General features: G+C 34.5%; 1 long non-coding RNA gene, 1 other non-coding gene and 1 pseudogene across 2 annotated transcripts; all 3 read left to right on the top strand.

The window, feature by feature from the left end:
• Positions 1–20805: 20805 nt before the first annotated feature.
• Positions 20806–20912, top strand: LOC143678443 (U6 spliceosomal RNA). Its single transcript, XR_013173252.1, has one exon. It is a non-coding gene; the product is annotated as a U6 spliceosomal RNA (small nuclear RNA).
• Positions 20913–46053: 25141 nt separating this feature from the next.
• LOC143676475 (uncharacterized) lies at positions 46054–117659 on the top strand. Its single transcript, XR_013172112.1, has 7 exons — positions 46054–46122; positions 48450–48583; positions 60688–60777; positions 62160–62240; positions 97686–97828; positions 101316–101387; positions 117569–117659. It is a non-coding gene; the product is annotated as an uncharacterized LOC143676475 (long non-coding RNA).
• Positions 81046–81973, top strand: LOC143676830 (tetraspanin-17 pseudogene; annotated as a pseudogene).
• Positions 117660–144179: the final 26520 nt, after the last annotated feature.

The raw sequence follows: 144179 nt of genomic DNA, 5'->3' as shown, positions 1-144179 counted from the left end.
CAGACTTTCACATCTCAAGAATATTGGAACTGGGTCTTGAGGGATGGTTGAGAGTTTGCTGAAGAGGTCAAGATAGAGAAAATCTGTTCCACTGTAGATCAAAGGCCCGAAAGTATGAAAGAACACATATCTTCAGGGGATGTAGAGATGTTCTCTGAACACATAACCAAAGGAAATTGCAGAAAAGTAATCGCCAATGAATGGCCATTGTCAGACAACATGATCTAGATTTTCATTTAGGAGAACACTGATGTTTATAGAATTTCATATTACATTATGTTATGTTACCATACATTATGTTACATTTAAAACTAGGTTGGACAAAATAAAAATTTCAGACTATTTTGTTCAAAGGATTAATTAATTTTATTACACTCTAAGTAAATTCAGCTGTGAATGTTGAGAATCTAATGACTTTCTGATTCAGAATGAATTCTACAATAAAAGCTAATTAGAAGGGAACTGGATGCTTAAAATATTCCTCATGTGCATAAAAGAAAAGTGTAAAGATCATTAATTGAAATAAAAATTTAACAGTATTCTAATGCAGCATGCCATAAAATTCCATCTGTTATACAGATCACAAAACAAAGATGCATAGGGAATGGTTTACCTTTTTTTAGAGCTTTGGCTGTTTAATGGCTGGTTAATGAGAACATATTTTATTTTTTTTTGGCATGGGCAGGCTCTGGGAATTGAACCCAGATCTCGGGCACAGCAGGTGAGAATTCTGCTACTGAGCCACCATTGCACCATCCCCAAATTTTGTTTGTTTGTTTTTGTTGGTCTCTTTGTTTGGGAAGAGCACGGGCCAGGAATCGAACCTGGGTTTCCTGCATGGCAGGCGAGAATTCTACCATTGAACTACCCTTGCACCCCTGTGAGAACGAATTTGTGTAAAAAAACTGTTGCTAATAAGAATTACAATATATACTATAAGACTGTAATAAAATTTCTTTCCCTTCCCCAAGTCCAATCTCTTTTATTTTTTTTTCTGTATGCTATAAGCCTGGGGTCACATTTCGTTCTTTTTCCATGTGAGTATCCCATTATTGAAGCACCATTTGCTGAATTTTTGTTTGTTTTTTCTGTCTTTCTTTGCTTGTTTGTTTGATTTGGGGGGAAGTGCACGGGCTGGGGATCGAACCTGGATCTCTTGCATGGCAGGCGAGAATTCTACCACTGAGCTACACTTGTACCCCCAAGTCCAATTTATTTTGATAGGAGAAATCCAGTTGGTAAAGCGTGACAAAAGATACTGTTTTTAACAGATGAAAAGGGATATTACTAGCAAAAATTCCATGTGCTCCATAATAATATGCACATATATGTACATTTATATGTAGATATATGAATTTCTATAAATTGTTAGCATTTGTTTTGAAAATAAAATTTAAATAAAAATAAAATCAAAAGGAAAGTATAGACCTCTTCTTCTGAGTGCAAAACATACATAAATTCATTTAATAGACTTACTACATTTTTTTCTCCTCTACAAAGCATTATCTGAAACATACCTCATATTTTTAAATTTAAATGTAACACTGAAATGTAAGGTTTTGTTATGTCAGGCTGAATTTGATATCAAACTGTAGAGCACCAATCAAGTCTGTATATAAACCATTGATGGAAATTGCTGTATGGTCTACTGTTACACGGAAATACACACATATGTTTACTTAAGGGAATAAAAAGAACATTTTTTCATAACTCCATACGTTCTGGATAAAGTAAGGTGCATGTTTTAACATATTTGGTCATATACACTGGCATGCATTAAAAATATAGGACACAGTTTGAGAGCAAAAGTTTTAAAGGAAAGAAGTAGCTAAATGAATAAATATGTTAGTTTCATAGTTACTTCTAGCAGCAAAATAAACATGTAAATTAAAAGAACCAAAACAATGAACATCATCCTAAATTTCCAAGCACAAGAAAATAAGCATTTATATTGTTGTGCAATAATTTAAAATTCTAAATAAGTAAATAAATTAAAATATAAATCAGAACTTTGCTGGATGAGGAAAATGAGCTATGCCATGCTGAATTTTAAAAAGCAGAAAACAAAATGGAATTGTTATAAATAATTTAACTTTTATGTTGAACAAAAATTAATGTATGGAACGTAACCAAATTAAATTTATTTTGGATGTTTTGTGCTCCTCACTACTGGGGTCCCTCCCAGGCTGTATTATTAAGAAGTATTTAAAATGACTGTGAGCTCTCACTCCACACTGCTAACATTCCTTGACTTCCCTGATGGAAAGAATGGCTACCTGGCCTCTAGGCCCTTTAGAGCCAGGATCTCCATTCACGTGACAGGTTTCTGCCACCTAGACCCACAGCAACCGGCAGAAGGAGGCTGCAACAGGAATTTGCAGACCACTAGAGTTCAGGACCCAGAAGTTCCCAGATGCAGTCCAGCACTAGTCTATCTTAGAGAAGCCACTTCTGCCATGCTGTTAGGTCATGGTCGAAACAGAAAGGATTACTGAGAGCTCCAAGGTCCTTTTGAAGCCACAAATTTCAATCATGTCCTGGGTCTTGGATAATCAGAACATTTTCCCAGGTGGTGCCCATCAACAGAACATCATCAAATGGAAATGGTATATTCAGGAATGTGCTCACCTCTGCCTCCAGGTAGTGACAGGCTTGCATAACTGGGTAGCAGAGGCCCCATGAACAATGATTCTACTGGAGCCCAGATGAGGGCTCTTTCTTCCCTCCATGACATCTTGGGGAATCTCACTCAAGGATGCCCCACCAGATGCTCAGCACTGATTCACTGATGGATCAGGCAAACTGAAGCCATTAGAGTCCATTGGGTGGTAGACACTGTTTTCCTTGCTTTGGGAAGACTATACACCATCTCTAGCACTGGAAAAAGTGTCCAGTGGGTCAAACTGTGAGCAGTATTCTTAGTCCTAGAACACTTGACCCCAATCACCCCATGTGTACTTATTTATTGATCAATGGGCTACCACCAACACTTAGCAGTCTGGTCAGGTTCATGGATGGAATTTGATAAGAGAATTAAAGTTTCCCTGGTATGAGGAAGGGACTTCTGGAAACAATCGGCAGGATGGAAAAGCATCATCCATGCCACCAATGTTGAGGTGCATGCCAAAGGATCACAGGAATGCATACTTTATAGTATGCACCAAACTGCTTCGTGGCCCTGACAAGGCTGGAGATCCTCCTGGGAGGGAAGCAGAGGAAAATTCCTGCCTAAAGGATAAGAACAATGAACTTATCCATGATTATATCTGTGAAGCAGTTGAACATCCAGTGGCTTCTACCTCTGAGAAGATCCACTTCTGAACTGGACATGGACATTTCAACACCATAAATTATAGGCCCAGGAACATGGAGTGTCTCTCTTATTAAGTGAAGTCCAATCTATTGCCTACCATTGTGAGAGATGTCAACTACAAGCCAGAGTTTCAAAAGGGCATTTAGGGACCATTCCCAGAGGGGCCATACTAGGCAGCTCATAGCTGGATTAGATCAACCCTCTCCTACCATCCTAAAGCACAGTGGACATCTACTCAGGCTATGGTACTGCCTTTGGATACTTAGAAAAACTATTCTGCCACCCCTTTGGGTATTCAGACAATATCTCCTCTGACCAAGGATCCCACTTTAATGAATAATCCACTCAATGATAAGTGATAGGCTCCGACTCCAGAATTAGATGGACCTTCCATATTGTCCACCACCCACAGGTGGCCAGCATTGTGGAAAACTTTATTGACAGCTTAGAAAAGGAGTTTTTCTGTCTATAGCCTGACAAGTCTCTTACTGGATAGACTGTCTGCCTTACTCAGGTCCTTTGGAAGCTGAACTCAGCAGTTTCCTGGAAAGAAAGCATGGCCTTATCCCTCTTTCTAGCACAGGGAAAAGATGAGAGTGGGGGAGGAAACCAGGTTTTGCTGCATGTCTACCCTTATCCATCAAGATGAAGATTGGCCTCAAAAGGTGGGGGCAGGAATACATCATTTAGGATTTTCTTTTTCAGCCACTCTCAGGGATTATACCTTCATTCAGCTGAACAAGGGAACCTGACTTACTGCTGGGTCTGCCATCTGACCCCTAGCACCAATGAGTACATGACTCTCTAGAGACTTCTTTTGCTAACACCTCCTGCTTGCTTGGTTTAAAACTTCATGGGAGGTGGAACAGGGAGTGACTAAAATCCAATGGCAAGTCTACTAGTTGCAAAGTGTACAAATTCTATGTGAGAACTTTTCTTTTCTTTTTTTTTCTTTTTATGGCCAATTCTTTTATTAAAGAACTATGCAGTTTTACAATTTTCTACTTAAACTGATATTTTCAGACAATAGGGAGTTTCTTTCATTTTATTTTTAAATTTTTTACAGTTTAGTACCTGGTTCTTACATGTAAGACTAAACTCGTGCATACAGCTAAATGCGTTTTTTACCAACTAAATCTTAGATGCAGCATTTTAGGAATTTACATATCTATGTTTTTACAATATTGTTTGCTACCTTTTTAAAAAAATTATTAATAAAACCAATCAACACACAACACAAACATTCTTAACATATAACATTCATACTTAATGGGCAATCAATGTCTCACAATATCATCACAAAGTTGTATATTCATCACCATGATCATTTCTCAGAACATTTACATCACTCCAGAAAAAGAAATAAAAAGAAAAAGAAAAAACTCATACACCCCATACTCCTTACCCCTCCCTCTCATTGACCACTAGTATTTCTCTCTACTCGGTTGTGCTGGTTTGAAAGGATGTATGTCCCATAGAAGAGCCATGTTTTAATCAAAATCCCATTTCATAAAGATAGAATAATCCCTATTCAATACTGTATGTTTGAAACTGTAATCAGATCATCTCCCTGGAGATGTGATTTAATCAAGAGTGGTTGTTAAGCTGGATTAGGGGACGACATGTCTTCACCCATCTGGGTGGGTCTTGAAAAGTTTCTGAAGTCCTATAAAAGAGGAAACATTTTGGAGAATGAAGGAGATTCAGAGAGAGCAGAGAATGCTGCAGCACCATGAAGCAGAGAGTCCATGAGCCAGCAACCTTTGGAGATGAAGAAGGAAAACACCTCCCAGGAAGCTTCAAGAAACCAGAAGCCAGGAGAGAAAGCTATCAGATGACACCATGTTCACTCTCTCTTCTGAGAGAGAAGCCCTGACTGAGTTCACCATGTGCCTTCTCACTTGAGAGACAGACCCTGAACTTCATTGGCCTTCTTGAATCAAAGTATCTTTCCCTGGATGCCTGTGATTGGACATTTCTAGAGACTTATTTAATGGGGACATTTTCCCAGCCTTAGAACTGTAAACTAGCAATTTATTAAATTCCCTTTTTAAAGGCCATTCCATTTCTGGTGTATTGCATTCCAGCAGCTAGCAAACTAGGACACCAATTTATTATAACATTTGTTCCCCCTATTATTTATTTATTTTTAATCCATATTTTTTATTTATTTGTCCATACCGTAGATAAAAGGAGCATCAGAACAAGGTTTTCACAATCACACCGTCACTTTGCGAAAGCTATATCATTGTACAATCATCTTCAAGAAACAAGGCTACTACAGTTCTACAGTTCCAGTCACTTCCCTCTAGCCTACACAGCTCTACAGTTCCAGTCACTTCCCTCTAGCCTCTCTAATATACCTTAACTAAAAAGGGGTTATCTATGTAATGCACAAGAATAACCTCCAGGATAGCCTCTCAACTATATTTGAAATTTCTCAGCCACTGACACTTTATTTGATCTCATTTCTATCTTTACCCTTTCAGTCAAGAAGGTTTTCTCAATCTCTTAATGCTGAGTCCCAGCTTATTCTAGGATTTCTGTCCCATGTTGCCAGGGAGGTTTACATCCCTGGGAGTCATGTCCCATGTAGAGAGAGGGAGGACAGTGAGTTTGTTTGCCATGTTGGCTAAGAGAGAGGCCACATCTGAGCAACAAAAGAGATTCACTGGGGTGATTCTTAGGTCTAATTTAAGTAGACTTAGCCTATCCTTTGCAGGTATAAACTTCATATGAACAAATCCCAGGATTGCGAGTTTAGTCTATTGAGTTTGTTGTCCTCTCTGCTTGCTAGAATATCAGGCCTTCTCTAAATGGGAAGTTGAATTTTCCCACTTTCTCACCATTCACTCAACGGGACTTTGTAAATGCTTTTTTATTCTATGTGAAACCTTTTCAGATAGCCCCCAGGGAAGGACACGGTCATGGATGTGGTCATTACCTCAGACAGGCATGATCACCCTGCTTGGAATAATGGTATGCCTAGGATCATTGATACCTTCTAGTGTGTTGCAGCCATTAGTGATCCCAAACCTTTACTGGGAGAACTATGCCTGATGACTCTGACCCATCTCTGCCTTCATGTCTGAGGTAAGAGATGGGCTTATGTTGTAAAATTGAATGCAGATAAGTAAGCTAGGCCTGGTCAAAAGGCTGAGGGAAGCTGTGGAAACATTCAAAGGTCATTGCCAAGCCATCCTTTTCCCCCTCTTGCTTGTTTGTGTACAAGTGTTTGTTGTTTCAATTTTGCATGAGGCCACAAGCAACTTGGGGGAAATGTTAAACCTCACCCAGCCTCAGTGTCTTGCCAGGGCACAGGGGTTGCTTGATGAATATCTTTTGCCATTGGCAGGAACCCATTCCCCTCGGGTGTGTAAAAAACCAGCACTTGGGAAGTACAAGTGCTCCTCATTCCAATGTGAAATGGACCATGTAGAGATGCCAACCCAGACATAAGCAATTGGCCTCCAGCTACGGGACCAGTAATGATGGGAGCCCTTTCCCTGCTCTTTTGGACCTTTGTGCTGGACGTATAAGTAATAAAGTGGTCATTTCCTGAAAGTCTCTGCTGTGCTTGAGCCTGTGTTCCTGTGAATTACTGTATGGCAACTCACTCCACAGCATTTCACTAAAGAAATGAAGTCCGCTTCTCCTACCTTTGCATCTGTTGCTGCCCTTGTAACTTACACTCATTATTAAAATGTGTCTGAAATGACAATGTGTCAGTTCTGTTAGAAGCTTTGTAGGTATGAGCTTGCTTGCTCATAATTCTCTGCTTCAGTGAGAACATGGAAGGGCTGACATGCTGGGAGAGTCCTAGCTATCTGCTACAACCGAGCCAATAGCCATGTGACAGTAACGAACAGGAATTCAAACACCACATGTGTGAGGGAGTCCATCATGATTAGAACAACTGTCTTCCCTGAGCATAGCCTAAATCATTAATCTACTGTCCTGTGTTAATTAAATACATATTATGTAAGACCATGATTTCAAAGTAGTTTCATAGATAGCACTATTGTGGTAAGAGATAACCGGATACATAAAATCCACTAGTTACTTTATTTCCCTTTAGTAATGTCTTGATGTAATCTGATAGCTAAGCAACCAAAGGATATGCATAAGAATGAACTTTATTTAAATACATGGTAAAAATCATTAAACAGCTCAGTATTCCAGGGGAATTGGGAAAGTACCGTGCAATATAACTAAACTGTTCTGAAAGAGAGATAATGAGTTACAGGTTGACAGACACTGTGAAATGAGATCTCATATGAAAAAAAAATATATATATATATGCTGCTGAGTTCCTGCTCATTTCCTTATTCAAGTTACAGACATTAATTCAAACTTTACTTTTCATTGCCATGTTTGGTTTCATTGGGCACAGTTAAGTTCAAATAAATGTTCTTCATGTAAATGATTTTCAAGCATTCAACTAGTATGCTTGAAAGTGTGTTTTTCAAATTAAGATGGATGAGGCATGCGACTGTTCTTTTTAAGTAGTATTCAAAATATATTTGCACTCTGTAAGTTGAACTAACATCTTTAATTTACAGAGTAATAGTTAATACTGTTAGAACCAGCTGGGAAATGCTTGATAGGGTTGGGGGAGGGGAGGTGGACGCCCTAGGGACCCTTACTCGTTTCAGTGATGTTAATTCTTCCTACGCTCTGCTGCTAGAATGAACAGCCTGATGATTAATTCTGATTGTATTGCTACTAAATTCAAAACCCTGACCCTTTGTATATCACAGTATATCCCTCTCTGTGCCTTTCTGGATTTGTACCTTTCTGATTTACTTTATTGGTCCATGACTGAATTTTCCCTCTCATACAGACGTTTCTTGCGACTATGCTCAGAGAGTTTTCTATCAGCCAAAAAGGAGAGCACTGAAGCTATGCACCAGATGAGACTGACTGAGGGACACTAACATGAGAGAAAAATAGCTACATGTCACCCTAATTCATATTTATTTTCAGATCAAAGGAGCAAGGAAAAAGCTGAGATATAACAAGTAAAGCTGCAAACAGTAATTATTACAGCTAATGGCTTGGAGGTAGCTAGTTTGTGTTCAAGCTGTTCCTCAAGCCTCCTCATAGTAAGCCACTTGACTTCTCTGAACCTCAGTTTCCTCATCGTCATAACGAGCTGTTTTTCCTTAAGGACCACTCAAATCCCTTCAAATATGACAAAGAGGAAAAGGCAGAGGAAGTATTTTCAGAAAATAGAAATTAGAATCTTTGGTGTTATGTTGAACTAACATATATGCATATGACCCACCTGCACTCTGAGCCTCAGTTTTGCCATTAAAAAATAGATCAGAAAGTTGTTGAAACAATCACATTTTTAAAAAGTACACTGAACAATGTAACCAGTAAATGCACTATATAAATATTAATTACTATTATTATTTCTTTGTGTGAAATGAGCCAGAAAGTAGCAAAAAAAGGATTAGCAGTATAATGGTTGCTATGGATATCATCTAGACTCTGTGAGAAGATAAAATAACTAAAAAGCAAGCAGAATAAAATGTGCCAAATTATCACAATGGAAATAGTGGAATAAGCAATTTTTTAACTTTTCATTTAAAAATTAAAACAGACTCACGGGAAATTGTAAAATACGTAAAGCTAGTACTTTCAATACTTTTTCTTTTAAAATTGTATCTCATTTATTTTATATTTTCCCACAGATTGTAATTTTACTAATATGTAATGGAATGATGCTTTCACATTTTAGATGCTGCAATATTTTAGATACTAACAATACTAACTTACACTCTGAATAATTCACATAAGGAAATGTCTTACTATCTAGAAATAAACACCCTAAATCATGGGCACAAGGTGTTGAAGAAAAAATTATAGTTTTAAGAGATAATTCTTTAATATTAGAAGGCTAGGTTGGTCAAAAAAGAGTAAATATGTACGGAATGAAACAAAATTAACAATCCTTTTAGAAATTTCTTGTCCCCAAAAGAAGCAAACTGAAGAAAAAAGAAACACAATTGAAAATATGATAAACAGAAGAATTGTATTTAGCATTTGAAGTATTTGAACCTCCTACTGTGTGGAGAATGAGATAGTGATCTGCAAGTTTATTTTGGGAATCAGTGAATTCCCTTAGGGCTGTTTGCTTTGATTCTTCAGTTGGCTGTCTTGGGGAAAAGTGACACCAAGTCCAGACAAAATTTTCTGATACCAGCATAAATGCTTTAACTTCAAGTTGCCCCTAGACCACAGGAGGCCATGACAAGAGGCCCAAGTCACTTGTAGTTAGTTTCCAGCCTTTAGCATATATCTCCTCTATTTGATTATATCTCTCTCTGCTTTGGTCTGTGAGGTAACGAACATGCATGAATCCAAATACACATGCAGGCATGTACAAAGTCCATTTAGCTGATCTTGTCTTTTAGACTAGACTTCTAGTCAACTTTACTGCCTTTGTGGCTTTCATTGAAACAATGTTTTATTTTTAAGTGGTGGTAGGGATATAATTGTATTTCCAAAAATGTTACAGAAAAGACTTTCATGGTAAATCAGTTAATAAAAAATTGTAGAATGGGTAAAAAGACTTAGTCCAAAGATAACCTGTTATTGTTGGAGTGCTGTCTTAGTTTGTCTGGCTGTTATAATGAATACCATACAATGTGTTGACTTATCAATAGGAATTTATTGACTCACGGTTTGAAGAGCTAAACGTCCAAAATGATGTCAGTGGCAAGACACTGCTTTCTCCCTGAAGTCTGTAGCATCCCATTGTTGCTTGCCACTGTCTTTGGGGCTACCTGGCTTATATCTCTACCTCCTGCCACATCATAATGTCTTTGATCTCCTGTGCAGTTTTTCTGACAGCTGACTTTTTATTAAGCCTCTAGTAATACAGGACATGGCCCACCTGATTCAGTTTGTTCATACCTAAATAGGACATTAGAAGATGCTATTCACAAATGAGTCCACACTATAACTGATTAAAAATCTTCAAAACACATTACAAACAGTTTGACATGCCCAGGAATGTGGATTAAGATTAAGGACAGGTCTTTTGAAGTATGGATGATTCAATGTACCATAGGTATATTTGAAATAGGATGGCAATGAAAATCCCTTTTCCATGGTATAGTGAGAAAGGAGTTTCACTGAAGCCTCAGAAAAAAGTGTGTGTCAGGAGTATTGTGGGAATATGCCAGAGTAGGAAGCTCCAGAAATAAGTCCCTTTTCTATACAACTATCAAATAAGCAGGGACTGTCTAAAACAACTATTTTGAAACTCCAGAGTCCAGAGTCCAGCAGTGTAGGAACCAATTGAGGCATATGACCTAGGGCAAAAGCTGATAGAAGGTACAATCCCTGATGGAGAGCACCAGTCACAGCAAAGTTAATTTCCAAAATGGTGAAAGGTGTTTGTGCTTAGGTTTGCTTGGTTTTGTTAATTCCTGACACTCAAGAATATCTCTACCATATTGGCAGCTGGTTGTAAACTCAAGAAACAGACATCTCAGGGAATAATTCCGGAATTATCATCTCGAAATACTAAAAAACACAATGTGCAAAAAAACATAATTAGACAAAGAAACAAGAAATGATAGCCCATCCAAAGGAAGAGGATAAAAATTCTGAAAGCATCAATAAAGAAGACCAGACTGAGGGCAAACTGGACAAAGATTTTAAAAAAAATATCTCAGTATGCTCAGGGAGATGAAGGAATAGAGAAAGAGTTAAAGGATATCAGGAAAACAATGGCTGAGAAATAGGATAATCTCAATAAAGAGTTAGAATTTTTAAAAAGGAACCAAACAGAAAACATGAAGTTGAAGATCCCAATAAATGAAATGAAAAATTTCTGGAAGGGTTTCAACAGATTTGAGCTGACAAATGCAAGAACTAGTGAGCTCAAAGTCAAGACAATTAAAATGAGTCAGGTGAGGAGCAAAATGAAAAAAAGAATTATAAAAAGTGAAAATAACCTAAGAGAACTTTGGGATGCCATTAAACATACAAATCAATGCATTATAGGAGTCCCAGAAGGAGAAGAAAGAGAGAACAGGGAAGAAGGACTATTTAAACTACTAATGACAGAAACCTTATACATTTGGCAAAAGCTGTGAATATGAACATCCAAGAAGCCCAGAAGACACCAAGGAGGAAAAAATTAAGGAATAAATATGCCCCACAACATACCAATGCAAAGGACAAGGAGAAAGTTCTGAAAGCTTCAAGAGAAAAGCAATGTATTATGTACAAGTGAATTCCAATTAGATTAAGTGTTGATTTCTCATCAGAAATCATGAAGACAAGAATGCAGTAGGTTAAAATACTGAAAGTGATAAGAGAAAACAGCTGTCAACCAAGAATTTTATATCTGGTAGTTTTTTTTTTTTTTTTTTTTTTTTTTAATGAGGGACAAATTAATACATCTCCAGAGTAAAAAGCTGAGGGACTTCACAAGCAGCAGCAGTGCCTTACAAGCAGTGCTATAGGGAGTTCTTCAGACTGAAAGGAAACGACACTAGACAGTGCTTCAAAGCATCATAAAGAAGTAAAGATCTTTAGTAAAGGTAACCATTTAGGGAATTATAAGTGCCAGTAATATTGAATTGAATTTTTGGTATGTAGCTCCACTTCTTACTCCATAAAGGTTTTAAAAGCCAAGTTCATAAAAATATATGATAAATCTATGGTTTTGGACATAAAATATAAAAATATAAAATTTGTAACAAGAACAAAAAAGGTTGGGGGATGAGGTATATAGAGACAGTGTTTATATATGCTTTGACGTCAAGTTGGTATCAAATGAAATATGATTGATATCTACTTAGAATACTAAATTTTAATCTCACAGTAACCACAAGGAAAATACACTGAAAACACATCCAGATAGAAATGAGACAGGAATCAATATGGTACAATACAAAATCAGATAAATATGAAAGTAAGCATTAATAGAATAATCAGGGACAAAAAAAAATATGACTGATAAAGACCAAATAGTAAAATGAAAGAAGAAAATTCTGCATTATCAATAGTGACTTTAAATGTAAATGGATTAAACTGTCCAGTCAAAAATCAGAGATTAGCAGAATGGATGTACGACTGAACTACATGCTGTTTACAAAAGCTTATTTTAAATTAAAAGACATAAGTAGATATCAAATGAAGGTATGGAAAATAGATATATATTGTGCAAGTTGTGACTTAAAAAGAGCTGGGGTAGTTATACTAATATCAGATAAAATAGACTTTAAGTAAAAAAGCCATTATGAGAGAAAAAAAGATGGTCATTATAGAAAGGACTCCTTTAATAAATATGACCTAAAAAATATGCCCCCAACAGTAACGCCCAAAAATATATTAAATGAAACCAAGAGATTTGAAGGGAGAAATTGGTGGTCCTACATTAATAGTAAGAAACTTTAAAATTCCACTCTCAATAACAGGTAGACCATCTATACAGAACATCAGTAAGGAAACATAAAAATGATACTCTAAACCATTAGAGTACTAGACCTAACAGACATATATAGAATACTTCAGCCAACAGTAAATGAATACTCAATTTTCGTGAGTGTACATGGATTATTTTCAAAGATGGACCATATGTTAGGTCACAAAAAAAGTCTCAGTCTCAATCAATTTAAAAATATTGAAATCATACAATGTATCTTCTTTGACCACAATGGACTGAAACTAGAAATCAAAACAAAGGGAGATATGGAAAAATCACAACTATGTGTAACTTAAACAATGCAGTCTTAAACAACTAATAGGTTCAAGATGAAATCACAGGGGAAATTTGGATATATCGTAATGTGAATGAGAATGAAATAACACCCTGAAACTTAAGGGATGAAGCATAAACAGTGCTGAGAGGGAAATTTATGGCTCTAAGTGCTTCTATTAAAAAAGAGGAAATATTTCAAATCAGAGACTGAACTTCAAAACTGTAAGAACTAGAAAAATAAGAGCAAACTAAATACGAAGTAAACAGTGGAAGGAAATAACAAAGATTAGAGGAGTGATGAATGAAATGGAGAAGAAAAAAATGAACAAAACTAAATGTTGGTTCTTTGGAAAGATCATTCGAATTGAAAAACCTTTAGCTAGAATGATGAAGAAAAACAGAGAGGACACAAATAACTAAAATCAAAAGTGAAAAGGGGGACATTACTACCACCCTCACTTAAAAAGGACTGTAAGAGAATATTATGAACAACTGTATGTCAACAAATTAGATGACCTAGATGAAATGGACAAATTGCTATAAACACATAAACTATCTACAGTGGCTCAAGAAGAAATAGAAGATCTCAGCAAAAATGCAATGACTGAAGAGAGTAAATCAGTAATAAAATAGCAGAAACCTCCCAACAAAGAAAACCCCAGGACTAGGTAGCTTCACCGGGGAATTGAATGAAACATTTCAAAAATTAACACCAAATCCTTCTCAAAGTTGTCCAAAAATGGAAGTGGAGGGAAGACTTCTAATTCATTTTACTAGGCCATCATCACCCTGTGACCAAAGCCAGATAAAGTTACCCAGGAAAAGAAAATTACAGATCAATATCACTAATGAATATAGATGCAAAAATCCTCAACCAAATACTAGCGAACCAAATACAAAACAGAACATTGAAAGAACTAGACACCATGACCTGGTGGGATTTCTCCCAGCTCTACAAGGGTGGTTCAATATAACAAAATGTACTGCTGTAATAAACCATATTAACAAAATGAAGAAAAAAATATCATCATCTCTGATGCAGAAAAGGCATTTGAAAAAATCCAGAACCACTTCTTGATAAAAACACTTAGAAAAGTAAGAATAAAAGGAAATTTCCTCAACATGATGAAAGGCACATATGAAAAACACACCTTTAACATCATACTACTACTAAGTAAATAGTACTATTAAGTAAAATAGTCTTTTACTATTAATAGTAAAAGACTGAAGGCTGCCCCGCTAATATTAGGCATAAGATAAGGATGCTCACTGTCACCAGTGCTATCCAACATTGCACTGGTGGTTCTAGCTAGAACTGTTAAGCAAGACAAAGAAATAAAAACCATCCAAACTGGAAAAGAAGAATCAAAACTTTCTCTATTCACAAATAACATGGGAAAATGTGATCTCCATATGCAAAAGTATGAAGGAGGATCTCTCTCTCAGGCCATATACAAAAAATCAACTCAAAATTGATATAAGTAAAAAAATACAGGAGCCAAAATTATAAAACTCATAAAAGAAAACATAGGGAAACAACTTCAGAACTTGTTAAGTAATGGTTTCTTAGACTCTACACCCACAGTACAAGCACGAGACAACCAGTGATTCCTAGTTTAAACCATGGACTATAGTTAATAGTAACAATTGTAAAAATGTTCTTTCATCAATTGTAATAAATACACCTTACCAATGGAAGATTTAAATAACAGGATGGTATATTGGAAATGTATTTTATGTATGGTTTTTTCTGTAAACCAGCAACTTCTTTAATTAAAAAACATGTGCATGCATGTATCAGTTATACAAGATTCCTGGCATGCTCCTAGGTATTCAATATGCTTTTCCCCAAAATACCCACTGACCAATGAAGAGTTGAAGTTCACTGAAAAGATTTGTCATTGGTTTGTATATCCAGCCCTGTCTGCTCCACTTCAATGTGTCTCAACTTAATAAAGTTTCAGCCTAAAAAATAGAAATGAACCCTTTTAAAAAAATGTTTCTTTATCTTTATATGATTTATAAGCCCTCTTCCAGGTGTTGGAAACTTTTTCTCTAAGACCCACCTAAACACACTGTTACTCTGAAACTTCTTGCTGAGGTAATTTAGTTCTGTTATTCAGAAATCCAATATACACATCAGAATGCATTTTATTTTTGATGGAGCTTTGCCCTCTTATTGATGTAGGTTATGATTCATTTCTTATCAGTCATGACAGGGTTGCCAGACACTGACAAGACTTATCTGAATTCTTGTACTCATTACATCATATAAAAGATGATATTAACTCATTTTCTAACCAATGAGTGTGAGAAAAACCAAGGATAAACATGTTAGAAATTTTAAAAGGAAAGGTGTAGTGATAATTTGTAAGTTTGGCAAACTAAATCATATCCCAGAGAAAGAAAAAGAAAAATGAAAGAATACAGGAATAAGCAAGAACATCTATAAAACTAGAAGGAAGTTAAAATTCATAAATTGAAGAAAAACATGTAGATATACCTGTATGTATATGTAGATACACATGCATGTGTGTACATATACATAATATTCATAATGATTATAATTCAATCATCATTCCAGGGCTTAATTAATGAATAGTAAAACTTCTTATATCAATATATGGACTTTTTTAATACTATTAAGCCCTCCAGGTTTTTTTCATGTTGGCAAATTATAATACTTACTTGTTACTGATCTGAGGAGCACAGAAACACGTATTGGACATGTATCTTACAAATTCACCAGTGGAAACATCAGGCTCAGAAAGCTGAATCGACTTTCCCAAGCTCACTCTGTTGAGTGACAATAGTGAGCTTATTATATTCCTCTATGACGAGGAATAACTAAATAAAAATGTTCACTAGAAACTATTACATTAGGCCAATAATTCAAATCTATATCTATCTCTAAGAATGACTCCTTAGAAAACTAAATGAATATTAAGTGGGGAGGAAAGCATGATAAAAAAAGAAGTTTTACATATGACTTTATAACCAAGGGTTTTGGCAAGAGATGGACAGGGCTCAACTATTATCTCCACTCTATGCTAACTTAAGACTTTGAATGTGAATATCTGATAAGGATTCAATTTGCCGAATATATAAGCAATGATACAAAACAACAACAAAATGACAAAAAGTTAAAATGGACAAAGGTCTTAAATAGACATTTCTCCACAGAAGGTACACACATGTCCAAAAAGCACATAAAATTAGTCTCGTTGTTCATCAAGGAAATACAAACAAAAACCAAAATGAGATACCACTTCACACACTCTAGGATGACTATGGTTTAAAAATGTAAAATAGCAAGTGTTCGTGAATTGCAGAGACAATGGATGCATTGTGTATTTTTAGTGGGATTGTAAAATGATGTAGCCACTATGGATGACAGTTTAAAAATTCCTCAAGAAGTTAAACGCAGATTTAAAAATGCCCTAGGAATTCCATTCTAGGTATATACTCCAAAGTAATGAATGTAGGAAGTCAAGCAGACACTGTATACCAATGTCCATAGTGGCATTATTCACAATAGCTTAAAGGTGAAAAAAGTCTGATGTCCCATTATTGACAGATAAATGGAAACTGAAATGTGGCACATACATACAAAGGAATGAGGGTCTGATACAGGGCACAACATTGATGAATCTTGAAAGCCTTAAACTGAGCAAAATCAACTCGACACAAAAGGACAAAATATTGTATAATTTCACTGATGTAAAATATCTAAAATCAGAACATTAATAGATAAAGTGGGTAGACATGAGGTTATCAGGGGCTGGGAGAAGTAGGGAATGAGGAGTTTTTGCTTAATAGGTACAGGGTTTCTGTTTGGGGTAATGAAAAGGTTTTGGCAATGGATGTGGTGATGGTAGCACAGCGTTGGAATGTAATTAACACCACTGAAGTATACACTTAAAAATGATTAAAATGAGTAATTTTGTGATATATAAATATATATAACCATATTAAAAACAAACAGAAAACCCAAATGACTTCACTTTTAAACAATCACAACAACAAATCCGGTGTAGTTTGCCTCCAAGTCATGTCTGAGAAATGTCGGCTCCAGGAATCAGGACAATTCAAACTGAAGATGCCCACTTCAAGCAGAAGGTTAGGAGGATTGCGGGCAATATCCTACAATATAATGTTTGGCATCGTATTCAGTAGTTAATAAAGGGCATATGAAAACCTTAAAACACTCCATAATCATTCTTAAATTCACTCATTGTTTGATAGAGTTTTATCTTCTCTAATCACAGAATTAATAAAATAGTTACGTGAAGCTTTTTATTTAGCCACATAGTATGAAACATAGCCCATGCCCAGTAGATAACATATTTTATTGAGAAATTGATTGATTCATTCACTCTTTTATTCATTTATTTTTCCAATAGAATTTGTTGACTGCCCCTGTAAAATGTCAGTCACTGTACCAGGTGCTGAGTAAAGATATAGAATAATAAGTGTAACTGCTTTGAAGATAAAAACCATAAAATTGTTACATACTAAAGAATCTGATTGGTATAATATTGAGCTAAATGAGGACAAGCATTTGTTAACTCTGGTCAATCTAGTTGTATAATTTGTGTTTATGTTTTTAATTTTGCAAAATAATAGCATATGATATGATTTAATTAGGTTTCTTAGAAATTATATGGCACCAGTAGCTAATTAATAAAATATTAATTGCTTTGTATTTATAGGATTTATCATATTATTACTTTAAATTGCTGATATATTAGAAAAGTCTGTAATGTATTTATAAATATTATTGCTTTTTTACAAATAATTATCTCCGTTAACTGCTCTGTTGCAAGCTGATTTGTCTCCATTATTTAAATTTATTAATGTCTGTATATGTAATAACACTTTGCTAATTCATCAATTTCTTATAAAGTGCTGATTTAGTGTTATGACTCAGTATTGGATATAGTAGAGTATATAAGGGATATATGTATATAAATGGGTCCTTTCATTACTTATTTAATGATGTCACTGAACATATTTATATTATATATCTGAACTTTAAAGCCCTTTACTAATGACTTTCTTTCTGCTTGCTTGCTTTTGTTAATTTTTTTCCCTTTTCTTGCCCTTTATACATTTGTTCATAGACACAAGACTTAATTTGTAATGGTGCTTTTTGGAGAAAATTAGATATTGGCCAATCTTAAATGATGGCTCCTCCATTCTCATCCTTTCACTTCTGGCTTTCAGTCTGAAACAAATACTGCCTCTATTTATCTGCCTCTTTTGCCTCCCCAGTGTGTGGAGGACATCAGTTTCCATTGGAGACTGGCTGACTGCTAGAGAGAGAACAAATTGGCATGAGATTTTTTGGCTATTGTGAATAATGCGTCTGTGAACATTTGTATACAAGTGTGCCAGTTTGAAACTGTTGTGTACCCGAGAAAAGCCATGTTCTTTAATCCTTCTTCAATATTATTAGGTGGGATCTAGTTGACTAAGTTGTTTCCATGGATTCCACTCGATTGTGGATGGGACATTTTGAGTAGATGGTGTCCATGAAGATGAGTTTCCACCTATTCAAGGTAATTTGCTTACAAGAATCCTTTAAGAGAGAACCATTTTGGAAAGAGTCAAGAGAGCTCACAGGGAAAGAGGATTAGGGATGCAGAAAGAAAATGCCTCTAGGGAAGCCATTTGAAAGGAGAAGCTAGGAAAGAAAGCTAGCAGATTTCACCTTGTGCCTTCCCACCTGACAGGGAAACCCTGAACGTCATGGAACCCTTTCTTGAGTTAAGGTATCTTTCTCTGGGTATCTTAGTTTAAGGCCTTAGCAATGTTAACTTGCAACTTAATACATTCCCTTTCTAAAAGCCATTCCATTTCTGGTATGTTGCATTCTGGCAGCTTTAGCAAACCAAAACAAGTATCTGTTCAAGCACTAGTTTAATAAAAAATCCCATTTACTTATTGCACTATCTTTTATTTTCATCATTTTCTTTTTCTTACAATCTGTCCTCAAGGGGAGAAAAAAAGGAAATTTAACCCCTTAAGGTTAACAACTTCTAATTGTTCGTCTATAATTATTTTTCCTTTGCTTTAATCCTTTAACCACTCTGCTGTATACATTTTCAATAGATTCTTTTCAAGCAGCCTGTAAACATGTTTATTTCAGGTTTACTTTTCAAGTAAACTAATAAATACGTCTTCCACATAAATCTCTTACTCTTTCCAGGGATTCCTTCATCCCCATAATGAAGGAAAATAAAATAGTGGCTTTTCATACTTCATGCTGCCTCAGCATTTCTGACCCTACGGTGGGCAGCATAAGGGGCTTTCACACTGTCACAATGCCTAGATGTCTTAGTCCCTCTTGTTAGGTCCCTTTGTAAGCACACCTTACACCTGCTTATACAAGATAAACAGATTCTCCCTCTCATCGTTGCATACTACCTGGGTTTTTAGCACCACAACAGTCAATTACAGATTCCCAAATTCCCACTCTTACTCAATGCCACCCCTATAACACTACAAAGCCACAGTACCCAGGTCCACTGTAGCCTTTTGCTTCCTACCAGCTTAGTAGAATCTAGGCTCCACCTTGTGTGATTCTGCAAGGTATGCCACTCTTCTCTCTTCTAGGCCCCTCTTGGTTGAATTTAAGAATCTGTTGGTGAACCTAAAATAGGGAGAGTAGAACAAGACTAAAGCTGTTTCCTCATCTAGGGCTAGTTAATACATATAGGACATAAACCAGGGGTCAGCTGTAGAAATACACGGTGATGAGCCCCAAAAAGAACCAACGCTGAAGACTAAGGTAATGCACTGAGATGCTCAATGAGGTCTAGCAGCGAAATTACAAGAGGGCCTTTGAGAGGCTTCCTGATAAAGGGAGAGCCCTAAGCACTGCTTTGTGGCTCAGAGTAGATAGCACTCCTTATATTTGTAGTCTAAACCTTTCTAGAGGATTTGGTATATTTTACAAGTTAACTGTCCATAAACCCAGAATGGATACCAAAGAAATATCTAGGCATACCTATTTGAGGTTACAATGTGGAAATAAAAACTAAGTGATTTGGGTGAAGGCACTCTGTTATCAGACCAGTTAACTTCCTTGATGATAAATTATAGATAACCCAAGAACTCACTGTAACTCACTAGAAGCTCTCTTTCCGGAAGGATTTTTTTAACATTCAGCCATATTGCATTAGTTCTTGGAAGAGCCTGAAGACTTCCTGTTTTCATCAGAACTGACTCAAAAATTGGAACAAACTGGAGTCCACAGTGGGAATGCTCAGCTGAGGAGAAACAGAAATAGAAAAAGAGCTAGAAATACACAAAATAAAAATAATGAATGGAAACTGGATAGAGGGTAGTCTCGCTTCTGTAATTTGTCTTCTAGTTTCTTTCAAGCATTTTCTACTAGATATAAACACTAGTTTAGTAAACATTATGCTATAGTCTCGTAACTTTTGGTTTCCTTTTCTCATTTTTTTAGACTGTTTCTGCACTTGTTTGAAGCTGTTATGTACCCCAGAAAAGGCCATTTCTTTTCATTGATTCCTGTGGGTGCAGACCTTTTGTACATGGAAACTTTAGGTTAGGTTATTTCAATTTGAAATGTGCTCCACCCCATTCAAGGTGGGTCTTTATCCTTTTACTGGAGTCTTTATGAGAGGATAAAAGACAGAAATAGCAGGGAGAGCTTAGAGAGAAAACCCCCCGAAAAGCAAGTAAAGGACCCACAGAAGTTGAGAGAGAGAGACAGTGAAGTCAAAAGCTGAAAGCAGTGCTCGCTTCGGCAGCACATATCCTAAAATTGGAATGATACAGAGAAGATTAGCATGACCCCTGCTCAAGGATGGCATGCAAATTTGTGAAGCATTCCACATCAAAAAAAAAAAAAAAAAAAAAAAAGTTGAAAGCAACAAAACCCAGGAGAGAAGGACCAGCAGATGCTGGCCATGTGCCTTCCCATGTGACAAGGTGTCCCAGATGCCAGCAGCCTTCTTCAGAGATGGTGTCCTCCTGCTGATGCCTTAATTTGGACATTTTTATGGCCTTAATAAATCCGCACTGTAAAAGCCAACACATTTCTGGTATATTGCCTTAAAGCAGCTTTAACAACAAAAATTTCCTTTACATTTGTTTTTCAAAATCTTCCTTTCTTCCGGCATCTTTAAAAATTGTTTTGAGTTACTTTAAGTGACAGGGTTTCCTGGTTCTAGAAAACTAGAAACATACGCATTGTTTAATGAGAGCAAGGTATTGCAATAATTTCCCCATAGATGTACATGGGTCTTATTGATTTTTTTTCAAGAATTAGAAGACCCTAATATTTATACACAAATCCTTAAAAGGAGAACTTAATATGAGTTCTTCTAGTATGGTAAAACACTGTTGTGAGTAAGAGATTTCTGTTATGGTGAGATTTTGCTTATCTTCTCTATTTTAGCAGGACTCTATTTGTGAGAAAGAAGTTATCAACTTCTTTGATTCTAGTCAGAAAACCAAGGTGCAAGGTAAAGTAGCATTCAGCTATGCTAGAGCTGCTCTTAACTTTATGGAGACACCTGGTTATCTATCAGGTATTGTAATCTTGACACCCAAATAAAATGGAAATATAAAGCAGATCATCTGGGGAAAAAAAGGAAATGTCACTAATTTTATGATGGTCAAATGGTTTTTTTTAAACTTTGCCATAAAAGAAAGAGATATACACACACACACACACATACACGCACTTTTGATTTTTAGCTTTGTACTCTATGTCTTGAATTAAGTTAAAGTGAGTTGTAATGTGGATCTGGACTGGAAAAACTGTTTTAAGATAAAAATTTCTTAGAAATAGAACACAGTTTCAATATAAATCTTACTGCTACCAGAATTAGAAAGCAGTTTAGAAACTGATTACCAGCCACACTTAAAAAAACAGCATTCTTATTAATTTATGTGACATTTTATTTCTTTGGTAGAAATGATTATCTAATCATATTTAACTATGTACATTTTTATTTTAGGTAGTGCTTCCTAAGTATGAATGTATGAAAAATTGTGAAATGCCTTGCGATTTCATTTCTTTGAATTCAATTATTTTATGCAACACCCGTCTTATTTATAACACTCTTCTTTCTTCCAGAGCAATATTGTTAACTATGTCTAACAGGACAAATCTGGGCTTCTACCTATTTTTGTAAATAAAGTTTTGTTGCATCACAGACACACCTTATTCATTTACCCATTGTCAATGACTGCTTTTGCTCCACTGTAGTAGAGATGAGTTGCTGCACCAGAGACATGTTCCCAAAGCCCCAAAAACAACACGTGAATACATATTTGGGGGGAAGAGCACTAAAATGCACTATGAAGTTAGCTATAAATATTGCTAATATTTTAATGGCTATGAATCTATAACTTCTAAAATATAATCACTCAGTGGATGAAACTTTCTATAACCACTTTTTAAACTGATGTGACATATTTTAGACTACTGTGAGAAATTCCACTTATTAGGCTAATAGTTATTATTCTTTTTGTGCTTTTAATTCAATTTCTTTAAATTGTCTTATAAAATATTATATTACAAGATTCAAAGTTCAATTTCATTTATTTAAAAAATTGCATAATATTTTGAAATCTATAATAGTTATTAACTATTGTCACTTGATTCTTTATTATTTGCAATTAATGTACATTGATTTTGAACAGTTTCATTTAATATTTCCTGGAAAAACATAGACTATATATTAAAATAATTATTTATTCCATTCTCTCTGTTATGTTTTCTTTGAGATCACATCAGCACTTAAATTTTGTTACAAATATCACTGCAATCTAGCCTTGTCCATTACAAAATGTCACTTAATTTTCTAATTTTATCAACTATTATACTGTTGATGCAAAAGCCAAGTTAATTTTACTCTCAATGCAGATCCTAAAGAAAATAATTTGACAATTTAATTAGACATCTAAGTGGCAGACAGACTTCAATATCTAAAGTGTAATAAAATGCATTCTTAAAACTGCAAAGATAATTCTGACCATTCTTTATCAATTTAATCTTTTATAGCATTTCTTTTTTTTTTTTTAAAGGAAGGAAAGAAAGACAGAGAAGGAAGGAAGGATGGAAGGAAGGAAGGGAGGAAGAAAGGGAAACATCTTTATTTTTATTATATTTTGTTTGTTTGTTTGTTTCTTACATGGGCTGGGGCCGGGAATCGAACCGGGGTCCTCCGGCATGGCAGGCAAGCACTCTTGCCCGCTGAGCCACCGCGGCCCGCCCAATATAGCATTTCTTTTTAGACTACTTCCTAATAGGTTAGAGAAGCCTATTTCACAAACTATGCTCATTTTATTCTGATATTACAGTGATGTGAGGGATGAGATCATCATTCAAAATATCAGCTCCGTATTCTTTGACATTGAATAAAACAGAAAAATTGGTAGTGTGTAGTTTATAAAATTGGTAATTACATAAAGTGGTATTAATAAAGCACATGCAAATTAATTTCAATATATTGATTAATTTTTGAAAAATCATTTATGTCAGATATTCATTCAAACGTTAAAAACAGAAAAGAAAAGACAAACTTCAGAGTGATCAACTATAACTTCTATGGTGAAAACTCCTGAATTCCTATCCCTAGATCCAATGGGAACATTTAGAGTGCACATTTTCCAAGGGCAGAATCCAAGTAATTGTCATTTTTATACTCCCAGTGCTCAGCACAGTGCATGCCACTTATGAAGTTTCTCTCTCTCTCTCTCTCTCTTTATATATATATGGTTGGGTGCAGGGGTCGAAACTCCTTACCTTGTTTTCAACTTTTTCGCCTGACATTACTTAGATTTTCTACTGGAATCTCATATTTAATGTTTCTAAACATAGTTTCATATACTCTACCCACACTCTATACTCATAACCACAAAATGGGCTCCTTTACTCCCAGTGTTCCCATTAGAGGGCTTGATTCATTCATTCATTCATTCATAATTGTGAAGTATTTCAAATATTCTTAAAATAAGGAAACTAGAACAGCAACTTCTAAAATCCAAATTTAATACTTACTAAGCTTTTTGTTTCATCTGTTGTTTTTTCCCCCTCCCTTCCTCTCTCCCCTGCAAAATTTTTTATAGTAAATACCAAATCTTATGTCATTTTACTCTTACATACTTCAATATGCATCTGTAAAAATATGAACATTTGTTCTGAAGGCTGATTACATTCAGGTTCCACTAGGCAAATATAATTCATAAGGAATGCTGTGCACTTCATATCGTGTTACATCAGAGATAACAATATCTGATTGCCCCACTTTTGATGAGGTCAAAGCTGATCACTCTGTCTAGGTGGTAACATCCATTTTGGTCCATTATAAAGTTTCCCACTCCCCTAGCACCTGTTGGCTGCATCCATTGATAGATGTTGCCAACATCTATTATTTCATTAGTAGTTAAAACATGTTAATATTCTAATTTTATTATACCTTCCATATGTATTACTTCTAATTTGTTTATGAAGGACTTTTTCTCATCAACCCGAGTTATTTAGTTACCCCAAAATATGATTTATAATATATAGCTATGAGTAATGCTTAATTATTTCCATTTAATTGAAAATTTGGGTAGATGTAGCACTTGTTAAAGTTACTTGTAATGATATTCATTGAGTTTGCTAAATTGATTGCCTTCCTTATATTTGTTCATGTTTGGGCTATCTTTTGCACATGTTTTAGTATGACCTCATGGATTTTTCTTTAAACCCCACTGTATTTTCACAAATTCATTATTCTTTTCGATATTCTATTTTGTTCTAGCCCCTTGAAATTCACTCTGACTTTTTGACACACCCCATTAGTCTCTGTCTTAGTTTGCCAGGCTGCCATGGCAAATACCCACAAAGGGAATTTATTGTCTCTTGTTTTGGAAGCTAGAAGGCATGCTTTCTACTGAGTTGGGTAGTGATCTGATGCTGGTTAGGTGGCAATCCTGGGGGTTCCTTGGTATTCTTATTTTCCCACTGTCTTCTGGCTCCTATTCTTTATATAATGTCTCAAGTAATTCAGGTTAAGATCCATCTTCACTCATTTGGGCAACAGTTTAACTAAAAATAACACCTTTAAAAGTCCTATTTATAACAGTTTCACACCAACAAGCTGTGGATTAAGATTGCAAGCATGTCTAAATTGGCGTACATAAATCAAACTTTTACATATTTGCTAGTTTCCTTGCTTCCTGGTATAGCAAAATGTCTCTGCATCTCTTGTATTTTTCCTGATCCAGCCTAAAATAAGTTGGTTTCTGCCTGGTACACATTAGAGGGAAATGATAGAGATAAGAATTTCTACACTAAGTGTACACATTGACATTATGTTACCATTACACTGGAACATTTCAGTTGACAAAAGTAGAAAATAAAAAAACATGAATTCACATGTGATATTTCCAATAAAAATTTAACAACACAAATTTTTCCTAATTTCTTAATTTAGTATTCATATCTTTATCATCTTTCACAAAAACCATTTGTTTCTGATTATTGACATATTTATTTGTATCATTCCATAATTTATAAAAATAATAAAATAATAATAACAGTAATTTTACCTTTAGTTATAGAAGTAAGTTAAATTTAAACTTCTTTGAAAGTCTGCTTATATGTAAAACATATTTTATAAGGATACATAGTTAAAATAGAATGATCTAAATCACTTGAAAGAATTATTCTCTCAGTGCGGTTATGTCAGTACCTTGATATACCATATGGCTCATCCATTTTCAATATTTAGAAATTACATTTTTGTTTTAATTTTACATTTGAATATTAAAATATTTATATGATTACAAAAACAAAGTATATATCAAAATGTATTTGGAGGTGTTAGACTTCCAACCTGTCCTTCAATTTCCTCAAATAACCTAACCATTTTTGAGATTGTTTTTTCAGTCCTCTCGGTTTTTAAATCTTTAATTGAAGATAACTCACACATATAGTCTTATAAGCTCATGTATTCATAGTGCCACCTTTGTGCTTGCAAATTGTAAAACTTGCACATACTTGTGGTGGTTTGGAGGTATGCAGCCCAGAAAAAAGGTGTTCTTAAACTTAAATCATTCCTGTGGGTATTTACCTATTGTAAGTAGTATCTTTTGATGAGGTTTCTTCCATTAAAGTATCAATCAGGATGGGTCTTAATCTTATTTCCAGAGTTATTTATTTATTTAAATATATGGACAGGCTCCAGGAACAGAACTGGGGTTTCCAGCACGGCAGGTAAGAACTCTGCCACTGAGTCACCATTGCACCACCCTCGAGTTATTTCATAAGCAGAATGCAATTCAGACAAAGTGAGAGGAAGCCACAGAGGGGGCAGCCAGAAGCTGAAAGTCAGTGGAGCCCAGAAAAAGGAAGCCAGGAGAGACAACCACGTGCATTGCCCATGATAGAGGAACCAAGGGCCAAGAACTGTCAGCAGCTGCCCCAGAAAGCCAGTCTTTGGAAGAAAGCATTGCTTTGATGATGCCTTGAGATGTACCTCTTCTAGACTCAAAACGGTGAGCCAATAAATTCCCATTATTTAAGCCAACCCATTGTTTGGCATTTGCTTTAGCACTGAGGAAGACTAAAACAATCCTATTCTGTAATTTTCTTTTTGTTTTTTTCACAACAAATACTTACATGACATCATTCCATATTGTCCTATAAACATCTCCCTCATTCCTTCTTACAGATGGATAATGTTCCATTGTGTTGATATACCAGCTCCCTGATGATGCAGGCTGCTTATAAACAGAAGATTAGAATAGACTCACTTTCTATAACAAGAGGTGATAAAACACTATTAGATGCCTATTCACAACCTAGTTATCATTTACGCATATGTTTAAAATTTCTCCAGGAAGAGGGATTCTGAGATTCTATCTAAAATATTATGAACTAATGACTATTATCATATCAATTAATTAAGAATAAGTGATCAAACCTTTATACCTTCTGTCTCGTTTAACACAAATTTAGTGCATAATTACTATGTGCCAGGTTTTGTATTAACTCTTGGGATTCAAAAATAAAATATTTGACCTTGGCTAAATTAACATTAGTCTTCATAGACGCATGATGACTTCTTTTACTAAGAAACTTAGCTATAAATTTAACGTTTCCTGCTCTGAAAAACTCCCAAATTGGTGTAGGGTTTAGAAACATAGACAGCAGATTAAAATATAAAGTGTCAATTGATGGTCACTGTAATTAGAATATAACAAAAGCACCTATTTGGGAAAGAAAAAGTATTACTGGCTGTCACTGAAGTAGTAATTTGGCAGGCAAGTGTTCCATGCAAAGGCCCTCTAGAATAAGGACTGTTAAAGTTTTTAGAAATATTAGCATGGATAAGTTCTATTTAAATACACAAATAAGGTGGGCTGAGGTGGCTCAGCAGGCAATGTTCTCGCCTGCCATGCTGTAGACCCTGGTTTGATTCCTGGTGCCTGCACATGCCAAAAAATATGGTTATATATATAACCCAAGCAATTAGTCACCCAAACTTCTTCACAACCACCCTAATTAAGAGCATCTGATAGTCTTTGGATTAAGAAGTGATTTGTCCCAGGTTCATTCCCTAGAAACTTACCTGGCAATTAATTCTGATGTGTATGCTTCTTCATTCTTCTCCCAACTCTGACACTGGCTGCTTATTTCCTTGCTTATAACTCCCTGAACTACTCCAGCTTTCCATGTACCACTGCTGTTTCCATATAGATAGTTCTCTGCCTGTGACTAAATTGGAGAGGGAAGAAATTAATTTTTTTTAATAAATACAATTAATCTGTAGCTTAGACAACCATCACATGCAAAAAATTTAACCCAGAAAAATATTTGCAGGTTATTGTAGACATGACATCATAAATGGTGGTAAGTAAAATTTTAAAAATGTCGCTGAAGTCAGTTGATAAAGCCTATTTTAAGTAGTTTGAAAAATAATTGAATTTGAGTAAGTGGATAAAAATAATATATTTAATTACTTTATGGTGATTTTCAGTAAAAGTGAATAGCAAAGAGAGCAGTAAACCCTTATCACACGCTGATAATAAACAATTTATGGGTTCGATTAATTTATGTCTATCCCCAGTAAACATGAGCTTCACAAGTACTAGAACTTAGTGTGTTTTCTTCATCATATAGTCTCAGTGCCCAGTAGAGCAAGTGCTTAATACCTTGAAAGTGCTTAATAAATATTTGTTAAACGAATGAATAAGTTAATTATTTAAGACAGTACTGATGTAACAACAATGTAATTTGATCAATAAAATATTAGGCAGACAGAAAATATCTCAATATTCTCTGCTATAAAATTTATCACTATATCAATACCTATAATTTTCTCTCAAAATATTGAATTTGAATGCTTTCTGTTATTGCTAAAAAAAGATAAGAATTTTTTTATGAAGATGATGATACTGTGCAGCAATTTCCAACAAATAATCATGTTATATAGTCCACAGAGAATTGAAAAATATTTACATTTGGAGGTCTGGGTAAATTATTTAATTTGGTTTTAGTTCCTTTTTTTTTTCTTTTCCTTCCCTCCAATTTAAATTTTAGGGATATAAAGAAAAGGTCAGCATTACCAGAATAATATTTCCTTGTAACAGTTTTCCACAGTTAGAGCTCAATCTTAATCTCATTTTACTGATCTAAAAATCTGTTGCTGAGCTTGCTTTGGCCAAGGCAGAAGGTTCTGCTGACATTAGAAACTATATAGTAATATAATAAATGCTTTTGTTTTTAGAAAAACAAAGCAAAAAATGGAATTATATTGAAAATTAGAAGTTAAGAATTTTAATCAAACAAAATATATCTGGTTTCTACAAAAGACATCTACAAGAAAGTTTTTAAAAGCTTAAAAGTAAATAAAGTAGCCCATTATTTAGTAGACTCAGTACATAAACATTGAAAACAGCTACCCACATCTAATAAAATTGTCACTAATATCTCTTATGACAATCTCTTAAATGAGCCAATTTTAATGTAGCATTGACTTATATATAAATAAAGATGATAAATGCCTTTGAAAAAGAATTTTTTCAGCTCCAAAATTTTTATAGAAAATCTGAAATGTTGATTACATTGTTTAATTCATTTTACAGCAGTGAGAGTATTGTAAAGGAAGAGTTTAAAACCCTGCCTTATTCAATTATGAACTTTGTGACCTGTTTAAGTGGCTTAATCTCTATAAGCCTCAGTTTCCTCACCTATAAAATAGAAATAGCACTCATGATCTAATTTTATTAAAACTCCAAAAATGACAGGATAGTTACATGTAAAATATACTGTACAAAAAAAAGCATAATCAGTTTCACTGAGAAATCAACTTTGGAAAATAGAATAAAATCATAACCATTACATTAGATTTCCACTTACTCAGATGAGTTGAATAAATCTCTTCGGATAGACAAGACTTTTATGGTAAGATACAGATTCCAGACCTCGTCTAAATTTCCTTCTATAGGAAAGATGATTTTCCTTAGCAGTCCGTCAGAAACTTATACAGTGCAAAAAGTGGCATGATCAATACACATATAAGTAATTCATCTTCTTTGTTCCTAGGCATTTGATAAGAATTAGTAAAAATGTACTGATTATCTTTTAAATCACTCTTCTAGAATATGTTAGGTTGAATGTTTTATTCATTTTTGAGAGAGGAATAAATTGCTTTTTATTTTCACATTTACATCTTATATTTTATATTCTACAATTGTGGTTTATTTTTCTGGAAAATAAAATTCATAAATGTTGCAAATATTTCTTATTTTCCCAACTATAAACTTTAATATAATTTTAATGCACAAGTAAAGAAAGGGCCAAAAATTGATCTATCATAGGGTTAAATGACAGTTCTCTTAAAAAATATCAAAGATAGCAGTTAATGTTCAGAAAATAACATAAACTCCAATGTTTCTTTGAAATAACAATAATTTATCACTTCTGTTTGCATTAATAGATTCACACCTGCACATGATCTGACCTGGAAATGATCTATTCAACAGCAATATTATTTTACTACCATCGTGTAAGGAACAATAATAATCATTGCTAGTTTAGAAAGCTTTGTTGCTTTTTTTAATGTTCAGCCAAAAAAAGAAATCCACTTCAAATATTTCCTGTTTAGTGGCTTCTATTTATACATGTGATTACAATTAATTGTCTTTTGTTTGAACACTAGAGATCTTATTTATATATGAGAAAACAATTGCTTCTTATTTTACCATCATTATCTTGTTTCCACACAAACGTATAAGCTTGCAATTTTAATAACTATGAATGGACTAGATACTGAATATTTTTAATGGAGTTAGAATAGACATCTACGGTGTTCTAGGAACCCACAAAATTCAGTAAAATTTCACTTCTCTGGTAGATAGGGTTATTTGGAAACAAAAAGTAAGGAAGAGTGTTAAAATAAAATTTCCCAAGTCAATGCTAAATGTGCAGCAGGCCAGGACAAAGATAAGTCTTGTTAAAATAGCATTATAAAAGTGATTTCGCTTTCCCTTGTTTTGCCTACTCTAAATATCCAATTATTTTTTTATAATAGTTATGTAGACTTTAGCTAGTGCCTGTATATCTTTGAGATATCATTTATTTTCTATATGATAATGGACAAATTACTTAATCCCTCTGACTCCAAATTTCATTCTCAGCAAGTTGGACACGATACTCATAACAAAATGTTTCTGTGCACTTTCTGGATGAATGTAGGAAATTTTGCTTTCCAGGTTTTGCTGAACCTCATCAGTGTCACACAAAGATCTTTTCTTTTAGTTTTTAGATATAAGCTTTCTTATCAAGTCTTTATGTTTTCAGCAAGTTCTTAGTTTATGCTATAAACAAAGTTATTTCAAAATATATGCTTTAAGAATGCAATTGTTATAGGTGATTCATTATTCCTTTGGTATTCCTTTAAAAATACAAAATTCTAATTTATCATTAGTCTAGGAAGAGTGAATCGCTGGGCCCCAGACTTGTACAAATCTGAACCCAGTGTACTTTGCATTCGAAATTCCTGCTGTGCTGGGGCAAAGGAATGATAAATTCTCTTTGACAGGAAGAAATTTTTTCTAATTGAGGATGAACTGAACTCTGATATCTGTTTTGTAAAGAGCAAGAATACAAACTGCTTTCTGTGTTACAGGCAAAAATAATGTACATATAGGCTGTCAGATTTTAGCAGGTAATGTAGTTAAAATTAATGAATGTATTTTCAATAAATAACATATTCTAGGCAGGGAATTATAAACTTTATAGACATTATTACTTATAAAACTTTCAAGTATTCTAAGGGGTGGATAAAACACATACAAACCATGGGTCCATTATACATGATAGTGGACATTCACTCTCAGTAAACTGCATGCTAAATTTCTTGGGATTCTTATGCCCTTTATTAATATGAAGATCACTCATTCATCTATTCAATCCTCTTACAATTAATTTTTGAAAATTAATGCATATCTCCTATACACAACAACTTCAAATTAGAAGAGATTGAGAGAATTGAGGAAAATTATTAGATATTGGTAGCTTAACAACCATGATTTCAAGAAAGGATGTCAGGCAAAATCATGCCTAAATGAATTCACAAGATCAGAGAATGCATTAAAATCTCAAGTCATTTAGGAAGTTACATTCAGATGTTCAGCTCTAAGCAAAATGTACATTATTTATATATTCAATGCATTTGTGGTTTAAGATGATTGCATAAGAACAGGTAACTTAATTAAATTTTCTAGAATTGTAGAATACATCAAGTTTTGCCTCAAATGCTAGCTCATCAGAGATAAATTGCCTGACCACCTCTCCACCACCTCCAGTTATTCTTTTCATTTAATTTCTCTCTTTAGTATTAGAAACCACAGTCTTTCTTTTTCTTCCTTTTATTCATCCTTCCTTCCTTCACTCATTCCTTCCTTCCTTCCTTCCTGCCAGCCTGCTTACCTTCCTCTCTTTTTCTCTTCCAGTTAAAATCTATACTCTGAGGTCAGAGAGACACCACATATGTCTTAGGTAAAGCAATATACCCATTACCCAGAATAGTGCCTTATACACAGCTTGTGTTCATTAAGTATCTCTTGAATAATAATTAAAAGAATAAATAGACAAGGTTGGTAACAGTGGCTCAGCAGCAGAGTTCTCGCCTGCCATGCTGGAGACCTGGGTTTGATTCCCAGTGCCTGCCCATGTGAAAATAATAATAATAATAATAATTAAAAAAAATAAATGGACAAATACTGCATATTGGAATGCCAAGAGTGTTGGGAAAACCAATAGTGTTGTTGTTCTTTTAGAATAAAAACTCAATAAAAACTTAATAAATATTGATTTAGTACCCCTTTCACATTCCAACTCTACTAAATAGTCGAAGCTCTGTTGAGTTTGTGTTAATTGAATCATAGGAACGATGAATAAGTGTGTGAACATTTTCTCTGCTGCTGTCTGCTGATTTGTCTTTTTCCCTTACCTTTTCTCCAAAAATCAATCAAAAAGACCTTTAATTTCCTCCCTATGTCAACCATATCTGGTAATGAAGCTCAAGATGTATATATTTGCCATTTCTCTCGGGATGATTAACAATTCATATTTGTGTGTGCGTGTTTGGGAGAGCTGGACATTCTTATTTTCAGTCGATGATATTCTTATCATTAAGGAAAATGCATTTTATTTCTTATTTGTGGAAACAAATATTCTCAATATATTGTCTAATTACTATTTTAATGCATTTTTTATTTGGAAAAGAATAAGGGCTTCTCTCAATTAGAAAATTACAATATAACAATAACAATAGAAGTATGAAAATACAGAGAGAAATCACTTTTCTCTGTCCCTGAGAGACCACTTTTCTTTCTTTTTTTAGCTTATTATCTTCTAATTTTTACTCATATATATGCCTAGCTTTGTCTTGTTAATTCCATAAACCTGTGTATTTTGCTTTTTAAAAAGTACTATCATGTAAGTATTTTTACATATAGCCACATCAATTATAATTATGGTAATTATCTGATAACTATCCCATTCATTTGATGCATTTCTGTATTTTTGAGTAGCAATTTTTGTATTATTGAGTTTTATTGGTTATAATAAGACATGATGAAATTTATATAGCTTTCCTCATACATTGGATTAATTCTATATGATAAATTCCTATCATAGTCAATATTCTAAGTTTGCTAATTCTTTTTTAACCTTGAGGACTTTCTCTTTGATCCTATAATATATAGTCTATATGCTAATTATTTCAAATAACATAATTATCTTCATCGTTCTAAAGTACAAGGACCTAATCACTTCAGTAAGAGCAAAGACATTTGAATATATTAATGATGACATTCTATTTAAGATATAAAAAATGGGCATATCTTTATTAGACGAGGTCAGATATCACATAGGATACTTTTTTAAAAATTCTGATTGGCTACTCAATGGTACTTTATGAGTCTAAAAATAACAAAGCGAAATGGGAAGAAACCCCAAAGAGAAGTAATTTTGTATATTTACATTATTTTCAAATCTGTTGTTATGAATGGCATAATTTAACAGATAATCTATTTTAATCTAAAAGTTACGAGACTAGAAAGCATACCAACTGAAGATTAAATGAAGAAAACTTATCTGCTGACTCTTAAAACACTCACTGATAAGAATGTCAATCTGACTTCAAGATAGACCAAAAAACAAATGAACAAAAAGCTTGTCTTTCACCTGTCATGTCTTCTCTAGCATACATTATGCTTCCCTTAATATGATCAATTAGAGATATATAAGCCTGAGTGAGAAAATAATTATGTTTTTTTACTATTATGAGTGTCACACATAGAAGCCAAAATTCTCAACATATGAACTACCCTAAAATTGACTGCTAAACATATTTTTACTCATAATATTTGCCCCAATCATCTTTTTCAGCTAGAGCATTCCAATTCTTCCCTTTGCTACTGAACAAGTAGCAGAAGATATTGACAGGAAATGCTGACTCTGGTCATTCAATATCCTCTCCAGAGAATTATTTTAAGATGCTTTTCCAATTTTCAAAAAGTAGTAAATTCACCTTAAACACATTTTATAGATAATAGAATAGAAACTGGAATTAAATAAATTTGACACAAGGTAAAAAGTATGTAATTATTAGAACAAAAATAGACATTTACTGGGGCTGCAAGGGTCATTCAGTGGTAGAATTCTCGCCTGTCAGACGGGAGGCCTGGATCGATTCTCAGCACATGCACTTCCCAAACAAAAAAGGAAACAAACAAACAAAACGACCAAACAAAAATTATACATATGGTGCTGCAAAAATGGGATACTCACATGGAAAAAGAATGAAATGTGACCCTGCCATACAAAAAAAAAAAACAAAAACAAAAGACAAATAGACATTTACTATCTATTGTGAAAATAATTAACAGACAACGATACAAACAACCAAATAAATATTATCATAAATCTGCTTCTCAATGACATTTATAATTTACTACCAGTAGAACATCTTAGTAAACTGCTCATAGTCTCTGATAGGAAATAGACTGCTTAGCTCTATCACAGGGAAGCCTAGGAAAAAGAGATGCATAATTTCTGTAGACCCATAGCAGAGGCAGAGCTGTTAAAATAAGGATGACTAGATATTTCAATCATGGGGACTAGCTTTGATAAATCTTCCTGTATGGGACAAAGACTATCTGGCCTGACCCTAGCTGCTATTATGTCTACTTTCATGCAAAGCAACATGTTTAAAAAATAATCCCTGATTTTGCAGAGAAAATAATATCCTTTGGAATATTCTGAGGAAATTCCTCCCTCCTGGAGATGACTATGTAGAGAAAACAAATGAACACAGTACATAGATGGGGATTTCCCACTTACTGTAGGATTTTAATGAGTGACAGCCCAGTGTATCACAAGGAATTCCCTGATGTTACCTGCATTGTATTATCTGTTCTGTGTTATTAAAAATGATGATTCTTGCACCTCATTTCAGGCCTGAAGCATCAGAATCCCTGAGGATTAATACTCAGAGTGTGAATGTTGGCAAGAATTCCAGGTGATCCTTATGCAATTTTCTTATTCTTATTGGAATGCCCAGCCATCTAGTCTCCATTAATCAAATCATATTTTAGAATGACCACCAGTCAGAAGAGCACAGCAGGGATTGGAAGGCTGGGAGGCAGGCTTGCGACAGGCAGGCATGGTTTTCTGAGGGTACGAGGTTGGTTTTGAGGGGCGATCATAAAGATACCTTCAGCCTTACCCATTGACTTCTCTCCAGTCACAAGTGGAATCTCAATCCACACCGTATTGTTCCTGGGGTCTCTAAAATGCCCCAAACAATCATTTTTGCTTTTGCTTAATTATCTCATTGCATCAGACAAATCTTCCATCTATAAGCCTAGGAAAATCCTCCTCACTTTGAAACATATTTTATAATTGCCTCCTTAGAAAGCCTTTCACAGTATTTCTCCAAATTAGAAGTAACTATGTCTTATTTTTTATAACATCTTTTATGCTCACATGCCTTGTATATCCTACACTCACAGTACTTTTAACAGTTTGTGGCATTGTTTTTCTACATACAATTGTCTCTTGCTATTGGATTCTAAATTAATAGTTCACAATATTAACATTATTAATATTATATTTGGTGCATAGAACACCTACATCAGAACCATCTGGATACTTAGTAATAGTTCAGCTTCATATGCCCACTGCCATTTTACTAAATGAAAATTTTCTGGGTATAGAAATTTCTCCAGTAATTTGAAATTGAAGTTAGACCCTCAGGTAGTTTGTATTCAAATTTAGCTTAAAATCATTGCAATTTCTTTTGTAATAAAGCCTTAATTTACTTTTTCTTCTTAGATATAGCATACAATACAAGAATGTAAGGAGTTTATATATATTTGTTACCGAAAGGATAAATGCTTACTAGCTAGAAACCCAAAACAGAAATCTTCAAATGTATACTACTTACATTTTGGGCACAATTTCATGTTGTTTTAAGAACAGAATTTTAGAAGTAAGAAATATAAAACGGGGATAGAGAGAATAAGTGACTCAAGAAATGAAATATCAAATAGTAAATTAATGGATTTTTTTTCAAATTCAGCATTCCTTTCATTCCACTGTGCTGAGCTCAACAATTCTTTTTTATAAGAACTCTGATCAGTAAGCTTTAATTAAAAAAAAAAAGTGTGCATAAAAGAAGGGAAAATCAGTATATGTGAAATAGTCTTCAGAAAGAGGAATGATACCAGGGGGTTTGCAGTATTCCATGGTCTTTAAATCAGAAGGTCTATTCATTTTGGGAAACAAAGATATCATTCTTTCTTTTTGAGATATAGTAGGACTACAGCAGTAACTCTCACTCTTCAAGGATCTCTCCATCACCATCATATAACCTTCAATAACTGCAGTACAACAAAATTTAAGAAGGATTCATTATGTATTACACTAGGCTTGTGTAAACGTATGTTCCCTTATATCATTGTTAATCAGTAAAAGACAACATATTACTAAGTCTTTTATCATTTTACTGTCCTTTAGGAAATAGTGGCTGTATTATTACTTCAAATTAAGGAATTTCTCAGTCTTACAAATTTCTTTCTCAGTGGAAGTTCCTCTTGCTGCCAGATTTCTCCTACCAGGGAAATCCCCAAACTTGGTTCATCGTCTTGTCTATGAAACCAAAGCCTGTGCTTTAGAGCTCAGTAAAGTTGAATACATCCTTATTTGAAACTTTATCCTGAAAATCATGCCTTTCTGCCTTGTGAAGACTTAAGACCTTGTGTAATATTTGCTTATATTCTGTTCTATGATTATTTCTTGTACATTTTATGGGGTTTTGATAGACCAAGTATGGTCTGGGAACTAGCAACATTCCCATTGCCTGGTAGTTTATTAGAACCACAGAATATCAAGATCTGAATCAGAATTAACATTTGTATAAGATGCCAGGTGACTCATACGTACATTAAATTTTGACAAGCACTACTCAAGAACTGCAACACCTTTATCTTACTCCTTTCAACAGGATGATCCAATGTGTTAAAACTACTTTAGGTTTCAGAACTTGAATACTTCCCTCTCAATCTCCACTTACAATTACTCCTGGATGTCTCTGAATATTTTTATCATCTTTTCTTTTCTTTTTCCTAGAGTTTTGTTTGAATACAAGATAAATGTCTTAACAAATCCAATGGTATATTAAAAAAAATCACACACCAGGACCAAATGGGATTCAGCCTAGGAATGCAAAAGTGGTTCAATGAATGGAAATTAATCTAATATGCTACATAAATAGAATAAAGGGGGAAAAAAAACCAATGATGATCTCAATTAATGCATAAAAAGCATTTGACAAAATCCAGCACCCTTTCATGATAAAAACACACATAAAACTAGGAATAGAAGGGAACTTCGCAATGCAATTAAGTCTACTTATGAAAACCCCACATCTGAAATCATACTCAGTGGTAAACACTTAACATATTCTCCTCAAGTCAGAAACAAGACAATGATATCTACTTTCATAACTGCAATTCAATATTTTTTATCATTGCTCTTCTTTCCAGAATAATTAGCAGGAAAAAGAAATAAAAGGCATCCAAACTGGAGAGGAAGAAGTAAAATTATTTCTATTTACAGACAACATGATCTTAAATATAGAAAACACAAAAGAATAGCCAAGAAAATGAATTAGAGCTAATAAAATAATTCAGCAAGGTAGCAGGGTGCAAGATGATCATGCAAAAACAATTGTGCTCCTGTCCACCAGCAATGAACAATCCAAAGAGGAAATGAAGAAAAAAATCCATTTATAATAATATCTAAAAGAAGAAAATATCTAGGAATGAATTTAAGTAAGGGTACAAAACAATTGTTTACTGAAAACTAAAAACACTGCTGAAAGAAATTAAAAAAGACCTAAATAAATGTCAAGAAATGCATATTCATAGATTAGAAAAGCTAACATTGTTAATATATTAATATTACCCAAAACAATACACAAATTCAATGCAATCCCTACCAAAACTTCAACAACATTTTTTTTGCAGAAATGGAAAAAAAAAACTGATCCTCAAATTAAAATTGAATAGCAAGGAGCCCCAAATAACAAAATCAATCTTGAAAATGAAGAACAGGGTTGGATGACTCAAACTTCCCAATTTCAAATTGTGTTACAAAGTAATAGAAATCAAAAGAGTGTGGTAATGGCACAAAGATAGACAAACAGATTGGTAGAAAAACTGAACTGAAAGAAACAGACTGTTCTAGTTTGCTAGCTACTGGAATGCAATATACCAGAAACAGAATGGCTTTTAAAAAAGGGAATTTAATAAGTTGCTAGTTTACAGTTTTAAGGCCAAGAAAATGTCCCAATTAAAGCAAGTCTATAGAAATGTTCAATTTAAGGCACATAGAGAAAGATACCTTGGTTCAAGAAGGCTGACAACATTCAACATTTCTCTTTCAGCTGGAAGGGCACATGGCAAATACAGTGGTGTCTACTGGCTTTCTCATGGCTCTACCAAAAGGGACTCTCTCCAAAATGTTTCCTCTTTTAAAGGATTCCAGTAAGCAACTCTACCTTCAATGGGTGGAGACACACCTCCATGGAAATCATCTAATCAGCAGTTACCACTCACAATTGGGTGGATCACATCTCCATGGGAACAATCAAAATGCTCCCACCCAGCAATATTGAATGAGGATTAAAGGACATGGCTTTTCGGGGGTCTACCATAGATTCAAACCAGCACACAGACCTGCCCTCTATTGTAAATTGATTTCTCAGTAAAGGTGCAGAGTACATGCAGTGGGGAAAGAATAGTATCTTCAACAGAAGGTGTTGGGATAACTGGATAGCCACATGCAGAAAAAGGTTAGACCCCTACCACATACCAAAATAAAACTCAACTCAAAATGGATCAAGGACCTAAATATAAGAGCTACAACTATAAAACTCTTAGAAGATAACATGGAGGCAAAACATCATGACCTGGAATTAGGTAATGGTTTCTTAGATATCACAGAAAAGCAAAAGCAACAAAAGAAATAAAAAATAAATTTCATTTCATCAAAACTAAAAACTAGTGCATTGAAGGAAATTTTCAATAAAAATGAAAACACCACCTATAGAATGGGAGAAAATTGTTTCAAACAATATATTGGATAAATGATATACAGAATATAAAAGGAATCCTACAACTCAACAACAAAATGACAAGCCACCCAATTAAAAAATGGGTAGAGTGGTGTCATCAACATGGTGATGTAAACAGCTACTGAAAATCTTTCCCCAGAAATGCAGCAAAAATAGGACAATTCTCAATTGTCCAGAACTCCGGAGGAAGGTATATACTGGAGAAGGATCTCACAAATGCTGAATCAAAGAAGAGAAAAATATCAGCTAGGAAACTTCCATCTAAGACTAGCCAGTTCTCTCCCATCTTCCTCACACAGTCTCAGATATCTTTGGAAGTGTACAGAGGCAGCAGGCAGGATCCCTTCCATCTCCAGGGACACAGGCTATAAAATCTCTTGCCCCAGTAATACAGATCTCCACCTATATCCAGACATAGAAATTGAAACCCAAAGGGGCTCATGGAAGGACTTAAGCAATGGAGAAGGATGGAACTCAAAACAGCAGCAAGGAAGAGCTTCCAAAATGGATGATCAAGGAGGTAACCACAAAATCTTTATTAAAAACAGCAAATAGCCTAGCAGAAACTACCCAAATCAAGCATTTGGGGGCCTAGGGGATAGGGGAGAATGTTTTAACACCCAGATCAGCAAGGGATGAAGAGTCTGTAAAAACATGGAGAAACCATGTTTCCAGGGCTGGGACCAAGTGCCCTCCCCCACCCTTGAGGAAAAGGGTAGCTGGAGGCCTGATCCATGTCTGGAGGTGGCTGCAGTCCCAGGCAGCTGGGGAAGTCCTCTACCTCAGGCATACTGGGGGACACAGCCCCACATTGAGCCAGAATGTGGCTGGTGAAGTGAAAGCACAGAAATCCCAGCATTTCAGCCAGTGGCTGCCAGGGTTCCGGGAGGTACAGAGCTTCTAAAGACCATTAAATCACCAAAAGCACCATCTGCTTGGCAGAGTGGAAAGTGCAAAGAAATGGTGTAGCTTTTTGGAGCCTCTCCAAACCCTATCCCAGGCCCATTGGAACTGATCTACACCTTATGTCTGGGTACCCAGTCCTTTTGTCGTTCAGAAATACAGACAACTCAACTGTGCCCAAATATAAACCCAGGCACAGCTAAATGTTAGACAAGACAGAGAAATTGACCTTCAGGGTAAACCCATCAAGATAATCAGATGGCCAAATATCAGCAAAAAAAGCACATGACATACTAAAACTCAAGAGGAAATGACCCAGTTGAAGAATGGTAAAAAATTTAGAGATACAGAATCTGGAACAACTAAACAAAGATATATGGATAAATTTCCTGAATCAACTCAAAGAAATGAAAGAAAATGTGTATAAAGACAAAAAGGATATTAAATAGTCACTCAAAGAGCATAGAGAAGACTTTGAAAGAATATATAGAAAAATTACAGATATTCTGGAAATAAAACACACTGTAGATGAAATTAAAAATGTACTAGAGGAGATGCAAGGGTAGTTCAGTGGTAGAATTCTTGCCTTTCATGTGGGAGACCTAGGTTCAATTCTTGGCTGGTACATGCCCCCCCCAAAAAAAATGCAATAAATGGTGCTGCTAATACTAGCATAATCACATGGAAAAAGAATGAAATGTGACCCCTACCAAATAGCATACAAAAAAAAAAAAAAAGGAAAGAAAAAATGTACCAGAGACACACTACAATAGCAGATATGAAGAGGCAGAAGAATCAGTGGGCTAGAAGAGAGCTCAATGAAATTTGAACAGACAAAATAAAAAATGGGGAAAAAAAGGAAAAATTTGAGCAGGGTCAGGAAAATCATCAACAATGCAAAGCACACAAATATACACATAATGGGTATCCCAGAAAGAGATGAGAAGGAAAAAGGGCCAGAAAGAATAGTCAAGGAAATAATGGCTGAAAATTTCCCAACTCTTATAAAAGACATATATACCATAAGCAAATACAAATAGCCCAATGTACTTCAAAGAGAATAGATCTGAGTGGACTCATTATAAGACACATAATGATAAGACCGTCTAATGCTGAAGAGAAGGGGAAAATTCTAAAAGCAACAAGAGGAAAGCTATTCACCACATACAAGGGAAGTCAAATAAGACTAAATGCTGATTTCTAATCAGACACCAATGAAGAGAGAGCACAGTGGCATGATATACTTAAGATAATTAAAGAGAAAAATTGCCTGCCCAAAATTCTCTATCCAGCAAAGCTGTCCTTCCAAATTAGGGAAGTTTAAAATATTCACAGATAAATAGAAGCTAAGAAAGTCCATTAATAAGAGAACAGCCCTATGAAAACTACTAAATGGAAACCAGGTGGATGATAAGAAAAGACAGGACAGAGCAGTGTGGAGGAGAGTACAGACAGAAAAATATCAGTAAAGGTAGCATAAAAGATAAAAAAAAGAGAGAAAAAGACATATTTGCCAAATAATAACCAAAGGATAAGATTGTTGAAACATAACTGCCTTTAAAATAATAACTTTTAATTTTAATGGATTAAAGTCCCCAATCAAAAGACATAAATTGGCATAGTGGATTTGAAAATATGATCCATCTGTGTGTATTTACAAGACATTTATCTTAGACCCAAAGATGCAAATAGGTTGAAAGTGAAAGGATGGAAAATGATAGTCCATGCAAGTAGTAACCAAAAGAAAACTGGGGTAGCTGTACTAATCTCAGACAAGATAGACTTTAAATGTAAAAATGTTATAAGAGATAAACAAGGATATTATACAGTAATAAAAGAGGCAATTGAACAAGAAGAAATAAGTCATAAATATCTATGCTCTTAATCAAGGTGCCCAAAGTACATCAAAGGCAAACACTAGCAAAACTGAAGGGAGTAACAGACAACTCTACCCTACTATTGGGAGACTTCAACACAACACTCTCTCCAATAGTTTTCTAGTTTGCTGGCTGCCAAAATGCTATATACCAGAAAGAGAACAGCATTTAAAAAGGGGAGTTTAAAAAGTTTCAAGTTAACAGTTTTTAGGCCATGGTAATTTCCCAATTAAACAAGTCTATAGAAATGTCCAATCTAAGGTATCCAGGAAAGGATGCCTTGATTTAAGAAGGCCGATGAAGTTCAGGGTTTCTCTCTTTCAGTGGAAAGGCACATGGTGAACATGGTAAGGGTTTCTCTCTCTCGGCTGGAAGGGCATGTGGTGAACATGGCATCATCTGCTAACTTTCTCTCCTGACTTCCTGTTTCATGAAGCTCTCCAGGAGGCATTTTCCTTGTTCATCTTCACATTTAACTGACTGGTGGACTCTGCTTCTTGTGGCTATGTCATTCTGCTCTCTCAGAATCTCCTGCTTTCTTCAAAATGTTTCCTCTTTTATAGGATTCCAGTAAACTAATCAAGACCCACCTAGAATGGGTGGATACATTTCTCCACCTAATCCAGTTTAATAACCACTCTTGATTGTGTCACATCTCCAGGGAGATGATCTAGTTACAGTTTCCAACATGCACTACTGAACAGGGATTAGAAGAAACAGCTGCCTTTACAAACAGGGATTAGGATTAAAACATGGCTTTTCCAGGGGACATACATCCTTTCAAACTGGCACAAATAGATAGAACAACTAAATAGAGAATCAACAAAGAAACAGAATATAAATAATATGATAAATGAACTACATCTAAAAGACACATATAGAACACTGCATCCCAAGACTGCATGATATGCACTCTTCTCAAGTGCTCATGGGCTATTTTCAAAAATAGACTATATGCTGGGTTACAAAACAGGTCTTAATAAATTTAAAAGACTGAAATTATGCAAAGTAGTTTCTCTTATCAACAGTGGAATGATGCTGGAAATCAATAACAAATGGAGAACAAGAAAATACACAAACAAACAAAGAAGAAATTGCAAGAGAAATCAGTAAATTTCTGGAGACAAATGAAAACAGGAACACACCATATCAGAATTTATGACATGCAGTGAAGGCAGAGCAGAAAGGGAAATTTACAGCCCTAAATACCTATATTCAAAAGGAGGAAAGAACTAAAATCAATGACTTAACTGAACAACTGGAGGAACTAGAGAAAGAATAGCAAACTAATCCCAAAGCAAGCAGAAGGAAAGAAATAACAAAGATTAGAGCAGAAATTAATGAAATGGGGAATAATAAAACAATAAAAAGAATCAATAAAACCAAAAGTTGATTCTTTGAGAAGATCAATAAGATTGACAAACCAAAATTGACTGGTAAAGGCAAAAAGGAAAAACTGCAAATAATAAAATCAGAAAAAAGACTTGGGGCATTACCACAGACCTTGAAAATATAAAAAAGCTCATAAATTGCTATAAACAACTGTATGCCAACATGCTAGCTGTGCTGGTTTGAAAGGATGTATGTCCCCTAAAAGGCCATGTTGTAATCTAAATCCCATTTCATAAAGGCAGAATAATCCCTAATCAATACTGTATGTTTGAATCTGTAATTAGATCATCTCCCTGGAGGTGTGATTTAATCAAGAGTGGTTGTTAAACTGGATTAGATGATGACATGTCTCCACCCACTTGGGTGGGTTTTGATTAGTTTCTGAAGTCCTATAAAAGAGGAAACATTTTGGAGAACGAGAGATTCAGAGACAGCACAGAAGAACGACACAGCCACGAGAAGCAGGGAGCCCAAAAGCCAGCAACCTTTGGAGATGAAGAAAGAAAATGCCTCCCAGGGAGCTTCATGAAACAGGAAGCCAGGAGAGAAAGCTAGCAGATGATATCTTGCTCACCATGTGCCTTTCCAGATTAAAGAGAAACCCTGAATATCATCAGCCTTTTTGAACCATGGTATCTTTCCCAGGATACCTTTGATTGGACATTTCTGTAGACTTGTTTTAATTGGACATTTTCTTGGCCTTACAACTGTAAACAAGCAACTTATTAAATTCCTCTTTTTAAAAGCCATTCTGATTTTGTTATATTGCCTTCTAGCAGCTAGCAAACTAGAAGACTAGCGAACTTAAATGAAATGAACAACTTCATACAAACACACTAACAACCTTCTTTGAGAAGAAGTAGAAGACTTCAACACACCAAATCAGTCATCAAAAATCTACCAAAACAGAAAAGTCCATGGCTAAATGGCTTCACAGATGAGTTTTAACAAGCATTGCAAGAAGAATGAATACTGATCCCGCTCAAACTCTTCCAAAAAATTGAAGAGGGAGCACTAACCTATATAAACAACTAACTAACCTATATAAACAACATTACCCTAATACCAAAGCTGGCTAAAGATACTACAAGAAAAGAAAAGCCCAGACCAGTCATGCTACTGCCTATAGAAGCAAAAATTCTCAACAAAATGCTTTCAAATAGAATCCAATAGTATAATAAAAGAATTATACACCATGACCAAGTGGGTTTTATTCCAAGTATGCAAGGTGGTTCAATACAAGAAAATCAATTAATATAATGTACAATATTAACAAATTAAAAGGGAAAAAACACATGATCATCTTAATTGATGCAGAATAGGCATTTGACAAAATTCAGCATCTTTTCATGATAAAAACACTTCATAAGGTAGAAATCAAAGGAAGCTTCTTGAACACAATAAAAGACATATATGAAAAACCCACAGTTAATATGATATTCAATGGTGAGAGACTAAAAGTTTTCCCTCTAAGATCCAAAACAAGACAAGGATTTCTATTGCCACCACTGTATTCTATATTATATTCTATGTTATATTCTATATAATATTCTATATTATAGCTATAGAAGTTCTAGCTATACCAATTAGGCAAGAAAAATAAATAAAAGGCATCCAAATTGGAAAGGAAGAAGTAAAACTTGCTATTTGCAGGTGACATCATCCTATATTTAGAAAACCCAGATAAAATCACAGCAAAGCTACTTGAGCTAATACATGAGTTCAGCAAAGTGGCAGGATCCAAAATCAACATACAAAAATCAGTGGTGATTCTATACACTAGTAAACTATTAGTGAGCTATCTGAGGAGGTAATCAAGAAAATAATTCCATTTACAGTAGCATCTGAAAGAGTCAAATATCTAAGAATAAACCTAACCAAGAATGTAATGGACTTGTACACAGAAATTACACAACATTGCTAAAAGAACTCAGAGAAGACCCAAACAAACTGAAAGATATTTTGGGTTCCTGGATTAGAAGACTAAACATCATTGAGATTTCAATTCTACCCAAATTGATCTACAAATTCAATGCAATAGCCATAAAAATTCTGACAGACCACTTTGCAGAAAAGGGGAAGCTAATTATCAATTGTATTTTGAAGGGCAAAGGGTCTTAAATATCCAAAAGGAGGTTAAAAAAGAAAAATGAATTGGGAGGTATCACACTTCCTGACTTTAAAGTATATTATAAGGCCAAAGTGGTGAAAATAGTGTGGTACTGGCATAAAGATTGACATATTGATCAATGGAATTGAATTGAGAGCTCAGAAATTGACTGTCAGACTTATGGTCAGTTGATTTTTTTGATAAGGCTCCCAAGCCGACTCAACTGGGACAGAACAGTATCTTCAATAAATTGTGTTGGGAGAACTGGATATCCATAAGAACAGAATAAAGCAGATACTATATCCAAAGTCTCACATATGGTGCTTTTGTATGTTACAAACAGGAACTATTTCCATCCTTGTGAACTTTGTAGATAATTTTTTCTAGTTCGTTTAAATTGAATCCTGTACCCCACAAAAGACATGTTCATATCTTAATCCACCTTCATGTGAGTGTGAACCCATTTGTAAATAGAATCTCTGAAGATGCTATTATTAGGTAATGTGTGACCAAACTGAATGATGTCAGAACTTAATTCAAGATGGCTGAGAACTTAATCCAAGATGGCTGAAATACTCATAACCAAAGGAAACTGGGCACAGAAGAAGCCAGAAGTCAGTGGTAACCACAGGAGCAGACACAAGGAGAGTGATTGCTGTATGATACAGGGTTAGCCCGCCAATCCTGAGACCCCTCAGACATTTTCAGCAGATATTTGCCAGCATTATCAGAAGGAATTCATAGGAAGCCAGAAAGCAGGCCAACCCACTTACCACTCTGTAGATTCCACCCACTAAAATGTCATCCAAAAAAAAAAGAAGATGGGGGCGTGTTTTCCAATATACAATTGTGGGACAGGCAAAGGATAATAGCTATAGACATTTTCACTCCAAAAGGGAGAAAATGGAAGGAATAAAGTTGTCACTGGCATCAAGCATTCAAGCTTGAGAAAAATATTCTGTGACTCACGACTCTACCCTGTGTGCCCATGTCTCTGCCTACATGGCTCTGCAGTCTGGGGCCAAGTCTCTGTCTTTGAATTCCATTTTCCTTTTCTCTTCAAAGTGATAAGTTGTGTGGTTGTATCAGCAGCCTTTTATTCTGCTTATGGAATGTCTTCTTTCATGTCCTTCTGCCTCTGATTCTTTCAGTTCAAACTGGCAATGCTTCTTCTGGTATACCATTCTCAAAACTCTTGTAGTTCTCCAAAGTATGCCAAAGGCATTCACAGCATTAGAGTAATGGGTCCTCCAGAGATCCTTACAGATCAATTGCATATCTACCCCTGACTGAGATGTTTGAGAGGATCCATGTGTTCCTTGCCTAATCTTTTCAGCAAAAGATTATCCACTCACACCCTTGGGCTTCACCCCACAGCATTCTTCCCCAAAAGTGACTCACCTAATTTTAACATCTTTTGCAATCTGGGTAGGCTGAGAATTTCCTGAATCATTAAGTGCTGGCTCCTCTTTGCTTAACAGTCTTTTTGTCAGTTTGTCTCTTTCCTCTTGCATTTTACTATAAGCAACAAGAGGAAACCAGGCCATACCTTCACTTTGCTTGGACATTGTGGTAGTTAGGTTCAGGTGTCAATTTGGCCAGGTGAAGGTGCTTAGTTCTATTGCTGTGGACAAAAGCCAATGGCATGTGAAGCTCATCTGTTGCTGATTACATCTGCAGTCAGCTAGGAGGTGTGCCTGCTGCAATGAATGATGTTTGATTTAACTGGCTGGAAGCCTAATGAAATAGCACAGTCAAAGCAGCTCAGCATACCTCATCTCAGCAGTTGCAGCTCAGCCCAGGCTTTTGAAGATGTGGAAAGGAATCACCCCAGGGAAAGTTGTTGGAAACCAGAGGCCTGGAAAGAAAACCAGCAGAGATCGCCCTGTGCCTTCCCATGTAAGAAAGTTAGTTGCCTTTCCTCTGAAGAACTATGCATTTTTAACTAAATAAATCCCCTTTTATTAAAAGCCAATCCATCTCTGGTGTGTTGCATTCTGGCAGCTAGCAGCCTAAAAGAGACATCTCCTCAGCTAGCTATCCAGGATCAATACTTGCAACTTCTGCTTTCCACCCAACAGTAGATTTCAATTCAGCAAAGTTTTATGACACTCTATCACAAGGGTTTCCTTTCCTCAAGTTTTTTGGGGAAAATGTTCCTCATGTCCTCTGGTCTGTGAGCACAATAATCTTTAATACCTGCATTTCTACCAACAGTCTCTATAGGCTTTCTCAGCTTTTTCTATGAAATTTCTCAAAATTCTTCTATCTTTTATTCATTACCCAATTCCAAAGCCACTTTCATATTTTTTATGTATTTGTTACAGCGGCACTCCCTTTTCCAGTACCCAAATCAGCATTTATTTCCTGGGGTTGCTGCAATACGTTACCTTAAAATGAAAGGCTTAAAACTATAAAAATGTATTCTCACAGTTTTGGAAGCCAGAAGACTGAAATCTCCTATGGACAATCCATTCTTTGACTCTTTCACCTTTGGCTTGTGGCTGCTTTTCTCTCTGCTCCTTCTTCACATGCCTTCTCCTCTGGGTGTCTGACTCCCTCTAATTCTGTCTTATAAGGATACATGTGAGTGTATTTAGAATTTATGTGCATAACCCAGATTAACTCCTCCTGTCAAGATCTTTGATCATGTCTTTTGTATATAAGGTAATATTTACTCCTTTGCCATATAATGCAATATTCACATTGGCTGGTAACAAAGATATGGACATATCTCTGGGATCACTATTCATACCACCACATTCCATTTAGATTGTTTATGTTTTAATTTTATCTCTTCATCATACATATTTTTCCTATAAATCCTTGAGCAAATTTATATTAAATCTGTATTTAGAGTCTTTGTCTGCTAATTCTAGTATTTCTATTGTAACTGGTAAAATTTTTATGGACTAACTTTTCTCCCGGTTATTGTTCATAGGATAATGATTATTCAAATGTGCAGGATTACTAACTGCATGATGAATGTTGTGGATTTTACATTTTTGTATGATGGATTTCACTGTTTCCCTTTCAAGAGCAATGGGCATTGTTCCAGCAGCCAACATAAGTAAGGTAAGCCATACTTATGGATTAACTTGATTCTTTCAAGTCTAGTTTTTAAGCTTCTTTGTAGAGGAGTGGTTTAAAAAGGCTTCCTTTCTAGGGCCAATTCGACCCTTGTATTAAGGTGTGAGATTTGGGGTTCTCTATTAAATGCCCTGGATTTTCCTCTCTGGTTAACAAGAATTAAATTTTCTAGTGTGAGCTTCTTAGTGTGAACTCTAGGAATTGTTCCACTTACAAGCACCTAATAATTCGTTTCCAAGGTTTGTGGTGTTCTACCCTAAGAATAGTTTAGTAATTCAGTCAAACACTCAAGAGGATCCCTTTGCAGAATTCTCAGGCTCCTTTTCTGGGAATCTGTCTGTTTTGAAGTGCTCTCTAATCCTTAAATTCCAGGTTTACAAGTGTCCTTCAACTCTGGTGTTTGTTTCCTTAACTGGATGAGGCTATCTGGGTTTTCTCTCTGTGCATGACCATGCTGAAATCGCCTCTAGGCAGAAAGTTGAGGTCTCCCTACGGTTCTTCTTGTTTGTTTCCTTTCTCTCATTTATCACATATCTCTGTTCCGTGTTGTCAAATGTCTAAAAACATTCGTTTTATACATTTTGTTTATCTTCCTAGACACTTAAAGAAAAAGAAGGGTAAGTAGATTCTAGTTAATCTATTATGGCCAGAAGCAGAAGCTTGTGATTTTAAAACAAATAATAACAATTAATTATTATTGTTTATATATTCATATATAACTAACCAAGAAATCTTCGAAATGATTTATTAGGTCCCAGCAAGGCAGAAACTAAAATTATAACTATTAACATCATTAAACTCTGCCATAAAAGAATGTGTTAAAAATTAACCATAGGTGAAAAATAAAGAACTTGATGACTCAAGGAAAAGGATTTTGGATAAATTTGTAGATAAGATTCATTGTTTTCCTTTCCTAAGTCATTGCACCAACCATGGAAGAAGGTAATACACCTGCCAGTAGAAAGCAACCCCATGCAACATTCTTTATTAATTATTTAGTGAGTGAAATAGTGCTTCCCAACAATATAATAGTCCTTTTCACTCATTCTGCTGAATTTTAGATGGAAAGCATGTGGTAAATGTAAAATATAGTCTCCAAACTCTTGAGTTTCTAGTAACGCATTCCTTGACATATTCAGGCTGGATAGTATTTCTCTGACCAACCATTAGGGAAGGTGGAAATGAGAACAGAGGTACTTTGTTTATTTTTCATGGAAAAGTCACATAGGTACTATAAACTAGTTGGTTTATAGTACCTATGAGAATATATTCACAAGTCTTACAGATTTAAGCAGTCTCTTACATTTATAGAAATTTAAATTCAAGCATGAGTAATGTTTGAAGAAAAATTATTAAAATGGCAATGACAAGCTTCCGGGTCAAGATGGCAGCTTAACAACATGCGCATTTTAGTTCATCCTCCAGAACAACTACTAAATAACCAGAAACAGTACAGAAGAGCTCCCGGAGCCACGATAGTGACCAGACACACAGCGTACCCCAGTCTGGACCAGCTGGAACGGCTGTGAGCACCCCCCAGAACCATGAGTTCCCCAAGCTGCAGCGGCCAGCACCCCTCCCCCACAGGCCGCTTCCCAGAGGGGAAAGGAAAGGACTTTACCAGCAGCAGGGACTGGGCACAATCAAACGCCAATTGTGGAACAATTTAACAAATTCTGACTACTAAAAATAGGCCCCAGCTTAGGTGAACCTGATCAAAGTGGAGGTTGCTCATTTTTGCCCTGGCGCCAAGGGGGCAGGACTGACAGAAAAAGGGGGGAAAAAAAAAAAGAAGGAAACAGAGGTTTTTGTGGCTGTGTGTCTACAAAGGCTTGACTGCCTCTGGATACAGTGGCAGGACTTTTCAGGCTGCAACTGCCCCAGGCATAGGCAGAAGTGAGCTCTTTTGGGGGCTCATCTGGAGCTTGTGCCTTCCCCAGGGGAGGGGTGAAGCCCCACCCAGGTGGAATCCCTCCATCAAGGAATTCAGACACCAGGTCTTGGTAATTTGAAGCCATTTAAACCAGCCTACAACCTCTCCTCTTCTCCACCATGCCCCCAGCAGGGAGAGTCTGCCAAAGTTAAAGGTACCACATCATCTTATGCTGGTGGGACCTGCAGTCAGACAAGTGCCACATACTGGGCAGGATAAGAAAAACAGAGTCCAGAGACTTCACGAGAAAGTCTTTCAACCTGCTGGGTCTCACCCTCAGGGAAAACCGACACAGGTGACTCTTTCCTCCTGATAAGAGGCCAGTTTTGTCTTGGAAAATCTGGCTGGGGTCTATAATATCTAAGTAGAACCTCCTAAGTGTGTGTGGGGGGAAAGGCACCACACAAGCAGGGCAAGAAACAAGAAAACAAGAACTGAAAAATTCTCCTCTGGTAAACAAAAGTTAAGCTAACGGTCCAGATAAAGCTGAACGGAATGTCAAAGAACAGATAGACAACAAATTCATCCAGCAAGAAAACCCTAGATAAAAGAAGTGAAAGCAATCTCCAGAATAAACTAATTAAGGTAATTAAATAACTAGATGCCAGCAAAGAATAACAAATCACACTAGGAAAATTGAAGCTATGGCCCAGTCAAAGGAACAAACCAACAATTCAAATGACATACAGGAGCTGAAACAATTAATTCAGAATGTACCATCAAACATGGAAACCTCATCAAAAACCAAATCAATGAATTGAGGGAGGATATAAAGAAGGCAAGGAAATAACAAAAAGAAGAAACTGAAAGTCTGAAAAAACAAATCACAGAATTTATGGGAATGAAAGACACAGTAGAAGAGATGAAAAAAAACAATGGAAACCTACATGGTAGATTTTTAGAGACCGAACATAGGATTTCTGAACTGGAGAACAGAACATCTGAAATCTGACAAGAAACAGAAACTATAGGGAAAAAAATGGAAAAATATGAGCAGGGACTCAGGGAATTGAAAGACAATATGAAGTGCATGAATATACATGCTGTGGGTGTCCCAGAAGGAGAAGAGAAGGGAAAAGGAGGAGAAAAACTAGTGGAGGAAATTATCACTGAAAATTTCCCAACTTTTATGAAAGACTTAAAATTACAGATCCAAGAAGTGCAGCGTACCCCAAAGAGAATAGATCCAAATAGACATATTCCAAGACATTTAATAATCAGAATGTCAGAGGTCAAAGAGAAAGAGAGGATCTTAAAAGCAGCAAGAGAAAAGCATCCATCACATACAAGGGAAGCCCAATAAGACTATGCGCAGATCTCTCAGCAGAAACCATGGAGACGAGAAGACAGTGGGATGATATATTTAAATTATTAAAAGAGAAAAAACTGCCAACCAAGAATTCTATATCCAGCAAAATTGTCCTTCAAAAATGAGGGAGAAATTAAAACATTTTCAGACAAAAAATCACTGATAGAATTTGTGACCAAGAGACCAGCTCTGCAAGAAATACTAAAGGGAACACTAGAGACAGATACGAAGACAGAAGAGAGAGGTGTGGAGAAGAGTGTAGAAAGGAAGACTATGAGTAAAGGTTAAAAGAAGGAAAATTAGATATGACATATAAAATCCAGAAGGCAAAATAGTAGAAGAAAGTACTACCCATGCAGTAATAACATTGAATGTTAATGGATTAAACTCTCCAAACAAAAGACAAAGTCTGGGAGAATGGATTAAAAAACAGGACCCATCTATATGCTGTCTCTGCTCAAAGGACACAAGGCCAAGGACACAAATGGACATTTACACACCAATGTTTATAGCAGCATTATTAACAATTACCAAGAGATGGAAATAGCCAAAATGTCCATCAACAGACAGTTGGCTAAACAAACTGTGACATTTACATAAGATGGAATATTATGCAACTATAAGACAGAATAATTGGGTAATTGGAGCTGAAGGGATACAGATTGTGCAACAGGACTGAATATAAAAACTCAGAAATGGACAGCACAATACTACCTAACTGTAATGTAATTATGTTAGAACACTGAATGAAGCTGCATATGAGAATGATAGAGGGAGGAAGGCTGGGGCATAAATGAAATCACAAAGAAAGATAGACGATAAAGATTGAGATGGTGTAATCTAGGAATGCCTAGAGTATATAATGATAGTGACTAAATGTACAAATTTAAAAAAATGTTTTTGCATGAGGAAGAACAAAAGAATGTCATTACTGCAGTGTGCTGAAAATAGATGGTAATTAATATTTTAAAATTTCAACTAATGTGTGAGACTAAAGCAAAAAATGTTTATTTGGTACAAATTTATACTTTGACTACTGCATCTCCTAATATAACTTATGTAGATAGTTGATTGAACACCTTAAGTACATGGAACATTGTATAGGACATGAGATTTTGTTGGTTTGTCCAGGTGATGCCCTGATGAATCCCAGAGCGATTTGATCAGTGAGTGGGAAAGTATTTGAAAAGTCCCCTTCGGGGAATGGTGAGAACGGGGGAAATCTCAGCTTCCCCAAGTTGAATTCTTGATATTCTCACAAGCAGTGTGGACAACCAAAGCTATAGGCTGAGCCCTCAGTCTTGGGGTTTGTTCATATGAAACTTAACCCCACAGGGGATAAGTCAAGCCTACTTAAAATTAAACCTAAGAGTCACCCCCATGAGAACCTCTTTTGTTGCTCAGATGTGGCCTCTCTCTCCAGCCAACACAGCAAGCAGACTCACCACCCTCCCCCTGTCTACGTGGGACATGACTACCAGGGGTGTGGATCTTCCTGGCAGAGTGGGACAGAAATCCCAGAATGAACTGAGACCCAGCATCAAGGGATTGAGAAAACCTTCTCGACCAAAAGGGGGAAGAGTGAAATGAGACAAAGTGTCAATGGCTGAGAGATGTCAAACAGAGTCGAGAGGTTATCCTGGAGGTTATTTTTATATTAAGTAGATATCACCTTGTTATCCAAGATGTAATGGAGAGGCTGGAAGGAACTGCCTGAAAATGTAGTGCTGTGTTCCAGTAGCCATGTTTCTTGAGGATGATTGTATAATGATAGAGCTTTCACAATGTGACTGTGTGATTGTGAAAACCTTGTGTCTGATGCTCCTTTTATCTACCTTGTCAACAGATGAGAGGAACATATGGAATAAAAATAAATAATAGGGGGAACAAATGTTAAAATAGATTTAGTCTGAAATGCTAGTGATCAATGAAAGGGATCAGTAAGGGGTATGGCCTGTAAAATTTTTTTTTTCTGTTTGTTATATTTTTCTGTTGTCTTTTGATTTCTTTTTCTGAATTGATGCTAATGTTCTGAGAAATGATCATGATGATGAATATGGAACTATGTGATGATATTGTGAATTGCTGAGTGTATGTGTTGGGAATGTTTGTTTCTTGTAATTTTTTTTAATTAATAAAAAATTTTAAAAAATGGCAATGACAAATGCAGCAATTACATTTGTAATCCTTTTAACATATTCAACCAGAATTTTATGTTGATATAAATGATAAGAGGGTAAGGTACTCAGCCAGCAGTTTGAAGAAACTTCATAAGACAGTTTAATGTTAAGCCGTAACAAAGGGTAAGATAAAGGTGACAATGTTAAATTTTACTTGAGCCCTGTGCTCCTAGAAAACAGCCATAGTTAACAAATCATTCCACCTGTTTAAGTTCTAGGAAACAGTTTACCGCAAAGAACTGCTCTTCCCATATGACAACTAAGACTCCTGGATGACCCCTTGTTTGCCTATGACAAGCTCAGACCCGACCCTCTAAATTCCTTAGCTGAACTGTTTGTTTTGACTGACCATTCTAAACAAAATGACTGCTAACTTGATTTGACCAAAATTACTTAAGCTTCTCTCTTTCTCCAAGTTTCCTGAACTTGGACGCACCCTCAGCCTGAGCCAACATCCCATTTGGAACCACCCTTCCTTAATGCGCCTTCTAGCTGCTCGTAGAGAAAGATACTTTCCATTCAGCCATCAGACCTAACTAGCTATTCATCCCATGCCCACATACCATTTTCCCTAGCCTTGTTTACCTCTCCTCATGAAAGGAAATTCCTCTGTGCCTGACCGCTGAGACCCTTCAGATTTTATGATCGAAGTGTTCTTATTGCAATAACCCTCTCCCTCTATCACAGTAAGATTTCAGAAGAAAGTTTCTTCTTACATAACTTTGTATTTGCCTTCATTTGACAAATGTCACAATAAGCAAACACATAAATTCAGCTTCTTTTTGTTCTGTCCACTATTTAAGAAGCAAAGTTTTTTTTATCACTGTTGTCTTGTACTTTTCTTCCTATTATTATTGTTGCTGTTATCATAATTGAGCAATTAATTTGAATTTGCTGAGCTTTAACTATCATATGGTTATTAAATTGCCACTTCTAGAAATGGGCCACACATTTTTTCCTTAAAGAACTAAATATCTAATAATAAATAAGATTAATTTATTAGATTACAACTTTATGGCATAAAATTTTATGGGTCTTCATAGGCTTATAGTAAAAATAGAATCAGCCATATGAAGAAAGAAAGATTTGAAGATTGGCTACGTTTACACTGAGGGATATTGAAGCAGGTAGCAGTCCAGATAAGGGGAATCAATATAAGTGAAGGTTAGAGGTGAGTAAGCAATGACTTGTCCTAAAGAGGATGAGACCCAATTGATTAGGATAGGTTACAGCATATCAATCAGTGGTGGGAATATATTTAGGTAAAATGGTGGAAAGGAGGATTGCAATTACAAACTTGTGGAAAATCGAAATATGTTCAGTGTTTATCAACAGTACTGTAACATAATTAAAAGGGATATTAGTGATAGCTTGGTGAGAAAAATATCTTAAAACTTGTGATTTTAGGATGGCTTTTCTTTAAAAATATTGACTATAATAAATATCAATATATTAAATACATATAAATGACAATAAAATATTTAAAACTTTTTATTACTATTGATATAAATTTATTTGAGTTGTCCCAATTCTTATTATACAATCAAATCATGTGCAGAGTTATAATTTAATATCTAAAACTATTAAAATAATTATTTATATGATCTGATTTACCTTATTTTGTTTTAACCTAAAAAGAACTCCCATATAATAAAGATGTATTTTCAAGGAGTAAGTTGAATTCATAGACTATAACTCAGAGTTTTAAAGCAATCATTCTTAAACTTTTTGTTTTCTAGTCATGGTACTGTTATTAATTAAGGTATTGATAAAGCAACTATAAGAAATAGAGCCCCCCCCCCAGAATATAATAGCTTAAAACTTTATGTTTTGTTTGCATATCATTCCCAGATGAGTGTTTCTGAACAATGAACAGCCTCCCTCCATGTGACAATTCACTGTCCCAGGCTATTTCCACCTTGTGGGGTCCCTTGTTCCTAGATCCCCATCATCCTTCTATCCAGCCAGCAGAAAATGGGAAAAGAAATAGTATTGGGGGATACAGAAATCTTTAAAGCTCCAAAATGGCACTCTGTATCATGCTTGGATATGGCTCCCTGTTATTGAGCAACTCATGAATAAAAAGAAAAAAATCCTGCCCCCCTGTCCTATATTCAGTGTGCAATAATGGGACAGGGACAAAAAGAGTCAATTGAAAATTACCAACTTGAGAAAAGAAAACTGGGAATTCATAGCTGTATCTTATTATACCAGCATCTCTTTAACACTATTAAATGTCAGTATTAGTGGGGAGATTGTAAAGACCCTCTACTCTGGCAGTGGAGGGAATTCCTTGACAAAATGCTGACTGTGTTTTCTGGAAGAGTGTTTATTGAATGATGTCAATTTCCCACAGTTCTTCCGTATGAAATACTCTCTCTGATCCAAAACCCCCAATGGCCCATTTCCAAAAGTGCATTGGGAAAAATGCCCTCTTCATGCAGCTTTCACATCCCATGCTTGCATTGGATAATTTAGAGTCCTGAGATAGTTTTGAACTCACAGAATTTTTAGTTCTTTTCTGTTTGGTTGTTTTTCATTGTTTTTTGCCATAAAATTCACTCAAACATCAATAAATCATTTGATATATTTGCTTGTGGTTATTTTCTTGTGTCAATGTTCACATTGAATGCAGTTTTTGATTTGTAATACTGAAGATGGCTTTTTTCCTGCATTTCTTCATCCCCAAACCAATCATTCTCATATTAATTAATAATAGATACTTTGAAGCTGTTTAAAAGAAAATATTTTGGTGAAAAGGTACGGTCCTTTATTCTTTATCCACATTCCAGGAATATGTCTCTTTTCTTTACAAATTTTAATCTCAGAAGTCTCAGTAGGTTTGTAGTGGTCTGAGTCTCTGTCAATCTTATTTTTTTGCCAATTGTGATCCAAAAACAGGTTGGCTTTCCACCATGTAACACATACCCAGATATCTAGACTTCCTATGTCTTTTGACATATTTGGATCACAAATGGCAGAAAATAAGATTGACAGAGACTTATTTTACTAGCATCTACATTAGTTAGAATATTAGGCTTAAGAAAGAACAAATTTTGCTACAATATCATTTTTGTGTATTATCACTCTCGTTTCTATAAAAAAGTGTTTATAATGACCAGATAACCAAAGAGCCAGATAATTAAAACTTTCTTGTTTGCCACAGCTAATCATTGGCCAGCTTTATTATAGAATAGCCTACTTCAGTTAACTTCAATTTAAATCAATGCATTTTGTTAGATATACGTTATGCATTGTGGTCACAATGGTGAATAAAGTAATATCTCTGTCAAACAGCTTTTAATTTATTAAAGACGGTGTATAAAAATAGAAACTGTTAATAGGATATATGATAATTCAAAGGTACTCTGGAAACCTGTATGCTAGATTCTGACTCTGTGAGTTTGCTTGTTCTAATTGCTTCAAACCCGTGAGATTGGCATTTGGGCATAAGAACTGTATGAGACCAGTGCTTATTTTATAAGGTAAGTGTATATGTATATGGGGGGTGTGTAATAAGTTTTCAATTGCAAAGACAAAATAAAAATAATTTTGATAATTTTCAACCTCTGAGAATAGTTCCATGAACCTCTAGAGATCTCCGAACCAATCTGGGGAGTTATTGAACTATTTAAGAAAGAGAAGGATAAAAACAGATTTTTAATGAAGAATGAAAACTATAATGTGATATGACTAGCATTAGTATTTCTAATTCTGCAGCACAGTATCACCCAAAATGCAAATTTAAGTACTGATGGACATGAAGTCATTTATCATATTGACTAGGAATGACCTCAGATATTCTTGGGTTAATGCTTTAAGCTTGTGTTTTTGCCATTTTAAAAAAAATCAATTAATGTAACCATAAGAACTATGGTTAGAAGATTCAAATCATTTTGAATTATTAAATCGATTTTTGCTTCTTCTATCTGGTGCATTTGTGGCTTATTGGGAAAGCAGGAGGTTATAATAGCCAGATCTATGCACTTTGAAACGTCAATAATCATTTTGAACCTAATATCAATTAATCTCATTTTGCTGCCAGTGTCAACTTTGCTGTTACTTCAAGCATAGTTTAAACTGTAAGAGAATCATTGTTATGTAGAAAAATAATATGACTTTTCCAGTAAATGTTATACCACATAAAATGTTTTGAATTGATTAGTTCACCCATCTTAACGCAGAAGCACACGTACAGTAAACAGACAACACCCTAAAATAGATTTCTCTTCACTCTCTGAGAATTTCCAATAATAGTGTGTTTAGGGCTTACATTAACCCAATACTTTTACATTTTACCCAGGGCAAAAACAAGCTCCCAAAGTCCAGAAGTTAGTGACACTAACTTCCATAACTTTTGGAAATTAAAAACTTTAATATTTTAAAATCTGCTTCAGTTAGTTATACATGTAAATTAGTTGAATACTAAGCTGAGCATATTTAGTGCCATATTTATTTTACGGTTCACAGTTTGGAAATACAAAAATTAATTACACTGAAATACTGCCTTTTAATCTGTCCAAATTTTCTGATTTAATTTCTTTTTTCCCTCAGTTGATTTGAGATTGATAAATTGACCCAATATATGCAAGGGAGCTAAATCTTTATTTTTAGTTTGAGATATGACATTTACTTAACATTATTTGACTGTCACTCTCATCTCAAATATTCTATTTTCCTCCCACTGAAAAATAAGAGTACATTTGTTTTCCCCCATTTATGTTCAATCTGACAGGTTTAATTTATCTATACTCATGATTTCAAAACTTTAGTTGTATTTTTTAAATATAATTTATTGCATTTTGGTATAATATGGGGATAATAATTCATTCTTAATGACCATTGAACTTATATTACTTTGCCAAATGTCTTTGCCAAAGACATTTCTAAAATAAACTTTTATTAGAATAGCTTTAAATTTACAGTAAAGTTGTAAAGATGGTACAGAGGATTCTCAATCATCCCATATCCAGTTTCCCTATTACTAGCATTTTATATTAGTATGGTACATTTGTCAGTATTAATGAACTAAATATTGATAGTTTATCATTAAATATTTAGTTTTTTATCCTTTCTGTTCCAGAATCCCATCGTGGATGCCACATTACATTTAGTTATCAGGTCGCCTTAAACTCCGCTATACAGTTACACATTCATAGATGTTCCTTGTTTTATAATGTGTCCAACAATTTTGAGGGATCCACGTCAGATATTTTGCCGAGTCCTCTTTAATTTAGGTTTGTCTAAAGTTTTTCTCATGATTAAACCAGAGTTATAGACATGGGGATAAAGTGCCATTCTCATCACAGCTTATCAAGAATACACATGCATGTCGACATGATTTATCCTTGTTTTTATTATTAACTTTGAGCGCTTGGCTGAGGTCGTGTTTCCTAAGTTTCTTCACTCTAAGGTCACTATTTTTCAGATTGAACTCTAGAAAAAAAGTTGATATGCACAGACTACACATAAAGTGGAAAATTATAGTCTACTTCCTTGGGGAGGCAGTATTTACATGATTTTTAAAAAATTCTTTAGCACACGAGATTTGCCTATTCTTCCCTTCCCCACCACTTATTTGTAAATTTCGTATCTTAGTTATATCTGTAAGACTCACAGGTATTTATTTTATACTTTGAGTGATAATCCAGTAAGATCTTGTTTATTTGTTGTGTTGCTTAGATTGTTCCAGTTTTGATCATTGGGAACTCTTTCAGTTGGCTTTTGAATCCCTTTAATATGCCCACATTCTTTTGCTTTCTGAACACTTCCTTACTTTCTGGTACTGCAAGATGCTTTAGGCTTCTCTTATACACTTCCTTCCCTAACTCTAAAATTAGCCACTTTTCCAAGGGACTCTGGTTCTTTTCATAGGGAAGTGGCATTAGAAACCAAGATTTGGGTGCTGGATGCTTAGCCACATTTCTACTGGTGCAGCGTTTTGCTTCTTGTCCTCAGTGAACAGTGCTAGTAAATATATGTGTGTATCCTAACCCGTATATACCCACATCTCTGTGATTATTTCTGGGGGAGAGAGTGGGGAAGGAGGGGAAGTGAGAGAGAGAGAGTGCTCTGTTTCTATATTAAAATAAATGGGAATTAATGCTGATGTCTCCAACTCTAATCCAATGCTCTATTTCTTTATTCTAGCCTTCCCCTGCTTATCTATAATCTTCCACTTCAAGAATGAGAAACCTGACTCCCATCATCCATTTTCTTATTCTGTCACTTCAGAATTTCTAAACTGTACTCCCAATGGGAAATATTCTTACCAAGTATTTTTCGTCTTTGGTCTTAGAGTATCCCTTCTTTTCCAGAATTGTTTTCCTCCTCTTCTCCCCTTCCATTTTACAAGGTTATGTCATACATTTATATTTAAATTAAATTCCTTTGATGCAGTCTATATTCTATCCTGTGGTTTCCCAAGCACCTAATTACCATTTTTAATTCACATACATTAAGGCTCACTCAGTTCGCTCTTTTTTAGGGCTCTGTAGGTTTTGACAACGGTGCAAACTCATGCATCCACCACTATATTATTATACCAAGTAGTTTCATATTTCATCTTCCTAAAAAAGTCCCTATGTTTTACCTATTAACCTCCACCCTACTTTCTGAACCCCTGGCAACCATTGATCTGTTTTTTTTTTTTTTTCTCTCTCTCTAGGTTTGCATTTTCCAGAATGACCTATAAAAGGAGTCACACAACAGGTGATCTTTTCAGGCTTAGTGCTTTCATTTGGCAACATGCATTTATGTAAGTTGTGGTGTGGGTTCTTAGTTCATTGTTTTCCTGTTGAATAATATTCCCTTGTAAGGGTGCACCACAGTTTTCTTATCCATTCACATATTGGAAGGCATCTTAGTTGATTCCAGAGTTCAACAATTAATAATAAAGCTACTATAAAATACTTGTGTGCAGTTTTGTATTGACAGCAGTTTTTAGATCATTTTGGTGAATAATAAGGATCACAGTTGCTGGATTATTTTGTAAAATAACTTTCGAGATACTCTTTTTTGCAGATATATTTAGCTCCAGCAATTATCTAGTAAGGAAATTACTCTTTGTATGACAGAGACACTTGGGTTCACATTTTAGAGTAATAATTTATTAGCTAAATAATTATTGAAAAGTAGCAAGGTACACAGAAGAAGTATCAACCGAAATGGCATGCATTTCAATAATAGCTTTTTAAAACCTATTAAATTAATAGAAATCTCTTTGAACTAATAATCTGGTTGGAAAAGAAAGCTTACAGATATTTTCTAATTCCTAATCAATGTAAATTGAGGAAGGTATGATTACAGTAATTGGATATTGGCTCATGAATATGTAAATAGAGATACTGAACAGAAAAGAGACTAGGAATACATATTTACATATAAAACAAACTGACTTATGAGAGAGATGTCATAACAAATCACTGGGGAAAGACAGATAATTGAAGTAATTTATGTGGCACATTTGTTTCCCGGGGCGTGGTGTGGTGGGGGTGGCATATTCTTATTCTAACCAGGTTACAAAATAAAACTTCAGGTGAATTAGATATAATATATATGTAAAAGACTACCCTTTAACACTTTCAGAAGGAAATATAAGGGGATATATTCAAGACCGGATTTTGAAAGAATTAAGCAAAACCAGAAAATTATTATAGAAAAGATTGATAAAGGTGATTATTATTAAATTATAAATATATGTATAATGAAAATCAGATAAGTCCTGAAACCTAGAGGGCCAAGACTCTCCAGAGCATGGACTAGTTCCATCTCCCTGCCCCATGTTATTGACAGAACCTTCCAAACTGAAAAAGTTAGAATAGCCATAGCCCAAATACCCCTAAAGAGTGGAATAGAAAGATCAAAAGTGTGGTGGAGTTATACAGAGAAGGTAGGGTTTAACAAACAAATATGATTGCTGAATTATTAAATTGATATTTCTTTTAGTCTCTAGAGCAGCTAGAAGTAAAAACCTAAAATTGTGGAACTGTAACCCATACCAAACTCTGAAATCTGTTCTACAACTAACTGTTGTGCTGTGTTTTGAAATTTATTGCTTTTTTGTATATGTGTTATTTTTTCACACACACACACAAAAAATACCAACTGTGATGATAAGAAAATATTTATTCCTTCTAGCCTCCTATGTTCTGGAGCAGCCAGAAGGAAAAATCTGAGATGATGCTATGGTAGCCTATTACAGACTCTGGGATCTATCCTGTAAGTACTTGTTGAAGAGTGCTTTGAAAACTACTGCTTTTTCTTTTTTCCTTTGCTTTGTATATATGCTATGTTATACAGTAAAAAAAAGTTCAAAAAAAGAGGGAAAAAATATACGTATAGTGAACAGAGTCAAAAGGCTAGTCACAAATTTTGAGAAAACAGTTATAGCTCAAAAGCCTAGATAGAATTACTATTAAAAATTTAAAAATAACTGAAAAACTAATAATAAATAAAACAGTTTATCTAATAGAACATAGATAAAATAAGTGAACAGGCAAATCACAGAAAAGAAAACTTGAATGATCAGTAAATATATGTAATATATTCACATTTTTGTTAGTAATCGGAGAATTAAAAAGCCTTTAAACAAATATAAACATTAGATTTAAAGCACCCGTAAAATTGAAAAAACATTCTGACAATTATAAGAGTTGGCAAGTGTATAGAAAAAGATAAACTCTTTCCGTCCTATTAATGGGAATATAAATTGAGTCACCTAATTTGGAGAACAATTTGCAATTATCCAATAAAATTGCAGTTATATATACTCATTTACTCTGTATTTCTTCTCCATGTATAGTCTATGAAGAAAAGTAATAGCACAAGAAGATAATCCTGGAACTAAAAAACAGAAGAGAACATCAATTATTTGTTTAAAAAAAAAGACACAGTCAACCAATACAACCTCTTTTGCCTAGACACAATTAGACTCACCAGTTTCAGGAAACGTTTGCTGTTTGTCGTTACCTAGGAGTGTTCTGTGAATCTCTCATCACTGGTTACCTCCTTTTTCTACTACTAGATCAGTGGGGTTTTAGAGTTCTTTCCTCTGCAAAGATACTCTTTCTATGCTGACATTAGCACTGCAAGTAAGTGTATGGTTTGTCTAAGCTAATCAGAGACAAAGGAGAGGATAGCCATCTGATTCAGCATAGCAGATAATTGTGAAAGACAAACAATTATAAACCACATAGTATTAGAAATATAATCTAGTCAAAAGGATTTCAAACTATGTTTATGGTAATTTCAAGATTCTGGAGAGGTACCATAGTGAGTGATTTCCAGGTTATGTCTCATTCACATTAATACTGCTTAAAAATTGTCTGATATATTTGGATTCCACGTGTTAAAAAAAAAACTGTAAAGACAAGATTTTATAGCTACTGATCTGCTTGACTCACTGATTTTGTTTGTGAGGAAACATACAATTTAGGCAAAATGAACAGATAAAAATTGAACTTAATTCAAGTTTCCTAGTAAGCAAGAGGGTTGTAATCATATCATACAACAAATGTGTAAGGGAAATGGGACCATTTAGTCTACAGAAGCAGAGACTTTTGGAGAGAAGGGGATGCTGCCTTATACATGTGGCTGTTATAGACAAGAGACTTAAGATGCATTTTTAAATCCAAAGCTAAAGGAAACAGGTTCCTAAAATTCTTCCTTTCTAATTGCAAGGATTGTCACAGATTAGATGAATAGCATTTGGTGGTGGCCAGTGGTTGTATCACTGGACTTCAATATTGACTATCCATGCATTGGGTAGCTACATATGATACAGTGCAGTATCTATGGCAGTGGAACGTTGTTAAGATTTATATTTGCATTTTCCACACATGAAATGCATTTTTCTCTTAGTAAAGATTTGCTTTAACATTATGTTAAAGGAGAATGCAGATTGAGTCCTTCCAAGCTAAAAGAAAGGAGTTATATTTAGTGAATTTTGCTTGTAATGACCGAACCCATTTTAGTAATCTTCCTGAGTTACTGACCTTACTGAATAGAATCATATAGACATCTTTCTTAAATGGTCTAGTCCTTAATCCTGTAAATCATTCTTCTGAATATACTTTCCTAAACCACTATCCTAAGCATACTATTTCCTTACTCAGAAACTCTTAAATGATTCAGTTGTACAAAGGGAGAAGCTCAAATTACTTATCATGGCATTCAAAATCTACACTGGCAAAATTTTTTAAAGTTGTTTACCACAAATGATCAACATAAGTATTTTGCTCCATACAATGACCCTCCCACGGTCACTCAGATATGTATTACTTTTGTTCATTTCTCCATTTTAAATTTCTAACTGTATTTTTTCTCTCCTCCTATCTTTAAATCTATCTCTATCTCATTCTCTGTCTCTAAGTCTATCTTCATGTTTCTCCATATTTCTCAACTTGATACTTGAGTGGATGCTTACCTCAGACTCTTGTCATGTCCTGCTTCACAATTCACCTTCTCATTTTAGAATCCTTCCAGGCTTTTGTCCTGGGTGCATTTTTTTTTTTTTCTGTTGCTACACTATCTCTTAAAGATATTTTATCTTTCATTAAAAAAAAAAAAAACTGAAATTCTGTTATACCTCAAATATATATATATATATTTCCAGCAATAACATTTCAGCTCAACTCAAGGTTTATATATCCAGCTGCTTACTTCAGGTTTTCATTTGGCTCTTTCACAGATATTTCATCAAAGTGTACCACTGAATTCATGGTTGAGATTCCCCCAAACTGATTATCATAATTATTCCCCATCTCCAAAATGGGGACCATCATTCACCCACTGTTCAAGTCAGAAACCTATGTGAAAAATGTTTCCACATCACCTAATGTCCAGGTCCATTTATTTTAACTCCAAATATATTTCAAATTTGTACATTTCTCTACATCTCTCCTACAATGTTCTTGTCCAAGCAATTTTTTTTTTTTTTACTGGAGTAGTGACATAGACTTACTTCTGGCAGTTTATGTAGGTTTAATTTATACAATATAAATGTACATTTCAATGGCTTTCAGTTAATGTATAGAATTGTGAAATATTACCAAGGCCCACTTCTAAACATTTTGACCACCCTTTAAAGTTGCCTTCTGCCAATTTGCAGTTAATTCCTACACCTATCTCAATCCCAGGCAACCACTGATCTGCTTTAAGCTTCTGTAGATTCTTTTTTCTTGAAATTCCACATAAATGCACTTATGTATTTTTGTGTCTGGCTTCTTTCATGAAGCATAATGTTTTGAGTTTTTTTGATGCTGTTTTGTATTTATTTTTTACTGCTGAAGAGTATTTCTCTGCATGAATATACCATATTTTGTTTGCACAATCAATTGATTTCCAGTTTTGGCTATTATGAAGATTCATATATCATCTGAATGACGTGGCCATAAGTATTCACATATAATTTGTGTGATATATTTTTCCACTTACACCTAGGTACATTCCTAGGTTCATCTTTTGGAAAATTCTCTTGGCTACTCTAGGAACTCTGAATTTCTATGTGCATTTTAGAAACAGCTTATCAATTTGTACACATAACCTGCATGGATATTGATTTGGATTGTGTTGAATCTACAGATCAATTTTGAGAGAATCAACATTCAACATTTTAATGATGTTCACCCATGAAAATAGAATAATTCATAATTTAATTGGGTTTTACATAATCATTCAAAGCAATATATTATATGTTTCAGTGTACCGAACTTGCACATCTTCTGTCAGATTTATGCTAAGTAAGTTGACTTTTGATTCTATTATAAAAGTTGATTTTTTAATTCAAATGTTAATTGTTTGTTGCTAATATATATAGAAATACAGTGAATGTTTAAATATCTATCAAATTCTACAGTCTTTCTAAACCCACTTATAGGTTGCAGTAGCTTGTTTTCTCTTTCATCTGGTTTTCTTCTTAGTGATTCATGTCATCTGTGAATAAAGATAGTTTTATTTCTTCCTTTCCTAATGGAATAACTTTTAGTTGTTGCTGTTGTTATTCTCTTGCTTTATGGCACTGGCTAATACCTCCAATGTAATGTAAAATAAACGTGGAAAGAGAAGACATCCTTGTCTTTTTTCTTACTCATAGAACAAAAACATTCAACATTAAGGATGATGTTAGCTCTAAATTTTTCTTAACCAGTTTTACCTGTTGATAGCATTCTTTTGTTCTCTTCTACTCCTATCATCCTGAAAGTTTATGAGGTCTCTCATAATGGACTTCTGATTTTGTGCAGTGCTTTTACCTGTTTATTTAGGTGATTTTATATAAATGTATATACAAACACTTATACATACATTTGCATCCATATTCATACATGGATATTGTTAGAATGAATTAAATCAATTGATTTTTCAATGCTAAACCACTCTTACATTCCTGGGATTAATTCATTTTGATTATGATATTTTATTCTTTTTATAAATTACTGGATATGATTTGTTAAAATTATGTTTTAAATTTATGCATCAATATTCATGAGTGATATTGGTCTGTAGTTTTCTTTACTCTTAAACTCTTTGTCTAGTCTGTATATAAGGATAATCCTGATATAATAGGATTAGCTAAGAGATATTTACCTCCTCTTGAGGTGTCTGGAAAGGTTTTATGGAATTGATATTCCTTCCTAAAGTGTTTGGAAAAATCCACCAGTGAAAATTTGGTTTCAGATGATTATTGGGAATTTTTAATTACAGAAACATTTCTTCCTTAGATATCATAATATTAAATTTATTTATTTATTATTTAATGAGCTTCAAGAAATTTGTCCACTTCATCCAATAATTTATTAGAACAATTTTTATCATGCTATCTTTTATGATAATTTTAAAATCTGTGGAATCATTAGTAATTCCACTTCTCCCATTTTTGATATTGGTCTTTCTATTTTTTGTGATCAATTTTGCTATGAGCTTATCCGTTTTATCAATCAACTCCCCCCACCCCCCAAAAAAGAAACAATATAGGCCCTTATTTTTTTCATGGATTTTCTCTGTATTCTCTTTTTTCTAATTAATCGATTTCTTCTTGGGCCTTTATTATTTCCTTTCTTCTGATTTTGATTTTAATTTTCTCTTTATTATTTACTTTTATAATGCTCAAGTTGAGATAATTGATCTGATAATTTTTGTCTTCTAGAATACAGACAAATAACACTATAATTTTTTTCCTAATATTGCTTCAGCAGAATCCTAAAATATTTGGACTGCCACATTTTCATTTTGACTCAATTCAATATATTTTTAAATATCTTTGTGATTAGCTTTTTTTTTTGGTTCATGAATTAATTTTAACAGCTTTACTGAGATATAAAATTGCATATATCATATTATATTGTACAATTCAATGATTGTGCATATCCAAAGAGTTGTGTGACCATCACCAATCTAATAATTTTCATCATACAAGAAACTTTATACCCATTTGTAGCCACATTCTACCACCTTTCCCTAGGCAATGATTCATCTACTTCTTGTCTGTTTTAGTTTCCTAGGCTACACAAAGCAATACTATGAAATAGGTTTAGCTCCAACAATGGGAATTTATATGCTTACGGTTAGAGTCTGGGAAAATATCCAAATCAAGGTATCATTAAGATAATCATTTCTTCACAAAGACTGCCAATGATCTTTGGCTCATCTACCACATGGCAAAGCACATAATAACATCTGTGGGCCTCTCCCTTCTCTTCCAGGTTTCAATGAATTCAGCTCCTTACTTCTATGCTTTTTTCTCTCTCTCTCCATTCTGTTTATAAAGCACCCCAATAATAGGTTAAGATCCATCCTGAATGAGTTGGGTCACACCTTAACTGAAATAACCTTATAAAAAAAATCCCACTCAAAATGAGTTATACCCACAAGAATCGATTAAAGACCATATTTTTCCAGGGTACATACGGCTTCAAATAACCACACTCTCTCTGTAGATGTTCCCATTCTATATATTTCATATAAATGGAATCATATAATCTATGATTTATCTTGACTGACTTCTAAAGTTGATCTATGTTGTAGCACAAATCAATAATTCATCCCTTTTCATTGCCAAATAATGCTCCATTGTATGGATACATCCTAGCTAACACTTGTAATTGTCTTTTTAAAAATTATTATTATTATAATTACTTTAACCACCATAATGGGTGTTAAGTGGTATGTTAAAATGATGGTGTTGAAAATATCTCCATGTCTATTTATTGGTACTTTGTATATCTTCTTTGGAAGAATGATACTCAAATTATTTGCTCATTTTTCATATGGGTGATTGACTTTTCATTATTATTATAAACATTCTTTATATATTTTAGACATAAATCCCATACATATATATAGTTTGAAAATATTAAGGTATATATTGTGGGCTGCGTTATTACTTTCTTGATGATATCATTTATAGCTCAATTGAAAATTTTTTTTGATAAAGTCTAAATTATCCATATTTTCTTGTTGCCTTTTGTTGATGTTTTATATAAGAAGCCATTGCCTAACCCAATACTACTAAGATTTACTTTTATGTTTTCTTCTAAGAGTTTTTGAGTTTCGGCTTTAATTTCAGATCTGATAGCTACTTGTTTAGCCTGATGTGTCGTAGGGGTCCAATTGTTTTTGCCTTTTGTTTTTTTGCCTGTGAATAGAGAACTTCTCCCAGCTACAATTTTTGGAGAAGACTATTCTTTCCCTATTGAGTTGTCTTTACATATTTGTTGTACCTTAAACAGAAGGACGTATTTCTGGACCCTAGATTCTATTCCATTAATCTATATTTCCATCCTGATGCCAGTAGTCAATATCTTGAATACTTTAGCTTTGCAGTAAATTTTAAAATTGAGAATTTTGAACCCTACAACTTTGTTTTTACTTTTGTTTTGTCTATTCTGGGACCCTTACATTTCATACATCCATTTTAGAATCAGTTTTTGAATTTATAAAAAAATGGAATTTTGATTAGGTTTTCATTTAATCAATAGATCGACTTTGGGAATATTCACATCTTAAAAAAATATTGTTTTCCAAGCCATGGATATAAGATTTCCTTTCAATTATAAAGTTATTCTTTAATTCCTTTAAGCAATAATGTTGAGTTTTCATTATACAAGGCTTGAACTTTTTGTTAAATTTATTCCTGTTTTATTATATTTTATGATATCATAAATGTTATTGTGTTATTATTTTCATTTTTGTATTGCTCATTGTGAGGGTATCCGAATACATAGATTTATGTATATTCCTTTTCAGGGGAAATTGCTGAACTTGTTTATTATTTCTAGTCATTCCTTTAGTGGATTTTTAAAAATTTTTTGTATAAAAAGTCACGTTACCTACAAAATGAGATAATTTTATGTCTTTATTCTCATTCTAGGTGTCTTTTTTTTTTTTTTTTTTTTTTTTTTTTTTTTTATTGCATGGGCAGGCACCCAGAAACCAACCCGGGCCTCCGGCATGGCAGGCGAGAACTCAACCTGCTCACCCACTAGATGTCTTTTTTTTATTTCATTTTCTGACCTAATTATCCTGAATAGAATGCACATGCTTGTCTTGTCCCTATACTTAGTGGGAAAACAGAGGGAAAAGATGCTCTTTCACAATTATATAATGCTAAACATAGATTTTGTGTAAATGCCCTTTATCAGATTGAAGAAGTTCCCTAGTTCCCTTCTATTTCTAGGTTTTGAATGTTTATATCATGATAGTTTTGTGCCCTATTTCTGCATCTTTTGAAATAATCATTTGCTTTTCTCTTTTAATCTTTCAATATTGAGAGTACATTGGCTGAATTTCAAATTATAAAACAATTTTATATTTATGGAATAAACTGCACTTGATCAAGGAGTATTATCTTTTTTACAAATAGTTGAATTTTGTTGCCCAAAATGTTATTAAAAATTCATCATGTTCATTCATGAGAGATACTGATCTATCCTATTCCTGCCCTATCTGTCCAATGTTAGTAATAGAGTATTGCTAGTCTTTTTCTTTCATTCATCTCAAATCAATTTCTAATTTCCTTTGTGACTTTTTCTTTGACCAATTAGTTATGGTGAGAGTGTGTTGACCAATTTACCCATATTTGTGAATTTCCCAATTTTCCTTCTTTTATTTAGTTTAATTTAATTCCACTGTGGCTAAGGAATATACTTTTATCATTTCAATTCTTTTACATTTACTGTAACTGTTTTTGTGATCCAGCATATGATCTCTCATGAGAAAAGTTTTATGAGTTCTTGAGAAAAATGTATCTACACTATTCTTGGGTGGGGTATTTTACAGATCTCTGTTAAGTCAAAGTGGTTTATAATGTTCTTCAGCTCTTCAGTATCTTGTTTATCTTCTGCCTACTTGTTCTGTCTGTTGTTGAAAGTCAGATACTGAAGTCTCCACCAATTATTTTTGAACTATCTGTTTTCTCTTCAATTCTGTCAGTTTTGATACATGTGTTTTGGGATTCTGTTTTTCTGTGCATATATGCTTAAAATTAATATATCTGGACTAACTCTTGAATCTTTAAAAAATGTCCCTCTTTACCTCCAGTAAAAATTTTTGTCCTAAAGACTATCTTGGGGTGCATGGGTTGTTCAGTGGTAGAATGCTTGCCTTCCATACAGGAGATCTGGGTTTGATTCCTGGAACGTGCACTTAAAAAAAAAAAAAAGACTATTTTGTCTAATATTAGAATGATGACTCCAGCTCTCCTATTGTTTCTGTTTGCATGTTATATCTTTTCCCATCCTTTACTTTTAATCTATTTGTGTCTTTGAATTTAAAGTGTGTTGTCGACAGCATACGGGAGAGTCTTTTCTAATAATACCTGCTTTTTTATGGGATTTGTCATCCATCATATTTAAAGTTAATATTGACATTGTTGGACTTACACCTGCCATTTTCTTTTCTTGTTTTATCTGCCCTTTTGCTCCTCTGTACCATCCATGCTGCTTTGCTTTGAATTAAGTGTATATTTTCTAGTATAATGTCTTAGGTTCTTAATTGATTTTTTTTTAACATGGGCAGGCACTGGGAATCAAACCCGAGTATCTAGCATGGCAGGAGAATTCTGCCACTGAGCCACTATGGCACTGCCCCTTAATTGACTTAACTAGAGTTTTCATAGTTATATTTGTACTGGTGAGTCTAGAGCCAACAATATATGTCTTAAATTAACAGATTCAACTTCAGAGTTATGCTACTTTATTTCTAATGACATATTCAAAGTTAGTCCTATATGAAAAGTTCTACATTTTCCCACTTTTGTGCCATTATTGTTATATATATTGCATCTATACATGTTACAAAACCAAAAATATTGTTAATTGTTGCTTCATCTATTTTAAGCCTTTTAAAAAGCTGAGAAAAAAAAGGATATAAATTGTATATTTACAGAGTTTGTTATATACTTTTTATTTAGCTATTTCTGGTTATCTTCATTTCTCGCTGTGTACTCAAGTTACCATCTGGTATAATTTTCTTGCTCTAATACAAATTTATTTCCATCTATCCCCTGCATAATATTATTGCCAAATAGATTACTTTCTAAGTATTATAAGCAAAGCAAGAGAGTTATATTTATATTTTTACGTATAGCTATATATATATATATATATATATATGTTTGTATTATTTTATGAGATTGCTTTTTAAATCAGTTAAGGGAAGAAATAAGTAATATATCTAAATGATTGCCTTTACTGGCACTTTTTTTTTAAGTGGATTAAAATTACTCTCTAGTCTCACTGGCATTCAGCCACAAAATACCACTTTAGAATTTCTTATAATGTAGGTCTGTAACCAATAAAAATCGTAACTAAGAAATCAGGATTTAAGGGATGATTTTGATTATTGAATTATTATATATGTAAGGTATTCGTTTTTGCTTTCTGATATAATGGAGTAGAAGAGAGAATTGCTGAAATCTCTAAATGGTTATTCAGCTGCCTTGAGCACTGATAATGATTTGCATAGCCCTTAATTTCTGCCCTGTGGCTAAGCTTCATTTGTACCCAGTTATCCAGTTTTTCAACTTCAGAGTCTTGTAATTGCTAAAGATAGCTCCTATTGTTTATTAATGATGAGTCTTGGGCCAGCCCAGAAAAAACCCACCAAATTTAAAGCTATTTTGATGTCTTAGACTGGATCTAACCAAAGCGGACCCACCTGATATGCGCAGTAGCTTAGACTTTAACCTACACATCACCTATACTTCATTCTGCCATTATCTTGCATACATTATGTGATTAAGCATGTAACCAATCTGTGCATGCTCAATAATCAGATCACTTCTAATTATATCATCTGGGGCCACTGTGCTCATTATCCTAAACCCTACCCATCTTTCCTCTAATAAAACTACTCAAATTACTGCAGTTCCAGGAGACAGATTTTGGACCACTATGCCATCTGCTCTCCTACTACAGGCCTAGTAATAAACACTTTCTCTCTTTTAAACCCCAGGAGTCTCAGGAATTGGTTATTGAGCACATCAGGCAAAAGAATCCATGACCTTTGTCCGATAACAGGTCTGCTAGCCATTCATCTCAGCTTTTGTTTATCTGGGAATGTTTCTATTTTACATTCATTTTTAATAGGTAGTTTTGATGGACATAAGATTCTTGATTCACATTTTTTATTATCTTTTGGCACTGTGAATATATCTCCTTAATGACTTTCATCTCTTGTTTGTTACAAGAAGTGAGCTATTCATCTCATTCAGTTTCCCTTGTACTTGATGAATCATGGGTTTCAGGCTGTTTTCAAGATTTTCTGTCTTTGACTTTCAACATTTTAACTATGATGTGCCTTGGTTTGGTTCTCTCCATTTTTTGTATTTGTAATTCATTGAGCTTTTTGAGTTGTATAAATTAATGTTTTCCATCAAATTTGAGATATCTTTAGCCATTACGTCTTTGAACAGTTTGTCCCTTTCCTCTCCTTCTGGTTTTCATGTTTATGTGCCTAAAATTGCCCCACATCTTCCTGAGACTTTGTGCAATTTTTTTTCATTCTTTTTCACTCTGTTTTTCAGATATTATCATCTTTGTAAGTCAGTTTCTCAATTTGCTGATACTTTATTCTGTCAGCACAAATCTCCTGTTCATTCTCCTCTATTGAGTTGTTAATTGTGGCTATTCTATTGCATATTTCATCTCCAGAATTTCCATGTTTCTTTTTAATAAATTGTATGTTGATTCTATTTTTAATTCTATATATTAATTCTAGTCTCTATTTGATGAAACATTGTCATTATACTTTAACTTAATTATTTAAAAATAATTTCCTTTAGTTTTGTGAACATATTTATTATAGTTGCTTTGAAGTCTCTAAGTTCAACACCTGAACTTCCACAAAGACAATTTCCATTGCTGCTTATTTTCCTGTGTAATAGTCATAGTGTTTTGTTTCCTTGATGTCTCAGAATTTTGTTGAAAATTAGATATTTTAGATAATTTATTTCAACAAGTTTGGAAAAATGTTCCTTTTATGCCCTAGGGCTTAATGTTTGCTTCTGTGCATCTTTATTTCTTAAGAGGTATGGGGGGATTAGTTAATTAATGTCTATTTCCCTTAACCTATATGAGCACAAAGTCTGAGGTAGGTTGAAGCATAATGCTTATAGCAATAAGTATTATTTGGAGCTTCAAAAAGCTAAAAATCTATTCAAAATTTTTGACTTTTTATGGTACAACATTTATGATGGAGTATTTGGAGATTCCCAAACTTTTGCATTTAAAGCCTCATTTCTCTCTCACAAAACCTGGCTTTGATATTTAGGACCTGATTTTGAAGACAGTTGCCTTTAAAATGAGTTTTGAAACATTTATTTGGAAATTGAAAGCCGAGAACTTACCTCTTTTTTTATAATAAATCTTAGGTTCAGAGTCTATCAACCATTCAAGAGTCTTCTGAATAGGAAGGAATCATGAGTAAAACCACGCAGATTAGTATATCAGAATATTCTCCTGATACAGATATAGAAATACATTAATGATGAATAGTATGAAAGTGATTTGCTTTACAGAAGGGAAATTCTAGGATTTGTGTGGCATGTTTATATACGAAAAGCATATATGTTCTTACATTGGGAAAGACATTTTTATTTTGTTTTTAAAATCCAAAGTCATTTTCCTGTTTTCAAATGGGAAATTTTTGTCTTCAACAAATCTCTGGACATTTTACATTTTCTATGTAAATAGCTCACTTCCTTTTAAATCTGTGAAGGCATATGAAAAGATGGCCAGATTAATTAAAATCTCAATATTTGGTCTATTCATTTATTTGATCCATGCCCTCTGGCTTTTATTACAGTATAGTTCACAAACAAGATTGTATAGTCTTTAGAACATATGTCTTACATATATAGAACCAACATTAATTCAATGTCTTCGTATGCAAAACAAAAACAAATGTTAATAAAAAAGGTAATATAATGGAAGAGCACATAAATTAAGATATACAATAATAAAGGGGGAATATGTGTGTGTGTGTGTGTAAGAAGAGAAGTAAGGGCGGGGCAATGTGGCTCAGGGACAGAATACTCGCCTGCCATGACAGAGATCTTGGTTCAGTTCCTGGTAACTGCCCATGCAAAAAAATAAAAATAAAAAAATAAGAAAAGTCAAATAGAAAATTGAGCAGAGCAAAAATATTGTAAATGAGAGATTTTAATCCATTACCACTGTATAATTAATTATTTTTGGAGTCTTCGCATTATCAGTCTTTCTCATCAGCCTTTGTCACTTTTGAACATTTGCTATTTTTTTAATCTTTAGTTTGGTATACTTACAAAATTACAAAGCAGTTACAAAAATAAAACAAATCCCATACAGGGAACTTCAACATACCCTTATCCCCCCAGATACCCAGATTCACCAATTTTAACAACTTCTCACATTTGCCATATCATTCTACTTATCTATCTATTAATCAATCTATCAATCATTTATTCATCTGTCTGTCCAACTATTTATAAATCCATATTCTGAATACTCAATTATAGGTTGCTTATATTATACCCCTTGAAAATTTTATCCTTCTTTTTAGAAATATACATAGCAGTATTATCACTTATGTAATCACTTTGTATGCTATTATCAAGTTCAAGCAATCTAACATTAATATTTTTTTTTTTTTTTTTTTTAAAGGAAAGACAGAGAGAAGGAAGGAAGGATAGAAGGAAGGAAGGAAGGAAGAAAGGGAAACATCTTTTAAACATTTTCTTGTTTTATTGTATTTTGTTTTTCCGTTTTTGTTACATGGGCTGGGGCCGGGAATCGAACCGAGGTCCTCCGGCATAGCAGGCAAGCACTTTGCCCGCTGAGCCACCGCGGCCCGCCTAACATTAATATTTTTCATATGTCTTTTCTCCTCCCTTATTAGATTGTTATATAAGGCATTTATTTTCATTTTCTCCTTAGGTGCTCTTTTTTAAAAAATAAATTCTAGGACTATATATATAACATAAACTTCCCCATCACAATCGTTCCCAAAGTACACATTTAGTGGGTTTAATCATTTACTATGGTGCAGAACCCTCACCACCTTCTATTTCTAAAACTTTCCCATTTCCTCAACACAAACCCTGTACGTCTTATGCATTAACTCCCATTTCCCCTGCCTTCCTCCCCAAGCAAACTGTACTCTAATTTCTGTCTCTTTGAGCCTACATATTCTAAATTATTTTCATTTAGTCACTGTGGGGCTTAAATTTAACCTCCTAATCTATAACAATCTTGTTTGCTTTGACACCAATTTAACTTCAATATTAAACACAAATTATTTTTCTATACCTCTCTGCGCCCCCAAAGAAATTTATGTATTTCTTGTCACAAATTGCAGGTTTATGTATTATGTCTCCAGTGCCACCGATGTATCATTATATTTTATACATTTATCTTATAGGTCCTGTAGAAAGTAAAAACTGGTGTTAAAAACCAAAAATATAATAGTGTAGGCATTTATATTTACCTATGTTGTTACTTTTACTAGAGTTCTTTATTTTTTCCTGATGCTTTAATCTATTGTCAATTGTTCTTTCATTTCAACCTGCAGGACTCCCCTTAGCTTTTCTTGTAGGGCTGTGGTCTAGTGATGACAAGCTCCCTAAGCTTTTGATTAACTGGTGACATCATAATCTCTCCCTCATTTTTTGAAAGGCAGTTTTACCAGTTATGGAATTCTTGTGTGACATTTCGCTTTTAACATTTAAGAAATGTTATCACACTGCCTTCTTGCCTCCATGGATTCTGTTGAGAAATTGGTATTTAATTCTGTTGGAGTTCCTTTGTACATGACACTGCTTCTCTCTCGTGCCTTTCAGACTTTTCTCTTTATCTTTAACATTAGACAGTTTGATTATAATATGTCATGTGATAAATCTATTTGGGTTTCTCCTGTTAGGAATTCTTTGAGCATCTTGACTGTGTATGTTCATGCCTTTCACTAATTTGGGAGGCTTTTAGTTGTTATTTCTTTGAATATTCTCTCTGCCCTTTCATTCTTTTTTCTCCTTCTGGAACTCCTACTGTGCCTTTATTTGATGGTGTTCTTCAGGATCCTAAGATTCAGTTCATTTTTCTTCTTTCTGCTCTGCAAACTGTATGATTTCAAATCGTTTTACCCTCACGTTCACTAATTATTTCGCCATATCCAATCTGCTGTTGAACCCTCTAGGGAATTTTTAATTTCCATTACTGTGGTCTTCAGCTCTATTTGGTTCCATTTAATCATTTTCATCTATTAATATTGCCTTTTGTCCACTTTTGATTTTCCTGATTTCCTTTAGTTTGGTCAGTTCCTCAGACCACCACCAGATATACATAGTCAGGCATGCATGCTCCCAGTACGTGCATGGGAATTATTCTCCTCTTTCTGAAACCAGAAACTCCCACAATGGCCTGAGTGCAGGTTGGCTTGATGACAGGCTGGTAAAGGGATGGGAGAGGGGGCAACCAGGGTGTCAGGGTCATGTGTCAACTTGGCCAAGAGGTAGTACCTGTTTGTCTGGTTGGGCAAGTGCTGGCCTGTCTTTTGCAATGAGGACATTTCATAGAATTAAGGCACGATCACGTTCGCTACATCCACAGCTGATTCCATTTGTAATCATCCAAGGGAAGTGTCTTCTTTAATGAGTGATGCTTAATCTAATCACTGGAAGCTTTTAAGGAGGATTCAGAAGAGACAGGTTCTCTTTCCTGCTTTGGCCGGGGAGCCTCTCCTGTGGAGTTCATTCAAACCCTCCATTGGAATTGTCAGCTTCACAGCCTGCCCTGCAGATTTTGAGCCCTACGTTCCCATGGTTACGTGAGACACTTTCATAAATTTTGCATTTATGAATATTTCCTGTTGATTCTGTTTCTATAGAGAACCCTAACTGATACACAAGGTATGAGGGGTGCTCACTCTGTTACTGCAATCTCTTAACTGTTGTCTGGAGCTTTGAGAAAGTTTCAACCAGTCCTTGCTGGTTGTTCAATGCTTCCATGATGGAATAGAACCCTCAAGCTCCTCATTTTGTCATATTGATCAGGGGGGGTCACTTCATTTACTTTCTTTCTCAAAGTTTCAATTTTCACTCCACATTCATGGCCCAAAAATTTGGGAGTTATGGCTTGGTAATAATGAATGGTGCTCATATTAGTTTCCAGTAGCTACTGTATCAAATCACCACAAATTAGTGTCTTAACAGATTTATTGTTTTACTCTTCTTGAGTTCAGAAGTCCAAATTGGTCTTAATGGGGTAAAGTCAAGGTATCAGCGAGGTTAGTTTCTTCTGAAAGGCTTTAGGGTAAAATCTGGTTTCTTGTCTCTGCCATTTTCTGGAAGCCACCTTTGTTACTTAGCTTGTGGTTCCTTCATCTATCTTTGAAGCCAACAGCATAGTGTAGTCGCACCTCTAAGGACTGTTGTGATTACATTGGGCTGGGGCCATCTCAAGATCCCGAACTTAATCATTCCTGCAATGTTGCTTTTGTCATGTAAAATAATATCCTACATAAGATAGCATGTCTTTTGATGCTTTTATTCAGCCTACCATAAATGCCATGTAATTATTCATTTTTCATTTAATCCGAATTCCTAAGGGAAAAAAAAATTCTATCAAGCTGTTTCAATGCTCACCAATCTCAAGACTTCTTACTTTTCTTATGTTATCTTTCACACAAGTTCTTAATGGCCAAATTTGTATCATCTCTTCTAACACTTAGTCATTCAATCTTAGAGGGAATTCCTTCTCTTTTTGAAAACAACTAGTACTTATTACCATCATCTACTTGACCTTTAGCACAGATTATCTTGATTCTATTATTTTATTTTATTATTTTTTATTTTTTATATCTCAAATTGATAGTGCATTACTTAAATGTGTCAAGTCCTTTTTGACATTTTTTTTTCAAATCTTTCTCACAGTATTATGTGCATAATAGAAATTCAGCGGTTAATTTTAAGTATAAAAACTAAGGTAGAAAAAGGATACTAACCATTAGCTACTCCACTGGAGTGAATATTTTCTTTTCTTTTTAATTATATAATTTATAATCCATGTTTTCCCATACAGTGCAATAGATTGTTAACTGCTAATATGGAAAGCATATTGTAAATAGAATTTAGTAAACTGATTTTTATAAAACAAATTTTTATATTTTTATAAAATATCTTTGAATACCATCAAACTCTTTAATTCCACCTTAAATAACTTTCATGCTGTGATTATTTAAAGAAAATAATCTACTTCTCTTTGTCATTTTATCCAATTTGAATATAAGTATTATTTTATATTAAAAATATAGACTGGGTAACACCTTAATCTGAAAAACTAGACCTTCCTGAAGTTGAATGAGGATTGAGGTAATTTATAGGATAACTGCCTATTTATTTTATATGTATTATCTATAGCATGCAAATAATTTGAAATCTGACCTCTTAATGTGAAAGTTCATTAACACATCATACTGACCACATATATCTCTTAATATGGAATTCACTAGAGAGAAACCTACAGTAATGCACATTACAGTAATCTGCTGTCCAGCAAAGGAAAGTTTTCCTAAATTTCAACTTTGTGACCACATTGCATTATTGCACATGAGGTTTTCTTAGCATTTTGCCATCTGAAATAAACATGAGGACAACACCCATTAGAAATGATTTATTTTCTGTTTTAGAGAACATGCTTATCATAAACCAGCATACTTAAGTATGCTGTAGAGGAAGCATGGATTTCATTTCCAGTAAGAATGGAATAATATACTCTGCTGTATAATATTTATGTTAAACTTTGTAGAAAGTAGAGGGGTTATTTTTATGGCCCTCTCATGAGCAGGAGATAAAAAAAAAGAAAGAAAAATGCACAGATCTCCTGAGTTTGATATCATTTGTGTTGAAGGTTGGCATTGTCGTGTTTTGGTATGTAGGCTTATTATGACTACTCAGTTAATGAAAAGAAAAGATTATGTCAGAAAGGCAACTTTGTTTGTTTTATATTAGCTTGCTCTGATAGTTTACTTAATATGGAAATTTGTTTTTTTCTTTCTTTTGAAGCTCACTGCTTAGAATGTATATTCCTCACTTTTTCAACAAAATCAATAGCTAAAAGAAATTTGGAAAATGAGTGAAATAACTTTATATATATATATATATATATATATATATATGGAAAATGTTGGACTGGACTTTTGTCACTCAATTTGATGTCACGCATCTGTAAATGCATAGAATATTTTGTAGTCCTTTAGTGTTGATAGAATTTCAAAATAAAAGAGGTTTATAGAAACTTTAGGGAAACATTGAAATGGTCAGAAAGTCTTCCATCCTGGTATAAGATTATTCCATGTGTGCTGAGTTTTCTTCAATACACAATTGTACTATTTCTTTTCTTTCCCACATACTAAAGGGATGAAGTAAATTTAGGTTTTCTTTATTGTTCTCCTATAGACTCCATTTCTGTGTTACTGTTGTGTGCAAAACAAACTCTAAATGCTTATCATGGATTTTGAAAATAGTGTACATTGTTTGATAAGAACCCCACTTCTCCATCCCTCCCCACCTCCTGCTGATTACAGTGGACAGAATGTTGAATGATTAAGTTGTCAAAATTTTGAAGTTATTGATCTATATAAATTATAGAGATGCTATAAAACAATGGCATTTAGTAAATATTCCTTTTGATATCAAAAGTCATCTTAAACATTTCAAGCATTCTTGAAATTTAGTTTTTAGCTTTTCTTCTGCAATTTATATGAATCTATAAGTCAAATATGATGGCATATTCTTTTGAGTATTTTTTCTTGAAAAAAAAAAACGGACATTTTCTCCTTAGCATGTTCTTTTTTGGGCATTTGGAAGCAGCTTTATTTTTCTAAAGTGAGCTAGGTAAAATTTGTAGAATATAATACTCCAAGATTCAATTCATTTCCTGGGTTGAAGTCTCAGCTAGCACACTTCAATAAAAATGAAAATGAATATTTTAACCCATATAAAGTTTTATTTGAAGGAAAAAGAATGAAGTAAACAAATATTGATCCCAAACTAAAAGATAATTTGAAAGAATCTTAGAGAATTATAAAGTATAGACAATATTAAAAATTGCTCTAATGGTTGTATTGTAAAATTAATACTTAACAGTTAAATGCAGTACTATATGCTTGCAGACTATGAGAATTAAAAGTATGTCTGAAGTTTTATTGTTAATTTTTTCCCATATTCAAATGTCTACCTTGAAACTTGTTAATACGGTCAATAGTATCTCATAGATGAACTAGTATTGACAAAAACATTAATAACGGAAGAGACCTATAAAATAACCTTTCTGATCTTGATAAATTTTTAAAATAATTTAGATAAATATTAAATGTATATATTAATATTGGTATTATTTATTTCATAAAATATTAAGAATCATTTGAATTTTCTAAATGAGCTATTGTGAGAATAGATTCAAAATATATTGTTAATATTACTGTGCCAGAATTGATGTTTTCATGTGCTTTACTCTGCCTTTTATTGAGGATATGTGAAGATTTTCACATTTACCTAATGGTATCAGAAGAAACCCTCATCCTAGAGCTATTATATTATAAGGTATTATATTTTTAGTAACAAGTACAGCAAGAAAGTCTTCTTCTGAGCCATATGGCTAGGTTTCTAGCAGCTATAGCTTAGGGTGGTCAGAGCAGGTCCTGGCTTTAGCTTAACGAGCACCAGCACTGCTAGAAACCCGAGGTAGGCTACTTTGGAAATGCTTACTGTTTGACTTCAACATTGTCTTCTTGTTGCTGGAAGCCCTGGTTCTGGCCATTGGCATATTGACCTGGGTGGAGAAGGGTGTTTTCTCCAACATCTCAGTACTAACTGATCTGAGAGTGGATCTTATGGTAGTTGGCGGGGTCATGTCTTCTGGGCCTTCCAGGAGAATATCTTGCTCAAATTTTTCCCTGTGCTCTTTGGTTTCATCTTCTTAATGGAGTTGGTAACAAGGATCTTAGCCTTCATTTTCAAGGGCTGGATAGGAGACCAGCTCAACCTCTTCATCAAGAATATTAAGACCTACTGGGGTGATATTGGCCTCTAGAACCTCACTGACTACGCTCAGGAATACTGATCTTGCAGCAGAGCCTGAGAGACCAATGACTGGAAACAGAGTATATTTCAACTGCAGGTACTTGAACCCAAGTTGGGTTCAAATACCCAGGACCCTGAGGAGTATGTCCTTAACAACCAGCATGGCTATAATGTCTAACTCAGACTGGAGCTGGAGCATCAGGTTTCCATCTACACTGAATGCTGTGTGGCCCAGTTTGAGATGTGGTTGCAGAATACTATAATCGTCATAGCCTGAGTCTTCATGGGCATCAGTCTCCTCCAGATCATAAGCATTTGCCTGGTCCAGAACCTAGTGAGTGATATCAAAACAGTGGAGGTCTGTAAGACTATCACACTGGCCATGGACACTGTCCTAGCCTAAGCAAGGCCCCTTACTGTACCTAAGATGGGCAAAGATGCAGAGTGTGTTTCTGCTTCAACCTGAGCCCCTGGGGCTCATGTGCACTGTCTGCCCAAGGAAAAAGCTGCTTTGGCTCTGACAGGGCATTTTGTCCTGGAGTCCTGTGGGCATAAAAGACACAGATGTGGGTAAGCCTGCACAGGGACCACCATCATGTCCACGGGGTGCTAGGTCCTCCAGAGGATTTAGAAGGGTTTACACCAGGTGGAGTGGGAGGTGCTACACATGTCCCCTCACACAGGCTGGGTGACAATTTTCTGTGCATAGCTGTGTAGGACAGGCTCTTGGACTTGCTGTTGTGGGTGACATCGCCTCAGAAAACTTTAGAGCTCACTTTTCTGCTGGCTGTGAACCTGCCAGTAGCCCTCCAATTCCTCAATGCTCTAGAATAAAAAATGACTGCAAGAATTGTGTCTCCCCTACTTGCCTGTCAGTATCAAACATCGTGATGACTAAACATTGTTCAAATAAACAAACCTTTGGAAACTCCCTACTACCACCACTAAAAAAGTCCTTTCCTCATTGAAATGCATATATTGTGACAAGTTTGATGGCCAATCTGAAAGAGGAAGAAGAGAGTTACAAGACAGATGCGTAACAAGAGAATGTAAGGACAGAGCTTAATTTAGTCTGGTTGTGGAGGAAGGAAGATGTGGTTAAGGAAGTACTTCCTGAGAAACAGATTTCAAAGGAAACTTGTTGGATGCATAGGTATTAACAAATGTGAAAGGAGGAGAGACTGAAATAGAACATGATATCGAACAGCTAGAAGCTGAAAGAGCTTGATGAACTCACTAAGAAACGTCAACTAGGTGATTAGGGATAAAATATTAGACAAGAATACAGAGCTAAAATGGACAGGTGTTGACAAACTCTTCAAGTCATGATAAGAAGCTAGAGAAGTTCAAAGACAGAAAACTGAAAGATTTTATGGAGATGTATATAATCCTATATTTGTTTAAAGGTAACCTCTGATATTTGATGAACATAGTAATTATACCAAGATTGACCCAACTCTTCTGCAGTTAACAGTTTTAATGGCTTAGAATCTAAAAGGCACTTTAAACATTGTCTTTCCAAATATGCATTTATTAAGAGTCCTTTTTGGTTGGATTGAAGCTGAACTTTATGTGTACAGAATTTCTGGTAATCTACAATGATTTGAAATCATTGCTTTCTATTCACAATGTTCTCAGTTTGATTTTTTTTTTTTTTTTTTTTTTTGTATTTTTGCTGCCGGAATGCAATATACCAGAAATAGAATGGCTTTTAAAAAGAGAACTTAATAAGTTGCTAGTTTGCAGTTCTAAGGCCAAGAAAATGTCCCAATTACAACAAACCTATAGAAATGTCCAAACAAAGGCATCCAGGGAAAGATATCTTGGTTCAAGTAGGCCGATGAAGTTCAGGGTTTCTCTCTCAAATGAGACGGCACATGGTAAATACAGTCACAGTTTCTCTCTTGCCTGAAAGGACACATGGCAAGCACAACGTCATCTGCTAGCTTTCTCTCCTGGCTTCCTGTTTCATGAAGCTCCCCAGGAGGCGTTTTCCTTCTTCATCTTCAAATGTCTCTGGCTAGTACTTTGCTTCTCGTGGCTATGTTGTTCTTCTCTGGCTCTCTCTGAATCTCTTTCATTCTCCAAATGTTTCCTCTTTTATGGGACTCCAGAAACTTCTCAAGACCCACCCAAATGGGTGAAGACATGTCATCACCTAATCCGGTTTAACAACCACTCTTGATTAAATCACATCTCCAGGGAGATGATCTGATTACAGTTTCAAACATACAGTATTGAATAGGGATTATTCTGCCTTTATGAAATGGGATTTAGATTAAAACATGGCTTTTCCAGGGGATATACATCCTTTCAAACCAGTACACATGGGCAGGCACTGGGAATTGAATCTGGGTCTTCGGCATGGCAGGCGAGAAGTCTGCCTGCTGAGCCACTGTATTCTTTTAATTTATTAATTAAAAGATAATTAATTCCAAACATGTGGATAGTACTGTAAAAATCAACCTGAAGTAGATTGCAGAAATTATGGATGGAATGTTATTCAAAGAAGAATATCAGCCTAGAATCTTTTTTTTTTTTTTTTTTTTTGCATGGGCAGGCACCAGGAATCGAACCTGGGTCTCCAGCATGGCAGGTGAGGACTCTGCCACTGAGCCATTGTGGCCTGACCCAGTCTAGAATTTTTAAATGAATTTATCTGGCAACCTCTATTCATGAGGTATACTGACACGTAAGGTCAAGGTGTGTTTCTATTTATGAGTCTTATGGAGATTTTTAGGGAATAGCTATGGATACAGAATAACATTGAAAACATGGTGATTAAATTACAATTCTAAGCATTATTCCATTTCAGTGACATCTTGATGGCTCACTTTTTCAAATGAAATATTGTACTCACTGCTTAAGATTATCAGAATTCTTTCCTAAAACATCCTAAGGTTAATGTTCTGATCAAGAGTGCAAATACATTTTAAAAAGTTTCATTTCCTCAGTGATTTCCCATCCTATTAGTTTTCTTCTCAAAAGTATATACCTGACAACTGGTATCACATTTACTGCAGACACTAAAATTCCTACTGTCAAGACAATTTACATATATCTGATGTCAAATCTTAATTGTGGAGAATAGTTCTGTATCTTTATTTCTCAGTTGGAAAACAAAGTAGCTAGAAGTTACCTTGTCAAGAAAAAGACTTTTCATCAAACTTGGACTAGAACTCTGTCTTCATACTGACTAGTTCTAGTGGATATCTGTGGCTTTGCCTAATACCCATTGTCTCATACTTTTTACAACAACCAATAATAACTTCAACTAACTTAAGCAAAATACATAAAAAGGAAATAAGATAATTCATAGACTAGAAGGGAAAGGTGAGAAATTTCTCTATAAAGGACAAGAAGAGCGTAAGTATACACAGAGAGCCAGGTAGCCAGGATTAATGGTTGTTCTAAGGGCTCTGCCCTTGCAAAAATGTTTTCATGTATTTTCATCATTTTGTGTCATAACTAAATCTTGGGAGTTTGCAAAATATTCATTAAAATTTGCTTCTTCTTCTTCTATAAGTTTTATTGAATTGTCACTCATGCTTGTCTTCCTCAATCAGTTAACTGATTTTTTTTTTTTTTTTTTTTTTACGTGAGTAGTGATTTCACTCCACCTGCTCAACATTAGTGAAGCTTCACCTAGGTATTGTGCTAGTTAACCACTGTGAATACAAGTCAGTCTATAGAAAGTAAGATTTTCATTGGTTAGATAGTGACCTAAATTTATAAATTACATATTGTTGAATAACTATCCTCCTAGAGTGAAAGTGGCATTATGAGAGATTTAAAAGCATATAAAAACAGTTAATAAAATCCAGTTTGGGTGGGACATGGTGGTTCAGTACGCAGAGTTCTCAACTGCCATGCCTGAGACCTGCATTTGATTCCTGGTGCCTGCCCATGTAAAAAAAAAAAAAAAAAAAAAAAAAAAAAATCCAGTTTATCATCTCTGTGTACTATTCAAACAATCTTTTCCTAAACCAAGTTCACTAAGATTTTTCATTTGTTTTTTATAGAAGTTTTATAGTTTTAGCTGTTATATTTCCATCTATTATACGTTTCAATTTAATTTTTGTATGTGGTGTGAGGTAATGGTCAAGGTTAATTTTATCACAAACACATCTCCATGTATTGTTAAGAATACCTTTTCCCTGTTGAAATATTTTGGCAAGTGTGCTGAAAATCAACTGGTCATATTTTTGTGACTTTACCTATGGGCTCTATTAGTCTGTCCTTTTGTTCTATGAATCTGCCTTCACGCTAATATTGCACTCTCTTAATTACTGTAGTTTATAATAGTTATCAGAACCAGGTTGCATATGTTTTCCAAAATTAGTCCTTTTTCAAATAGTCATGATGCAGCCCTTTGCATTTCTTTTCTCACCAAGGGTTCTTTCTTTTTTTCATATTTTCTCATTTTCTTTGGGCTTTTGTTTGGGATGCAGTTATGTAATTTGATATCTGTTTGATTTATTTAAGTAAATCCAGGATTGGTCTTAATCTAGGACTAATTAGACCCTCTACAAACACTTTACCCTGAGGAAACAGCTCAGTTTATTCTTAACTGGTGGTTCTATGAGAGCTCCAGAGATTATTCTGGCTGCATTTTTGTAGTAGTTCTTTTCCTTCTGCCTGGTTTGCGGTAGTTTCCTCACAGTGCACTTCTCAGGCAGACTAATGAGAACCCTTTCCTATCTTTGGATCTCTCTTTCTCCCTGAACATCTTTCCCTCCAGTACTCTGCCCCATGATTTCTACCTATTTTTTGCCTTCCTGAACTCTGGTCCGTGTCTTCTCAATTTAGGGAGGCCCTCTTGGATTCTTCTCACTGAACAGTTGGCCTGGGAAGTTTCTCCAGATAGTAACTGGAGACAATCACAGGGTTCACATCATATATTTTTCTCTTCTCAGGGATGATCATCCCATGTTAAAAAAATAGTAAATAACAAGCCTCCACAGACCAAAAGAATTTGTGGAATCAGTTATCTTTTTAAAAATATTTTGCTTTAAATATTTTTGGTAGGAAAAAAAATACTTCAGATCTTAAAATTATAATTTTTTTTGCCTGAACTCCCACTGTGCACTGCTTACACATTAATATTCTATGTCCCATCAATGATTTCTTTCATTTTATAGTGTTCTTTACTGTTGCATGGAAACTATTTGTCCAAAATTCTCAGTGCAACTATCTTAGCTAAATCAAGTGTTCGCTTGGTTTTATTAATAAGAAACTCTTTTGCTTTATTGTTCATTCTTTCTTTAATCTCAAATTTTACTCCACAATGGAAACATTCTTACCATTACTGATTGTATGTCACAACCCTCTGTCTCTAATTTAAATTCTCTTTCTATACGTTGATTCCAGCTCTGCAATTAGCTAATTTTATTAGCTTTGGCAAATTGTTTACTATTTACTTTGATTTTCTCATCTTCAAAATCACCATAAAAACAGTAACAATGCTACTGAATCTATATAAGGATTGTGGCGTACTAATAAAATTCCTAAGAAGATAGTTTTGTACTTAGAAGGGCTCAATATGTGTTTACTGCTACTTCTTTTACTACTCTTATCACTACTACTTCCATTTCTAAATTTTGTTCTGTTTATAAATTTTATAATTGAAATTCATGAAGGCCCAGACTTCTCTGAGAGCTCGTTTGGCTCATAGTTTTTGTTGTTGTTGTGGTTGTTTTTTGGCTACTAGTTTTAATACCTTATATATTCACGTTTCTCCTTATTTATTCTGTTTCTCTGGCTGCTGCAATACGACCCAGTTGCACCTATTTAGAACATAACGTCTAATATTTTAGATGTCATGTTTACTTCCTTTCTTTTTCCTTTAATTCAAAATATAATTTTATAAGATGTTTGAAGATCTGGTGGTAGTTTAATTGATCAGGAAAAGGGACAAATCAATTGGTGAGGGTATGAGTTCTATTATGAAAATGCTAAGATTTCATGTTCAAAATTAAAGGAGTAGATGAAGAAAATGGTTTCGTAGTCGCAGGCAGTATTTCAGTAATCCCATTTTTCCTCTCAATTCCAATAGCCGCAGGTATCATTCTAGTATTATATTACTAAACTTACTTTGCATTAGCCTTCCTAGTCTATATGTAATATGTTCTTCCTAGGGGAAAACTGAGGGCTTCTCTTACAATGTAATATTGAATGAATCACTTTTCCATTTCCAAAGTCTTTAGTGACAACAAATCTTTTCACAAATTAAATCAAATCTTCCCGTTATTGTCTTCAAAGCTTCCTACTTACAGCCCATTTCAGATCTAATAGGTATCCTTTTCCTGTGTTGCCCACACTCAGGCTATTTCCTTCAGAGGGAAAAAAAATTCTATTTGCTTCCACTTTTATAGAACTCACTCTGTTCGATTTGCCTATTATATCATAAGCTATTGCTTATTTTTTTCAGTATGTTCATTTACAATGATATAAAAAAAGAAAATAGACAAATATCAAAAAAATTTAAAAAGCAGCAATCTAATTCAGACAAAGTTTGAAGTTAAAGTGTTATCAATAGAATTACATGTGTTTATGACCTGACAGGAGAAAATTAGCCAGTGCTTATATAACTGACTGAAAAACAACAATTAGATTTTATAAAACATCATAGAAACTTCTTCCTTGGATTGTTATTTAATTTGATTTGAGTTATGATCATTACATAAAGTGAACATTTTATTTTAGGGAGAGCAATTATTTTTCCATAGATACATTTATTTTCTAAATTATGACATTAGAAAATTCTGCCAATTTCTTTCTTCAAAGTGCTTTCATCTGGTGTTTTAGTTTTCTTGCTCATGTGTTATTTAAAAATTGTTTACCCATTGTAATCTAGACCACTTTCGTATATGAACATTTTTGGGGAATATGCTTTAGAGGAAAAATTAACAAATAATAAATCTAAAATATTCATGAAAACATAAGTAAAATACAAGGATAAAATAAAATATGCTCTAATACATTAAATACATTTAAGTGCATGAAATTTTAAAAATTGAAAGTTCCCTTAACTCTAAATAGCACAGTGATTAGAATAACGTTTAAAATATAATAATATATATTTAACACTAATTCAAAAGCTTGGACCCTTTAAAAAGGTAAATCCAAGCGAAAGATGCATATATTTTATCAGTTTAGTTATTATTTTATAGGTTTAATTTTAAAGGTTTAATATTTTAATTGCTATTTTATAGGTTTAAAGATGCTGTGGGAAAAAATCTTTACATCTTTAAATTTGGACCTATAAATATTAAACTATTAATATTTATTTAAATTATACTTAGAAATTTAATTTAATTACTTTCTAATCACCAGATACATGTGAATGGGTAAATTTGGAATTTCTATGTCCCCCTGCATGATGAAAGAACAAACTTGGATAGCAGTTAAAAGAAGTTATAGGACTTGGGTTATAAGTATATCATGAAGAGTAGTTTTTTAGAAAATTTAAATTATACCAGATATGTTAAGAATTTATATATATATATATATATATATATATAATATTTAATGGATACGTGTATATATGTATTTATATTTATATATGTGTATATATATATGTTCTTTGTGTATATATATTATATTTTATTTATATCCCTTTAAAAAAAAGTGTTTTGCCTTTGGTTATTTGGCTGTTTACATAGATTCTTGTAAATCTTATTCAGAGTATATGTTTTGTAAGAACATTTGAAAGTCTCTAGACCAGAACATCTAATCATTAATATTAGTTTGGCTAATAACTCTATAAAGAGAAAGTATCAAAATTAATAAGTAATTAGGAGCATTATTGATCATTTTATTTGCCTTGTGGATGAATACACAGTAGATATATGTTTATGATAAGAAATAAGACATTTTTGCATGGTTCATATTTATACATAGACAAGTTTTTTTTTTCAATTTTATATAATATTTAGAAAATTAAATCAATTCTCACTTAGAAGTTTTCCAAGTTATGTGTTTGGTAACATTTTTATTGAAAAGGCATGATAATTTTGAAAATATTCATAAGCAAATGTTCTCAGTCTGGATTAACACAATAATTATTTTGCAATTTTAATCTCCTTGAAAAGATTCTGTTTGCTCATACATGCATATGTGTTTATTCAGGAAAAAAATATGTTGTAGAATCCTTCATCATCTTTTTTCTCTCCATCATTTCAATTTTTGCAGAATTCAATTGATGCATAAAATTATTAAGGTTTTCTACTCTTCCAAACATTCCTGTCTAATTTCCTGTGACCATCATTGTTAGGTTCAATCAGAATTATCGCTAAGCACATTTTCTAACTCTGAGACTACTTTAAAGCTACTGAGTAATGTGAGTATTTGGGTCTTAACCTATTTCATTTGTACATTGCCAGCTGTGATGGTTTGGAGCTGAACGTACCCCAGGAAGACATGTTCTTAAACTTAATCCATTCTTGTGGGTCTTAGCCCATTTTAGGTGGGAACTTTTGATTAGGTTACTTTAGTTAAGGAGCAGGTGGCTCAGGATGGGTCTTTATTCCTTTACTGGAGTCCTTTTCAAACAGAGTGAAACTCAGAGAGAAAGTCACAGTGGGAGGAGCCAGAAGCTGAATATCAAAGGACTCTGGAGGAGAAGGGAGAGACCAGGAGATGCCACTATGCTCACTGCCATGTGACAGAGGAACCAGCATCTACAAACCCCAGGCAGCCAGCCAGCCTGGGAACACCACAGTCTTCTAGGAGAGAGCATTATCTTGGGACAGCTTGATTTGTGCTGTCTCTTAGCCTCTAAACCCTGATCCATTAAATTCCCATTGTTTAAGCCAGTTCATTGCATACTGCTCTAGAGCAGGCAAGGAAACTAAAACACCTACATATTCAGAAAATCGATAAATTAAATTTACACAAGTTCAGTAAAAGCTTAAAGGTTTAAAACCTATTTTTAAAATTTTATTACATTTTTCATGCAAATTATAATAAAATTTGGGCATTGCATTATTTTTTCTAAAGTAGAATTCAGAAAAAATCCTAAGAAACCATCCAAGCCTTACTAACTGTTAAAGCATCAGTAGAAAGATTGCAAGCATATTTTTGCCAGGGGTATTTGGGGAATAGCCTTCAAGTAATTTTGTTTAGAGAAAAGTTAGATAAACAACAGTAACATTAATAAAAGTATTCTTTATGAATTGGTATTTATGTTTATCTTTTAAAATTATTAAAACTGAAGAAGGTTATAAATACTTTTAAAGCAATATATTGATGGTCTTCTCTTTGGGGTAATTTCCTTGGAGCAGTTTGCGGTTAGATTCCTGACCTAATTCATTTGACATCCATGTGAATTGAAGTCTGATAAGTTAGATCAATATACTTATTCTGAATTAATTCAGATTTGTATACAATTGGTAATGATAAAATAAAATGCAGTAGATCAAGTCAACACCCATGCATATATTGGACTGCACTGGCCTATTTGTTCAAAGACGGTTAATGTCAGGTTTAGTCACAACACCTGCCTACACAGAGACTGACAAAATAATTGTTAGTAATCAAGTAAGAGAATGGTAGCTAGGATGTTTAAATTTACTCCTAAGAAATACCTTGAGCATTCCTGGCTCCAATCAATCGTTGCCTGAATGGAGGTAAATTTACAGTCTGATTTTATAAAACCAATTAAATAGGAAAGCACATTAGTTTTCAAGAAATCCTCACAAAGTCAGTAATAGTAACACCTAGACCAAACTTAAAGAAATCACACTTGACAAGGGAGCTGAGGTATAAGGAGGGTACCTTAATTTCCACTCACTTTCTTGTCTTGGCTATATCCCCTCCCCCTAAATAAAGCAAATGCCTATTTAAAAAAGAAAGAACAATGAAAGAATAAAAACTCAATGCTAACAGAATCTGTCAATTCTAAAACAATGAAATATTCAGAGCAACCAAGGCAGTTGTCTGCCATTGGTAAGAGATAGAGAAAGGAAATCAATATTTATTGCTCTCAGTGAACCAACTCTGGCATGCAGTATTGATATTTTCAACAGTATGGAAAAGGTTTTCTCAGGAAAAAAAAATTCATTTTTTAAAAATTTCAACTAAAAGGCATTTTATGCCTTAGGTTGATTATTACATCATGACGATAGATAATTTAAAAGATATAAACTTTCTTCTGATTACTGTGAAGTGTAGATTCTAAACATTGCTGTAATTGGTAATGTTCTACAGATTGATTAATTCCAAATATATACATTTACTTCAACAGGTAGCTTCAATAGATTTCTTTTTCTATGAGAAGAACAAAAAATGCTTCTTATCCTCAGCTCTCAATCCAACATGCTTGTTGATCACAGCATTTATTGCAGGCACCTTTAATAAATTTGTTTTCTTCTTTGGCCTGCAGTCCTTAGGGACAAATCCTTGGATTAGAGAGACACTGCTGTGGGTGACTTTTGGTTGTTATTTAACTTTGATGCAGCTGAGACCACTCTAACTAATGCTAGCTTACTGACCTTTGGCTCCAAGTGGAAGGAATTCATTTGAAAATTAAATGCTTCTTGGAACATTCCCTAGTGTTAGAACCTTGATCTAAAAGTGAATCATTGCTTGTTCTCCATTGACCTCTGTTTGCAGTGTACTGTGTGACCTAACAGCATTTGAATAGCTATCATTTTCTCTTAAGACAAACTAGGGTTAAAATGAACAGAGGCAGAAAACTTGTTTCTTTATTAATTTTATCTGAAATGATTCTGTAATTGACATCAATATAAATGTTCACTTTGACTGCAACACTATTTTATTCTAAAAACTAACTAGGATTAGCCTTTTGTAACAAAGTAAATGCATATTATCTTTTGAATTTCTATTTATTTATTTGAAATTAAATAATAAATAGATTCTCAAGTTGAACAGAGTTGGTTAAGGTAGGAAAAAAATCACATGGTAGAATAGATAGAAGCATATTTATTAATAGATATCTGAAATGAGAGTAAAGAGACCAGATGAGCAAAATCTATATGGTGATCCAGACTACTATGATGCAGTATATAAAGGCTTTTATGTTAAAATTGTTTCTTTTAGTTAGAACATAAATTACTTGCATAACACCACCAATTTATACAAACATAAGTAAGGTTATTGTGTTAGTCGTTTTACACTTTTGTCGTTTCTTGTTCAACTCATCACCAAAGCTTGTTGATCACTCATATTTAAATTCAAATCATACTTTACTGCAAATTAGACTATCAGATCCATTGTCTACTTGGATTAGTGAGAGGTCCAAGATGAGATAACTCTGGGTCTTCTACTGGTCTGACCATGATCTTGGGTCTGAGATGACATAACCTTGATAGCCCTCACTCCTCAAGTGACATTCATCCTCTGTCTGGAATCCAGATGAAGTTAAAATCCCCATGATGAGGACTCTGTGAACACCTTAAACCTCAGTGTGCTCTTCCTCTAATGTTTTGGACATGTTGAACATCCTGAGACAGATACCAGTTAATGAGAATTTCAGCCTGGCATGCAAAAATCAAGGATAGAATCATTACCTGAATATGATAACACCTATAAATTTATAATGGGAGGAAATGTGTTGCTTCTATGCTGTGGAGGCAGATGTAGACTGCTATTAGTTAGAGGCATTAAGTGTGATTTGCTCTGATTTGAGTGTTTTCCCATTTTAGCTATCACAGTTATAAAGGAACACCTCTTCACCCAAAGCAGATTAAATTCCTAAATTGTATTTTGGAATCATGATGGGGTTAGTGAAATCCATGTTGAAGTTTGGTATGCTCTGCATATTCAGTTTTTCAGAATATCATTTTATCAAAAAAATGATTTGTATTTCTTATAAAAATGCTTTATTTTTTTCAGTTAATATTCCTCATTTAGTCCAGGTTTAAACTTAGAATAAAATTAAGGAGTTTATGCATGAAGTGTTTATTTGCTCGCATAACCAAGAAGACAGAAATTAATTCTGAGTAATTACTAAAATATGTTTGAGTGACTAAACTGTTAAGTGATATGCTCATGTGGTATCTATAGATACATAAATTAATGGCACAAGACATTTTATTTTTCAATTACAGGATGAGTGTAAGCACATATATAATGAAAATATTTAAACTTCTCTTAAGTTAATATAATCAATTAGTAACCAATTTGACATTTTATAATTTCAGATGAATTATTTTTAAATATGTTAATGCTTTTTTCCCAGAAAGTAGTGTATGATGACAGTATTTTATAGAAGAACACCAAACTCACAATCCACACACTCTGATTTCTCTAGTTACCTGTAGGACCCACTTTTATTCCTCACTGTGCAGTTGGGCAGGAAAGATTATAGCATCTATAGTATCACTTTTTTACTGTTATCATCTTTTTTATCTTATTTTCTTAAATCTGTTCTCAGTATGGCAGATAAGATGATTCTACGAAAATGCATGTCAGACTATATCAACTGTTTAAATCCCTTCCTATACCATTCATAGTAAAGTCACAATAAAAAAACCAATGGCATAGAAACCCTGAAGAGCCTAGGTCCATGTTATCTCTCTGCCCCATGGCCTACTTCTTTCCCCTGGCATAGTCCACTGCAGCTTGGTTGCCCATTTTGTTTCTTAAAAAAGATTGTTCTTACCTCAAAACATTTGTTCTTGTTCTTCATATTCTCTCAGTATATTCTTTACCCAGATGGAAATACAGCTTGTTTTCTCAACTAGTTTAAGTCTTTTTAAAATATCAATGCTTTAGTTTTGCTGCTCCTGACCTCCTACATTAAAATCAAAAATATCTTATCCTGGTATTTCCTATTATACTTTCCAGATTTACTTCATTTTATAATCCTATTACCATCTGTGCCGGTTTGAAGCTGTTATGTACCCCAGAAAAGCCATGTCCTTTAATCCTTATTCAATAATAATGGGTAGAATCTTTTTGGTTATTTCCATGGAGATGTGACCCACCCACATTGTAGGTGGTAACTTTTGATTAGTTGGTTTCCATGGTGATGTATCTCTGCCCACTCAATGTGGGGTTGCTTACTGGAGTCCTTTAAGAAGGAGTCATTGTGGAAAAAGTCACAGAGCCAAGAGAGCCACACAGCCAGAGGTCTTTGGAGCTGCAGAAGGAGAACACTACCAGGGAATCCTTATGCAACAAGAAGCCAGGAGAGAAAGCTAGTAAATGTCACCATGTGCCTTTCCAGCTGACAGTGGTGGTCTGGACCCATCAGCCTTTCTTGAGTTAAAGTAGCCTCTTGTTGGTGCCTTAAATGGACATTTTCATGGCCTTGGAACTATAAACTTGCAACTAAAATTCCCTTTTTAAAAGTCATTTCATTTCTGGTATATTGCATTCCAGCAGCTTACAAACTAAAACACCATCCAATTATCTAACACTTGCTTATTGCCTGTCTTACCCTGTCTAGCTCAATGAGAGCAGGAATTTTGTTAACAGATGTATATGCAGAGCCTAGAAGAGTACCTAACATATAGCAGATAGTCAATGATAGTTGTTAAGTAAATTAATGAATGACTGCATTGATATCATTTTAGTTGGGTTCTGTGATGACTTAGGAACTCCCAGGTGTTCCAGTGCTTGCACTCAAAACAGATGGATTCTATCTCGGATGACACACTCTAAACTGGGGTTCTCAATTGTAGTATTCAAGCTTAATACATACTATGCTTCTAATTGTCTACCAGACAAAATTGTAGCTTCAAAAATATCATCAACAACATCAGGGCAAGGAATAAGAAGTCAAAATATGTTAGTTCTAGTCCAAGTTAGGGAGTAACCATTTAATCAACTGTTATCAATAGCGTATTTTCATCTCTGATAAATTCTTTGGATTAGATCAAACATTTTGAGCCCTGAGAAGTAGGAGAGTACAGTGGTGTGGAAATGGGTTTGGAAAATTATTCTAATTAAAGCAAATATGCAACAAGTATAGTCAGTGGATTGAATAAATATTTAGGTCAATTATATGTGTATATTCCTATTTTTCAAATATATGTTGATATTATAGTGATATTAATAAAGTATAAATTATTTAAAAATACTGAATCATTTCAAAATTAAAATTTTAATATGTTCTGAGAATGTATGGACACTATGTTAAGTGATATAAACAAGTAAAATAACTAGGAGCACATAATAGTAATCTGGTGTCCATCATTCTATCATAAAATCAGTTCCTGAAATAACATAAAGCAAGCATACCAAGTGTACACTTACATAAACACAATGTGTCTCCTAACATTGTTTTCTTTTAATGCAATGTACTGGGTAAAATAAATATTTTATAGATCTTTGTCTCTTTATGCAATTATATATGTATATATCTTTAATTACATGTGATTTTTCTCAAGCTTTTTAGGAATAACTATCTCACTTTGATACTAAAAATTCATGACATGATACTACTGCTTGGGTTTATTATATCCCATGATCTCAATGCACCTCTAAATGAAGAAGAATGTTTAAATTTAACTAATAATTGGGATGTAGACAAGTCGTAGCATGAATTATTGGACATCTCCTCATTTTCTTAATTCGGTAACCTCTCAATTATAAACATTTGACCATTTTCCAAAATGCAGTCAGGATAAACTTGACTTTTCAAAGGGCACATGTGAATTATTATGGCATATAATTTACAAAAGTCAAGTATTCTTGGATTTTACTTGAGTTAATTGCTTGACTTAAATGAAAACTGTCTAGAATTATGAAAACATAATGTGATTGTGGCTATATGCAGGATATATTCCCTCCATTTCCATGTGTAAAGCCTTGTTTTTTAAGACATTAACACAGATTTATATTTTGAAAATATTACCAGAAGTTACTTTGTTTTTATTTACAATGTTAATTCATTTTCTTTAGATAGCTGCTATGGTATTTATGCTTCCTTATTATCAAGCCTTATACAAAATAAATATAGCTGTGGAGCAAGTTACTACATGGTATGTCATGGGAACACTGTCTCAGGTACTTCAGAAACTTTCAGCAAATGACTACTTTATTACTTACATAACTCAAAGGGTCCAAAAGAGCAGGGGAAGCTATCCCATCATGGCTGATCTCCTGGGCAGCCCAACTTCTTGGGTCAGGGGCAGTGGATGGCAGCTCTGTACAACCCACTTCAGTTGGAGAGGCGAGACCAATCTGTGCCACTCAAGGATGGGATATTTATAACACGCAGATAGTGGTAGCCTGCCACTGAGAGTTCCAGCCTTGAAAAACAGCTGCAACTGCCACTCTTGGTTTCCAGTTTAAGATATGGTCAAGCCATTCCAGTAGACCTAACATTCCCTGGCACTATGGAATGAAAACATATTGAAACAGCTACACAGAAAAGAAAAGGAGGAGAGGTTGGGTGAGGACAGGGAGATGGCTGGTAGTTGTGCTCATGACTTTCCAGCAGTCCAGCCCTCATCCTTTCAACCAAGCTTGGTCTGCCCATTAGCTTTCACAATAGCCCACCTCCCACCACAGAAATGAAGGCAGAGACATGTTGGGCAGGCTGGCCCATGGCGTTCAATAATTTTGACAGTCTGGAACCACAGATGATAGCTTCTACATTCAAGTGTCAATAGTCTATACTTAGCTACCCGATTCCACTTGCCTTTTTTCACTGGCTACTCAGAGATATTGTAGGGAGAGATAGTTGAGCAGAGGACACCGCAAATAGAAAGTCTTTTATGAATGTATTGACATCCTTTTGCCCAACAGAGGGGCAGTTTTTCCAGCAGTAAGGCTTCTGTCTATATCTTTTAATCCCATATCTCATTTTCTGTAAAAGTCTCAGACCTTTGTTCTCACCTCCAGGTTCCCATGTTTAATTATATTATTCCTATTGGATTGCGTGCTCTCCAGACTGGTTTTTCCATTCTTGCCTACTTCTCATCACCATCTCCACTACATAATAGCTATAAAAATGATCAAATTTGCCTATATTACTTTTTTAAGCCAGTCGAGCACATCTTTATTTTATATCATATGATATAGACATAGACAAGGACTGTAAATAAATTCAGATAAAAATATGAACATAATAAATGTAATAATTCATATCATGTCAAGCATGTATTTACTAAACTCTATATATTTTTCTTTTGCATGTGCAGGAACCAGGAATCGAACATGGGTCTCCGTGCCTGCTGAGCCACCAGGGCCTGCCCTAAACTCTATTTTTATGAAGGTGATGGCCCATGTCTTCAACAAGCCTTCAGGGGAGTGAAGAGTTTCTGAGGGCTTGGAGATGAATAAGGTACTTGATTGTAGGCTAAGATGAGAATGCCTGTGTGTGTGGGGGGGAGAGGGGTGCTGTTAGAAAATCGGTGTCCTGCTGCATGTGTGGTTTTCTATCCAGCTTTTCCTTTTACCGTATCACTATCTGTATCAGTAGCTATTTTTGAAAACATAAAAAAAGAGACCATACTTAATCTAAAAACAATAACAGTTTTGTATTCTTCTAATATAATTCAACTGTCCTGCATACAATAGAAAAGGCACTATCTCCTCCCCTAGAAAAGGATGCAAGTCCTTGGATAATATTCACTCTTAAATTTGGTAACCTTGTAACTTAAATACTGTGACATAATGTTAATATAATTTATGTTATATGATAAGGGAATAAGATAGGGAAGAAAATGAAGATATTTGCTTTATGTATACATACAAACATGTTCATAACAAAACTAGGAAGAAATACTAAAAAAACATTATAGTAGGGGTGCACAGGTGGTTCAGTGGTAGAATGTTCACCTGCCAAGCATGACCTGGGTTTGATTCCTGGCCCATGCACCTAAATCAATCAATCAATCAACCAATCAATCAATCATGGCAGTCTTCATTTCTGCCAAGTGGTCTTGTGGATATAACTTGTATTTATAACAACTTTCTTCCACTACCCATTTCATATCCCCTTTACCTTCAGCAAGCACCTCACCTGGTCTTGATTCCTTGCCTGATTGGGTGACCTAAACTCCTGAAGTGTCTGGGCCATTAGTTGTCCTGGCTAGATTGGGTTGTTGCAGTTTTCTGTTGATTTTAAGCATAGAGCATAGGAGTACTGAGATACCGTAAGGGATCCCCTGTATTCAAGGCAAACTCTTACTTACTTCCATTGTGTAGTTGCAGTCCCATTTATTCTGGATAATCAGGACAAATCACCCTAGTCAGTATGGTAATTCCCTGCCTTCTTTTAGAACTAAAACCTGTAGACCAGGAGAGCCTAATGTTACAGGGACAGGAAGCAAACATCTTCCTAGGGGATCACTAGGGGAATAGCACCATTCCCCAAGATAATCAACCTGCTGTTTCCACCCTTTGATTCCTGGACCTCTGAATCCTGGCTATGGAAGAAATAGCAGCGTAGAGTGGATGCTGATTTAGAGCCTATATAAGCTCCTGGAGAACATTGCCCCAGTGCTGTAAAGCATTGCAAATATATATATATTTATATAGATATCTTAAATATATATATATATATATATATATATTTGAAGAACAGATCTGTGAGACTGAGGGGCATAAGGATAGAAAGGTAGGCCAGGACCAGGTTATTAATAATCCTACATGTAATTCAGCACAACTCTTATTTTATCCCCTGGGTAGATGATAGGAAGATCATTGAAAATTGTCTGTGCTGTAGATGGAGCTATTCAAATATAACATGGGATGCAGTGGAAATTAATGTATTTCATATTTTACTACATAGAAGGAAATCTACAAAAACTAATGAATAATACTTGTTAGTATGTTCAGTGAATATTTGAAGTTTTTGTCCAGCATCTATACCTTTTCTGTTAACAAAAGTATATATTTCCTTTATTGAATTTACCCTTTTCCCATTTATTCCATATTGTTCAGTGGGGCCTGAACTTATCCTTAGTTCCATGTATGAAACTGTGACCCATGCTTGGCAAACAAGAACATCTACTCACACTCTACAGGGTCTGAATATTTGATTATACAATGGGAGTATCTACCCTGGAACCATTAAGAAAGTGAGGCTCTGTTTTACTGATGCCTCAGTGAACTGAGCCTGTCAGCAGTTGTTTTGATAACTCATGGAAGAATATTCCTAAGAATGAAGTGAAAGGAAACAAAAGAGCTAGAGTAATAATGAAGTGATTAAACTCATGGATCACCTTAGTGTGAAGCCATATACCATTCCAAGATTCCTGACTAATATAGAGTATCTTCATTGCGGCAATGCTAGATAAATTAAAAAAAATACATGTTTATAAATAAATTATATTCTAAAACATGATTTTTTTTTTCTGGGGCTGCTATAACAATTTACTACAAACTTGGTAGCTTAAAACAACAGATATTTGTTTGCTCATACTCCTGGGGCTAGAAGTCCAAAAATCAAGGTACCATCAGGGCTATGTTCACTCTGAAAGCTTTGGAAGAGAATCCAGTCTATGTCCCTCTCTTAGCTTCTTGTGCTTACTGACAACCCTTCACATTCTTTGGTTTATGGCTGGAAATTCCGATCTCTGTCTGCCTTATAGAATTCTCCTTGTATGTCTCTGTGCCTCTGTCTTCACATGGCCTTCTTATAAGTTTACCTGTCACTGAGTTATGGGCCTACCCTAATCAATTAATCCATGACCTCATCTTAACTCCATTACATCTGCAAAGACCCTATTTCCATATAAAGTCACATTCATAGGTACGGGGGGTTAGGACTTCAGCACATGCTTTGGGGAACACAGTTCAACCCAAAACACATGTCATCAGAAAATTGAACTCTTTTAACAGGTAAATGAACTCTTGAAAATAACAGCTAATTTAAAAACAACTGAAGAAGGACTTGCATAGTCTAAAAATATGCACCATCATTATATATTTTGCTATTAAAAGATTGATGACATTGCAAAATATTTTAATGTGAAATTATATTTTTGGGTCAGTTACCAATGAGTTGCTGACAATAAGACACAGCTCTGGAAGTTCAATCAAGGAAATCCTGGCCACAGGAAGCTCATCTCTCTTTCCACCTTACTTGTTAACAAGCTAAAAGATTAATTTGTTGTAGTTTTATATTCTCTGTAGAAGCTCTGGCCATAACAGGCTCTGTCAGAAAGTTTGGACCACCATGTTTTGAAAGAAGCAATTTATATGGGCATATACTCATCTAGGAATATGATTGGTTTATGAATATTTTAAATATTTATTGAAACTTATCTGCTAGTCATTTTCCTAATTGTTATCAGGAAATGGTGGAACAAATTAAACATAGACTGTACTGTTAAAGAATGTACAGGCTAATTTGGAAACAAAATGTTAAACAATAACCACACAATAGATCATTATAAACTTATGTAACTTCTCTGAAAAATGTCACATAATATGAAAAGAATATATACAAAAGAAGCTATCCAAGCATTGGGGATAAGTGATGCCTTCCTTGAGGGTGTAAATTGAGCTGAGAGTTTTAGGTTGACTGAATTTTCATATGGTAAGGGATTAGGAGAAACAAATAAAATGGCCCTAATGAAGAGAAACAAATAGAATGTTATTACTGCTCCATGCAAAGAGAAAAATTGGGTGGGTGGAAAAAAAATTAGAAAGACAAGAAATAATTCATAGTCTCAAAGCCCATGTAAAATTCATAACAAAAGATAAAATACTTAAGTAAGACATCAAAGTCATCAAATGATACTAGAGAAGAAGCTTCCAATAATTATTATAGTATATTATAATTTTAGAAATATAATTTAATTATGTCCTTTTGACCACAGGGAGAAAAATCGTTTGAAAAACTGTCTTCAGTGAGAATGTTGACATAAAGAGAAATACGACAATAGAAAAATGTGAGTGTTTTGAATGTTTGGATAGAATAAGAGTCGATTGAGGTGTTAATTTAAAAGGAAAAATAAATCAAATTTAAAACCAGAATCATGGCATCTTCTATTTCCTGCCAAGATTTAGTGACACAGCCAGACTTTCCTGTTTTAAATAATTACAAAACCTAATAAAAATGTATGAAAACAACTTCCATTATAATTGGACAAATGTAATATAAAACTATGATTCCTAAGATCAAGAACACAAACAAAGTGAACTCTCAAATTATAAGAGCTTACTTACTGAGAGGGAAATTCTAAGGCACAGTGAAGGGAGGAGAACTTAAACAAGGTTTGGAGGTCTTTATGGATTGCAAAGTTAAAGTCAATGTTGAGAGTTCAAAAGAGTTAAAGGTTTGTAGAACAGAATATCAAAGAGAAGGAAACTGCTCAAAGAGGAGACAGGGCTCTAGAGATATGCAGATTATTTATTTGTGCAAATGTGCAAGGAAACAACCACAGTATGGGTAAAGGACCACTCGAAAGGAATTCTAGGAACACAAACAGTGCTGGGGAATGTTCATGTATTCATCAAAAGAACATACACCCTGCAATACATAGGTTATAAGGTAAAATTCTAAGAATCTAAGGATGGAACTGTGTTAATAATGGGATAAATTATCCTTAAACAAAAGGTTATTTTGGAACCACCTTAGGAAAAAGATCAAACTGATTTCAAATAACAGCTGCATTCTAGGAAAAAGAATACAATACTATATGAGGAACACAACAAAATCCTGCACCCAAAGTATAAAATACATATTACTGAGCACCCAAAACCAAATTACCAGATATACAAAGCAGGAAAATGTGACAATGGCCAGGAGAAATATCAGTCAATAGAAACAGACCCAGAAGTGACAGAGATGTTACTACTACCATGTTATAATACTTACTATAAATATGCTCCATAAGTTCAAGAAGATAGAAAAAAAACCATGAGCATATTAAAAAAAAAAAAAAAAAGAAATCAAAGGCCTAAAAAAGATAAATGAGACATCTAGTGGTAAAAATATAATATCTATAACAGCAGATTAAACAGTGCAAAAAAAAAAACAAAAACAGATTATCATATTTGAAGATAAAAAGAAACTTACCAAATGAATCACAGAGAAAGAAAAAAGATTACAGCCCAATAAACAGAACATCAGCAGTCTTTGGAACATATTAAAATATGAATATTTGGTATTCCAGGAAGAGGTGAAAAACAGTGGAAAAAGAAAAATACTTGAAGATTTAATGTCCAAAAATGAATGAAGGTGATGATAAATATACTTGTGCAATATAGATACTAAATGAACTCCAGTTAGAAGAAAAATAGAAAACAAAATTTCCAATGCCCATCATATTCAGTTGCTGAAAGTTCATAAAAAATAAAGAAAATTTTAAAGGCAGTGAAAGGAACAAAACTGCAACAATAGCAACCACTTACTCCACATTATTTGCAGAGGAAAATTAATATTCTTAAAATCTATACAAATATCCCAGAACACTCACACAAAATGCATTGATTGATAAACTGGAATTTGGAAAAAATATTTTCTTCGCAAAAAAATAAAAATAAACAAGTTACCAACTGAGAGAAATATTTATAAAACATATATCAGATTATGGATTTTATTTAGAATATATATTTTAATTAGAATATAATATATTATTCTAATATATTTTATTCTAATAATATTATAAAATATATATTATTCTAATAATATTTATAAAACATATCAGATTATGGATTTCATTAAAATATATATTTTTATTTAGAATAAATATATTATTCTAAATAAAATATAACTCTTACCATTGAATATGGAAAAGATACACAAACAGATCCCCCAAAAATGGACAAAGAATTTTAACAAGCAATTCAGAAAAGAGAATATATTATTGTCTAATAAGCAAATAAAGTAATAAAAATTAAATACAGAATGATATGACTATAAAAGACCTAAAAAGGACATAATTTAAAAAACTGACAATGAATGATATTGGCAAAGATTCTGAGCAGCAGTAACTCTCATACTGTGAAAATTCAAAATATTACATCCACTTTGGAAAATAGTGTTTGGAATGTATACTATGGTTAAGCAATCACCTAGCATATATCCCAGAAATCCCAATCCTAGATATTTACTAAAAGAAATGAAAACATATGGATTGAGAAGCCAAAGTCAAGAGTTCAGAAAGTTCAAAAGTGTTAAAGGTTTGTAGGACAGTGTACCAAAGAGAAGGAAACTGCCCCAAGAGGAAACAGGGCCCTAGAGATATGCAAAGAAGTCTTCTCATTATTTATTTGTAAACCTGTGAACATATGTTTAAGGCCTCCTTATATATAAAATTTGGGAAACTATGAATATTCATAATGGGTAAACAAATTTTCATTCATTCATATAATGGAAAATTACTAGGCAATAAAAATAAATGAACTACTGATACATGCAAAAACATGGACGAATCTCAAAAGCATATGTTGAATCAAAGAAATAAAAACATAGTAGAATAATGTAGTTATGATTCCATTTACATGAACTTCTAAAAATGTTAAAATCATAGGGACTTAAAGCAGATCAGTGGTGGCCAGAGGTTATTGGTCAATGTGGGTCTTGATTGCAAAGGGCCAGGAGGGTATAATTTTGTGGCAGGAAGTATTTTATATAATGTTTAGCATGGTGGTTACATAACTGTATTCATTTTTCCAAACGGATCAAATTGTACACTTAAAATTGGTCACCTGTATCGTATAGAAATTATAACCCAATAGAGTTAATAACAATCAACAAAAATAATTTAAAAGTATGAAATAAATGGGCATGCTATTTATATTAAAGGAGAGAAATAGCAACATCTGAGACCTTTAAACATAATTTGAAAAGTGAATTTCTCAATGCTAAGGAGTTTTATTTTAAGGTTCCTTTACCATATGCCACTTCAACCTTTAAACTCCAAAGCTGTATAAGAAAATTTGAAAATAAATATTTGATTTCAGTTATTTATAATAAAAATCTTCCCCCAACTCTGGAGCCTAGGAATAGAAACTGTGGATTAATAAGATTTTAAAAATGCTTTGGATATGTTTTCTGGCAAAAAACTAGTCCCTACAGGTCTTTAGGTCCAATATTGCTGCTAATAGGCCAAGTGTTACTCTGGAACTAGCTCTGTAGGAATAAAGTTTCTTGTCTGTGAAAAGATAATAATTATACCTCATATTTGTTCAAAATAATGACAATTTATTGTAAGTGATCTGCAAACCATAAATCTCTAAATAAATATTACTGCTAAAAATAAGGTGCTGTAGAGATTCAAAGCTAGAGAGAGGCCTGGCATCTTTGACATACAGGTTCAATACAGGTTAAAACCTTTCTGTGTTTTTACTTTACTTTGCAGTATAAGGAGACTATAAAAGACCAACCACCATAGTTGTTTTATTATACAAACATGCAAATAATGAGATCCTAGAAATAATAATCAGTAGAAAATGTCACTTCTTATTGTTAACATTATCTTAAATAGCAGCACCACTACAATTATAGATAGGTTAGATAGTTCAATGATTCTTTCTCTTCCATTTTTCATTTTACTCTATATGGAAACAGAAGATCATTTCTTTTAAAAAGAACTATTTTATAACTTTCATAGAATTCTAAACAATTAACATTTAAATATTCAAAATAACTTAATATAATTTTATAGGTTAAATAATTAAATAATTTGGATGACAAAACTTAAAACCTTTATTTATATAAGGATAATTTCATAATTCTTTCATGCAATTGTTTTGAGTCCAATAGTTATTTTTAAATCTATACATTTTCAAAAGACCTGAATACACTGAAAACACATTTTCTTAAATCCTGGACCAAAGTAATATGATAAAAATGACTTTACAAAAAGAAGCATTATTTAATCATATAATAAGTGTCGAACTCCTATTTATGAATTTGTCCTATTATTTTATAGAAATGGTGAATAAGAAAAATTAATGAGAATGCTATTGCATATATATCAAAAAAAGAAGATAGAAAGTACTTAGAGTAGGACAAATGGATATGTATGCATATTATTATAACCCCTTTTATTTATGAAAAGACAATTATTTATTAGCTTTTAGGAGAAAAAAATACCCATTCCCTAGTGTCTTTTGTAGTAAGTTCATTCACTGTGTTTTTGACTTCATTTAACAACCATATTTTCCCCAAAATTAAAGGAATCAAGAGTTATAAGAAATATTTGATATAACTCCATACTCACCTATCAACAACAATAACGAAAAAGTAGATGTGTCTTCAGAAGAAGATTGCTTAAAAAATACTTCGGAATTTCTGAACAATATGGTAGCACCTTTTTTGTTTCAATAAAGAAAATTAATAAAATACAGTTGAAGTTTTTAAACATCTGCAGCTTCACGAAGAAAAAAAAGAAGAGAAAATCTTCAGATGTTAGAAATTAAAGGGGAAATGAAATTAAGAGCTATAACTAATATCTCAAGCCATGGGGATATCAGATACGGTTGTAGGCCTAAAAGAACAGAGGTACTGCTTTTAAAATCCAGCTGGACACAAGCTGAGGAACACCAAAACTCTCTGGTAACCAGCACCAAAATGTTACAGACCTTGTGGAGAAGTAATCACTTGCAGCAGACACCTGATTTTGGATTTCACCTAGCTTCAAAATCGGAAGATTACGGAATAGAATAGGATGATTTCATCCCTACACCATGTGACAATTAGGAAAAGGACAGAAAATGACCAGGACAATGGTTTCAGTGTTTGATTGCCCAGTCCCAGAGCCTAAGATTATTCCACATGGTGCCTTGGAAACATGAGACCCATTATGCGTACAAGCACATTCTCCACCTAGGTGCACAATGTCAATCCCCCCACCCTGGGGTTGGTGGATCTCAGTGCACAAAAAGACTCGCAGCCTTGACTAGATTTTCTTCTGGTCTGAATCCTAGCTGGCCAGCTGCTGCAGTCAGGGAGAGGCAGGTCCGAGGGGAGGAAGAGGACCAAAAATACCATCTGCTAGGAAGACAGGGAAAGTGCACTCTGGCAAACTGCCTTTCTCCCTAACTTTTAATAAATCTTCATTTAGAGTTGCATGTCCTCCGTGAGGTCTTGGCCTTGGTTTGGCAAGGAATTACTGATAAACCAAGTGCAAAAGAATTACAGCACAAACCCAAGAAATACAAAATCTTAGATGAGCCTGGGAAACCAACTTTCAAACTAAACTTAGCAAGATTATCAATTGCCTGGAAATCAACAAGAAATCACTAAGCATATGAAGATGCAAGATTTGTCCAAGACAAATGACCAAATTAAAAAGCCAGAGAAGAAACAGAATTTGGATCACCTAGTCAAAGATGATCATTAAAATCTCCTAAATAACTTTCATAGGTTGGCTAAAAGCATAAAATTATCAAGTAACTAGAGGAACAAAAGAAGAATTGGAAAAAATAAATAGAAAAATAGCAGAGTTTATGGAAATGAAAGATACTGTAGATCAAATAAAGAATATACTAGTATGCTGGTTTGAATTTATTATGTAACCCAGAAAAGCCATGCTTTAATTCTGATTCAATCTTCTAAAAGTAACCATTTATTTTAATCATACTGTATATTGGAATCTTTGATTAGATTATCTCCATGTAGATGTGACATGTCCAATTGTGGGTATTAACTTTTGATTAGATAGGTGGGTCTTTATTAGTTTACTGGAATCCCTTAAAGAGGAACATTTGGGAGAAACCTCAGAAATGACACAGTCAACAGAAACTTCAGAGCAGAGCTTATAGGAATGACAGAAGCCATGCAGCCAATAGAAACTTCAGAGCAGAACTAACACAGATGCTGACATTTGGAGAGCAAAGAGACAGATATTTGCAGTCCAAAAGACATCACTATGAGATGTTAAGCAAGCCAGAATGGAAGCCAAGAAACAAAAGCCAGCCCCAGAGGAGCGAAGTGAGGAATCCTCAAAGGAACAGAGGCTGAAAGCATGAAGCCCAGGAATGAGGAGCCAGCAGATGCCAGCTATGTGACTACTCAGCTGACAGAGGTTATGAATCCATTGGCCTTCCTTCAGTGCAGTTAACTTCTTGTTGGTGCCTTCATTTGGACACTTTCATTTCCTTAGATCTATAAAGTTGTAACTTACTAAATTCCCTTTATAAAAGCCATTCCAGTTCTGGTGTATTGCATTCTGGCAGCTTGCAAACTAACATAACTAGAGATACACAACAGAAGATTTGAAGAGGCAGAAGAGAGAATAAGTGAACTAGAAGACAAAGTAACTGAATTTGAACACACAAAACAACAGATGGTGAAAAAATGGAAGAATTTTAATTGGATCTCAGGAAAATGGTGGACAATATATGGTGCATAAACACAAGAACCTCTGTTGTACCAGAAAGAGAAGAGAAAAGTAAGGCCTAGGAAGATTATTTGAGGAGATAATTGGGACAAACTTCCCAACACTATAAAAGACATGAATTTGCAAATCAAAGAAACCAAATGAACTCTAAATAGAAAATATACAAATAGACCCACTCAAATATACATAGTGTTCAGACTGTCAAATGCTGAGGAGAAGGAGAAAGTCCTGAAAGTAGCAAGAGAAAAGTGATTAACCACATATAAGGGGAGTCATCTTTCTTCCCTGGAAAGCCAGAAGTGAAGTTTGCAGGATAAGTGAAAGTTTCAGTTATCCAGGCTGAAGTGAACTGAGCCTGTAAGAGCTGAAATGGGTGGTGCTTCCAGTATTCCAACTGGCAGTCCATTAGGCTGCCTACTACAAAGTTTCAATAACCTCACAACAGAGCTAAAAAAGAAAAAGGTTATTTTCTACTGCAATACGACCTGGTCACAATACCACCCAGAGAGTGGCCAGTGTTGGCCCACAAATGGAACAGTCAATTTTAACCCTATCCTACAGTCAAATTTCTTTTGTAAAAAGGAGGGAAAGCAATAAATTCATTACATACAGATTTTATGACCCTATATCAGGATAAATCCATGAAGATATTTTGCAAATTATGTTATAACCAAAAGGGACCCTCAAAACTTCAGGAAGATTTGAAAATCTGCTATTAACCTGTGAATTTACCTGGGGGGGATGTGCAAGTCATTATTTCTTCTTGTTGTACTCCTGAGGAAAAGCATTGAATTGGACTGAAGCACAGGGTCATGCAGACAAATTTGTGGACTGGTAGCTTGCCTTATATGTAGTCAGGGAAGTAATGGTTCCAAATGTTACCCCAAATTGGAACTATCAGAGGTGTCAGGCAGAATGAAAGCCAGAGAGCACATGATAACTTGTCTAACAGAAGACATGAAAAATGTACCACCACTATTTCAAACTGAATTTATTTTAACATTTCTTCCCCCTATTATTTATTTTTTAATAAATAGTGGTAAATGAAAGCAAGGGGTAAGGGGTATGGTACGTATAGTTTTTTTTTTTTTCTCTATTATCATTTTATTTCTTTTTCTGTTGTCTTTTTATTTCTTTTTCTAAATCGATGCAAATGTACTAAGAAATTATGAATATGCAACTATGTGATGATATTAAGAATTACTGATTGTATATGTAGAATGGAATGATATTTAAATGTTTTGTTTGTTAAATTTTTTTTAATTTAATAAAAAAAGTTAAAAAAAAAAGTTAAAAAAAAAAATGTACCACCAAACCTGAAAATTATAATATGTTATAGAGCATAACCCAAGAGGATACAGAAAACCCTGCTCTATTTCAGGGAAGGCTGGTAGAGGCTATAAAAAAGTACCAAGTATTCCCTAACTCCTCAGAAGAGCAAATGATGGTTAAACCCTATTTTATTAGGCAGTCAGCTCCCAATATAAGGACAGAACACCAGAAACTGGCCCCTGGGCTATAAACACCTATGAATTATCTCATGAATGCTACTTTTTCTATTTTTGATAACCAGGACAGGGCAAAGAGGAGGAAAAGATAGGGAGAGATAGGAACAGAGTTTGGTTCATGGTGCTTGCCATGAATGGAAAACAGCCACCTTGGGTCCACAGAGGGCAGAAGCCAGCTGGATCCTGCTACAATTGTAGAAAGAAGGGGCACTGGAAGGACAAGTGTCCCCTGAAGTGCTGAGAGCCCCAGGGGCCTTGCTGTAGGGCGAGAAAGCTGAACACTGGGCCTGGGAGTGCACTGAGTCCTGAAGGTGAGTCAGGTTCTCCCGAAAGCCTTAGTGACTTCCCCTAAGCAAGACTGAGGAGGCCTGGGGCCCCTGGTGGCTTCCTATACATCAGTATAGAGCCTCAATTTCAGTAAGCCCTGGGTGATCTTCAATAAAGCAGGGATGACAATTCATTTTTAAATTAACAATGGAGGCAGTTATTCAGTTTTGACCCTGCCCATTATCCCCATAAACCTCTGCTACAGCAGGGATAAATAGAAAGCCTAAAGCCAAGATTTCTACCCACTCTTCCTTTGTCAAATTGGCAGCATACTTTTAAATAATCAGTTTTTAGTTGTACAAAAATGACTAATCCCTTCTGAAAAGATTTTTTTTTCACTAGTGAAGTTTGAGACTAGTAAACCCAGCTAGTGTTTACCTCTTGTTTACACTAAGGCCCCTACTAGGTTGAGACCTCTTAGCATCCCAGAAAAGATCCTTAAGTAAATAAACATGTCTGTATAGGATAAAAACATCCCAGGTCTAGCCCATGATAATCCTCTGCTGCATGCAAGTTTTCAGTCCTAAAACTTAAAAATGCATTTTTGTATCCTTATTAACACCTATTCACTGTTAAATGACAGAAACTTGAAAATAATATTTCCACACTATTCATTTAGACAGTAACGTCCCAAGGGTTTCAAAATAATCTCTACATCTTTAAAAATACCTTAGCAGCAGAATTACTGGTCTCCACTACCTCAAAGTACAGTCCTGCAATATATTAACTTTATAAACTACCACATTACTAATAGACTTTTGTTTGCTGTAATCATTGCTAACTGAATGGATATGGAAAATCTGTGAAAGATTTAAGACAGTGAATTTTGTTTTCATTGCTAACTACAGTTCCTGAATGGATATAGAAAGTTGCAGAAAGTTTTAAAAAGTGAATTTTGAAGTCATTACTGACTATAAGTTCTGAATGGATGTGGAAAATTTAAGAAAGTAAGTTTTATTTGTAGTCACTGCTGACTACAAAAAGTTATAGAAAGTTTATGAAATAATTTCTGTCTGCCTTAATCAATGTTGTTCTCTGTTAAACTGCTCTTAATGAAAAGTTATAAAAAGTTTCTCTTAACCACTTGAGTACTCTGTCTAAAGTTGAAAAATTTATATCATATCAAAATATTATCCTTGTTAATGCTTATGTTGACTTTATCATCCTTTATTTAAAACAAAATGTTTTACCACTCTTAAAAGAAATTTACAAAGGATTTGTTATCTCACTTTGTAAAAGTGAGGTGCTAGAATAGTTTAACATGTTACATTAAAAGTGTTTATCAAATGTTACAATAATTAAAATAAATTTTCTATCCTGTTAACTAGATTTGCATGAATAAAATAATATTCATAAATTTAAAAATTATTTAAAAGTCCTAAAATCTTAACAATGTTCTTACTATCCATGTTATATCCTAATATTAAACTGCATAATAAAGAACCAAATGTACTTATCAGTTACACTATTTTACTCTAAGACTTCTTCTTATAGTACAGGTGGAGCTTTAAATCAGAACTTCATATTCAACAAAAAGAACTTTAAGGGAGAAATAAGGCAAATATACATGCTATGTTCTACCAGTTAATTAACATAACCCTTGTAAATGTGGAAAAATAAAACAGGTCATAACTTCTATTATAATTTATATTTATGTCCACAATATAAAACAATTGCCAAATGTTTTTAACTCTAAAAGAAATTCATTCAAAATGCTTATAATGGATTTAAAGCTAAAGTGTAAGCTCTTACAGTAATTACTTAAGCGTTGACTGTTATTTCTAAATTTTGAGATATGTTGTTCTTTGTATAACCTAGTAGTTCTCTAGAACATTAATATCTGTATAATACCAGAGACTCAGCATTAAAGTTCTCCAACTCTGAAAGTCACATTACTCAGTATAGAAACATGCAAAAGATGCTGATCTGTTAGGACTAAAATTAAAATAATTTATATATTCTGAAACTTTAACTTCTGTGTGAGACTTTAAAAAAAAAGGCAGAAAATTTGAAAAAAAAAAAAGAATGCAAATAATATTTTCCAAGTCCCTTAAATTAAAAAAACAGCAACATAAAACTTCCACACCTTGGGAATTCCTTCTATTCTCTTAAGCAATGAGAGCTCCCAATTCAATATGCCAAAGCCCTGTCCCCAGTAAATTTAGCTCAAAAAGCTAAACTAACTGCCTTCCACTGAGTTCTAGAGCTAGAAAAAAGGAAAAAGCCTGTGCCTTTTTAGTCCTGCATGCTCACACAGCAGTGTAGAAAGAGTGATCCTTTATCCTAATTAAACAAAGCCAAGAAATACTCAATTTCACAAATACCAGGCTCTTTCCAACAGTAATTCATTGCCTGGGCCATCAGAAAAATAATACTAACATGTCTTGGGGGAATAGCTGCACTGACATGGCAGCCAAAGCTGAAGCCCAATTAATCAAGCACCTTCTAAGCCTCATTCCCACACCCCTTAACTTAGCACGTGTGCTCTCTTATTCCCTAGTTAAATAGGAATGAGCCACCTATCTAAATTTCACTCTTAGCCTGAAGGATAGTCCTTCCCTTCCCTCTTCCCCAGTCTCTTTAAGCTAATGACAGACCGAGACCTACTCACTTCTATCCTCCCTTTGCTGTTAATTAGCATGTGCATGTTTGAACTTCACACCATGTTTATTTCTTCCAGACTAGAAGTCTTCCACACAAAACTAATGCTGACGTGAGAAGTTTCAGCCATTCCAACTGCTACTCCAAACTCCTCATCTCTCAGCTAAAATAACATAGCCAGAAAGTTCTATGCCCCTTCAGGCAGGGTCTATAACCCCTGAAAAGACAGATCCTCACCTCTCAATGCTACTTAAGATTTAAAGGTGAGAACTCTCTGAGGTGAATGTCAAAGCAGACTAGAACAGGAAACTGAGAGGAGAGAAGCCCTTGAGCAAGGGCAGTTAATCAAGGTCAAGAAAGTCCCTATCCACACATCCGGAGCCAGATGACCCATACCTGAGTCATCCAAGGAGCAAGGTGAAGCCAAATGACCTCCACCTCTGTTAGTCATCTATGGAGAAGGGTGAAGCCAACCAACCCATCTAAATGCAATATCTACCACCAGGTATCACCCAGAAGAGAAGGTAGTTTAGGGAATTAAAGCCCTGAACAAGGATAAGGGAGTGGGAGTAAGAAAAGCTAATCTATAAAGGCAAATGACCACACATTGCCTATAGCCTCTCATATCCCTCACCTCTGTCTTTGCAAGAGTGACCACATGTCCTCCTACATGTAGTTGTAATAAATTTTCTGCCTGCTTACTCTTAAAAAGAACAAAAACAAAAAACAAACAAAAAACTCATGTGATGCAACAAAGGCAGCACTGAGAAAGATATTTATTGCACTAAATGCCTGTATTAAAAAAGAAGAAAGGGTGGGACACAGTGGTTAAGCAGGCAGAGTTCTTGCCTGCCACACCCAAGACCTGGGTTTGATTCCCAATGACTGCCCATGTCACAAAAAACAAGCAAACAAGTAAGCAAACAAACAAAACAAAACAAAACCAAAAAAAAGAAGAAGAAGAAGAAAGAGAAAAAATCAAGTTCTTAACTGATCACCTGGAGGAGCTAGAAAAAAAAAAATAGCAAACTAACCACAAAGCAAAGCAAAGCAAAGAAATAAATATTATAGCAGAAATTAAAAATTGGAGAACAGAAAAGCAATAGAAATAATCAATAAGAACAAAAGTTGGTTCTTTGAGAAGATCAACAAAATTGACAAACCCTTAGCTAGACTGGCAAAAACAAAAAGAATATACAAATAAATAAAATCAGAAATCAGAGGGGGGTCATTACCATGGACCCTGTATTAGGTTTCTCTAGAGAAACAGAACCAACACAGGAGATATCTGCATGTATGAGATTTATAAAAGTGTCTCACACAACCATGCAGACATAAAAATTCAAAGTCTGTAGGGCAGGACATGAGCTGGCAGCTCCAATGAACATCCTCAATGAACTCCCAGGAGAGTTTGGCTGATTCTGTCTTCTGAATTCTCCTTAAAAGTCTTAAGGTGATTAGAGTAAGTGTCAATTACTGCAGAAGACACTCCCCTTATCCAACTGCATATATAATCAAATGTGGATGTGATCAACATTCTCAGGATTTAAGTCCATGAAATGTTCTCTAAGCAACATATATGCCTGTGCTTACTTAATGCTACAACTGGGTACCATAACCTGATCAAGTTAACACATGAACCTGGCCATCACAGACCCTGATGGCATAAAAAAAAAAATCATAAGAGGATATTATGAACAGCTGTATGCCAACAAACTAGGCAACTTAGATGAACAATTTCCTAGAAACAGAGAACTATCTTTACTGACTCAAGAAGAAATAGAAGACCTCAACAAATCAATCACAAGTAAACAGATTCAATCAATCATCAAAAGCCTTCCTCTAATGAAAAGCCCAGGGTCAGATGGCATCACAGGGATATTTTACCAAACATTCTGAAAAGAACTGACACCATTCCTGCTCAAATTCTTTAAAAAAAAATTGAAGAGAAAGGGACACTACCTAATGCATTTTATGAAATTAATATCACTACAATATCAAAACCAGATAAAGATATTACAAGAAAGGAAAACTACAGGCCAATCTCATGAATGAATACAGATGCAAAATTCTCAAAAAAGTACCAATTCTAATCCAAAGGCATATTAAAAGAATTATACACCATAGCCAAGTGGGATTTATTCCAAGCATGCAAGAGAGGTGCACAACAAGAAAACCAGTCAACATAATACAGCACATTAACATATTGAAAGGGGATAATCACATAATCATCTCAGTAGATGCTGAAAAAGCATTCAACAGAATTCAGTATACATTTTGGATAAAAACACTTCAAAAGTAGGTGTCAAAGGAAACTTCCTCAATATGATGAAGGACATATATAAAAAAACTCACAGTTAGCATCATACTCAATGTTGAACGGCTGAAAGCCTTACCCTGTAAGATTGGGGATAAGACAAAGATGCCTACTGTCACCAGTGTTATTCAACGTTGTGCTTGAATTTCTATCTAGAGCAATTAGTCAATAAAAAGAAAGAAAAGATATCCAAATCAGAAAGTAAAAAGTAAAAGTCTCATTATTTACAAATGACATGATCTTACACATGGAAAATCATGAGAAACCTATGACAAAGATACTTGAGCTAATAAACAAATTCATCAAAATCACAGAATACAAGATTCATGTGCAAATATCAATAATGTTTCTATATACTAATAATGACCTAATTGAGGAGGCAGTTAAGAAATAAATTACATTCACAGTAGCAAGTAAAATAATCTGTACACAGAAAACTACAGCAGATTGCTTAAGGAAATCAAAGAAGACCTAAAAAGGTGGAAAGACATTCCAGGTTAATGGATAGGAAGGCTAAATGTTGTTAAGATGTCAACCCAAATTGATCTACAGATTCAATGCAATACCAATCAAAATACAATAACCTACTTTGAAGGCTTGGAAAAAATAGTTATCAAAATTATTTGGAAGGATAAGAGGACTTTAATAGTCAAAACATCCTTAAAAAGAAGAATGAAGTGTAAGGACTTACACTGCAAAACTTATTATAATGTCACATTGGTTAAAACAGCATGATACTGTCGCAAAGATAGACATCTTGATCAAAGGAATCAAATTGAGAGTTCAGAAATAGACCCCAAATCTATGGCCAATTGATTTTTGTAAGGCCCCCAGGTCCACTGAACTGGGACAGAATACTTTCTTCAATAAATGGAGCTGGGAAAACTGGATATCTATATCCAAAGGAATGATGAAGACCCTTCCTCACACTCTGTACAAAAATTCACTCAAAGTGGATCAAAGACCTAAATATAAGAGCCAGTATCAAATTTTTGAAGAAAATAAAGAGAAACATCTTGGAAACCTAGAATAAGGGGTATTTTCTTACAACTTACACCCACAGCAATAGCAATGAGAGAAAAAAATAGATAAATAGGAACTCTGAAAGACTGAACTCTTCTGTACTTCAAAGGACTTTGCCAAAAAGATTAAGAGACAGCTAACTCAATGGGAAAAATATTTGGATTTTTATTGGAAAATATCCTAAAACTCAACAACAAAAGGACAAACAAATTAATTATAAAATAAGCAATAGATATGAACAGATATTTTTCTGAAGAGGAAAACACAAATGGCTAAAAAGCACACAAAAATGTTCATCTTCATTAGATATTAGGGAAATGCAAATTAAAAAACCACAATAAGATATCATCTCACATCTACAAAAAAGGCTTCTAATTAACAAACAGGAAGCCACAAATGTTGGAGAGGATGTGGAGAAGTAGGAAAACTTATTCACTGCTGGTGGGAATGTAACATGGTACAGCTGTTGTGGAGGACATTTTGTTGATTTCTCAGAAAACTAAATATCAAGTTGTTCTGTGACCCAGCAATTCCTCTAGTCAGTATATACACAGAAGGTCTGCAAGCAGTGACACAGACAGACATTTGTATTCCAGTATTCAAAAGTGGCATTATTCATGATTGCCAAATGATGTTTTCAGTGCAAATATCCATTAACAGATGAGTAGAAAAACAAAATGTGGTGTATAATATGATGGAACATTATACAGAAGTAAGAAGGAATGTCACCCTGAAGCATGCAATAACATGATGAGCCTTGAAGACATTATGCTGAGATAAGCTAGACATGAAAGGGTAGATACTGTATGAATCCACTTATATGAATGTCCCTAGAAAATGTAAACTCAGAGTCTTAGAATGTAGAATAATGGGGACCTAGAGATAAACAAAAGCTAGAGAAGGGGGGAGCAAATTTATTAGAAGATTGAACTTAAGTGTTTGGGAATGGATAAAGGTGAATACAGTTCATTATTGGGATCATCATAATATTGCCTATTGATGGTGAATATGTTGAAAGGGATTATGTAAAGTCATAATCTCACCGATTAAAACTTCAACTATAAATAAACTCTTGCATGAACTACTTCAAACTTATGAAACTTATGCAAAGAGTTAATAATAAAGCAGTATATGGAAAAATTACCTATTGAATGCTATGGACTATAAGAAACAGCACTACCTTACTAGTATCACAATAATCCTATGGGTAAATAATTCAGGGGTGGGGCTGAATAGGGATATAGGGTATTTGGGGGTTTGTTTTATGTGTGGCTGTTATTTTCCTCTTTGGAGCAATGAAAATTGCCTAAAATTGATAGTGAGGATCATTGTACAGTAGAGTGAGTATACTATAAGATATTAATTGTATTCTTTGTATAGAATATATGGTATGTGACTATATCTCAACAAAAACTGAAGCATCAAAAATAAACAGAATGATACAAATCCTTGAGAAGATGTGGAGAGAGGGGTTTACATATTCAGTGTTGGTATGAAAGTAAAATGGTGTAACCTCTCCAGAGGGTAATGTAGCAGATCCACAGGCGGCTAAATACAGGGCTGCCATAGGATTAGGCAATTCTGTTCCTAGAAGTACACTCAGAAATACTGAAAGCATGGAGAAGAATAGACATTTGCACACTAATATTTATGGCAGCATTATTCACAATAGTCAATGGACAGAGGTGGCTGAAAGGTCCATAGACCAAGGAACAGAAAGACAGGCTGTGATGTATACATATGATGAAATATTGGGCTACAGAAAGGAATGAAGTCATGAGACATGCAATGAGTTGAGTGAAACTTGAGAACATTATGTTGAGCAAAATAAGCCAGAAAAGACAAGTATTGTATGGCCTCATTTAGAAAATGTGCCTAAGAAAATCAGGGCCTAGATTCTAAGCTCTTACAGTAATCATTTATTCCTGAGTTTTAAGTGTTATTTCTAAATTCAGAGATGCTGTGTTCTTTTCGTATATCTTGGTAATTCTCTGTGTCTACAGATACCAGTTTGACACCTGAGACTCAGAGTTAGAGTTCTGCAACTGTAAAAGTCAACATTACTCTATGCAGCATTGTTAAAAATCTGAAAAAGAGATCAGCCTTCAATTACAGGTGTGAATATACCTGGTCTGGTTGGGAATAAGGTAACTTAGAATACAGGGTAAAAGATGATAATGTCTGTGTTTTAAAACTTCAATTTCTGTGTGATACCAAAGGAAGAGATGTTTATTTTGTCCAAAATTTAAATTTTCTTTTGCTCTATCTAACTTTATCTCTGGTAAGTTTATTAAAACAACCTAAATATCTGGAATTTAGAATAAAGAGTGACATCTGACTTCCGGAGAAGATGGCGGCTTAGTAAGACGCGCAGATCTTAGTTTCTTCCCCAGGACAGCTATTAGGGGAGTAGAAACGATACAGAAAGTGCCCATAGCCACAACAGAGATAGAAAAGACAGCGTACCCCATCCTGGAACGGCTGGCTGGCTGAGAGAAGCAGCTCGGGTGAGATCGGCGAGGCGCGCGGGCTTCACCGGGCGGGGCGGCAAGCGGCCGGAGTCACTCCCTTCCCCCTTCCCGGGCCGGCTGGGAGAATTGGAGAGGCCGTGCCCTGAAACCGCAGCGGCTGGCGCTCACACCACGCGCGGCCCCCCGGACCAACTGAGAGAATTGGATCGGAAATCCCCAGGCCACGGAGAACGGTGACGGGTGGGGGAGACCCCTTCCAAACCCGTGACTCCCCAGGAACATGCACTCTCCCGGGCGGGCCGCTGCCACTGGCGCCCTCCCTCCACGCTTGTCGCCCCGGGCCGATTAGGAAATTCGGACAGGCTGGGCGGCCAGCAACCCTCCCTGCGTTCGGACCCCGGGCCGGCTCAAGCCGCTTCGGCTAGCGAACCTCCTGGACAGTGAGAATTTTCCAAAGTTAAAGGACCCACAGCACCTTTTACTGGTGGGACCCGCAAACAAACGTGTGCCACGAGCGCCACCTACTGGGCAGGATAAGAAAAACAGAACCCAGAGATTTCACAGAAAAATCTTCCAAACTTTTGGATCCAATACCCAGGGAAATCTGTCTAAATGCGCAGACGCCAACAGAAGATAACGGATCACGCTCAAATAATTGAAAATATGGCCCAGTCAAAGGAACAAATCAATAGTTCAAATGAGATATAGGAGCTGAGACAACTAATGCTGAATATACGAAAAGAAATGGAAAACCTCTTCAAAAACGAAATCGATAAATTGAGGGAGGACATGAAGAAGACATGGGCTGAACATAAAGAAGAAATAGAAAAACTGAAAAAACAAATCACAGAACTTATGGAAGTGAAGGACAAAGTAGAAAAGATAGAAAAAACAATGGATACCTACAATGATAGATTCAAAGAGACAGAAGATAGAATTAGTGATTTGGAGGATGGAACATCTGAATTCCAAAAAGAAACAGAAACTATCGGGAAAAGAATGGAAAAATTTGAACAGGGTATCAGGGAACTCAAGGACAATATGAACCGCACAAATATATGTGTTGTGGGTGTCCCAGAAGGAGAAGAGAAGGGAAAAGGAGGAGAAAAATGAATGGAAGAAATTTTCACTGAAAATTTCCCAACTCTTATGAAAGACCTAAAATTACAGATCCAAGAAGTGCAGCGCACCCCAAAGAGATTAGACCCAAATAGGCGTTCTCCAAGACACTTACTAGTTAGAATGTCAGAGGTCAAAGGGAAAGAGAGGATCTTGAAAGCAGCAAGAGAAAAACAATCCATCACATACAAGGGTAACCCAATAAGACTATGTGTAGATTTCTCAGCAGAAACCATGGAGGCTAGAAGACAGTGGGATGATATATTTAAATTACTAAAAGAGAAAAACTGCCAACCAGACTCCTATATCCAGCAAAATTGTCCTTCAAAAATGAGGGAGAAATTAAAACATTCTCAGACAAAAAGTCACTGAGAGAATTTGTGACCAAGAGACCAGCTCTGCAAGAAATACTAAAGGGAGCACTAGAGTCAGAACCGAAAAGACAGAAGAGAGAGGTATGGAGAAGAGTGTAGAAAGAAGGAAAGTCAGATATGATATATATAATACAAAAGGCAAAATGGCAGAGGAAAATATTATCCAAACAGTAATAACTCTAAATGTTAATGGACTGAATTCCCCAATCAAAAGACATAGATTGGCAGAATGGATTAAAAAACAGGATCCTTCTATATGCTGTCTACAGGAAACACATCTTAGACCCAAAGATAAACATAGGTTGAAAGTGAAAGGTTGGGAAAAGATATTTCATGCAAATAACAACCAGAAAATAGCAGGAGTGGCTATACTAATATCCAACAAGTTAGACTTCAAATGTAAAACAGTTAAAAGAGACAAAGAAGGACACTATATACTAATAAAAGGAACAATTAAACAAGAAGACATAACAATCATAAATATTTATGCACCGAACCAGAATGCCCCAAAATACGTGAGGAATACACTGCAAACACTGAAAAGGGAAATAGACACAAATACCATAATAGTTGGAGACTTCAATTCCCCACTCTCATCAATGGACAGAACATCTAGACAGAGGATCAATAAAGAAATAGAGAATCTGAATATTACTATAAAGGAGCTAGACTTAGCAGACATTTATAGGACATTAAATCCCACAACAGCAGGATACACCTTTTTCTCAAGTGCTCATGGATCATTCTCAAAGATAGACCATATCCTGGGTCACAAAGTAAGTCTTAACAAATTTAAAAAGATTGAAATCATACACAACACTTTCTCGGATCATAAAGGAATGAAGTTGGAAATCAATAATAGGCGGAATGCCAGAAAATTCACAAATACGTGGAGGCTCAACTACACACTCTTAAACAATGAGTGGGTCAAAGAAGAAATTGCAAGAGAAATTAGTAAATACCTTGAGGCAAATGAAAATGAAAACACAACATATCAAAACTTATGGGATGCAGCAAAGGCAGTGCTAAGAGGGAAATTTATTGCCATAAATGCCTATATCAGAAAAGAGGGAAAGGCAAAAATGCAGGAATTAACTGTTCACTTGGAAGAACTGGAGAAAGAACAGCAAACTAATCCCAAAGCAAGCAAAAGGAAAGAAATAACAAAGATCAGAGCAGAAATAAATGAAATTGAAAATATGAAAACAGTAGAGAAAATCAATAAGACCAGAAGTTGGTTCTATGAGAAAATCAATAAGATTGATGGGCCCTTATCAAGATTGACAAAAAGAAGAAGAGAGAGGATGCAAATAAATAAGATCAGAAATGGAAGAGGAGACATAACTACTAACCTCACAGAAATAAAGGAGGTAATAACAGGATACTATGAACAACTTTATGCTAATAAATACAACAATTTAGATGAAATGGACGGGTTCCTGGAAAGACATGAACAACCAACTTTGACTCAAGAAGACATAGATGACCTCAACAAACCAATCACAAGTAAAGAAATTGAATTAGTCATTCAAAATCTTCCTAAAAAGAAAAGTCCAGGACCAGATGGCTTCACATGTGAATTCTACCACACCTTCCAGAAAGAATTAGTACCAATTCTCCTCAAACTCTTCAAAAAAATTGAAGTGGAGGGAAAACTACCTAATTCATTCTATGAAGCCAACATCACCCTCATACCAAAACCAGGCAAAGATATTACAAAAAAAGAAAACTACAGACCAATCTCTCTAATGAATATAGATGCAAAAATCCTCAATAAAGTTCTAGCAAATCGTATCCAACAACACATTAAAAGAATTATACATCATGACCAAGTAGGATTCATCCCAGGTATGCAAGGATGGTTCAACATAAGAAAATCAATTAATGTAATACACCATATCAACAAATCAAAGCAGAAAAATCACATGATCATCTCAATTGATGCAGAGAAGGCATTTGACAAGATTCAATATCCTTTCCTGTTGAAAACACTTCAAAAGATAGGAATACAAGGGAACTTCCTTAAAGTGATAGAGGGAATATATGAAAAACCCACAGCTAATATCATCCTCAATGGGGAAAAATTGAAAACTTTCCCCCTAAGATCAGGAACAAGACAAGGATGTCCACTATCACCACTATTATTCAACATTGTGTTGGAGGTTCTAGCCAGAGCAATTAGACAAGAAAAAGAAATACAAGGCATCAAAATTGGAAAGGAAGAAGTAAAACTATCACTGTTTGCAGACGATATGATACTATACGTCGAAAACCCGGAAAAATCCACAACAAAACTACTAGAGCTAATAAAGGAGTACAGCAAAGTAGCAGGTTACAAGATCAACATTCAAAAATCTGTAGCATTTCTATACACTAGTAATGAACAAGCTGAGGGGGAAATCAAGAAACGAATCCCATTTACAATTGCAACTAAAAGAATAAAATACCTAGGAATAAATTTAACTAAAGAGACAAAAAACCTATATAAAGAAAACTACAAAAAACTGCTAAAAGAAATCACAGAAGACCTAAATAGATGGAAGGGCATACCGTGTTCATGGATTGGAAGACTAAATATAGTTAAGATGTCAATCCTACCTAAATTGATTTACAGATTCAACGCAATACCAATCAAAATCCCAACAACTTATTTTTCAGAAATAGAAAAACCAATAAGCAAATTTATCTGGAAGGGCAGGGTGCCCCGAATTGCTAAAAACATCTTGAGGAAAAAAAACGAAGCTGGAGGTCTCGCGCTGCCTGACTTTAAGGCATATTATGAAGCCACAGTGGTCAAAACAGCATGGTATTGGCATAAAGATAGATATATCGACCAATGGAATCGAATAGAGTGCTCAGATATAGACCCTCTCATCTATGGACATTTGATCTTTGATAAGGCAGTCAAGCCAACTCACCTGGGACAGAGCAGTCTCTTCAATAAATGGTGCCTAGAGAACTGGATATCCATATGCAAAAGAATGAAAGAAGACCCATCTCTCACACCCTATACAAAAGTTAACTCAAAATGGATCAAAGATCTAAACATTAGGTCTAAGACCATAAAACAGTTAGAGGAAAATGTTGGGAGATATCTTATGGATCTTACAACTGGAGGCGGTTTTATGGACCTTAAACCTAAAGCAAGAACACTGAAGAAGGAAATAAATAAATGGGAGCTCCTCAAAATTAAACACTTTTGTGCATCAAAGAACTTCATCAAGAAAGTAGAAAGACAGCCTTCACAATGGGAGACAATATTTGGAAATGATATATCAGATAAAGGTCTAGTATCCAGAATTTATAAAGAGATTGTTCATCTCAACAACAAAACGACAGCCAACCCAATTACAAAATGGGAAAAAGACTTGAACAGACACCTATCAGAAGAGGAAATACAAATGGCCAAAAGGCACATGAAGAGATGCTCAATGTCTCTGGCCATTAGAGAAATGCAAATCAAAACCACAATGAGATATCATCTCACACCCACCAGAATGGCCATTATCAACAAAACAGAAAATGACAAGTGCTGGAGAGGATGCGGAGAAAGAGGCACACTTATGCACTGTTGGTGGGAATTTCAAATGGTGCAACCACTGTGGAAGGCAGTTTGGTGGTTCCTCAAAAAGCTGAATATAGAATTGCCATACGACCCAGCAATACCATTGCTGGTAATATACTCAAAGGACTTAAGGGCAAAGACACAAACGGACATTTGCACACCAATGTTTATAGCAGCGTTATTTACAATTGCAAAGAGATGGAAACAGCCGAAATCTCCATCAACAGAAGAGTGGCTAAACAAACTGTGGTATATGCATACAATGGAATACTATGCAGCTTTAAGACAGGATAAACTTATGAAGCATGTAATAACATGGATGGACCTAGAGAACATTATGCTGAGTGAGTCTAGCCAAAAACTAAAGGACAAATACTGTGTGGTCCCACTGATGTGAACAGACATTCAAGAATAAATTTGGAATATGTCCTTGATATCAGAGTCCAGCAGGAGGTAGAAACAGGGTAAGATAATGGCCAATTGGAGTTGAAGGGGTTACAGACGGTGTAACAGGACTAGATACAAAAACTCAAAAATGGACAGCACAATAATACCTAATTGTAAAGTAATCATGTTAAAACACTGAATGAAGCTGCATCTGAGCTATAGGTTTTTGTTTTGTTTTGATTTTACTATTATTACTTTTATTTTTTTTCTCTATATTAACATTCTATATCTTTTTCGGTTATGTTGCTAGTTCTTCTAAACCAATGCAAATGTACTATGAAATGATGGTCATGCATCTATGTGATGATGTTAAGAATTACTGATTGCATATGTAGAATGGTATGATCTCTAAATGTTGAGTTAATTTCTTTTTTTCCATTAATTAAAAAAAAAAAGAGAGAACGGGTAATTGGAGCTGAAGGGATACAGACTGTACAACGGGACTGGATATAAAAACTCAGAAATGGACAGCACAATACTACCCAATTGTAATGCAATTATGTTAAAACACTGAATGAAGCTGCATGTGAGGTATAGGTTTTTTGTTTTTTTTCTTTCTATTATTGTTTTAATTCTTATTCTGTTGTCTTTTTATTTCTTTTTCTAAATCGATGCAAATGTACTAAGAAATGATGAATATGCAACCATGTGACGTTATTAAGAATTAGTGATTGTACATGTAGATTGGAATGATTTCTAATTGTTTTGTTAATTCTTTTTTTAATTAATAAAAAAAAGAGTGACATCTGATGATTCTGTATATCATAATATAATACCATGACCCTTTCCAGAGTATTTGGGGCAGATAATAAAAAATATTTGCAAAGTCCCATTGAGGGATTGAAGGAAAAAATGCAGAACTCTTAAACTTCCTCACATGGGAAATTCCTGATACTCTCTCAAGCACTGAGAACTCCCAATTTAATAAGCCAAGCCCTCAATTTTGAGGCTGGCCTTTATGAATCTTTTTTTTCAGTAATGGTGAAGCTAAGGATCCTTATAAACATGCCTGAGAGTTATCCCCAGAGAACCTCTTTTGCTTCTCAGATGTGGCCTCTGTCCAAGCCAAACTCTGCAAATAAACTCATCACTGTTCCCCCATATGGGATATAGCTTTCAGAGATATAAGTCTCCCTGGCAGTGTGGGACATAACTCCCAGGAATGAGCCTAACCCTGTCATCATAGGATTGAGAATGCTGGCCTAAAAACGGGAGTGGGGAGGAGAAATGTACCAAAATGAGGTTTCAGTGGCTAAGACATTTCAAATAGAGTCAAGAAATCATTCTGGAGGTTACTCTTATGCAAGCTTATGCCAGATATTACAAATTGAAATAGTAGGCAAAGCCCCAACAAGCAGTACACCAGTAAACCCTGTAGAAAACCCAGAGCTCTAAGTTTCCATAAAAGTTTTACTTTTTAACCTTACTTTTCAGAAATTAAAACCTCCAGATTGTTCCTCTGCAGAGGAACTTAGAGGTACCAGTCTCTCCCAGAACATCAACCCATATCATTCCCCTACTTTACAAAGTCAACCCCCCTTTTCATCGTGAGGAGGTTAGAATGGTCATTGCCCAAATGTCCCTGAAGATTGAGAGAATGATCAAATGTGAAGGAGGAGTTGTAATAGAGAAGTTAGCATTTAACAAATGATTATGAATCCTCATTATACAGATATTTCTGTTTAATTTCTTTGTATTAGAACAGCCAAAAGAAAATACCCCAAATTGTGGAATCATAACACATACTCTATTTTGAAATTTGTCTGGAACTGCTTGTTAAACTGTACTTTAAAATTTATCACTGTTCTATGTATGTTCTATATTTCACAATAAAAAATGTCAAAAAAAATCCAGTTGGGAAAAACAGAAGAGGAAGCATGGCTATAGTAGAAATGGAGGACTATAATTCATAGATCATTATTCTTTAGGGCTGGCCAATTGAAAAAGAGGTCTCAAATCTCCAATAACTATATTAAGGTATTGATAAGAAACTGTGTTCTATGTCAAGAGCCCTGTATGGAGAAATATTTAAAAATAAATTACTCCATTTTAAATATTTTTTTAATTGTGCAAAATAATATATATACAAAGAAGCAATACATTTTCAAGTACATTTTAACAAGTGGTTATACAATGTATTTTAAAGTTTGGTATGGGTTACAGTTCCATGATTTTTCATTTTTTCTTCTAGCTGCTCCAAGACACTGAAGATAAAAGAAACATCAATATATTGACCCAGCAGTCACATTAATTTGTTAAATCCTATCTTCTCTTTTATATCCATCCTTCTCTTTTGCTTTCTTTTTTGTGAAAAATAACATATGCATAAAAGCAACATTTCAAAGTACATTCCAACAGTAATTGTAGAACAAATTTCTGACTTGGTATGAGCCACAATTTTAGGTTTTTATTTCTAGCTGCTGTAAGGTACTGGAGATTAAAAGAAATATCAATATACTGATTCAGCACCCATACTCATTAATTAAACCCAACTTTCTCTGTATAACTCCACCATCACCTTTGATCTTTTTTATCATTCTTAGGGGTATTTGGGCTATGAACATTCTAACTGTTCTAGTTTGCTAGTTGCCATAATGCAATATACCAGGAATGGAATGGCTTTTTAAAAGGGGAATTTAATAAGTTGCTAGTTTACAGTTCTAAAGCCAAGAAAATGTCCCAATTAAAGCAAGCCTATAGAAATGTCCAATCAAAGGCATCCCGAGAAAGATACCTTGATTCAAGAAGGCCAATGGTGTTCAGGGTTTCTATCCCAAGTGAGAAGGCACATGGCAAACATAGTCATGGTTTCTCTCTCAGCTGGAAGGGCACATGGCAAACATGGCATCATTTACTAGCTTTCTCTCCTGGCTTCCTGTTTCATGAAGCTCCCTGGTAGGCATTTTCCTTCTTCATCTCCGAAGTTTGCTGGCTGGTATACTCTGCTTCTCGTGGCTATATCATTCTCTGTTGTCTCAGAGATCTCTCATTCTCCAAAATGCTTCCTCTTTTATAGGACTCCAGTAAACCAATCAAGACCTGCCTAAATGGGTGGAGACACATCTCCCTTAATCCAGTTTAACAACCACTCTGGATTGGATTACATCTTCAGGGAGATGATCTAATTACAGATTCAAACATACAGTATTGAATAGGGATTATTCTGCCTTTATGAAATGGGATTTTGATTAAAACATGGTTTTTCTAGGGTCCATACATCCTTTCAAATCAGCATGCTAACTTTTTCATATTGGAAGGGGCTGTCAATAATATGGGATAGGCAGATGGAACTAGCTGATGTTCTGGAAAGACTGGCCTCACAGCATTTCAGGACAGAAAAGGACACTATGTAGTAATAAAAGGAACAATTCAACAAGAAGACATAATAATCATAAATATTTGTGCACTGAGCCACAGTTCTTCAAAATACATAAGTCAAGCATTCATAGCACTGAAGGGAATAGATCCCTCTACCATAGAAGTTGGGGATTTCAATTCCCCATTCTTTTCAATGGATAGAACATCTAGACAGAAGACCAATAAGAACACAGAGATTTTGAATAATATGATAAATGAACAAGATTTAATAAACATTTACAGAATATTACACCCCATAACAGCCAGCAGGATATACATTTTTCACAAGTGTTCATGGATCATTCTTGAATGTAGACCATATTCTGGGCCACAAAGCAAGTCTCAATAAATTTAAAAACATTGAAATCATGCAAAACACTTTCTCAGATCATAATGGAATGAAGTTGGAAATCAATAATAGGCAGAGGGGCAGAAATTCACTAATATGTGAAGGCTAAACAACTCAATCTTAAACAATCATTGTGTCAAGAAAGAAATTACAGGGGAAATCATTAAATATATCAAGGCAAATTAAAATAAAAACATATCAAAATGTATAGGATGCAGCAAAGGCAGTGCTGAGAGGGAAATTTTTTACCTTTAATGTTTGTTAAAAGAGCAAAAAGAGCAAAAAGAGAGGAATTAATGCTTCACTTGGAAGAACTAGAGAAAGAACAGAAAACTAACCCCAAATCAAACAAAAAAAGAAAGAAATTGCAAATATCCAGGCAGAAATAAATGAAATTGAGTGTATAAAAGTAATTGAGAAAATCAACAAAGCCAGAATTTGTTCTTTGAGAAAATCAGTAATATCAATGGACTCTCAGCTAGGCTGACAAAAAAAAGAGACAAAGAGAATGTCAAGAAATAAAATCAGAAATGGAAGAGGGAACATAAACACTGACCCTGCAGAAATAAAGGAGGTAATGAGAGGATGCAATGGGCAACTATATGCTAATAAACAACATGGATGAAATAGACAACTCTCTTAGAAAGGCACGAACAACCAAAATTGACTCAAGAAGAAATCTAGAACCTCAACGAACCAATCACAAGTAAAGAGATAGAATCAGTCATCAAGAAGCTCCCAGAAAAGAAAATTCCAGGACCAGATGATTTCACACGTGAATTCTACCAAGCACTCAAAAAATAACTAGTACTAATCCTGCTCAAACTCTTCATAAAAAAGAAAAAGTGGGAAAATTACCTTACTCACTCTATGAAGCCAACTGTACCCTAATTACCAAAGACAGACAAATTAAAGACCAATCCTTTAATGAACATAGGTGCAAAAATCCTCAACAAAATATTTGCAAATCAAATCCAGCAGACATTAAAAGAACTATACACCATAACCAACTGGCATTTATTCCAGGTATGCAAGGCTGGTTCAACACAATAAAATCAATCAATATAATATACCATATCAATGAGTCAAAGCAGAAAAAACACATGGTCATCTCAATTGATGCAGAAAATGCAGGTGACAAAATTCACCATCCTTTCTTGATGGAAACACTTTAAAGGATAAGACAGAAGGGAACTTCCCCAACATGGTAAAGGGAATATATGAAAAGTCCACAGCTAACATTACCCTCAATGGGGAAACACCAAAAGCTTTCCCCCTAAGATGAGAAGCAAGACAAGGATGTCCACTGTCACCATTGTTATTTAACATTGTGGTGGAAGTTCTAGCCAGAGCAATTAGGCAAGAAAATGAAATAAAAAGCATCCAAATTGGAAAGGAAGAAGTAAAACTCTCACTGTTTGCAGATGGCATGATAATATGTGTTGAAATCCAGAAAAATCTCCAACAAAGCTACTAGAGCTAATAAATGAGTACAGCAAAGTGTCAGGGTACAAGATAAACTCTCAAACATTAGTACTATTTCTGTACGCTAGTGATGAGCAATCTGAAGTGAAATCAAGAAAAAAATTGCATTTACAATAGCAATCAAAAGAATGAACTATTTAGGAATAAATTTAACTAAGTATACAGAAGACCCATACAAAGAAAACTACAACAAATTACAAAAAGAAATCAGAAGACCTAAATAAATGGAAGGGCATACATTGTTCATGGATTGGAAGATGTCAATTCTACCCAAATTGATTTATAGATTCTGTGCAAATCAATTAAAATTCCAACAACTTACTTTGCAAAAATAGAAGAACCAATAACAAAATTTATTTTGAAGAACATTGTGCCCCAAATAGATAAAAAAAAAAAGATCTTGACAAAGAAAAATGAAGTGGGTGGGCTCACACTACTTGACATTAAAGCATATTACAAATCTCCAGTGGTCAAAACAGCATGGCACTGGCATTAATATAGATATACTAGCCAATGGAATAGAATACAATGTTCAGAAATAGACCCTCCTATCTATGGACAATTTATCTTTGATAATGTATTCAAGCCAACCCATCCAGGACAGAGCAGTTTTTTTCAATAAATGGTGTTTAGAGAACTGGATATTCATATAAAAAGAATGAAAGAAGATCCATATCACACACATTATACCTAAATTAACTCCATGTGCATCACAAATTTAAACATTAAAATTAAGACCATAAAACTGTTAGAAGAAAATATATGGAAATATCATGTACAATTGTAATAGGAAGTGATTTCCTAAACCTTACACCCAAAGCACAAGCATGAAAGGGAAATAGATAAATGGGATCTCCTCAAAATTACACACTTCTATGCATCAAAGAACTTTCTCAGGGAAGTAAAAATGGCAGCCTACACAATGGGAGACAATATTTGGAAACCACATATCAGATAGGGATTTAGAATCCAAAATATATAAAGAGGTTCTTCAACTCAACAACAAAAAAGACAAAAAATCCCAATTGAAAAATGCACAAAAGACATGAACGATACTTTTCAGAAGAGGAAATAGTTAAAAGGCACATGAAAAGATGCTCAACTTCACTGGCAATTAGGGAAATGCAAATCAAAATGACAATTAGTTATCATCTCACACCCATTAGAACGGCCATGATCAAGAAAACAGAAAGCAACAAGTGTTGGAGAGGATGTGGAGAAAGAAGCACACTTATCCATTGTTGGTGGGAATGTAAAATACTACAATCACTCTGGATGACTGTTTGGTGGTTCCTCAGGAAGCTAAGTATAGAATTGCCATACTATCCAGCAGTCCCATTACTTGGTTATATATTCAGAGGAACAGAAGGCAAGATCACATACAGACATTTGCACACCAATGTTTATAGCAGCATTATTTATGATTGCCAAGAGATGGAAACAGCCAAAATGTCCATCAATGGATGAGTGACTTATCAATATGTGGTATATACATATGATGGAATACTATGCAGCTGTAAGACACAATAAAGTCATGAAGCATGCAACAAAATGGATGAACCTTGACATCATGCTATGTGAAATGAGCCAGAAACAAAAGGACAAATACTGTATGGTCTCCCTAATATGAACTACTATTAATGAATGAACTTTGAGAGTTAAAGTTTAGAACATGGGTTATCAGGTGATAAGAATAGGAAAGAGATTGGGCATTTGGTGCTGAAGGAATACAGATTGTGCAAAGGACTGATTATAAAAATTCAGAATGGATAACACAATACTTCCTGATGGTAGTAAAATAATATACGTACTCTGAATGTTAGTACAGCTGAGGGAGGAGGGCTAGGGTCCCATGTAAGGCCAGAAGGAAAGACAGAGGATAGAGTGGACAATGATGGCAATTAAATGTACACATATAAGAACATTTTTGTGTGAGGGAGAACAAATGAATGAAACATTGCAAGGTGTTGAAAATGGATGGTATATGGGAAAAAGTATAATCAATGCAAGCTAAGATCTATAGTCAACGGTATCATTGTAATATGCTTCCACTGGATGTAACAAAGACATTATGCTAAAGCTAAATGTCAACAAACAGGGGTGAGGGAGTGAGGGATCATGGTGTAATGAAATGGATTCTATATGTATGAAAAGGAAAGTTTTCATATAGATTATGGTGGCAAAGGCATGTCCATTTAATTAGGTTGGATTGTATAACATGTGAATATAATTTTTAAAAACTGAACAGAGAGAAACAAGTGATAGAGAAAATGTGGAGAAAAAATGTACCTATTCACTGTTAGGGAAGCTGAGAGGCACAGCCCCTCTGGAGGGCAGTGCGGTGGTTCTACAGGATGCTAGGGATCATGTTGCCCTATGATCTTGCAATCCAGTTGGTAGGTATATACCTGGAGAGACTGAGGGTGAGGACACAAATTGACATTTGCACACTGGTGTTCATGGCAGCAGTGTTCTGTGATTCACAATGAATGGAGGTGGCCCAAGGGTACAAGGACTGAAGAAGGGAAAAGAGAACTGTGGTGTGTATATACAATGGACTACTGAACTGTTGCAAGAAGGAATGAAGTTGTGAGGCATGCAACTAGGTGAATGAACCTTAAGGACTGTAATGTTGAATGAAATGGCAGAACTAAAGACAAATATTGTTATACCTCACTCATATGGTTTAACTATAATATACAAACTCAGAATTGAAATAAGAGCATGGGTGAGCAGGTTGAGGTCTAATTTAAAGTTTCCTAGACTGTAAGCTATTATAGCATTTATATATATATATTTTGGAGTTGTAATTGATACTTCTAAATTCTGAGAAGCAAGTTATTTGTATATAACCTGGTCATTCTCTGAAATTTTTAGTGTTTATGTGACATCTGAGACTCAGAGTTGGAGCACTGAAGCTGTGAAAGTAGGCACAATTCCTTTTCCATTCGGCAACTGTTCATATAGCTGAAAAAGTGATCAGACTTTATCTAGAGACATGAATGAAGTTCATCTGGATAGAATCAAGGTAAATCAGAATACAGGGTCAAGGATGATGTGGCCCATATTTTCAAACTTCAACTTCTGTATGAGACCAAAGGAAGAGATATTTATTAGGCGTAAAATTTGTATTTTGCATAGTACATTATTTAATTTGACTTATATTGTCAGTTTACTTGAACATCACAGTTACAGGGAAACTTGAATAGGATGTGAGAACTATTGGTTTGTGTGGGTTAGTGTGATGCCTTATATATACCAGAGTAATTTGGGTGGTGAATAAAAAGATATTCGCAAAGCCCCGTTAGCAGAGTGGGCAGGAAGGCAGAAATTTTCAACTTCCCCATCTGAGAATTCCTGATATTCTCACAAGCAGTGGGGACAACCAATTCAATAGGCTGAGCCTTCAATTTTGGGGCTCGCCCTTATGAAGCTTATGCCTGCAAAGGAGAGGCTAAGCCTACTGATAATTTCGTCTGGGAGCCACCCCTGGAGGGCCTCTTGTGTTACTCAAATATGGCCTTTCTCTCCAAGCCAACTTGGCAGCTGAACTCACTTCCCTACCCACTACATGAGATATGACTTCCAGAGGTGTAAATCTCCCTGGCAACATGGAACCTGACCCCTGGGGATGACCCAAGACCTGGCATCAGGAAAGAGAAAGCCTTCTCGACCACAAGGGGGAAGAGAGAAATGAGATGAAATAAAGTGTCAGTGGCTGTGAGATGTCAGTTGGGAGTACATCCTGGAGGTTATTCTTATGCATTATATAGATACCCCTTTAAGTTTATGGTGTATTGGAGTGGCTAGAGGGCAACAACTGAAACTGTTGAGCTGTGTTTCAATAGCCTTGATTCTTGAATAAGACTGTAAATGTAAAGCTTTTTTACATTATGACTTTACATTTTACATTTTTTACTGTGACTGTGTGATTGTGAAAACCTTGTGTCTGATACTCCTTTTATCCAGGGTGTGAACAGATGAGTTAAAAAAGGGCTAAAAAGTGAATAAATAATAGAGGGAGATAAAGGCTTAAAATGGGTACTTTGAAATACTTGTGGTCAATGAAAGGGAGATGCATGAATTCTTTTTCTTTTTATTTCTTTTTCTGGAGTGATACAAATGTTCTAAAAATGATCATGGTGAAGAATACACAACTATGTGCTGCTATTGTGAGCCATTGATTGTATAATGTGATTGGACTATACATGTGTGGATATTTTTCAATAAGAATATTTTTAAAAGCAAACTGTAAAACAAGATTAAAGGGTCAGTTCTGCAAGAAGATACATCGATTACAATTGTGCTAGACTATAATCCTGCTTCAAAATTTATAAAGCTAAATGAGCAGAACTAAAGGGAAAAACAGAAGAATTCCAGTTATTGTTGTAAATTTTAATACTCTCATCTTAGAATTTGATTGAACAAGTTCTTACAAAATTAGCAAGAGTATTAATTTGAAGAAGATGATCAAACCAACATAATATACTTAATATTTGCAGCACAGTAAAACTCAGAATTCAACTAGGATTGGTTAAATGTTGGGTCATAAAATAAATGTTATTATATTTCAAAAGTTTCGTATCATACAGATTATATTATCTGAACACCACAAAATTAGATTAGAAATACAAAGCAAAATATATTTGGAAAATCCCCAAATATTTTCAAAATATATTTGAAAATCTCCAAATATTTGACCATGGGTCAAAGACGAAAATCCAAAGGGAAATTAGAAAATATTCTGATCACTGCTTTAGCTGAATCCCCAAATTTTAATATGTTGCATTTTCATATATATTCACTTTGATTTTTTCTGATTTCTTTCTTTTCTTTAAATTATCTTGTTTTCTTTATTCATTCTGTCATTCTTTTCTTCCTTGCTTGAAACTAATTCCTTCTCTCTCTCTCTCTGTATATCTCTATCTATAGCTATAGATAGAGATATATCATTGTTGTTATTGTTAATGTCTGTTATTTTTTGGCTTTAGGTTTTCTTTTGACTAATGACATTGAACACCTTTCATAGACTTATTAAATATTCACATATAAGACATTTCAAAGACCAGGTAAGAGAGTTGCATTCTGCTAGTGGATCATCAGCGGTAATAGTGAGATGAGGCACTCCAATTTCCACCTTTGATCCCCAGGCCCCATAAGTCCTATCGATAGAAGCAATAGCACAGTATGCTGGTTGCTGATTGAAAGCATTATACTGTATTCTTGAGGATCTTAATCTTGCTCCACAACGTATTGTTATACACCTGGACCCATAACTAAGTCTTATAAAGATGTATCACTGTTCTCCATGGCCTGCCACTTGAAGGGGGTGGGGAAGAAGGTGAGAACAGTGGAGTAGCCAGCCTCCAATATGGACTCCAGTGAATGCTGCCTTCTGCTATTTACATCCTTGTGTAATTTCTTTCCACACTGTAGTGACCAGAGTTTGTCTGTGTGACCAATAGAATACTGCAGATATCATTCCACATCACTTCTGAGATTAGTTTATACAAATTTATGGCTTTGTGTTAGGCTATCACTCTTTTGGAACACGAGATCTGGGAGAAGCTGTGTTATGAGTTGCCCAAGGAAGAATGCTACTTAGAGACAAAATGAAGCCTCCTGCCAACAGTCATGTGAGTGAGTTTAGAAGGAGATCCTCCAACCCCACTTAAATCTTCACAAACTATAATCCCAGCAAACAACTATACTGCAACCTCATAAGAGACTCTGAACAAAACCGACTCAGCTAAGTCATTCCTTGTTTCTTGACCTCAGTTAATGCATGGGATAATACATGTTTGTTGCTTTAAACCTATGATGTTGGAGAACTTGATTACATAGCAATGAATAACAGGTAAACCCAGTGAAATCCATAATCATGAGCTATATGTCATTTAGTGAAAATGAGTTCCTTGGTGAGAAGCAAAGGGCAGTGAATAAGTAATTCCTTTAGTTCACAGAATGCAGGTTTGGTGGAAGCATTGAGGGCAGCGAAGACAAATACATGGAAGTAGGATAAGTTCATTCCAATGAAATCAGAGTGCTACCCTTTAAGGTAGAAGTATTCCTATGCAATAAACTAGCATCCCATAGATAGTTGATACTATCTTGCCCACCCTATGCACAAATATAGGAATGGTGCCATTTTTGGAATTAGGTCATCAATCTCCACCTAGGTGTTTCTTAGCAACATGAGTGGATATGCAAATGTTTATTCCATCATTTTGTAAATAAGTACAGGCTTATTTTTAATAATAAGTAGTTCATCAGGAGCATATTATAATCACACATCAATAGGCACCTTAAGAAACAGCTACATAAAATAAAGCAAGAATGGGTCGAATTTGGGAAAAAGTTAAATAATCTATTATCATCATGAAGGATTTAACAATATGTCCCACAAAAACAGCGTCAACAAGACAGAAAATTAGGAATGATATGGATGATGCGAATGACACCTTAACAAAGGTCTCACAGTCTTATCATTTACAAGAAGTGGATGGAACTCATGACAGTTTGGAGACCAAATAAAAAATTAAAAAAATATATTTTGATTCCTAAAATCTTATTTTACAGACATGCAAACAAATAAAAAAATACTAAGTGAATTAGAACATTAGAATAATTCCTGGCAGATAAATAATTACTGGAAAAAATCTTCTAAAGCCAAGAAAAAAATATTAATTCAAGACTTTGCCTATATATATATCTAGCAAGAAAGAAAACCTAAATATAGTTTTTAAAAAGATTATAAACAAACAAAAAAACCCCACAATTATTGCATAAATGTGACTGTGCTCACTTTTATTCCCGTTACATTCCTTGAGTGGGCATTTCATTAAGCTTTAAAACAAATCAGTTTAAGGTTATGAAATCAGCTATGCCTATGAAAATGGAAAATAGGCTATTAATAATGAACAAAATTTCAACATTATATTAATTAATTGACCATTTGATAGTGGAAATTTATTTTGTATCATAATGTTCCTCTGTTACAAGACTGATGTATCAATAGAAAATCATCTCAGCAAATATTTGCATGATGGGTATTATATTATATAGAATATAAAAAAATTCTATATTGAATATTATTTTCTATTGCCTATCTCTAGTGAAAGCTTATGTTTCCTTATAAAGTTTTAGGAAGTGTCACAAACAAAAGTATCAATCTGTCTTCATAAATATTTTCATTTATTTGTTGAAATATCTTTATGAGTTAACTAATTATTTTTTGCATAAAAGATTAAAAAAAGGCAAACTTATTTATTTATTTATTTTTTCACATGGGCAGGCACCGGCCATCGAACCCGAGCCTCCACCACAGCAGGCGAGAACTGCGTCAGCCACCATGGCCCGCCCTGAAAAAAACAAGGCAAACTTATGACTGTGATTATTTTCTCCCTTTTTGATATAACTGTATTTAATAAAATAGAAAATAAATGTATATATTTTTGTAAAGACAAATAATGTGACTCGTCAGGTTTATATCTTAAGGTTTGGTCGCTCTGGTTCTGAAGCAAGTTGAAAGAAAGCACAGAAGTCACTGGTAGAATGGTAATCTTTTTTGGGGTCCCTCTGCTCTGCTCTGCTCTCTCTCATTTTTTATTTCTCATCTCTTTCTGCCTCAAGACTTATAGAGCAATAGTCCCTTACATGATAAATTACACAAAAGTGGCACTTTACCAACAGGTGACATCATTCACGGGATACATGATTGGAAACATATCATTGGTTACATCACAGGGGCTGTGTTATGGCCATATAAGCTATGTTGTATTATGCTTCCCCAGAACTTCCCACCTTGAAGCACTTAAGGCAGCCATCTAAGCAGGCTGTTTATAGTAAATGATTTCTTGGGCCCCATAATATCATAAGTATTTTCAGTTATTTTTATCCAATATTGGGAATACTCCCATATATTTATTTCATAGTAAAGTAACTTATAAAACTTAGGATATAAATATTAAACTGTCACCCAGCACAAATCATATGTTGTCAGCATTATCATCGATATGCTCCTCTTGCTTGTTATCAAAGGAAAGGAAAACTCTAACCATAATAGAAAGAATATCAACTATTTAATTTGCAGAACTACAGTTTGGGGCAATTTTAACGTTAATTTTTCCCAAAGATTCATATTTTGAAATAAATATTGCATATAAATATTACATAGTTGCTTTATTTGTTTTAAAGTTGGTGAATATTCAAGTTGACTTAGTGATGAGACATATCCAGAGCATTCACTAACGAGAATTTGAAAGTTCTAGATGAGGGAGGGTTAAAGGGAAGAATTTGTTGTGGGGAAGATTAGAAGAGAAGGAACCCACAGTCTCCATACAAAATGTGAGCTTCATTACAGCAAAGCATTTTGTTTATTTTGATGTAGCTAGAACAGGATCTGACATAAATTAATGCCCCCAAATAATGTCTAATTCAATATTATTCAGACACTCCAGAGAATAATGCAACTTTAGCCAGGCTCCAGGTGGTATGAACCCCTTGGAGAGAAGAGAGCCTCAAGTGAATCAATTAAAAAAAGACGCTTGTCCCTAGTTTTCTTAACCAAATAAAGTTTTAAAAAATAATTATTTAGTCCCATCTATCATCATTATAGACACTCTCTCCAGTTTACTTTTACGAAAAATTTCAACTATACACAAAAGAAATACAATGCACTGACATATGTTCATCAGATCCAACAAATATCAATATTTCACAACACTTATTTTATCCTTCTAAGAATATTTTAATGCAATTCCCAGATATCAGGTTGTTGTTTTACCCCATAAAACTTCAAATTTTTTCTCTGAAACATGTCAATATGTTTCTATATTTCTGTAATGTCATTATTATACCTGACAAACTCAACATCAGGTCCTTAGTATTCTCTCATCCTTGGTCCACATTAATGTATTCTCAATTTCCACCAAAATATCTTTACATACTTAATTTGTACAAACTAGGATTCAAGTGGATATATTAAAAATGTCAGCTTAAAAGTCAATTTATTAAACAACAAAAAGTCCATTTATCCAGAGGTTTGAAGAGAAATATATAAGACCCAGTAATAACGTCTGTAGATGGTGAGCAGAATTGATGCACTTCATTCTGATGTATAATTTGTTTCGATCTAGGTTATTTAACAGGTCAAAAAGTGCTAGGGAGAAGAGCTTCAGGACTTGTTTTTTTAAATGCATTACAATATAATCTATTACACTCTTGTACTGAGTATATTCCAGAAGATTAATAAAGTAGGCATGAAGAGATCTGTTTTAAACCAGTTCTTTTTTCTTGAATCATTGTGTTAACTTGTTCACCTAATTTTCCTGGTTTTATTTATTCCATGTATGACATAATCTATCAAAGCCCTCTCAAAAACAAAGACAAAGCTGCTGTGTAAAAAGTATATAAATACTTTTTAAGATGTAAAATATTTTCTCAAGTTACAATGGAACAGAAGCACCACAAACAAGTTAATATTATATTATGTTCACTTATTAATTTATTTCACTATTATTAACAACCCAATATGTTATGGACTAGTCACATTGGGGACATAATGATTGAAAAATGATACAGGGGTGCACGGGGGGTTCAGTGGTAGAATGTTCATCTTCCATGAGGGAGACCCGAGCTCGATTCCCAGACCATACACACCCACCCCCCAAAATGACACAAAAATCCTCTTACAGTGTATAGCTAAATGGTGGGATGGTAAGTGTGTTGTGTGTGGGTATGTGCATTTAAGGGCGTTGAAATGTGTGGGATGTTGCAGGGAACAATTCAATAAAAAGATGTGATGTGAGCTATGATTCAAGTTGACACACTGTACTATGAGCACATGGAAGAAAGGCATGCAGCCTGCTCCTTTATGGACAGAGCATATAATTAATCCCAGAATGAAAATATCATATTAAATAACAAATTTGTCTTTAAATTGTAGTGTTTATACCTTATCATATTATGCTCGATTTACTATTAAAACTTTATCATTTGAATAGCTCTTCTACTTGAAACCTGTCATCATCCGTATTTAGGACTATGGACTTGCCACAGGAGTCAAAACATTCAATTTAGCTGCATTGCCTCAAACAAATAAACTTTTCTGGGTTTCAGGTTTTTCACCTGGATATTGAAAGAATGTGTTACTTCAGTTTTCCCAGATTCTTTTAGGCAGATACATCTTTTATGATTCCCTTTAGGCTTTTGCTTGAGAATAACAATGGGATTAATAAATGTTACATGTTCAATTAAATAGAATCTTATAATTTTAGGGTTCTGTCGTTACATACTTAAATATTTCACAAAGCAAAAAAATGGTTTTAAATTGAAAAAACGTATAGTAGTAGGAATATAGCTTATGGTCTAAATGTATATGCTGCTTTTCCTTCAAATTCCTTAGTTTTTACTCTTAGTCCTAAACACCAGTCATTTGGTAAGTGGCAAAACAGCCACCTAGACAATGCAAAAATACAGATTCCTGATTGTAATACCGGAAATTCATATTCCTGTATTTGACATCACCTTCAGTAATCTGTAACCCTAGGACATAGTTAGGTTTAAGAACCTATAATATTTATTTCACTCACACAATATCATTTACTTTGTTGAAACTGTTGATAAAATAAATGTCTAATGTTATTAAATTATCACCAAGGTCACAAGAACAATGGATAACAAACCATGGATCAAAAATAAGAATTTTACGGATCCTTGAAAATGCAGAAATTCACTTTATTAGAATAATAGTTATTCATTTTGTTTAGGCTATCATTTGAACTGAAAATTTCAATGATAAACAATATTAAACTATAACTATGATGTATTATTGCAATTCAATATAAAAGCTCTGTACTATATGCAAACTGCATATAAAAGACATAAAAACAAATTGTTTCACTCTTTTAATCTGCTTTAACATAAACTCAATGTATTCTTTATTGTTTTAGAAACTACATATACTGTATAAGACAGAACAACCTTAACTGTTTTCTGAAATAATACATAGTAAAGATGCACCTTAAATCCTTTTGGAATAAGTTTTGAAAATGATGCTGACATTATCTCTATTCCAAAACAATAACAAACACAACAAAGCAACAACAAACACTTGGTTGCAGTAATCTGATCTAGTCCACATCCAGAAACTAAATAATTGATGTTTTGAAATCACTCCTGTAAGCCGGCACCTTTCTGGTGTTTTAAATCAATCAAACTTTAATTTTAATACCTAAATATCTAATAACCCTATGGAAAAGAGTAGATTCTCTTAGTCTTGAGTTGTAAAATTAGGCAAGAAATTTGATTCTGTACTCTTACCTGTACTCCCATCTCAGAGTGCTGCCCTACATGACATTTATCTATCTTCTGAAGCCTCTGACTTCATAGATATCTGTTCTTTCACTTTAACTCCTGTTGAATTGTGATCAGCTCTTATTCCTTGACTTTTCTGTGAGCAGTTTGTACCTTTCATGATTATTTTTCATTTATTACAAATTCATTATCCATTTTCTCCTGTCTCAGAGTAAGTTGCTTTAACCAGCATACTGGGTTCCTTTGATGAATTAACATCTAAATGAGCCATTTGAACCCACACACCTCCAGGGGTCACCTCCAGGGGTCACTAAAGAAATCAAAGTTTCTTGATGGTCTATATATCTCCAAATCAGATTAGGATTTCCTTCTTCCATGGAATTTTTAACCTGGATCTTTTATATTGTGCCCCTGTCTTCCTTCTACCTTTAAATACACTTCATAATGTCAGACACCTTGATGACTGCACACCCCTGGCCCTCCAAATTGTGTTAGGTTTTTTGAGAGTATGCAAAGTATTACAATGTAAAACAATATAATGTACAGCTAAGCATTAGGCCTATCACTGTGGTTCCAGCCTCTGGACAATTCTTGTCCTACCAAAGTCCTCACTTGTCTTCATAAAAATGCAGGTCTGCCTTCCCACCCAAAGCTTGTTATCTTTTTAGACAAAGCATTTCAGCCATAAGTGCAGCTAAATAAAATCCAGGTCCCATCTTGGACAAATCATGCTGACAGTTTCTTAGCTAAAAAAAATTTTCCATCTTTGACAAATATTTTCCTCTTTGTCCTTCCATCTTTATCATCAATTTTGCATTTCTTCCAACCACCTCCTCTTATTCTTTCTTAAGCTGTGAGGCCATTATTTTGTTTTTCATCAACTTTTATTGTAATTATACATAAACCATTTGTTCCTTAAGCAGCTTATCCCAATTGTTCATAATTCCTCAGCACCTATAGCAGAAAGGTAAAGTTGGTTTCCCTAGTATTTCAAGGCCTCCTACCATTCAGTGCCCTGTGTGCTTCCCGCTGCTCCAGGCTGATGGTCTCTTGAATGCACCATGGTCATCCTTGGCTTTGTTTTGCCTCCTCTGCTACTTATGCTTTCCTTTATTTTCTACTTTTATATTACTCTTCTTCAAAGTTCAATGTAATTTTATCACCAATATTTTTAACTTAGACAGTGCTGGGTAAATTAGAGTCCAATAAGTGTTCCCTAGCTGGAAAGAGGGAAGTAGATTGAAGCAAGTTCATGTTGTAAATATAGACTTTAATAACTCTAGATGACTAGGCCCAGCACTAGACACACAGCAAATCAGCCACCAACCACCACTGAGCTTTAGGAATAAGGCAGGCACAGGCACCTATGCAAGTTCTGTTCTCAACCCCAAATAACTATTTAGGACAATCAAATGATAGAAAAAATGTTGAAAATATCTGATTAGATACAGAACATTCTTTTGCTGGTTCTAGCAACTACAAGGTACTTTTCACATGTATGTTCTTCTTTGTATTCATCAAAAGAAATGACTGAGTTGGCTTCCTGGTGCCGGTCCACACACAAAAAGAAAAAAACAAAAAGGAATGACTAGTAAAATATTGTTAATAAAGTGAAAATGATTGAATGTTACCTTAAAGAAAAATCTTACTAAAGGCAGGTTTAAATGACTGAATGCAATGTGTAGCAATTGTAAGTGTTTTAAATTTTAGATATTCAAAACTACTTTGGAATCTTTGCTTTTTATTTCTCTAAAATGGATTATGATGAAATATATCATAGCAATGCAGAGATATGTTATCTGTCTCAGCTTTACAATTAAACACCAGAAACAACTATACTTCACTATTCTGACATTTTATTCAAAGTGATATGATATGTGGAACTGCCTCTAGTTATGCAGTTTTAAGACACAACAAGCTGCAAATTCTAAAAATTAAATTCTTATTCACATAGGAAAAAAAGAAATAGATTCTAGAAGAGATATACATCTTTTTCACAAAGTCAAAGTGATTTATTATGGTTGAAAATTTTTTATGAATAAAATAAATCTAATATAAAAATAAATTTTTATACACATGCAGAAATCTATTAATTATGCTTCCATCCCTTCAGGGTTTGTTGCTTTTGGTGGACTTCATTCTGAGTCTTATTTTTCTGTATAGTTACTTGCAAAACTTCCAAGTCTTAGCTGTTCTTAAAATATATATTCTTAACTCCTCTTGGTGGATTTAATTCCTTTGTAAATAATCTTCATGGAGTCATTAATTCTATCACCTCAATTTAATTTTATTTTCTTCACCATAAAAATGGACACTGACTTAAGCAATAATCAATTTTTATTGACAGTAACAGCTTCTAAATCCTGGCGCATTTAACCAGGCTAGAATTTTTGAGATGTGAGTTAGGTACTCCTTGAAATTATAATTAGTGTTTCAAGGAAGGTTGTAATGGAGGAATGGTTGAGCTTTATTTTATGACTCAGACAATGGAAATCCTGCCTAAATATCATTAAGTAGAAATTCAACATTTTGACAATATATTATTTACTTATATATTTTTGTATATATTGTTTACATTTCCATATATATAACATTATCATTATATTGTCATATGAGTTTGTCTGTTTTTTAAAAGAACATATTTTCAGTTTTTATCAAAAATATACACTACAAATCTTCTAAATAATCCATACATTACATCAGTGTCTTTTTTTTTTCCCTCTTTATTCTTCTATTAAAATTCAGGGATGACTTATATATGTAGACTGTGCTGTCATTCAGTATGAATATTGATGTTTAAAATATCTCTAGCTATGCCCAGTTTATACTTAACTCAGTCTTCACCTTGAAATGGGATGAGTTCTAGTTTGCTAGCTGCCAGAATGCAACACACCAGAGTTAGATTGGCTTTTAATAAAAGGGGATTCATTTCATTAGTTCTTCAGAGGAAAGGTAACTAACTTTCAACTGAGTTTCTTTCTTTCATGGGAAGGCACAGGGTGATCTCTGCCGGCTTTCTCTACAAGCCTCTGGGTTCCAACAACCTTCCCTGGGGTGATTTCTTTCTGCATCTCCAAAGGCCTGGGCTGAGCTGTAAGTGCTGAGATGAGGTATGCTGAATTGCTTGGGCAGTGCTACATTGAGTCTCTCATTTGAGCACCAGCCAATTAAATCAAACATCATTCATTGCAGCATGCATGCCTCCTAGCGAACTGCAGATGTAATCAACAACAGATGAGGTTCACATGCCATTGGCTCATGTTCACAGCAATAGAACTAAGCACCTTCACCTAGCCAAGTTGACACCGGACTCTACCACAGGATGGAAACCAGAACCAAAAATGACCGCAATAAAAGCTACTGAATGGTAATGTCAGGTACCATGCTTTTGGGAATTCATAGGTTGAGAGTCATTTATCCTACTATGAAACAAGCAAAATCAGACTCCACAAAGAAGTTCACCATAGTTCTGATAATCAGTGTGATTCAAAGATATGCTGTAATAAAATATTGCTCTACCTTTTCATTATTGGGATATATTATTTAATCTTAAGTGTTGATCACTGATGAAAGCAAAATATGTTTTTCCTTCTCCTATTACTCATTATTCATAGTAATGTAGCTCTGCTCAATCAGTAAATCTGTACTCTTCTTCTCCATATCAGAGCCTGTTAAAACATTCCACTATGCCTCTACAACCTGCTACCTCTTTAACTCACCTCTCAAAACTCAAGGTTCCAGGTGATCTGTTGTACCTTAACTGCATGACAAAGTTTGCTAGTATCCCATATTCTAACTGCAAGAGGAAGCATAATTGTCTTTTGCTCATGTGAGTTCAAAAGTCAATTCTAAATATAACACTCATTTCTTAATGTCTTTCTAATACTCAATCTCAACGTATGAGTTAGTGAAATATCTTTAATTGCAGATAAGATAACAGAAACTTATTCTGTTTAAGGACACTGCTAGAAGGAATTCATTCAGTCTATATGGAACAGCTCAATTATCATAACTAAGGAAATGGAAAAATCAGATGCCTCCAAGAGAACTCAGAACTTAAAACTCAGAAGTCAAAATTCATGGAACTTCTCTCTAGAACTAGACACTCCATTTTTGTGTTTACCAGTAGAA

This window comes from Tamandua tetradactyla, chromosome 3, assembly GCF_023851605.1.
Source record: "Tamandua tetradactyla isolate mTamTet1 chromosome 3, mTamTet1.pri, whole genome shotgun sequence".
NCBI lineage: Eukaryota > Metazoa > Chordata > Mammalia > Pilosa > Myrmecophagidae > Tamandua > Tamandua tetradactyla.
The sequence above is the reverse complement of the archived record's forward strand: the minus strand, read 5'-3'. Positions and strand labels throughout refer to the sequence as shown.